Raw genomic sequence first — 136,774 nt, forward strand, 5'->3', positions numbered from 1 at the left:
CCTGTCACCTGTTCCTCTTTCCAAAAGCTCAGGAGGTTTCACATGAAAGACCAGCTTGGCAACAGTGTCTACTTGGGTGTCACTGGAACTGAGTCATGACCACCCCTTTAGGAGGCCAGGAGCTCCCCGAGTTTGCCACAGTCCCTCTCAGCCTGCTTCCTGACTTATGTTGATGTCTTGTGAAGTTTGGCTTTTGGGCCCCCCATCTCCGTACTTTATAGGGAGGCCCTGAAAGCGGTAAGTAGGAGGTGGCCAAAGCACAAAAGGAGGTTCTGGCCTTCACAAAGGGAGGCACAGCCCCCACCCTGAGAATCCCGGCCTCCTCTCCCAGCAGCCTACAGACTCCTTGACGGGGTCGACCAGAAACCCCACACTGGAGGCTATATCTTCAGGGTATTCAGGCCCTTTGCATGTCAATTTTTAACAGCTTTATTGAGATATAATTTATAGACCATACAGTTCATCTATTGAAAGCATACAAACCAATGGTTTTTAGTATTTTAAAAGTAGTATGACCATCACTGAAACACATTTTAGAACATTACATCACCTTGCCCAAAAACAACCCCTCCAAAAACCATACTCTTTGGCTGTTATTTCTGTTTACATCTCATCCCACCCCACCCCTAGCCACAGGCAACCACTAATCTCCTCCCTGCTTCTATAGACTTGCCTGTTCTGGACATTTCCTGTGAACAGAATCATAAAACATGTTAAGTTTCTTTCATTTAGCATAAAGTTTTCAAGGTTCATCCTTGCTGTCGATGTGTCATATCAGTGCTTCATTCTTTTTTATTACCAAAAAAAAAAATTCCATTCAGTGGATATGCCAAATTTTGTTAATCCATTCATCATTGGATAGAAATTTGGGTTTTCCCAAATTACTGTTATCAGTCATGCTATTATGAACATTTGTGTATAAATAGTTGTGTGGACACATGTTCTCATTTCTCTTGGGTCTACACCTGGGAGTGGAATTTCTGGGTCATACATTCCCAGGTAGTAAAGAATCTGCCTGCCAGTGCAAGAGATGTGGGTTCGATCGCTGGGCAGGGAAGATCCCCTGAAGGAGGGCATGGCAACCCATCCAGAATTCTTGCCTGGAGAAGCCCCATGGACAGAGGAGCCTGGCAGACTGCTGTAAATTCTATATAAGTGCCTTAGAGTGTGTTTGGGTAAGCAGATGTAAAAAAATAACTAAATGATGGGAATGAGCCCAAGTTTAAAAACCCGCTCTGTGCCATCAATTCCCACTTAGTTTTCCAGGTCATAGTGTTTCATTTAAAGACTGGTGTAAACTTAGGGCTGGCTGTGGGGTCTGCCTGCTCTGGTGGGCAGATGAGGAGGGGCCAGGAGGTGCTCTGATGACTCTGGGGTAAAGGCAGTTTGTGGCCTCTGCACATTAGCCCTTCAGGTATCTGTTTTCTTGCCTCAAGCCATGTTTCCTTGCAGTTTGAGAAGCTGGGGTACAGCCAGCCCTGGATCCAGGTTCCTACTTCCTGGGTTTACCTGTCAGGTAAGGAAGGGTGTGTGTGTGTGTGTGTGTGTGTGTGTGTGTGTGTGTATGTGAAAACCCTCCACGTGGCAGATGTACATGCATTGCTGTTGTTGTTCGGTCACTCAGTCGTGTCTGACTCTGCAACCCCACGGACTGCAGCACGCCAGGCTTCCCTGTCCCTCACCATCTCCCAGAGCTTGCTCAAACTCATGTCCATCAAGTCGGTGATGCCATCCAACCATCTCATCCTCTGTCATCCCCTTCTCCTCCTGCCTTCAATCTTTCCCAGCATCAGGGTCTTTTCTAATGAGTTGGCTCTTCACAGGTGGCCAAAGTATTGGAGCTTCGAGTTCAGCATCAGTCTTTCCAATGAATATTCAGGACTGATCTCCTTTAGGATTGACTGGTTTGATCTCTTTGCAGTCAAAGGGACTCTCAGGAGTCTTCTCCAGCACCACAGTTCAGAAAGCATCAATGCATTACCTCATTTTAAACCCAGAGCCAGGACCTAGCTGAGAGGCACAAAATTTAAGGAGACCTGCACTCTCAGGAGTCAAATGCTCCAAGCCTGATCTGCACTTGCCCAGCCCTGAGAGCTGGTGCCTCCTTAAATTTGCCCTCGAGGCACCTTACTCACTTCACCCTAGTCCTGGCCCTGTTTAAACTCTATCCCACTTGCAGGTGGGTGTGATTAGGCCCATTGTAAAGATGCGGCAACTGAGGCCCCGAGAGGTTAGCAGCCTGTCCACACACAGTGCCATGCTGAGAAAGAAGGAGAGGCAGAATTCACACTGGGCTCATCTGACTCCATAGCCCACTCCCAGCCCCACTGCTATGCTGGAAGGTGCAAAGCCAGGCAGAGGAGGGGGAGCCCTGGGGCTGCCCCATCCACCAAGGTCAGCCTGGAGTTAAGGCTACTTTGGGACATGTGGAGGTTCAGTTTTGACCCTGGGCCTTTCCTGGTGGCTCAACAGTAAAGAATCTGCCTGCAGTGTAGGAAACCCAGGCTTGATCCCTGGGTCGGGAAGATCCCCTGGAGAAGGGAATGACAACCCACTCCAGTATTCTTGCTTGGAGAATTCCATGGACAGAGGATCCTGGCAGGCTACAGTCCGTGGGGTTGCAGAGTCAGACAGGACTGAGTGACCAACACTTTCCCTTTCTCCTCCTCACCCTGAAGGTCAGTCTCTACTCCCACGCCCCAGTGTCTCTCTGCTGGCCTCCTTCCAGCTGGAATGCTGAGCGTTTGTCAGGCATGGAGTGATCAGCCCCAGGGGATAAGTGGCCCTCCAGTCACAGATAACTGAGTTCTGGAAAACCTCAGCTGGATCTGTTGCTCTTTAAGAGCACTGGGATGCTTGCCATTGAAAGCTGGGGTTTGCAGACTTCTGTCTCCCAGGGCACCCGCACAGAATGGTTCCCCTGCACAGCATAGCCACCAAGAGTGACACTCCTGACCCCCAGCTGAGAAAAGTTCAACTGCAGCTTCTGGCAGTTTTAGTGAATTATCTATAAATTCCCCAGTTCCCAGTGAGCAAACTGTAACTCAGAGCTTCTTACCCTTCGCTGCACAGTAGAATCACCTGGGAGCTTTTAAAGTCTAGAAATGCTTCAGCCACATCCCAGACCTATTATCTCAGCATTCTACTGGTACAAGGGGATGGGGGAAGCTGGAACATTTAAAAAAGTGATCCAGTATAAAGCGCATGTTGAGTTCAATCACTGCCCCAACTTCTTTTTCTCTGACTCAAGAGAGCATACCGGAATAGAAGTGAGAGAGACATGGTTGTAGATATCACTTTGAATCTGCTCAGACTTATTTTAAGATGTCAGGCTTTTAATGTTAATAACAACTTACTTGTGACATATTTCATCACCAAGCAAAGTGCCCCAGGCTGTGCTGAGAAACTGATTTAAAGGAATCCCAAGAACAGGAAAATACTGGCAAAGAGAAGATTTCCGCTAGCAAAGCAAATAATGCCCCCAACTGACTTGCCCCTGAGAGCCTCCCTGGAGTTTGCGAAGAGCAGGCACCTGTTCACTGGTCCCTCTCTCCCCACACAGCCACGGTGATGGAGTATTTGCATCTGGCCCTGAGGCCCATCTGCAGCCTCCCACCGCTGCTCACCCGGAGTGAGGTAAGGGAGCCCCTTTGCCCTGGTGCCCCTCACTTGCCTTCCTGCCCCTTCTCCTCTCCCACTCTGACACCATAACTGGATGCTTGTCTGAGGTCTCAGAACCTCCCATGTGTGCCCAAATCTAGGGCCAGCTCCTTTATCATGTCCCAGCCCCTGGGCTTTGGCTTAAGCTGTGCTCTCTTAGTCTGAAGGGTGACCACTCCAAGCCCATCCTTCATCACTGTCATTTCATTCATAAGCAGCTTGCCTTCCCAGCCAGACTGGAGGCTCCCGAAGGCAGGTTCCATGACATTCACTTTCTGGAATGTCTCTACTCCCCAACAACTGTTAATGTGCACGCACGCACACACACAAGGCACACATATTCAAGCTCACAGTTTGAGGCTCACAATTTCTGCTTATTGAACAAGTATATATTACGTAAGGACCTACTGTGTTAAGAACACTGTTCTCAAATAATGATGATGCATTTTCTATTTGCATATAGAGTTTAAAAGAGATGTTTTGGGAAAAAAAGATGTTTTTATTTAAACATTACTTTTTCATGTATTTCCTTTATTTAGTCTTGGTTGTGCTAGCTCTTCGTTGCTATATGCAGGCTTTCTCTCTAGTTGTGATGAGCAGGGGCTACTCTTCCTGAGGAGCACCGGCTCGAGGTGCAGGGGCTTCAGTAGTTACAACACACAGGCTCAGTAGTTGTGGCTCATGGACCCTAAGGCACATGGACTCCAGTAGTTGTGGCACATGGGCTTTAGTTGCTCTGAAGCATGTGGAACATTCCCAGATCAGGGATTGAACCCATGTCCCCTGCATTAGCAGGCAGATTCTTATCCACTGTATCAGCAGGGAAGTCCTAAAACAGAGGATGTTTTAATGCAGATTGTAAATAGTAAAGCAACAGTGGTGTTTGGTATTACTTGCAAAATCCTTTTTCTCTCATTTGACTGTCCCTGGTGCACTGCTAAGTTAGGAAGGCCAAAAAGATTAGTATCTCATTTAATGGTGAAAAATTGTGAGCACTAGAGTGAACCAATCACTGATTGGTTCAAGGCTTCCCAGGTGGCTCAGTGGTAAAGAATCTGCCTGCCAATGCAGGAGACGCAGGAGACATGGGTTTGATCCCTGGGTCGAGAAGATCCCCTGGAGGAGGATCTGTATTCTTTCTTGTATTCTTTCCTGGAAAATCCCATGGCCAGAGGAACCTGGCAGGCTACCGTCAATGGGGTCGCAAAGAGGTGGACACAACTGAGTGTGCGTACACACACCAAGCCCCCACCATTCTAAAATTGGCTTCACATTCAAAGCTCAGTGCTCCCCACTTCAGAGAATCAAGAATGGGCCATGGAAAGAAGCAGTTCCCTGTGGTTTCTTCTTTTAGCCATCCAGACTAGCAGAGAGAAGAGAAAAATAAAAATAGGGACCATCTATTGAGTGGTGATGAAGTGCCAGGCACTGTGTTTATCTCACTTAATCTTGACAACCACTATACACGGTGGATTCTGTTGTCACTTCCATGTACAGAGGAGGACGTGAAACACATGGCTAGGGGAAGGGGAGAGGGTAAAATAAACTGCCCATCACCATTTGCTTATGTAGCAGCGCTGAGATTTGAACCCAGACCAAATCTAAAAGATTCCAAGCTTAACCACTAGCTTGTGAAATGTCAGGTATCATATTCACATAAAATAACTGCCAAGGTACTGCTGAATTGTGGTCGGGCTGAGAGCTGGCTCCTCTTTCTCTCCCCTCGCTTGAGGTTTCCTCGTTCAATTTGGGGGCAAGGGATCCCTAGTTAGTTGTGAAGTTTCTGGGCACCGTGGCTCTGGCGCCCTCTGCTGGCCAGTCTATGACATACTAACCAGCCCTCTAGTTGACTTCATAGCCTTTTTTCATTCATTTCACTTGTATTGAGCACCTACTGTATGCCAGGCATTGTTCTGAGGAATGGAGGTAGGACCGTCCTTACTTCCTATTTGCATATACAGTTTAAAAGAGAGGATTTTTTAATTGAATAATAGTTGACTTAATAATGTCTTAATTACTGCTACACAGCAAAGTGATTCAGTTATATATCCTTACATTCTTTTCTTTAATATTCTTTTCCATTATGGTTTGGGGCTTCCCTTGTGGCTCAGCTAGTAAAGAATCTGCCTGCAGTGCGGGAAATCTGGGTTTGATCCCTGGGTTGGGAAGATCCCCTGGAGAAGGGAACGGCTACCCACTCCAGTATTCTGGCCTAGAGAATTCCATGGACTGTATAGTCCATGGGGTCACAAAGAGTTGGACACGACTGAGCGACTTTCAAATATATATAATCTGGGGGGAGTTGTGTTGGGTCTTTGTTGCTGCATGCAGGCTTTCTCTAGTTGCGATGAGCAGGGACCACTCTTCTTTCTGATGCCCAGGCTTCTCACTGTAGTAGCTTCTCTTGCTGTGAAGCACAGGCTCTAGGTATATAGGCTTCAGTAGTTGCAGCAGAGGAGCTCAGTAGTTGCAGCTTGTGGGCCCTAGATGCGGGCTCAGTAGTTGGAGCCCACAGTCTTTAGTTGCTCTTTGGCACATGGAATCGTCCTGGACCAGGGATCAAACCCATGTCCCCTGCATTGGCAGGCGGATTCATATCCACTCTACCACCAGGGGTGTCCATATCATAGAATATTGAATATAATTCTCTGTGCAATACAGGCCCTTGTTGTTTATTAAGAGAGGATGTTTTAATGCAGTAAACAGTAATAACTATAAACAGTAATAATTATAAATTATATAATTATTAATTATAAATAGTAATAATCTGTTTATCCCTGGTGGCTCAGCCAGTAGAGTCTGCCTGCAATGAGAGAATCCTGGGTTTGATCACTGGGTTGGGAAGATCCCTTGGAAAAGGGAAAGGCTACCCACTCCAGTATTCTTGCCTGGAGAATTCCATGAACTGTATAGTCCGTGGAGTCACAAAAGTTGAACACAACTGAGCAACTTTCACTTTCTTTCCATTAGGGTTTATCATAGGATATATAATTTGGGGGGGAGTTGCATTGGGTCTTTGTTGCTGCACTTGGGCTTTCTCTAGTTGCAATGAGTGTGGACTACTCTTCTTCCTGATGCCCGGGCTTCTCACTACAGTGGCTTCTCTTGCTGCAAAGCACAGGTCCTAGGCATATAGGCTTCAGTAGTTGCAGCAGGGGAGCTCAGTAGTTGCAGCTTACTGGCCCTAAAGTGCAGGTTCAGTAGCTGTAGCCCATGGGCTTAAGTTGCTCTTTTGCGTGTGGAATCTTCCTGGACCAGGAATCAAACCCATGTCCCCTACATTGGCTGGTGGATTCTTACCCACTGTACCACCAGGGATGTCCATAATCATAGAATATTGAATATAGTTCTCTGTGCTATATAAGACCTTGTTGTTTATTAAAAGAGAGTATATTTTAATGCAGACTGCAAACAGTAATAATCTGTTTATCCCTGGTGGTTCAGCCAGTTAAGAGTCTGCCCGCAATGTGGGAGTCCTGGGTTCAGTCCCTGGGTTGGGAAGATCCCCTGGAGAAGGAAATGGCAACCCACTCCATTATTCTTGCCTGGAGAATTCCATGGACAGAGGAGCCTGGTGGGCTACAGTCCACGGGGTCACAAAGAGTTGGACACGACTAAGTGACTAACTTTCACTTTCATAAACAGTAAAGCAACAAGTGCTGTTTGGTATTATTTGTAAAAGCCTTCCAGTCCACTCTCTGATCTGACTGTCCCTGATGCTCTGGTAAGTTAGGAAGGGCAAAAAGATTATAATCTCACTTAATGGCGAGCTCACAGTCCATCCAAAGAGGAAGACAGACCAACAACCAGGCCACTCAACACACTGTGATAAGGATTATATTGGGGGAAATGATGAGAAACTTCAGGGTACACAGAAGAGGCACATAAGCCAATTCTGAGGAAGTTAGGGAGGGTTTCCCAAAGGAGGTGACATCCAAGCCTGAGATCTGGGACCCCTGTTTATCTAGCTCACAGCTGTATCCCCCAAAGCCCTGAGCTTGCTAGCTGAGGCAAAAAGAGACAAGAACTGGCCTCTCTCCCTCTTTCCCACACTAGCTTCCATGATCAGGGGCTTGACCCCAAGGGCTGTTACAGGGCCCCAGCAGAATCAAGCAGCTAGTGGACTCCTTCCCAGTGTCCAGCTGAGGAACTAAAGCGGAAGAAATGAATCAGGTGGGAGGGTATCCTCCCAGTCCTAACACAGCAGTGAAAGGCATGGGCTAGAATTTGGCTCCCTTGTGTGACCCTGGGCAAGTCACTTAACCTCTCTGATAAATTTTCAAGAGGAGACGATGGTATTAGCATTTCAGAAGATTAAATGAGACGAGGCTTAGAAAGAATTTAGCCCGACAGGCACAGGGGGCTCGTTCAGTACTTAGCTGTCAGTACTACCTTGGAAGCCTGTGGGCCCCAGGACTTCTGCCAGCAGGGAAGGCTGCTCAGACCCTGGAGAGTCAGCACTTCTGCATAACTGAATTCCTCTCTTAGGGAAGCTCAGTTAATCAGCAAGGGAGTGAAGGCTGTGCCCTGGGACCTGCCTACCCAGACTCAATCTGGGGCTGTGGGCTGAAAAGCCCAGGGTGTCCCCTGGAGACACTTATTTCCGGAGAGCTGCACCCAGGATACAGGCAGAATGTATCAAGATCCTCCTGAGCCCCAGCATCTCCTAGGCCAGGGAAGGGAGTGCAGAGGTGGGGCCTTTACTTTTGGGGGACTGAGAGATTCAGTAGGGTGAGGAGATGCAGAAAAGACATCCCGGAGGCGTCTCCCTTAAGGAAAATGGGGGCGGAAGAGAGAAAGGAAGTCCTCCCCATGAGGACATCAAAGGCGCGAGATCCAACACTTTGGGAAAGGAAAGGAAAGTGAATTCACTCAGTCGTGTCCGACTCGTTGCGACCCCATGGACTGCAGCCTCCCAGGCTCCTCCGTCCGTGGGATTTTCCAGGCAAGAATACTGGAGTGGGTTGCCATTTCCTTCAAATCGCTGTGCGACGCAAGGGAAATCCCAACCCTCTCCCGTCCCAGTGAAACAAGGTTGCTTCCCACGCCCACTAGTCCAGCCCCGCGGCTGTCCCGCCTCTCCCTGCAGGTGCGCAGTGTGACCGTGACGCACACCTTCCAGATCGCCAAGGCCCGCGCCCAGCTTGGCTACGTGCCGGACAAGTTCAGCTTCGCGGATGCAGTGGAGCGATATGTGCAGTCAACAGCCGGGCGGACCCGCGGCTCCACCGCGCGGACGCTCCTGCGGCTGCTGCTCGGGCTCTCGCTGTTCCTTGGCCTGCTCGTCCTGGCCCTGCGCTTCCTAGGCCTGCAGCCGTCCGTCGTCTGACCGTCATCGCCGGCCCATCCCTGCTCCCGCCTCGCCTTCAGGACTCGGACCAGACCCTGCTGCGCCCTCCGGACTTGGGCGCACCCTGGAGTCCTGGACTTGTCCCTGCCACGCCCTCTGGGCTTGGGTCTGCCCGGGGCGCAAATGGCAACCCACTCCAGTATTCTTGCCTGGAGAATTCCATGGACAGAGGAGTGGGCTGCAGTCCATGGAGTCGCAAGAGTCGGACACGACTTAGCTACTAACTCATCATCATCTGGGCCCCAGCGTTCTGACCCCGCCCCCGCCCCGCCCCCGTGTTTAGACACGCCCCTGACCCGCCTCTTGAGTCATGACCACGCCCCTGCTCCCTTCGGGTCTTGAGCTCCCTCTGGCCTGGAGAGGATGCCACGGGAAGGTCCTAGCCTCACAGCCTGCTCCGCCTTCCAGGCCTTCTCCCCGTCCCTACCCAGGTCTCACCCGCCCCAGGGTTCTCTCCTGCTCTAGTTCCGCCCTCTTCCTGGCTCTACCTGTAAGCTTGAGCCCGCCCCCTGGTTTCTCCCCAGGGAATTAGCCTTGCTCAGCCCTTTGGGTAGGGGCTTCCTAGGTGGCGCTAGTGGTAAAGAACCCGCCTGCCAATACAGGAGACATCAGACTGGGTTTAATTCCCCGGTCGAGAAGATCCCCTGGAGAAGGAAATAGCAACCCACTCCAGCATTCTTGCCTGAAGAATCCCATGGACAGAGGAGCCTGGCGGACTACAGTCCAGAGCGTAGCAAAAAGTCCGACACGACTGAGCAAGCGGGCACGCCCCATCCCTCTGTGTCGGGTCCCTTCCCTTTTCTACTTGCGATTGGGTCCTAGCCCCGCCCCCTTCAGTCTGGTTCCACCCCCTCCAGTCACATCTCAGGCGAGTTCGTAGGGCCTGAGCGACCGAACTGAACTGAGCTGCAGCCGCTTGTGCAAGCTGGGCAGACGTTTGCAAGTTTTCGCTGTCTGTTGCTACCTCTCTAGGGACACAGACCCTCCTTGCTGCCCTAACTTCCCTGGGCTTGCCCTCAGATTGGGATCTTGGAGTAGACCCATTCTAGGAGCACTGTGTTTGATCCTCTGCTAGGCTTACGTTTTGAGTTCTCTCACTCATCAGACCTCCTGTGTGTTGATAGCCAGGGTTGGAAGGAAACCTGAGACCCGGGCTTCTGCCTAGCCCTACTTGGCCTTTTTGGGTTTCCAGGGTATAAGTCTGGGGATGATTCAGCTTAGTAAGCACAGGTTTTGGTACCAGAAGGGACATCAAAAAAGAAAAAAAAAATATTTTTTAGGGTGATAAAAAGATAAAACCTCCAGTTAAAAGTAAATAAATCCTGGGGGTGTAATATACAGCATGGTTACTATAGTTAATAATGCTATATTGTGTTTATGAATGTTGCTGACAGTAGATCTTAAGTTTTTATTACAAGAAAAATTGTAACTGTGGTGATGGAAGTTAACTAAACATTGTGACCATTTCACAATATATACATATAGCAAATAATTATATTGTACACCAGAAACTAATATAATGTTACATGTCAATTAAATCTAAAAAAAAAAAAAAAAAAAAAAAAACGCTTTTTAAAGAACTGAATCTGTTGTAAGGCAGAAACCAAGGCAATATTGTAAAGCAATTATTCTCCAATTAAAAATAAATAAATAAATTTAAAAAAAATTTAAAAACGAATCGACTCTCTGGGGAAAATAGCAGTAAGTTATAATGGGAATTTTTAGAAATTAATTGGTCATACTTTTTTTATTTAGTGTTGCTTCTATTTGTTCCTGAGGGGGCCAGTAGTGATCACCATAGTCTTTAATGTTTAAACCACAATATTTCTTAATCCAGCCCTGATCTCCACAGACGCAGTGCCTCCCTATTATCTTGGTTTCAATTGTGGATACCAAAATATTAGTGTGTAAATACACCTGTGTATATATCATAATATACACAGGTGGAACTGGCTGATAAAACTATGGATCCTAGCAGAGAAGAAAACCATCACAGACCTAAAGAAACCTGTGATGGGGAGGAGTAAATAGTTAGGGCCAACATGGCCCTGGCATGAGCATCAACGGGGTGTCCTCTGCTGAACAATGAAGAAAATTTGTGAAGCAGCTCAAAAATGTGTGCTCCTATTTACTATGTTGAATTCCATGTGTATATATAACTTTTTAAAACAATAATCCTTTATGTTTTGTTTATGCTTCATCCTTTATATTTAATGCTTGACAGTTTGAAAGAGCTTTCATCTATATGCTCTAAGACTTAATTCTATAGGACCACTCTTACATAGGGCTTATTATCATTCTCATTTTTAAATGAGAAAACTGGGGTTGTCTAACTTGAAAGAGTGGAGGAATGTGGGGGTTACTGCTCTGCAGGTGGATGAGATGCCCCAGGCCCACTGGGCTAAACGTGACCGATGGGTTATTTCTGCTTTTCTGCTCCTTGACCACTGCTTGGGTTGAGCTCCGGGATATATCTCAGTCTCAGATCCACAAACCTTGGACCAGTTGGGACTGGCAGCCCTTGGGATTTCTTTCTTCTCAGTAACATGCTTGCATTTAAATTCACCTTCCCCTCTGACTTTCTCTGAGAAACCTGTTCTTAGCAGAAGGAAAATAGACTTTTACTGTTGACATAATCTAAATCTTTTGTCTACTGACAAACCTCAGTTTGTGAAACTCAAAAGCAAAATCAGTTTCTTTGTTTTCTGAATTTCTCTAAATCATCTCTTCCCCTGGTAGTAGAATGTCTAAACCCTGGGATGGGGGCAGTATGGGTCACTATATCAGAAAGCTTCCTTCCTCTCAAGTGTCTTTAACCAATGGGAAAGGAGGGGGCAACTCCACCCAACAGAGAAAGTCCCAGTGAGGGTTTTAGAGGCTGTCCAGATAACCCACCCTCCATGAGGTTCTTCTTCTTTTTTATTTTTTCAACTCTTTTCATATTTTATTTCATTTTAAATTTTTATTGTGGAATAGTTGTTTTACAATGTTGTGTTAGTTTCAGATGTACAGCAAAGTGATTTAGTCATACATATATGACATACATATATACATATATCCACCCTTTTTAAGATTCTTTTCCTGTATAGGAAAGTCACTAGAGTAATGAGTTTCCTGTGCTATACAGTAGGTCCTTATTATCTATTTTATATGTAGTACCATGCATATGTCAATCTTGGTCTCCCAATTTATCCCTCCCCCTTCCCCTCTAATAACCATAAGTTTGTTTTCTATATCTGTGACTGTATTCCTTTTATTTTTTTAAGCATTTGTTGTTGTTATTTAGTGGCTAAGTTGTGACCAGCTTTCCAGGCTCCTCTGTCCATGGAATTTCCCAGGCAAGCATAGTGGAGTAAGTTGCCATTTCCTTCTCCAGGGGATCTTCCCTACCCAGGGATCGAACCCACATCTCTTACATTGCAGGCAGATTCTTTACCCCTGAGCCACCTGGGAAATTTCATCGTTTTATCAGTTGACAGAGCCTAGAAACAATAATACCTCAGTATCTAGACCCCATCTGGTACCCAGATCTTGTTTCCTTAATACCATTCTCTAATAAAGGGCCCATGACGCCTAAGATAAACGGCAAACTCTGGAACAGGAAACATGTAAGATGAACCTGGAGCATCTTATGGTGCCACAAAGTGAGAAGTGTTTAAAAACAACAACCACGCAGTGATGGAGGTACATTGAAAGGACACCTGAGCCAGCTATAAGAGCTCCCAGTGGCTAAAGATACAACACTTTGAACAAATGATTACTGGTTTATTTCCCAAAATACAAAATGAATATCTAGGAGTCCATAGTGGTACAAATAAATTTAATAAATGAGGGAAGAGACCACTTGCTTTGTATAGAATTTCAATTAACTGATGTAAACATTTCACCCTTAAGTGAAGTGAAAAGTGAGAATATCACAACTCCACATTACTATATATAAAATAGATAACTAAGGAGAAGGAAATGGCAACCCACTCCAGTATTCTTGCCTGGAAAAGTCCATGGACAGAGGAGTCTTGTGGGCTGAAGTCCATGGGATTACATGACTGAGCATGTGTGCACGAGGATGGAGGGAGATGGGTTGGTAGCAATAAAGTGGTAGAACTAAAAAAAAATATATATATATATATATATATATATGTATATATAACTAATAAGAGCACAGGGAACTCTACCCAGTACCCTGCAATGACCTATATGGGAATAGAATCTGAAAAGGAGTGGATATGTGTGTATGTATAACTGATTCACCTTGCCCTACAGCAAATGCTAACACAACGTTGTAAATCAACTACACTCTAATTCAAAAAAAAATTTTTTTTAAAGTGTATACAGTGACTTCATTCTAAAGAGTACAGTGCTGGGGAGGGGGTGTGAATTTCCAGTGGAGAAACCTGCAAATAAGGCCTAGCCAGGTGATCAAGGTTAACATCAACAGTAATAAATTATGTTGCTAATGTGTACTTTTTTTGTTTTTTTAGCCATACTTGGGGGATATTAGTTCCCCAGCAAGGATGGAACCTGCAACCCCCTTGCATTGGTTAGAATCCTAACCACTGGCCCTCCAGAGAAATCCCAATAGCCTGTCCTCTTGATGTGGGAAGACAATGGCGCTTTACCTCTGTGGTCTTCCTTTCAAAATCCCTTAAGATTCTAAGTTCCCAAATCCTAATTATGAAAAGAAATCAAAGTAATTGAGAAACTTTCTACAAAATGCCTTACTCAGAACTGGGGTGGGAGGGCCGGGGGGTCGTCAAAAACAAGGAAAGTCTAAGAAGCTGTCACAGCCAACAGAAGTCTAAGGAGATATAATGACTAAATGTAATCTCCTCAGAGGGATCAGCTTCCTCACGCTGCATAACAATCCTCACAGGTATAATTGAGGAAAGTTCAGTGGATGTGAACTTCTGCCCTCTTCCTCTTTAGCCTCAGGTTGATCTTCCTGTTTCCTGTCTGACTCTTGTGACCCCATGGACTGTAAGCCCAGACAGGCTCCTCTGTCCATGGAGTTTCCCAGTCACGGATACTGGAGTGGGTTGCCATTTCCCTCTCCAGGGGATCTTCCTGACCCAGGAATTAAACCCATATCTCTTTCATCTCCTGCATTGGCAGGCAGATTCTTTACCACTGAGCCACCTAGAAAGCCCAATCCAGGACTATTAGGAGTAGGCCCTTCATAAATTGTTGTTGAATGAGTAAATAAACAAGCACAAAAACCAGGTAGGAAGTGGATCAATGAAGCTGGGACCTCTAGGCTGATAAACCCGGCTGGGGCGGGGGTCTCGAGCCCCCAGACCCTCCGTAAGGTCGCCTGACACAGTTTTTACCAACAGGGATTTATGGAGTCAGCCTGAGCTCTCTGCAGACCAGAGGAGGCCGGAAAGGGACCCTCCCTAAGTGAAGTCTTGGTTATAATCACCCCCACCTAATCTCCGTCGCTGCAAGGCCGAAAGAGGCCCTCTCCCTGGGCCTCAGGCTTTGAAGCCTTAAATCAAACGCGCAGACAGTCTGAGAGCTTCTTAAAGTATCTCAAATGCTTTACCATGAAAATAGCGAGACGTTTTCGTATCTTTAGGTAGCAGAATTGGTGAGGGTTGTGTATAAGGCTAAAGGAGTGAGGTCCCCCGAGCTGCAGTTTCCTCCTTTCCCCCTCCCTTCCTCATTCCATTTTTAAAAAAGAAAAAACAGCGTCAGTAGGTTAAAAAATAAACACAAAAAAAGGCGAAGAATAATTGGGAGATGATTCAGAAGTTGAAAAGGTGAAACCCGCAAGGTGTGGCAGCGGTGGGATTCGAACCCACGCCATCGAAATGACTGGAGCCTAAATCCAGCGCCTTAGACCACTCGGCCACGCTACCTCCCATTCGCAACGTCTTCCACACGTACTATATTAGTCTCATAACCCGGCGCCTCGCTCTCTCCAAACCCCGCCTCCATTGTACGTTTGCCAGATATCAGCCTGGCGTCCTGCCGCCAGTTTCCACGTACTAACCCCGTGGCTTCCTTCCGGGCTTCGGCATCGGAGTGCTCTCGTTATCCGCAGTAGTAAATACAGTCGGGACGCAGCGTCAAAAAGGAAAAAAAGGAGTTCCAAAATGTTAATAGTCAATCGTCATCTATGTTTGCGTTTGGTTTTCCGTGAGCGTGAGATACTGCCTGCGACCACGTGGGGGCAGTGTTGCACTGGCGCTTGTTCAGGGCCGAGCTGCAGGTCCGCGCGGAACCCGGGTTTTCGGGGAACCAGCTGGGTCACCATCCTGTGGACTCTCTCGTCCTTCTGCAGCCTTGGGCGGCCCCATGGCCTGACATTTGCCACTGTGATTCCAGGAAGGAATATCACTGAACGCTTTTACAGATCATTGACTTGTGTAGACTCCCTCAGTCATCACGAGTATCCACTCTGTTCTTACAGAGCGGGGAACTGAGGCTCAGAGAGGCAAAAAAAATTGTGTTCGCTGCCCCAGGTAGAACCAGCATTCCTGACCCTTCCAAGATCCAGTGTTCTTCACATAGGAGACTATTTTCAGTGAGATTTTAAAAATACAGTAGCCTTTTCTGCCTCTGCTGCCGCCATGGCGCCGGTGAAAAAGCTTGTCGGGAAGCGGGGCAACAAAAAAGAAGCGGGTACTGTCCTAAGTTTACCTTGGACTGTACCAACCCTGGAGAGGATGGAATCAAGGATGCTGCCAATTTTGAGTAGTTTTTTCAGGAGAGAATCAAAGTGAATGGGAAAGCTGGGAATCCTGGTGGAGGGGTTGTAACAATCGAAGAAGCAAAGAAAGCAAAATTATTGTAATTGTGCCCTTTTCCAAAAGGTATTTGAAATATCTCACCAAAAAATATTTGAAGAATAATCTACGTGTTGGTTATGCCTTGTTGCTAAAAGCGAAGTTACAAATTGCTACTTACAGATTAATCAAAATGAAGAGGAGAAAGATGACGACCAAAACTCAATTATCCGAAATATTTTGTGTAAGATCTTGAATAAATATTGAGAACCAAAATGGTGGTTTTCCTTATAAAAATAAAATAAAATGCAGTAAATTCAGAGCAAATACATAACACATCAACTTCCAGTTCCTGCCACCCAGAATTCATTTTGTTCAACTCTTCTGAAAGATCACCCCGTGTGGCCACAAGGTGGAAGCAGAGATCTCTTTGGGTAAAGTGAGTGAACGTGTTCGTTGCTCAGTTGTGTCCCACTCTTTGGGACCCGAAAGACTGTAGCCCACCAGGCTTCTCTGTCCATGCATGGAATTCTCCAGGCAAGAATACTAGAGTGGGTAGCCATTCCTTTCTCCTGGGGATCTTCCCGACCTAGAGACCCAAGCTAGGTCTACCTGCCTTGCAGGCAGATTCTTTACTATCTGAACCACCAGGGAAGCCCCTCTTTGAGTAATCCCCCAACAAATGACTCAAAGCCTTCTCCAGTAGTGGGATCATTTGCTAGCAGCAACTGTAACAGTGAGAACAAACCTGACTCCATATTGAATCTATCCCTTTGGCTCTAACCTTTGTGTTCTGTCGCCTGTGCCTAGTCACAATGGCTCTGCATCTTTTGTAAAGGGTTGTTGCCTACAACCTGAAATATACAGGATATCTCCTTCTCTAGGCTCTGATCTTTAAAGGTATAACACGTTTCCATTCATACGCCAAGAGAAAGTTGCAGAACAGAGAATAATATTTGTCCTGTTGGAGGTTTACGGGAACTTTGTGACCTGACCTACATGAACAGTTGTAAGAACAAAGGATTCTGGCACCAAGAAGTTTGCAACAACCAGCCATCCCCCGCCTCCTCTTTTAGGATAAAAGAAACCTGAATTCTAACTCGAGTAAGGTGGTTCTTTTGGAACACTCGTCCACCGTCTTCTCTGCTTGCCGGCTTTCCAAATAAAGTTGCTGTTCCCTGACCCAGAACCTCCTCTCTCGATTTATTGGCCTGTTGTGTGTGTGAGCAGTATGAACTTGGACTCCATAACACAACCCTAGTCCTTCCCACTCTCTCTCTCTGATAATTCAAATGAGCATTTATCCAGCACCTCCTAGACCAGATAAGGCAAAAATCAGGTCTTCTGGGAGAAAAGCTGTTTCCAGAGCTGCTTCAGAACCCTCAAGCCAGTTGCTTCAACAAAACAAAAATCCAGTGGAAGCAAGGCCATGAGCTTATCTGCTCCAGTGAACAGGCCTGACTCCCTGCAGGCCTCTGCAGAAATGCTGACTCAGCTTCCCTGGTGAGTTCTGCCTTAAGGGTGAGGCTGGGAGGACCGTTCCTATGCAAAACCCAGGCCCAGGCAGGCAAGGGTAGGGAGGCCATGGAAACCAGGGCAGCTGGACTCTGTTTATCTTTTGCTTTTTTTTTTTTTTTTTTTTTATGGAAGTGACAGTTAAAAATAACCTTTACTAAAGTAATAAATACATGTTTCTTATTGAAACCAAAGGCTAAGAAAGAAAAGCGCAAATAAAAGAATAAAATCATCTTCAATTTCTCCACACAGTTAAACTCTGCCAACACTTCGGTAAAGAAAGGTGCTTTTTTGTCTTTTTAAATTTGAAATATAATGTAATGTATGCTCATTGTAAAGTTTTTTTCAGATGTCAAATCTGTATAAAGTTAAAGAGAAGTTCTCTTCCTCACCACTTCCCTCCTTCAAAACCGAATCCAAATGAGTAACAGTTTAGCTGTATCCTGCTAGATCTTTTTCTATGCAGTGAAAAAAGTAAAAGTGTCAGTCATGTCCAACTTCTGTGACCCCATGGACTATGGCCCACCAGGATTCTCTGTCCGTGGAATTCTCCAGGCAAGAATACTGGACTGAGTAGCCATTCCCTTCTCCAGGGGATCTTCCCAACCCAGGGATTGAACCTGGGTCTCCTGCATTGCAGGCAGACTCTTTATAGCCTGAACCACCGGGGAAGCCTATAATGATACAGGGGCAAATGTATCTAAAGTTTCATACATGCCCCACCCTAATCCTGGAATTGGCCTTGTGCAAGGAAAAGAGAGAAAGACACTGTCCAAATAATAGAAGAGTGGTCGTTTCCTAGCTTCTGCTAGTCTTTCTGTAGCTACAGGTGGGTCACTGAATGGCCCTGTGATGGTTTTGTGCACAGTAGGCCCTAGACCTCCTGAGCAAAGGAGCAAAGGAGGATTTACAAGGATTTTTTTTAAGCTTCTACTTAAAAGCATTCCATTGTAGTTCTGGGAGGTGAGGGGGAGGTAGGGGATTAATAGATGAAGGGTTTTTAAGACAGTGAAGCTGCTCTGTATGATACTAAACATAACACCTGATACTGTCACTATAAATTAGACCAAACTCATAGAATGCGGGGGACTTCCCAAGTGGCCCAGTGGTAAAGAATCCACCTGCCAATGCAGGAGGTGCAAGAGATGTGATTCCATCCCTGGGTTGGGAAGACCCCCTGGAGTAGGAAATGGCAACCGACTCCACTGTTCTTGCCTAGAAAATCCCACGGACAGAGGAGCCTGATGGGCTAGTCCCAGCAGGCCACAGTCCATGGGGTTGCAACCTGCAAAGAGCCAGACATGGCCGAGCACATGGGCACCTAGGATGTATACCACCAAGAGTGAATTCTAACGTAAACTGTGGGCTCTGCGCAGTGTAGGTTAGTTAAGTGTAACACATGGCCGGGGAGGGGGGGGTGTTGATAATGGGGGAGGCTATTCTTGTCTTGTGTAGGGGCAGGAGGGATACAGGAAATCCTTCCATTCAGTTCCACTGTGAACCTAAAACTGCTCTATAACTCCTACAGCCTCCTGTGGACAGGGAATCAGAGGAGCCGGTGCTTAGAAGCATTTCGTTCCCATGGCGTTTGATGGCTAGAGCGGTTCTCCAGCCCCCCCTGAGCCTGTGGGCAGATTACTCCCATCCTTTGAAGTGGGGAGCAGCCACGACCTAGACTGGGCTACAGCACTGTTCCTGAGGATCCCTCTCCTGAGTCACACCCTGAAGCACCGTGACGATACCGTGAGCCCTTTTTTGAGGGTCACAATTTTATCATGATGTAATTCACATACCATAGAAGACCCCTCTTTTTTTTTTCTTTTTTTCCTTTATTTTTATTAGTTGGAGGCTAATTACTTTACAATATTGTAGTGGTTTTTGCCATACATTGACCTGAATCAGCCATGGATTTACATGTGTTCCCCATCCCGAACCCCCCTCCCGCCTCCCTCCCCACCCCATCCCTCTGGGTCATCCCAGTGCACCAGCCCCGAGCACTTGACAAGACCCCTCCTTAAAGTGTATAGCTCATTGCTAAGTATATTCACATAATTATGCAACCATCCCCACAATCAATTTTAAGATCTTTTCATCTAAAAAGGAATACCTGTTAGTTATCACTCTCCATTCCCCACAAACTCCCTTGTCAGCCCCCCAAGCAACCACTAATCTGCCTTCCATCGCAAAGGATTTCCTTTTCTGGCCATTTCATATAAATGAAATCATATATCTGTTGCCTTTTGTGTCTGGCTCCTTTCACTTAGCATATTGTTTTTAAGTTTTATCTATGTTTTAGCGTTTATCAGTACTCCACTCGTTTTTATTGCTGAATAATATTCCGTTGTGTGGATATACCCCATTTTAATTATCCATTCATTGGTTGATGGACATTTGGGTTGTTTTCACCTTTCTCCTATTATGAATAATGTGGCTATGAACATTTTTGCAGATGTTTTTGTGCAGACATATATTTTCATTTCTCTTGGATATATGCTGGGGAGTGGAATTCCTAGGTTATATGGGAACCCCATGCTTAATTTTTCTGAGAAACTGTCAAGTGGTTTTCCATTTTCCATTCCTGCTTGCAGTGTGTGAGTTTTCTAGCTTCTTCACATCCTTGCCGGCACTTGTTATCTGACTTTTGATTATAGACCTCCTAGTGGATTCAGTTTTGAGTTGCATTTTTCCAATGACTAATGATGTTGAGGATCTTTTCATGTGCTTATTGGCCTTTGTATATCTTCTTTGTAGAGCTGTCTATTCAAATCTGTAACCCATTTTGAAATGGAGTTCTCTTTTTATTTATTTGCGTTATGAGTTCTTTATATATTCTAGCTATAAATCCCTCATCAGATATATGATTTATGAATATTTTCTCCCATTCTCTGAATTGTTTTTTCACTTTCTTGATATTTTTTGCATCCTGTGGGTTAGTGAGTCCCGTGATTACTCTGCTGGAGGGAGAGGGGAAAAAAAAATCCTGTGGGCCGGGAGAGGGGCTTTTCTAATACAAGTGGGGATTTTGTCCTTCAGTGCTTGGAGAGGAGATGTCTGTCCATATGAGAGAAGAAAGGGCAGGCTTCAGTACATGGAGTAAGGCTTGGAACTAGAGTGCGCCAAGAAACACTGTGAATGGTTTATTTTTCCTCTTGGATACTATAAAAATGAGGGTACAGTTTAATTTTTATCCTCCTATGTTTAATTCTCTTTGTTATTCCACACTCTTCAGTAAAGTCCGAACAGCTTTATGTGGTGGTTAAATGGGGTGATTAAGGATCAAGTAAAAACCAAGAATGATCTGGTTCACATCTCCTTGCTGAGGCCACCCCGGGCACCTGAAGCTCCTGGAAGTAATACCTCAGTGCCGACTCTTTGTGACCCCATGGACTATAGCCTGCCAGGCTCCTCTGTTCATGGGATTCTCCAAGCAAGAATACTGGTGTGGGTTGCCATTTCCTACTCCAGGGGATCTTCCTACTTCAGGGGATCAAACCCACATCTCTGCATTGGAAGGCAGATTCTCCACCACTGGTGCCATCTGGGAAGCCTTCAGAGTGCAACTCAAATGTCATCTCATCAGAGAATCCTTTCTGACCGCATTTGCCTTTATAATCTCTTATTGCCCCTTAAAATTCTCTCTCATAGCACATCCTGCAGTTTGTATTGGGAATCATGACTCCTTAAGAAATTTGTTTTCCCTTTTCCTCCCCTGTTTGACCACTCTCTAAAGGGAGGTCTTTCCTCCAACTCCTAACACAATACTTGGCACACAATTGGAGCTTAATAAGTATTTGCTTTAAGAACAAATACCCATAGATAAATAACAAGGATAGCACAAGAACTATATTCAATATCTTATAATAACTGATAATAGAAAAGAATGTGAAAAAGAAAGGCCAAAAAAGAAAAAAGACTGCTCTACTTATAGCTCTGTGGCTCTTTGCTGTATGCCTAAAACTAACACAATTGTTACACAAAGTGATTCAGTTATACATATATATATTATTTTTCAGATTGTTCATCTATTTTATATATAGTAGTATATATCTGTAAATTCCTAATTTATCCCTTTCCTCTTTGGTAACCTTAAGTATGTTTTCTATGTCTGTGTGTCTATTTCTGTTTTGTAAATAAGTTTGTTTGTACAATTTATTCTTTTTTAGATTCCACAAATAAGTGATATCATGTTTGTCTTTCTCTGACTGACTTACTTCACTTAGTATGATAATCTCTCGATCCATCCATGTTGCTTCAAATGGCATTATTTCATTCTTTATTATGGCTGAGTAATAATCCATTATTTATGTATATATATGAAAAATGAAGGTGTTACTCAGTCAGGTTCGACTCTTTGTGACCTCATGGACTGTAGCCCACCAGGCTCCTCTGTTCATGAAACTCTCCAGACAAGAATACTGGAGTAGGTAGCCATTCCCTTCTTCAGAGGATTTTCCAGATAAGACCAGGAATCGAACCCAGGTCTCCGGCATTGCAGGCAGATTCTTTACCATCTGAGCCACCAGGAGAGCCCATGTGTGTGTGTGTGTGTGTGTGTGTGTAATACACACCACGTCTTCTTTATCCATTCATCTGCTGATGGACATTTAGATTGCTTCAAAGAGATTCTCTTTTAAAATGGCAGCTATAAAAGACCCAAATTAGTATCTCATTGGCTTGACTTGGGTCACATGCTCATCCCAGAACCAATGAACGGGGCAAAAGGGATGGAATATACTGACCAGCCAGGTCTAGTCATGTGTCCAATCTTAGAACCAGGAGAGTGGAGAGGGCTGTTCTCATGAATTGAGAATAGGGTGTACTGGTTCCTTAAAGCAAAAGATGCTCATACACCAAAGAGAGGAAAAAAGAAGCTAAATAACTTGTCCAGAGCCACAGAGCTATAAGTAGAGCAATCTTTTTTCTTTTTCAGCCTTTCTTTGGGCTTGAACAGACTAGCTCAGACTCTGTTCTTGTCCAGTTTTCCCATGGTTAAAATTTCCAGGTATAATTTTGTTTTATGCTGAAAGCCAGAGTTTTTTTTCAAGATGACTAATGGAGCCAATATTTCAAACAAAAATGATATATATATATCTTCTAGATCTTGCGTTTTCTGAAACTTGTAGTATTTAGGCCAAAGGGTGAAACACTCGATGACCAATGGTCTTAGGACCATTTCTATTTGTTCATTCCCTTCACCACCTTATGAGGTGCTGCCTGAATGTCACCCTCTCCCCAAGCCTCATAAACTTGTACCTACTCCCTACAGAGAGCATTGCAGCTGGTAAGCTGAAGGACTTCACTCTCCCAACAGAATCTGAATTTTCAGGGGCCATAAAACCTGAAGTGGCCTTCCCAGGTGGTGCTGTGATAAAGAATCCTCATGCCAATGCAGGAGACGCGAGAGACTGGGGTTTGATCCCTGGGTCGGGAAGATGCCCTAAAATAGGAAATGGCAACCCACTCCAGTATTCTTGCCTGGGAAATCCCATGGAAAGAGGAGCCTGGCGGGCTACAGTCCATAGGGTTGCAAAGAGCTGGACATGTCAAGCAACTGAGCACACACACACAAACCTGAAGTGTCAAGAATTATGGACAGGACACCCTAGGGGTTGGTCAATATATACCGAGACCTGGGTCAAAATCTGCAACTTCCTATGTAAACTTGGGAGAGTCACTTAACCTGCCTTAGTCTCCCTGTGTATGAAGTGGGGACAATAAGAGGATTATGACCAGAATTTTAAAAAGATAATGTCTATAAAGCAGTTACCGCAATGCCTGACACAAAGCGAATGTCCTGTAAATATCAGCTCTTATCACAACTCCAAAAAGGCTCATCAAAGAAGGCATTGCAAATGACAGGTAGCCCTTGACCACAGAAACATGTTTACAACCTAGTGTTGAGTGGATAGGAGAAATAGGTAAGAGCCCACTCTTCTTAGGAAAAATGTAAACACTCCCACAATCATACCTAGATAACCCTGTCTGTTTCTGGCCTGCTTGCATACACTTGTTTCTCTGTTTGCCTTGGGCCCCTACCTTGGAAATCTTCTGGGTAGGTGTCCCTCTATAAGCCTCAGTTTTATGATCTGTACAGTAGAGCTACAAAAGTTGATATGAAGATAGTATGAGAAAAAAACGCTTGATAAATATCACTGTTATTTTTTTTTTTTCCTGTGCCCCCTGCAGTGGAAGCCCAGAGTTTTAACCACTGGAAGGCCAGCGAAGTCTTTTATTTCTAAATTTAAGAGTTGTGAAATTTCTAAACTTTCACTAGAAAAATAGGAAGAATATAATATGAACTTGTTCACAGTGGTTATCATTAGTTTTATTTCCTTTTCTTCATTATACTTTTCCATATTTATTCGTTCATTTCCCAGGTATTTATTAAGCACTTATTAGGTGCCAGGCTGGGAAGGATCTCCTGGTGGAGGGCATGACAACCCACTCCTTTATTCTTGCCTGGAGAATCCCATGGACAGAGGAGCCTGGCGGGCTACAGTCCATAGGGTCACACAGAGTCGGACACAGCTGAAGCAACTTAGCACGCACGCAGATGCCAGGCCGTGCGCTAAGAGGAATACAGCAACGTACTATACAAATAATTACACAAGTAATTGCCATAGTCATACATGCCTAAGTTTTTGCAAAGAAGAGATCAGGGAGGAAAAAAAAAAGCGATTTCTGATAAAAAAAAAAATATTTTAAGAGACGTACAATGAGATCGGATCATTACTGATTTGGGGAAAGGATTTGAATACAGGAACTAGACAGGCAGCAGATGGAGAATGGGAGGGTGCGGTACCAGAGCAAGAGGTTAGCTGCCCCCTCTCAAATTACCCGCTAGGAGGGCGCCCCCTTTGCCAGTAGGTGGCCAGGCGCGCCCCAGGCGTTAGATCCGGAAGCTCTGTAGTCAGCGGGCTAGTGATCAGCAGACGCAGCGCCGGGAGGTCCACGCGGCGGCAGAAGGAGCCGGGGCGGCCACGTGAGCGCCGCCGCCCCGCCCCGGCCCGCCGCCTCCGGCCCCAGCCCCGGCTCCGCCAGTGTGGGGATCCGCCTCCCGCAAGCCGCGCTGCCGCAGCAGCTGCCCCAGCTCCGCTGACGGTCGCCCTCGGAACGCTCCCCTAGCGCCCCGGGACCATCCCAGCGGCTCCGCGCACCCCTCGCGCCCCGGGATCGTTGCCGCGGCCGCCGCCGCCTCCTCGGAGCGCCGGCCCGCGCGCCCGGCTCGCCGCTCCCCGGCACCTTCGGGGGGCCCGCCCGCCCTGCACCCTGGAGCACCGGGCCACGAGCCTCTGCCAGCTCCTCTGGATCCTCGCGGCCGTGGGCAGCGGCTGCCGCGCCGGTCCGCCCGAGGCAGGTAGGTGGGGCCGCGGTTGGCCAAGGGGGCCGGGATCCGGCGCTGCAAGCCTGCGCGCCCCGGTGCCGCCAGCGCCCGGACCGCTCAGGGTCCGGTGCTTCAAAGCCGGGGCTCGAGGCGGAAGGAGGATGTGAGGGTTCAGCTCTTCGGCTTTCGCTGTTTGCTTCTGTAAAATGGGAGCGTCGTGCTGATTAACGGCATTGCCTGTTGGGAAAATACTTGGCACTCGATGGTGTGAGAGAGACGGCTTGGGGGCCTCCGCCTGGGGCGCCTCGGGGCCCGCAGAGGTGGGGGAAGGCTGCCTTCCTTTCCCCGCGGGGCCCGAAGCCGCATCGCCTACCTGGGCCCTCGAACAAGAGGCCCCAGTTCCAGGAACCTCAAGGACAGTGTCGACGCACCCTTGCTGCTGCAGTGTTGACTGCAAGAGTTCTGGTGTTGGCAGGCCCCGTGGACAAGTGCGCCAAGGGGCCGGGCATCAGTATGCGGAGCCGCGGGGCGGCGGCCTCCCCGGGGGAGTCCCGGCCTAGCTCCGCCGCGCGGGGGTGGGGGATTGCGGGGAACCCGCCCAGCTGCGCCCCGAGTGAGCCGGATGGGTTGCTGGGAGGAGGGTGGCTAGTCTGCCGGAGGGGAAGTTCTATGGGAGTCTGACTTCTGGGTCCTCGGCCCTGGAAGCTGCTGCCTGGGGGCCGCTCAACCAGGAAATTGCCTACCCCTCTGATTTTACAGAGGAGGAAACTGAGGCCCAGAGTAATCTTAACAGCAGGTACTAATGAGCAAGGTGGGCTAAGGGAAGGAATACAGAGTAAGCAGGTGGGAGCTGATGATACCCTGTGTGTGGCGTGGGGGTGGGGGCTTGGGGGGGGTCATTGGGGAAGGCTTCCTGAAGGTGGTGATGGAAAGGATGCCTGTGGGAGGAGGTGGGATTTAGAGTTTCCTAGGTGTCCTCCTTTTCCCTGGCCTCCACAGCACCTTTCATTTTTTACTCCAGGCATTTATTCAACAAATACAATAAAGCTGTTTGATAGTGGGATTTCAGGTGTAACATGATGGTTGGGATTGCCATCCCCCCTCCTCTCCTGTTCTTCTTCAAGAAGGGATGTGGGCTGCTGTCCCAAATTATCTTTTGCAGGGGATGAGGAGAGAGGAAGTCAGGGTCTGAGGATCCCTTGAAACGGTCTGTTTACATATGATCACTTGTGTACATTCTGTGATTTGCAGCAGGGGTGTATGTGTTTGTGTGTATGCGCGCGCTTTGGGTGACAGGATGGTACTTTCTGGCTGACTAAGGATGTATCACTGATATGATTTTAAGCATTTTTAATGTATTATGTGGCAGAGATGGCTGTTGGTCACCGTGTTCTCTTCTTCCTGGGATAGCATCCTGGTTGTGTTTCTTGGGCTCCCTTACAATTTCTTGGGCCACATGACTAAGTTTTGGCTTGTTGGAATGTGAGCAGAAATAGTGTGTGTCTCCCCCAAGGCTGGACACTAAAAACCTCCCCCAGTCTCCCATTTACCAGCAGAGTTGAGAGGACTGTGAGGGCCTGGAGGAGGGCAGAGCCACAGGCTGGAAGGAGGCTGGGCCCCTGATTGACAGGAGCTCTCCTTTCCACCTCTCTGGTGGTCTGTGACTATCTGCTGAAGAAAGTGGGGCTCCAGGAAGCCCTATGAAAGGTCTTTGGGTATGAGAGGGGCTTCTTGGTTGCGGCTTTCCCCTTGGGGTGATCTGGTGTTCCACAAGGGAGGGTGTCTTTAGGCCCTTTTTCTCACACTGATCAGATTCCCCAAAGAAGTCTGGTCCAGTCTTTGGCAGGGTTGACATCCAGGTGTCAGGACACTGAGAGCAGTGTGGAAGAAAGCTGAGGGTCACCAGCAGAAGCTTGGATTTGTTCAGGCTCATTCTCTAAGAGTTACTCTTTCTGGTCTGATTCTTAAAGCTGATACAGGACAAGTTGATGACCAGGACTGCATTCAATGTAATAGTGGCTTGCTGGACTGATTTAAGAATAAACGTTTTTGTGCTGGGGAGATCAGTTCTGCTGATCAAGAAGCTGCAGACGTAATCCCAGTGAACTGAGAATGTTCTAGAGGAAAGTGGCTATAGTGCCCACCGCAGGATAAAAGTGGCTTGGCCCTTCAAGTGTTGCTGAATTAAACTCCTGCCACCAAGGCTGATGGGCACAAGAAGCAGGCTTCAAACAAAGGAAGAAGTGAGTCACCAACAGGCTTGATGATAAAGTAGAAGACAGTCTCTTGTTCCCCAAAGACCCAGGGCTGTGGAACAGCCAGAGAAGCATTTCAGATGGCTAGAAAATCAGAGGGCAGACAGCGTCCAGTTCTCCAGCGGGGACACTTTCTAGACCTTGCAAGGATTCCACAGGGAGTGGCCAAAAGGCAGGCGGCTCAACTGAGAACATGTCTCTGGGCCAGTGGTTCTTGAATTTCAGTGCATATCCACACCACCTGGAGGAATTGTTTAAACACGGCTTGCCAGGCCCACCCCCAGAGTTTACTTGAGCAGGACTGGCATGGGGCCCCAGAATTTGCACATGTGACAAGTTTTCAGGTGAGGCTGCTGCTGCTGCTAGTGGTCCCTGGAATCACAGTTTGAAAGTGGTTTAGCAAGTCAGGGCTGAGTGAAACCCTGGATAGATCTGCCCTGGCTGCAAACCCACCTCCCCTGCCTTCTAGCCGTGTGATTTGGGCAAGTCACTTCACCTCCCTGTTCCTCAGCTTCCGCCTCTGTAGGATGAAGCTAATGGTACCAAACTCCTGGGGCTCCAGCGAGGCTTCCTGGAGGAGGTGACATCTATCTAACCTGAGACCTGAGGGATGTGCAGAGTTGGCTAGGGGATGGGTAGGGAGAGCAGGCTAGGGTGTGTGCCGAACAGAGGGCACCGTGTGGGTGAGCCCAGGGAGCGGGGAGCCCTTGTTCTTCAGGGGGCTGAGGGGAGCGATGGAGCAGGAGCTTTGTGAGTGGTGCTGGAAAGCTGGGACTCTGTTCTGGGCTACGTGTCTCAGGACAGGATTGCAGTGGACGGGAGGCTGGCCAGGGCGCCACAAATGGGCCTCAGGGATGGGATGGGCCTGATAGCAGCGCAAATTACTTCTGTCTGCATTCCACCAGCTCAAATGTATCCTCCTGGCCCCACCTAGATGCAAAAGGATTTGGGCAGGGGAGCACAAAACATATGGACAGCTGGCTTCTATGCCACAGACCAGCTTTCTCACCTCTTCTCCACCTTGCTCACACTGCCCCATTTTGGTAGATGAGTGAATTATGCAGATGAGGAAGCTGAGTTTCAGAGAGGTTAGGTAATTTGCCCAACGGCACTCAGCTAGTAGTGGCAGAGCCCGGACTTGAACCCAGATCAGTTCATCTTCAAAGCTTGCTGGGCCCAATCCTGGTCTTGGCTACTTTTTGAGGGCCTCCCGATGATCCAGACTTTCCCACTCAGGTTTTCCCACACACTCAACTGTGTCTCCTGGCTAAGTAACCCCTAGATGCCTTGTAATTGTAACCTGATAGTCCCTCTAGTCCTCCATGCCTACAAGGCCCATTATATCTGCAGACATGGCCCACTTTTCTCCAGTTACTCATTCGTTCATGCACGCTGCATTTCTAGGGAACCTCGTGTGTGCCAGGCATTGTACTCTGGGCTAGGAGCTAGAAGGACTAAGACACGGCCCCTTTTGTTCCAGACACTCACATGGTCTGGGCACCGAGAGGCTATGTAAACACAGAGTTGCCCTGAGAAGTGAGACACGCTGTCTCTCTGGTCTGACCCACCAAGAGTACAGAGTGTCCTGAGAACATGCTGCTGCTGCTAAGTCGCTTCAGTCGTGTCCGACCCTGTGCGACCCTATGGACAGCAGCCCATAAGGCTCCTCCATACACAGGCTTCTCTAGACAAGAATACTGGAGTGGGTTGCCATTTCCTTCTCCACCTGGGAACATGAGAAGGATGCAAATAATTAAAAATTAAAATTCAGGCCCTCTGTGCATTTTGTTCATTGAAGCTGTACTTACAATATTGTGCTTTGTATTCTAAAATGTGTATTTTTGGTTTTTAAAGCAATAACCTTTGAATCATAACGGCTTCGTATGAACAAAGCACAGTGAACTGCAGTGATGTTTTTATGAGCCTTCGCAGAGTGAATGTTGACTTGTCTTCCTGGGTTCAGCTGTGGGTCGCGGCTCTTATCAGTGAGTAAGCTGATTTCTCTGTCTCTTTCTGGTATGCATGGAGATGTGTTTTTAAAAGAGAAGAGGAGGGAAGGTGGATGGGGGAAGTTTCCTTGGAATCCCACCAAAGTCATTTTAGAGCAGGTTTTCTCAGCCTCAGGACTATTGACAGTTTGGCTGGACAGTTCCTTGTTGTGGGGGCTGTGTTGTGAGAGCCAGAGGTGTCTCCAGTCATTGCCAAGTGTCCCCTGCGAGAGCAAAATTGCCCTACTGTCTAGACTATACTTGTTTCCTATTGCTACTGTAACAAATTGCCACAGATTTAGTGGCTTAAAACAACAGATTTCTTTCCTTACGGTTTTGCAGGTGAGAAGTTCAAAAGCCAAGATAACCAAATTCAAAAGCAGGGCTATGTTCTGTCTGGCGGCTGTAGGGAAAATCTGTTTCTTTGCTTTTGCCAGCTTCTACAGGCCTCCTGCATACCCCTTCCTCTGTCTTCCAGGCCAGCTACATAGCATCTTCAAATCTTTCTCTATGATCCCTGTTTCATTGTCGCGTCTTTTCCTCTGACTCTGACTATCCTGCCTCCTTTTTATAAAGACTCACTGGATAATCCCAGATAATCTTTCACCTCAAGACCCTTAACTTAGTCATATCTGCAAAGTTGATTTTGCTACATAAGGGAACATATTTGCAGGCTTTGGAAATTAGGGTGTGAACATCTTTGTTGGGGGGAGGGCATTAGTCTGCCCACGACATAGACTTTTGGATTTCTGGGTATAATGGAAATGCTTCTGGAGGGCTTGGGAGGAGGGGAGTGATTTAGGGGTTGGGGTGTGGTCAAGGCATAATAGCTGCTAGTACTTTTGAGGGCTAGTTCTCTGTTAGGCACCACAACTTCTAGGGTTAGAAGCCCCCTATTTTCCAGAGAGGAAGCCACCCAGAGAAGTCTTTCTGGAGAAGGTAAAAATTTGAGCTGGATTTTGAAGGGAACAGAAGGATTTGGCAGCAGTTGGGAGAGGCATTCCAGAAAGAGGGTCCTTCAGGTGCAGGGGCAGGGACATGAGGACTTCGTCATGAATAGTGAGTGCTTCTTGGGTGGGGACATCTGTAAATCAGTCCTTTTACTCTGGCGTTCTGACACGAGCTGTATTATTTCTTGAGGTAGTTTTAATAAATGTTTATTTATGAGCACCTACCGTATGCTGGGAGTACGGTAGACACTGACCTGAATTTTTAGCTGGAGGCTTGACTTAGTAACTCCTGATACAACACGTTTGTTACCATCCCCACCCCCAGCAAATAAATGAAATGCAGCCTGGAAAGGCATTTGATGAGCACTTCAGGCTCCTAGCTGGGGAGCCAGGATTCAAGCTGGGTCCTGTGACTGCAGAATGCAGGGTCTTGGGCACAACACTGAGCTTTGTTTTTTTTCCAACTATTTTAAAAGTGAAGTATGTTGACTTACAGTATTATATTAATTTCAAGTGTACAACATAGTAATTCAATGTTTTTTATAGATTATACTCTATTGAAAGTTATTACAAGATAATGGCTATAATTCCCTGTGCTGTAAATATATCCTTGTTGTTTATCTAGTTTATATATAGTAGTCTGTATCTTTTAACGTGCCTCTCCATTTTACCCTCTTCCCACTATGTTTTCTGTATCTATGTGTCTGTTTCTGTTTTGCTATAAACATTCATTTGTTATATTTTTAGATTCCACAAATAAGTGCTAACATACAGTATTCTCTGGCTTGTCCACTAAGCATAATAATATCTAGGTCCATCCACATTACTGCAAATGGCAGAATTTCATTACTTTTTTGTGGCTGGGTAATATTCCATTGTGTATATGTATGTATATATGTGTATGTTTCTATATATTTATATTTATATAGGCTTCCCTATATACCACTGACAGGTCAGTGGTAAAGAATCCACCTGCAATGCAGGAGACCTGAGTTTGATCCCTGGGTGGAAAAGATTGCCTGGAGAAGGAAATGGCAACCCATTCCAATATGCTTGCCTGGAAAATCTCCTGGACAGAGGAGCCTGGCAGGCCACAGTCTATGGGATCACAAGAATCGGAAGCGACTTAGAAACTAAACCAGCACCACTATATATGTATATATACATATATATATATACATATATACACACACACACACACACACACACATATACATATACGTCTTATTTATCAGTTCACCTGTTGATGGACACGGGTTACTTCCATATCTTGGCTGTTGTAAACATTGTAAACAGTGCTGCTGTGAACATTGGGTCCTTGTATCTTTTTTAATTAAGTGTTTGGGTTTATTTTTTTTGGATATAGACCCAGGAGTGGCATTGCTGGACCATATTACAGTTCCATTTTTAGCGTTTTGAGGAAGTTTATACTGTATTCCATGGTGGCTGCACCAATTTACGTTCCCACACAAACGTGAACCTTTTCTCCACATCCTCGCCAGTGTTTGTTATTTATAGGCTTTTTGATAATAGGTGTGACAGGTGTGAGGTGGCATCTCATTGTGGGTTTTTAAGAAATATTTATCTATTTATTTGGCTGTGTTGGGTCTTAGCTGTGGCTGGTGAGCTGTGTTGCCCCATGGCACGCGGGATCTTAGTTTGATCTGACCAGGGATCAAACCCACATTCCCTGCATTGGAGGTAGATTCTTATCCACTGGACCACCAGGAAAGTCCCTCACTGTCATTTTTATTTGCACTTCTTCAATGATTGGGCTTCTCAGGTAGTTCAGTGGGTAAAGAATCTGCCTGCAGTGCAGGAGACCAGGAAGACGTGAGTTCAATCCCTGGGTTGAGAATCCCCTGGAGGAGGGTATGACAACCCACTGCAGTATTCTTGCCTGGAGAACCCCACTGACAGAGGAGCCTGGTGGGCTACAGTCCGTAGGGTTGCAAAGGGTTGGATGTGACTGAGTGACTAAGCACACATATACTCCAACAATTAGTGATGTTGAGCATCCTATGAGCCTCTTCACCAGCTTTATGAGGTATAATTAACAAACAGCAATTGTACATATAAATAACAATTGTACGTATTTAAGGTATACAATGTGATGAATTGCTATACATATATTTGTGAAATGGTTACCGCAACCAACCTAATTAACCCATCCGTAATCTCATATAGCTACCATTTTTTTTGTTTTATTTTGTTTTGTGTGTGTGAGAACAGTTAAGATTTACTCTCTTGAGCAAATTTCAAGTACACAATTCAGTATTATTAACCATAGTCACCAGGCTATACACTAGATCTCCAGGCCTTAATTCATCTTATAACTGAAACTTTGTACACTTTGACATTATCTCTCCATTTTTCCCCACCCCACCGCCAGCCCCTGGCAACCACCATTCTACCACTCTCTGCTTCTCCGAGTTCGGCTTTTACAGGCTCCACGTGTAAGTGAGATCATATAGTATTTTTGTGTGTCTGGCTTATTTGACTTAACATAATGTCCCCCTGGTTATCCATGTTATTGCAAATGACAGGATTTCCTTCTTTTTTAAGACTGAGTAATATCCCATTGTGTACAAAATACATGAACTTAGGCAAACTCCAGGAGCTAGTGAGGGGCAGGGAGGCCTGACATGCTGCCGTCCATGGGGTTGCAAAGAGCCAGATACGACTTAGTGACTGAACAACAACAACAAATAGATATACCACATTTCTTTTACCCGGTCACGTGTCAGACGCTTAGGTGGTTTCCATACCTTGGCTGTTGTGACTAACGCTGCAGTGAACACGGGAACGCACCAAGATAAGTTTCTGTTTCTGGTCTGAAGGAAACTGAGAACTCAAACTAGAGCCCAGGACATCCTTGGAACAAGCCAGGAGCAGTCCAGGGCAGCCCGGGTCTGCTCCGTTTCCCTCCCTGGGGTGGCCCTGTCGGAGGTGGGCAGTCATTTCTCTGCCCAGTGTCACCTGTCATGGCCAGAAGGGAGAGTCCACACTGAGAGCTTGGCATGGTGCCTTGTCCACATGTGTTACTTGTCTGTCTTAGTTCAGTAAACATTGTGCATTTTTGTGGCCAATGGGAGCAAAGGCCTCTTCTGCTTTCTTATCACTCATTTGCAGCATAAAAACCACATCTGTCTCGGGTAAGATGAACTCATGAGAAACCCATCGCTCCTTCTGGTTGGTGGGATAAGACAGAGAGTTCCTAGATAGAACTAGAGATTGTCATACGAAGTGAAGTAAGTCAGACAGAGCAAGACAAACATGATATGAAATCACTTATATGTAGAATCTAAACTAAAGATACAAATGAACTTATTTACAAAAGAGAAATAGGCTCACATAGAAAACGCACTTACCAAAGAGGAAAGGGAAGGAAGGGATAAATTAGGGATTTAGGATTAACAGATACACACTACTATATATAAACTAGGTAAACAACAGGGATTTACTGTGTAGCACAGGAAACTACATTCAATATCTTGTGATAGATAACCTATAATGGAAAGGAATCTGAAAAAGAATATGTATGTACAACTGAATCACTTTGCTATGTACCTGAAACTAACACAATATTGTAAATCAACTATACTCATAATAATTTTTAAAAAGAGAGTTCTTGGCATGGTATCTAAAGGAAGCAGCAGAAGACCTACCAGTCTGGGAGTGGAGGAATGGGGGAGGAAAGTAATGAGGGGAAGTGGAACTACAGTTTCATTTATCATATCAGAAAATCTATAGATAACGAAGAACAGACGGGACTTCCCTGGTGATCCAGTGGTTAAGAATCTGCCTGCTCAGGCAGGGCACACAGGTTTGATCCCTGGCCTGGGAGGATCTCACATTCCGCAGGGCAGCTAATCCTGTGCACGACAACCACTGAAGTCCGTGTGCCGTGGAACCTGTGCTCCGCACCCAGAGAAGCCACCGCAATAAGAAACCCACATGCTGCAACTGGAGAAAGCCCATGCACAGCAACGAGGACCCAGTGAAGCCAGAAATAAATAATTAAAATTAAGAAAAGAAATGGCAGAGAAAGCATATTACTTAGAGATGTGGTGTTATCTACCAAGAGTCACGTCTAGAAAACTGGAAGTGGCTGCCCCTGGAGGTGGGAAGCGGGGCTGCCCATGTACTGCTGCACAGGTTGTTCACTGGAATTGTGTTCACCAACCTGTGTGCACACACACAGTGGCCCTCATAGGAAACGGGTGTTGTTTTTAACCCTGTGTTTTAAGGTGTGTGTGTGCTCGCTTGTGTCCAATTCTTTGCAACCCCGTGGACTGTAGCCCTCCAGGCTCCCCTTTCCATGAAATTTTCCAAGCAAGAACACTGGAGTGGGTTGCCATTTCCTTCTCCAGTGCTTTAATAAAAGGTTTTTAAAATTATGTGTAAACAACATACAGTGACCTAAGTCCTGGTTGGGTTTTGGACTTTTCATATTGCGGGTGACACAAAACCTATGTGTACTCAGCCAGGTTGGCCCCCACATCCCCCAAAGGGCAAGGGTTTATTGTGTCATATAATTCAGAAATCCAGGCAGGCAGTTTGGCTTCAAGCATGTTTGGATTCAGGATCTCAAATGGTATCATCACTGTTCATTTTTCTCTTCATCTCTTGTTCTGCTCTTCACCAAATGTCAGCTTCACCAAATGTCAACCAGATGTTCTCTGATGACCTCAGCCCTTGTCTCAGATTAACATGCTGCAGGAAATGATTGATCTCTTCTAGTTGCTCAAGCAAAAGCCCCAGGCTTACCTGGGACTGGGCCATAGTGGTTTGACCTGAGTCACATGCCCATCCCTGAGTCGGTCACTTTGAACAGTACCTGAACGCCGTGATGGGCTTAGCAGGATCATGTGACACACCCCGTTACCCGGGGCTGAATCCCCGACCCTAACCACATGACCTGAGAGCTGGGGACAAGCAGATCCCCAAGCAGAAATAGGTGTATGACATGAGGTGACCCACAAATCACCCGGTCCACTGTGGTTCAGTTAAGGACCAGTGAGTCCTGCTGTGCTGGGCATATACTAGTGGGTATCCTGGCAGCTCAGCATGGCCCATGTTGGCTCTGGGGTGCTGGCTCCCAGGAGTGGTAGGTGAGAACTTCTAGCTCATTTCTACAGCAGGAAGTCAGCTCCAGGGGGTGAGGGGAGCCCCAGGGAGGGCTGGCGTCACTGTGGCCTGGCCCGCAGGACTTGACCTAGGCATTGAAGTCATCATTTCCTCCCCTGTGGCTGCCAGAGAAGCCCTTTATGGCAGGACACAGTGAACAGTGGTTCGGCGGTCAGAGCCTAAGATAGCCTGCTCCCTGAGGACCCCTAAAGATGCTTGGCTTGGCTGCTAACCAGGCATCCAGGTCACCAGTCTGGCTGAGACCCAGAACTCAGCCCCGTTTAGTGATGGTAATAAAAATGATGATGATAATTATAGTCTTAATTCTTGCTCTGTGCTAGCACTATCAAGTCAGAGGGGTGAGTGCAACTCTGCATCCCAGGTTATAGTGAGAAACCTGAGGCCAAGAGGTAAGGTCACACAGCTAGGAAGTGGCAGAGTTGAGCCTTGAACTCAGGCCTGACTCAGAATTCTGCTCAGCTGCCTCTCCATAGAAGTATTTTCCCAGAATGTGTGACGGACTAGGAAGGAAAGATGTGGATGTCTGAGTGAGGGCAGAGGAAAGCTTCTTGAGAATCCTGACGTCTTGGGAACGGAGGTTCTGCTCCGGGTCTCAGTCTCTCTGCTCACACAGAAGCCCTTTGTGGGCCAAACAAAGCCTAGGTTTGATGGAGATTCCTAGGAGGGTAGGTGTTGAAACAGGCATCGTGGGGCTGAGTTATGGGCCAGTAAGTGCTCCTTGCTTGTTTACGGGAATCCAACATCCTGCAGGGGCTCAGTCTTTATGGGCAGATGTGGAAGCAGCTACCACGTTAGGACTCCAGACTCAGACCACACTTTTCCCAGGCTGACCTCCCCAGGCATCAGTTTGCCATAAGAGACATAATATGACTTTTTATGACAGGGAAGAGATGAGGCTCCTGGACCAGATAGAATTAGCAACTTGTAGGAAAAAAAGAAAACTATAACATGTTACATACGTTTAGATAGCAAACTCTGAAAATTGTGAGTCCAGGATAATGGTGCTGCCCCATGATGTAAGATTATGCTGTTCCAGGCTCTCTCTGTTTCATGACTCTGCCATCCTCAACACATGGCTTCCTTCTCATGGATAAATTTAGCTGCTTGAGCTCCAGCCATCATAACTGCATTCCAGCCAGCCGAAAGGAGAGAGAGCAAAAAGGTTCACTTCCTCTCTTAAAATTTTTATTTATTTATTTTTAACTTTGTATTTTGTGTTGGGGTAAAGCCGAGTAACAATGTTATAATAGTTTCTCTTAATTAAAAAAAAATTATTTATTTATCTGGCTGCACTGGGTCTTGGTTGTGGCATATGGGATCTGGTTCCCTGACCTAGGCCCTCTGCATTGGGAATGCACAGTCTTAACCCCCCCTGGACCACCAGGCAAGTCTTACTGTGTAGCACAGGGAACTATATTCAATATCCTGTGACAAGAATATGAAAAAGAATTTTTATGTATAACTGAATCACTTTGTTGTACAGCAGAAATTAACACAACATTGTAAATCAACTGTCCTTGAATAAAATAAAATTGAAAAACCCTTCCCTAAAGTTCCATACAGCCCTTCTGCTTATACACCCTTGGCCAGAACATTGGTGACACCCCTAATTGCAAAGGAATCTGGGAAATGTAGACTTTGTTTTGAGTGGCCACATGCTTGGCTGAAAAGCCATGGTTCTGTTATTAAGGAGAGAAGAGCTATTGTTGGGGGGGGGGGGGGGGGGCGGCGCAGTTAGCAGGCGTTGCCATAGCTGCCTAAGAGCAAATTTAGGATCACCGAACAGCCTTAAAACAGATCCCCCTCGCTCAGTTCTGGAATCCATTATCAAGTGCTGGCCGAGTACAAGGCACTGTGCCAGCCAGGGTCACAGCTGCTCGTCTGCAGCTCATTTTGTTTCCCAGGACTGACGAAAAGGTCAGATCGGCGGTGGGATGTGGCCGAGGGCTGGGGTTCTGGCCTGAATTGCCCTGTGAACTACTGTGGAACCTCAGTCCGGCCACTTTCCCACTCAGCTGCCCTCACGGATGGGGGAGTTAGTGAGATGAACTAACGTAGTCCAGGTCGCCAGCAGCACAACTGGAATTTGCACCATTGGCAGCCTGGCTTCTGAGCCTGGGCTCTTAACTGCTGGGCTTTACTGCCCGGCGGTCTGAAGCCGAAGCTGTGGTTCCGGCCCCTCCCCTGGCATGGGTGCGGCCCCAGAGGCCAGTGACCTGGCTGGGTGCAGCCCCAGGCAACCATCTGTCTTGGTCAGCAGGGACCGTGGCCAAGGGCTGACCAGGGCAGAGTAGGCCTTGGGGCTGGGAGCGGCCGAGGGTGGAGAGAAGTGGGCACAAGCCTGGGGATGATTTTGGTGACAAGCAGGATCAGGTGGCTCTGGCATCGGATCCAGGCAGTGACTGTCTTGCCCAGAGGATCAGAGACAAACTTGGCAGTTGACGTCCAGAGCAGCGATTTTCAAACTGAGTTGAGAAATCAGTGTGGGTGGTGCATTAAGGATAAAGAGTAAAAAACAAAGAAAAAAGCAAAACAAGAAGAATAGAAAATAGCAGAGTGCATTGTATAGAGTGAGGCTAAGTTCAGTTTCCTGACATTTTAACTTACATTTTGTAGGTATGCACTGGGTTAGAATATAAATATGTTTTTTTCTGTGATGACTGTTGAGAAAGTGCTGAAGGGGACTTCCCTCCGATCCAGTGGTTAAAAATCTGTGCTTCCATGGCAGGGGGCACAGGTCTGATCCCTCTTCAGGAAACAGATCACACGTGCAGTGTGGTGCAGCCAAAAAAATAAATGAATACAAATAAATTTAAGTAAGCATCTTAAAAAAAAAAAAAAAGAAAGGAAAAGTGCTGAAACCTCAGGTCAATAAGCCTGCCTGCTAATGGAAAGAGCTGTTAAGAATAATTGGAATTACTGACTTGATCTAAAAAAATTTTTCTGCCTTCCACTTGTTTATTATTTTATATTGAAAGCAACCCAGCTTTATAAAAAGTTAAAACAGTATAGAAGTGTACAAAATGTTAAAAACTCTCCTCCACCCCCAGCTCCCCATCCCACCACCCATCTCAGTGCTGGTAATGCTCTTATGGGCCCTACAGGGAAGTTTTAACACAGCTACAAATGTACCTTTTCTTTTAGCACAGATCGGGTCACCATAGTGTAACTGCTCTTCTGCAACTTGCTTTTTAAATTTAATGGTTTTTCTTGTCTATCTTATTTTCTTTCTTTTTTTTAACTTTCAGTTTTATTGAAATATAATTCACAAACCTTCCAGCTCATCTGTTTACAGTGTACAGTGCAATGGTTTTTAATCTATTTAGAGTGATGCAACCAACACAATCAATTTTAGAACATTTTCATCAAATCGAAACCCTTTCGCGATTGTTCCCCATTTCCTCCCAATTCTCCCCTCTCCCATCCTTGGGCAACCACTCATATACTTTCTTATAGATTTGCCTTTTCTGGAATTTTTCTGTAAATGGAATCATTCAATTTATCGTCTTTTTTTGAACTCTTCTTTCACTTAGCATCATCAGAGCTTCATTCCTTTTCCTGGCTGAATAGTGTTCTGTTATATAGACAGACCACATTTTATTTATCTGTTCATCAGTTAATGGTTGTTCCCCCTTTTGGCTATTATGTATAATACTGCTGTGAAACAGAAGTCACAAGTTTTTGTTGTAGACCTGTTTTCATTTCCCTTGTGTATATTATACCTTGGAATATAGTTGCTGGAGGGCTTCCCAGGTGGTGCTAGTGGTAAAGAACCTTCCTGCCAGTGCAGGAGACATGAGTTTGATCCCTGGGTCAGGAAGATCCCCTGGAGGAGGAGATGGCAACCCATTCCAGTATTCTTGCCTGGAAAATCCCATGGACAGAGGAGCCTGGCCAGCTATAGTCCATAAAGTTGCAAAGAGTCATACATGAGCATGAGCAACTGAGCACACAGACATAATTGCTGGAGCAAGTGGTAATTCTGTTTTAACCTTTTGAGAAATTGCCAGACTGTTTTCTAAAGTGACTACAACATTTTACATCCCCATTAACAGTGTATGAGGGTTTCCAATTTCTCCACATCCTCACCAAAACTTGTCGCTTTCCATTAAAAAAAAAAAAAAATTTTTTTTGGCTGCACCCTACAGTTTGTGAGATCTCAGTTCCTTGACCAACAACTGAACCCTTGCCCCCTCCAGTGGAAGTGTGGAGGCCTAACCACTGGACTATCCTACTGCATGTGACTTTTATTTGTGCTTCTCAGTGGGCTTCCCTGGTAGCCCAGACAGTAAAGCATCTGCCTACAACACGGGAGACCCAGGTTCAATCCCTGGGTCGGGAAGATGCCCTGGAGAAGGAAATGGCAACCCACTTCAGTATCCTTGCCTGGAAAATCCCATGGACAGAGGAGCCTGGTAGGCTACAGTCCATGGGGTCACAAAGAATCGGACAAGACTGAGCGACTTCACTTTCACTTTCACTTTCAACGGTGAATAATGTTGAGCCTCTTTTCATGTGTTTATTGGCCATGTGTATTTTCTTTAGAGAAATGTGTATTCAAATCCTTTGCCCATTTTTATTTGGGTTATTTTTCTTTTTATTGTTAAGTAGTATGAGTCATGGTGCTTCCCGGTGGCTCAGTGGTAAAGAATCCATCTGCATTGCAGGAGACACAGGGTTTGATCCCTGAGTTGGGAAGATCCCCTAGAGAAGGAAATGGCAACTTTCTCCAGTATTCTTGTCTGGAAAATTCCATGGACAGAGGAGCCTGGCAGGCTACAGTTTGTGGAGTTGCAAAGAAGTTGGACACGGCTTAGCGACTCGACAACAATAGTATGAGTCATAGTCCCATATCAGACATATGATTTCCAAAAATTTTTTTTCCAATATGTGAGCTGTCCCTCCGCTCTCTTGGTGCTGTCCTTTGAAGCACAAACGTTTTTAATTTTGATGTCCAATGTATCTATTCTTTTGTTGCTTGTAATTTTAGTATCCTAAGTCTTTGCCTAACTCAGCTTTGCAAAGATTTCCTCCTGTGTTTTCTCCCCAGAGTTTTAGCTCTTATATTTAAGCTTTTGATCCATTTGAGTTAATGTGTATAATGTAAGGAAGGAGTCCAACTTCATCCTTTTGCATGTGTATATTCACTTGGTCTGTCACCATTTGTTGAAAAAATTATTCTTGGGACTTCCCTGATTGATGGTCCAATTGTTAAGACTCTGCTTACAACGTAGGAGATGTGGGTTCCATTGCTGATTGGGAAACTAAGATCCCACATGCCACATGGTGTAGCAAAAATGAAAAAAGTCCTAATAAATAGATAATTCTTTCCCCATTGAATTGTCTTAGCACCCCTTTCAGAAATCATTTGGCTGTAAATGTTCATTTCCGGACTCTAAATTCTGTTCCATTGATCTCTGTGTCTGTTCTCTTGCCGCTACCAACTGTCTTGATTACTTTAGCTTTGTAGTAAGCTTTGAATTCCGAAAGTATGATTCTTGCAACTTTTACAAGATTCTTTTGGTTATTCTGGGTCCTGTGAATTTCCATGTGAACTTTAAGACCAGTCTTTTAAATTATTCAATAAAGGCACTGGAATTTTGATAGTGATTGGGTTGAATTTATAGATCAATTTGGGGAGTATTTCAAACTTAGCTATGTTAAATTTTCTGATCTTTGAACACAGGATATCTTTATACTTACTTCAGTCTCTTTTTCATTTCTTCTGACATGTTTTGTTTTTCACTGTTGAAGTCCTGTACTTCTTTTGTTTGTCAGGTTTTTGGGTTTAATTTTTTGGCTGAGTGCCTTCTGGGATCTTAGTTCCTTGACCAGGGATCAAAACAAACCGTACCCCCTGCCATGGAAGCATGGAGTCCTAACCACTGGACTGCCAGGAAATTCCCTAGCCAAGTTTTTTAATTCTTTTTGATGCTATTATAGGTGAAATTATTTTCTTAATTTCATTTTTGAGTTTTCATTGTTAGTACATAGAAATGTTGTTGATTTTTTTATCTTACAGTGTTGCTGGACTCTTTCTTGAAAGTCTTTGGATGTCTTTGTATATCTATATTCCTTTTTCTTGGTAACAGTCACATAGTATTCCATGGTGTAGAAAAACTGTAGTTTATGTAACAGGCCTCCATTGATGGTCACTGTGGGCTCTTCCCTCTTTTTGCTGTTACTGATTATGCTGTGGAGAACACTTCTTCAGCCCACTCATCCATTCCAGGGACGTGTGTTAGGGCCTGCTCTGTGCCAGGCACTATTTAAGGCACCAGGGCTACAGATGATAAAGAAGTAAATGAGAGGATTTCAGCTTGGGGAAATCTCTGTGAAGAAAACAGAACGGGGTGACGTGCTAGGGAGTGACTGGATGTGCATTTGAGAGGGGTTCTTTGAATTGAATCAGAAAAGATGTCTCTGGAAAGGTGACTTTTGGACTGGGATCCAAATGATGAGAAAGACCCACTGTGGGGAGATTGGGAAGGTTTTCCAGGCACAGGGGACAGCAAGTACCAAGGCCCTGAGGTGGGAATGGGCCCCCAGTATTCACAGAACACAAAGAAAAAGCCCGTGGGCTGGGAGAGCTGCCAAGGCCGGAGGGGAAGTGGACAGGGGCCAGCCTAACACAGGCCTTGTAGCCTTAAAAGGCATGTGGATTTTGTTAAGAATGTGAAGAGAAGCTGCTGCAGGGTGTTAGGCAGAAAGATGATTTGATGTAATTTATATTCTGAAAAGATCAGCCTTGTGACTTAAGAAACATTTATTTTCTGTCCCAAGCTCTGAATGCTTCAAAGTGGAATTACTGGGTGGAGGGGTGTGTGTGTACCTTTAAAATGTTCCTAGCTACTGCCTGCCAAGTGTCTCCCCTGCTAGCTGTCGTTTTCTGTCTGAGGGTGACAACTTCTTTTGTGCCAGTGGTATTTGGGGTGAGGTGCCCAGCGACCTCTCAGCCCCTGGGCCCCAGCACCCCCGTTTCTCTTGCTTCCCTCGCAGGACCCTCACCTCTGCATCTGCCCAGTAACTCTGGCTGTGCCGCCCGGCCCTCGGGTAAGACGGGCGCCCCAGGACCATGGCCGAGGAAGACCTCATCTTCCGCCTGGAAGGCGTGGATGGCAGCCCAGCCTCCCGGGCTGGTGATTCAGATACAGACAGCGACGATGATGAGGAGGGTTACTTCATCTGCTCCATCACCGATGACCCCGGGGCACACCAGAATGTCAACTTCAAGGTTAATAACTGCCACAGCAACCTAGCAAAAAGTGAGCGCTACGGCTCCAGTGGGTCCCCGGCCGGCTCCTTCCATTTCAAGGTGAGTGGTCCCTGGTGCCACCATCTCCACCCCAGGTGAGCCCCAGCTCATCTGCCGTAGGAATGGGGAGTTGGGGTCGCTGGCTGAGGTCGTTTCCAGAGTCTTGCCAGTGCTGTAAATTCTAGATCTGAGGCAGTATCTGTTAAGTGGGAAGATTTCAATACAAGTTTTTTGTTTGTTTGTTTCAATTGTTGAATCATTGTTTCAATACGAGTTGCATTCCTTTCCAGCAGTGTTTCACCAATATCTACACTGGGCCCACTAGTGTGGGTTGTGGGAACCTTGCCCAGTTTTTTAACACCCAGAATAGAACAGAATAGAAAACATTGGAGAGGGGAGAGGGAGGGGAAAAAATATCAGCTCTGACAGTCGTGATCATATTTTAGGGACATGTACACATGCCTTTACACACACATATGCAGTGACCAAATTTGTTGTTGATAACAAGGTTCTCATGACATAAGGGTTGTTAAGTATTTTTATTTTTTCCCTGTGTGTGTGTATGTGGGTCCAGAGATAGGGTGTAAAATGTAGTTTTTTATGTTGGTTGTGGTCAAAAGAGCCTCTGCTTAGGGTTGGACATCCTTCTTCTGGATTGAGGAATTAGGGTGCTTATATTATTAGGAATTTGTGTTCATACCCTGGCAAAGCTGGTTATAGAGATGAAGGAGAAAGGCAAACATTATTGGACTTTTGTATAATAACTGGTGGTGAAAAAGTTAAAAATGCAATACTGTTTTCCTTTTTTAATCCTCACACACAATAAGTATCAGTTCGTACTGTGAGCAGAAGGCCTATAACCACTTTGGGATTTGAAATTGGAGTCGTTCTTCTCTAATTGCAGAATTAATCTGTTTTTAGAAAATTAATAATTTTAGTTCTCAGACAGTTGGATACTTTTTCCTTTCAGGCCAGAGTTCTAGCTTAAGTCTCTCAGGGGCAGGCAGCTGCAGAAATAGGCCTGTGGGTCCCCTCTGAGGTTGGGGGGCCCCTGAAGGGTCAGGTTGCGGCTTGCCCTGCCTTCCTGTCCTAAGGCAGCTTCTGAAACACACAGTCCACCCGCAGAGGGCTGCGTGGAGAGACGGGAGAGCAGCCTGGCCCCTGGTCTGTCCACGTGAGTCAGGGGGTTGCATGGAAACCCTGATCCCTGTAGCTCCTGCACCATGCGCAAGGGAATCAGGTGCCAGGGACCTAGAGGGGTCAGGGCTTGTGAAGTGTAAACCAGCTCATGCTAGCTCAAGGGGAAAAAGAGGAAGTCTGTTCTAACAGTCAAGAAGTGTTTCTTGAGACCCAGGGGCAGAAATGACGTCTGGTCTCTGAGGACAGATCCAGGAGCCTGGAAGGCCACAGGACTGCCTCTCTGGCCCCTTCCTCCATCTCCTTGTCTACTCTTTATTCTTCTCTGCTCCTCAGTCTACCTGGTGGGAAAATGGATCCCCAGGAGTCCCTTCATTACAGACAGAGCCACATGCAAAGATGGATTTTACCCTCTTCCATCCCAGCTGCGAGAAAACCTGTTTGGTCTGCCTGAGTCAGGCGTCCGCTGTCTCTGGTCCAGTCAACTCTGGCCCAGGGCACAGTGTGGGGGTAGGGATCACAGAAGAGGGGGCTGCTTCCAGAGAAGCGGGATCCTGGTGGCCTCCTAGTGGGGCAGACCCCTCAGAAGGGCTCCATCTGCAGCAGCTGCCTGTGGGCCCATGAGCTGGAGGGTCTCAGACAGTGTGATCCCAAAACACAATCTGATGAATCCTTTAAAGGAAACACAGGTGAGTGATCCAGCAAAGGGAGGTTTGTCTATAGGTCTGACTTAGGACGGGAGCTTCATGAGGGCAAGACCCTGTGGCCTGTTCATCACTCGTCCCTAGCGCCATGCACATAGTAGGTGCTTTATTTGGAATCAGTGAGGAGATGGATGAGTGCTAAACTCACTTTACTGTGGGTGCTGTCTCATCAGAGGACAGATAGATGGTATTTATGTAAAACAGAAACCTCTGTGGGCCATTTGACAATCATTATTAAAGTAAAAAGTATTTATATGTCAGAGTTATAGTAAACATAGACTATTAGTTTCAGGTGGGGACAATTGTTTATTTGGTGGGACTGTCCCTTATATTGTAGGACTTTCAGCATGTCTCATCCCAGCTCACTAAATGTCAGATTCCCGCCTATTCGTTGTTATATTCCTCCCTATTTATTATGATGACCCAGAATGTTCCCCACCGTACATTTGCTAAGGGCACATGAGAGGATACCACCCTCAGTTGAGAACAAGCAATGAAACATTTGTGCAAGTGTTGACATTTACATATTCAAATATGTGTTTTGCAATATTGTTTGTAATAGAGAAAGATTGGAAACCGCTAAAATATTCCATTGAGGAGGGGCCTGTTTAATTATAGACCATGGTCCTCGCAGAATGCTTTATTTACATTAAAGCAAAGATGTTTCTATGTGAATTGACTTGAAATGGTGCCAAGATATACACAAGATATATTTTTTTTGTGGCGTGAAACCAAAATCCATGAAAAGCTCTTGGGATAGTGATGGTCCGTAATAAGAACAAAATGTTAGCTATTTTTATTTTTATGTGCTGAGAAGTAAAAAAGCAAGTTGAAATATATAATGATTCCTATTTGTATCAAAAAACAGATACACATATATTAGTATTTTCTTAGCAAACATTTATATAATGTTATAAACAAATTTAAAAATTACTAATGAGAAGGAATTTGTATCCAACAGAGAATCAGTGGTAATTCTCTCTGGGGAAGAGTGATATAAAGGGGGACTGTGATTATTATAATACATTGCATATATATTTTATATATATATCTTTTAAACAGATGCTACTTTAAATTTTTTTTTTATTTATTTTTAGCTGCTCTGGGTCTTCACTGCGATACCCAGGCTTTCTCTAGTTGCGATCAGCAGGAGCTACTCTGTGGTGCATGGGCTTCTTGCGGTGGCTCCTCTTGTTGCACAGAACAGGCTGTAAGGCACGTGGGCTTCAGTAGTTGCGGCTCCTGGGCCCTGGAGCACAGCCTCGGTAGTTATGGTGTATGGGTTTAGTTGCCCCACGGCATGTGGCATCTTTCCCGACCAACGATCTAACCTATTTCTTAACCACTGGTTAAGGATTCTTCTTAACCACTGGACCACCAGGGAAGTCCCTACATTGTATACATTTTAAAACATTTGAAACTTATAAAACTACATGTATGTATTACTTGTGTACCCAAAAGGATGTTTTTAGAAGAAGAAAAATAAAGAGAGCAACACAGCCAGTAACTGCTCCTCCCCCAAAGAAACATCAATAATTGGCTGCCCTTAAAACTCATGGGCTTTCCCAAAGGTTCAGCAGTAAAACATTTGCCCACAGTGCAGGAGACTCAGGTTTGATCCCTGCCTGGGTCAGGAAAATCTTCTGGAGGAGGAAATGGCAATCCACTCCAGTATTCTTACCTGAAAAATCCCATGAACAGAGGAGCCTGACGGGCTACAGTCCAAAGGGTCACAAAGAGTTGGACACAACTGAGTGAGCACAAAACTCAGAGATTCTGCAAGTCAAAACGCTCACTGAGGATGGGAGCTCATGACCTCCAGGAACCCTGCACCTTTCCTCACTCCTGCAATGGGCATTGCTTTTCTCACCTCTGCCTGAAACCTCTTTCAGCTGACATCTGGGTCTGTTAAAATGACGGAGCTCCTGGTTTGGCTCCCTTGACATCCTACCCTGGCTATCTCCTCCACATTCTCTGGGGCTCATAGCAGACCTTTCTGTCCATCTGTCATTCTTGAATGTCGTTCTGTTTATGAGTCAGTCCCTGACCGCAAGGTGAGGGCCTGTGTCCCGTTTCACTTCCCATCCCTGTTCTCGGCGGAAGGGCCATTTAAGGACAAGATGTAGCTCTCGGCTACCCACTCTCCTAGGTGATAGAAGGCAGGCTCTATGGCGTTCTTGTTGCCAGTGGTGACTTCACAGGGAGGCAGCAACTCAGTTTTCCAAACCTCCCTCTCCCTGGCACTCAATAAACCGAACATGGTTTTTCATTTACTGTCGACATGGCAACTTGGGTTGTTTAATCAAAATGACCACCTGGCGTTCCTCCAAGGTGGCGCCACCCTGGCAGGTACCAGGCGTGTATTGTGAACTGTTGAGTCTGTCACTGTCAAGGCCAGGGAATGTGGCCTGAATCCCCAGGGGGATGGTAGCAGACTCGCTCAGGGGGCCCTCCCCTGGGTAGAATATCTGACAGCCAACAAAAGGATGTTTATAGTGGATGCTGTCATAACGTGGGAAAGTGCTTCCATTCTGGAGTTAATTTTAAAGAACAGGGTATAGAGTATGATTATAGCTCTGTAAATACACACACACAGACAAAGCAAAACCCTAAAAGAAAGTACATCAAGTCTCTGTGTACGATATTATATAAGTACTTTTACATGGACATATTTTTTCTTCCAATTTTTGCTCACAGTATGTATATATATGCTGTTTTTCACATGCATAGATGTATGTTTATGTATATATGCATTTGGTAATATATGTGCTCTCACAGGTACTTGCATATAGACTTGTTTTTGTAATCTTGTTTTGTTGAATGTTTATGTTTGTTATTCATAGTTCTCATTCAATTTTTTTTTCATAACTCTGACCCTCTTTTACTAATCAGATTTACTCATATAATATAAAACATTTGCTCTAAAATACATTCCAAATATTTTACCAATAATTCAAAATCATTTATATGTGACATTTTGATTTGGAAGAGACTTGGGCTTTTTTCTAACTTCCCTTCAATTACTCTAATAAAGTTTGTAAAAGAGAAAAAAAGAAAGAAAGTACATCAAGATGCCAACAGAGATTGTCTTTGGATGGGATTATTCCTTTTCTGCTTCTGTTTCACAATATCTGCATTTTTTAGCATTAATATATGTAGCATATAGTATGTTTTCAATTTTTTAATGAAGTGGAAATTTGTATTTAAAAGAATTGTTTTCCTTGTCTGAGAATATCTTAGAGATTGTTCCTATCAAAATATAGGGATCACCTTTTTTTTTAATTTAAGTGAATTAAGTTGGATTCCATCACTTGATGTACAGGGGTTTATTTAGCCAGTCTATCACTCAGTCATGTCCGGCTCTTTGCAACCCCATGGACTGTAGCCTGCCAGACTCCTCTGTCCATGGAATTCTCCAGACCTGAGCACTTGAGTAGGTAGCTGTTCCCTCCTCCAGGGGATCTTCCCAACCCAGGGATCGAACCCAGGTCTTCCGCATTGCCGTCTGAGCCACCAGGGAAGCCCTTGCTCTTGAGGGACACTTGGGTTTTTTTCCCTTTTTTCCTATTACAGGGTTATAATAAATCTCCTATACATATATCTGAGCAAACTTTGAAATACATTTATTTGTAATATGTAAATAATATACCTCTCTGTAGAAAGAATTCAACTTGCACAAATGATAAACAGTGAAAAGCAATCCTCCCACCTCTGACCCTCTCTCCCTGGGGAATGTCCTTCCAGAAATATTCTTATGACATAAGCGTATGTACGTATGTGAATCTCTTCCTTGTCTTTTTCGCAGATGTGTTATTTTACCTGTTTTGCACTCCTGTGCCGTCTTCCACATTGGCACATACGAGCTGACATCAGCTAGAACTTACATAACCGGCTCTATGGGTTGGACAGGCCTGCTCTGTATGTGGTTCCTCATATCAACTCATTGAATCTGTGCAGCAGTCCTATGATTGATGTTTTGACATATAGTAAACCTGAGATTCTGAGATCTTAATTGCTTGGTGTCCTTCATGAGTACAGTATGTTGTCTTGCTTATTTTGTTTTAGTTTTCTAATGGTTGACTATCTTGACATTATCTGCAAGCACTGTCATATATTTAGCCAGTCCCTCATGGGTAGGTGTGAAGCTCATTTCTAAGCTTTTGCTACCACAAATGGTGCTTCTGTAAGCATCTCTTATTTGTGTCTCTTATGTGTGTGTGTCCTGGTGCCTATACAGGTTGCACCTGCTGGGTAAATCCCCAGAGGAAGAATGGCTGGAGAAAAACATTTGTGGGTTTGAGCTTGGCTGAGCACTGGCCATTGCCCTTCAAAGAGGTTGCACTGGCATTGGTGCTCCCATGATACATGGGCACTCTTGCTTCCCACGCCCTTCTTGTAGACTTTGCTGATTAAACTGATACTTTCGACCCACCCAGGGTGGCTCTGGCAGCTTGGTCAAAGTACATCAATCACCCCAGAAGGAGACAGATGAATGTCTGATGACTCACTGGGAAGAGAGGTGTCCCTGCTCATCTGAGCCCTGCAAGGGCCTCGCCTGGCAGCTTTTGGCCACTGACCGCAGGAAGCTCTGTGCATACAAAGAGCTGGTGACCATTTTGGCGCTCTGCCCACTGCTCTGGGAATACAGAATTGGAAAGGGAAGCTTAGGTGTGTCCTGGGTCCACAAAGATTTGGACTTCCAGGAAAACAAGGGCCTGCTGGGTGGTGGAAGCAAAAAGAGATTGCCTCTGGCAATCGGTGACCTGGAGTCTAGAAAATGGGAAGAGGCTGAGGAGAGTCAAAACTGGCTGGAGGGACTCATCTTTTTGAAGCACATGACCCTTTATGGAAATATGCTAGATATTCATTAGTGGGGGGGGGGGTGGCGGGGGGAGTCCCCCTTCTTTAACTTTATTTTGTGATTTTTTAGCAGCTTTATTGAAATATAATTCACATACCATCCAATTTACCGATTTAAAATGTTCAATTCAGTAGCTTTCAGTATATTTCTAAAATTATGCATCCACATCACCACAACCAATTTTAGCTCATTTTCATTACCCTGAAAGAAACCCCATACTTCTTAACCATCACCTGCCCCCCCATATCCTTATTCCACACAGACCCTAGTATCCACTAGTGTATTTTCAGTCTCCATAGATTTGCCTCTTCCGGACAGTTCATGTAAATAGAATTATGTGATAGGTGGCTTTTTGTGTCTGGCTTCTTTCTCTTAGCATAGTGTTATTGTTGGTGTTTTTTTTTAATCTGTTAATTAATTAATTTATTGGCTGTACTCCATGGCATGTGGGATCTTAGTTCCCAGACCAGGGATCAAACTCACGCCTTCTGCATTGGAAGCATGGAGTCTTACCCACTGGGCCACTAGGGAAGTCCCGGCATAGTGTTTCCAAGGCTCATCCATGTTGAAGTGTGTGTTAGTACTGCATTCCTTTTTATCGACGAGTGATATACCAATTTTGTTTATCCATTTGTCAGCTGATGGACGTTTTGGTTTTTCTCCCTTTTGGCTGTTACGAATAATGCTACCCAGGTCTTTGTGTGGGCATGTGTTCATTTCTGTCAAGTAGGTACTTGGGAATGGAATGGTTGGCATATGATAACTCTATGTTTAGTCCACCTTCTTGCGACTGGGGCCTGACAGGCTTGGATTTGAGTCCTGGGTTTGCCATTTCATGGTTGCTGCAGGTCTGTAGGTGAGTGAGTTCCGTCTTCTCTGAGCCTCGGGTACCTCATCAGTGGATCAGAAAACTAACTTACCCGCCTGTCTGTCTTTGGCAAGGTTGCCATGAGGTGCCAGCCAGGATACTGTCTGAGGAAAGATTTCCAGGAGAAGAGGGCATTTCATAATCGTAGGGAGTGTTTTACAAATAACTTTGCAAATAACTTTGCTGGTTATTGTTCCCACCCGTCTCATCCTGTCCTCTCTGAATCCTACTGGTCAGGGGAGATGAACTGAAACTACTGTTTTCAACAAAGACTCCTTGAGGATTTTTAACTTTGTTTCTTTTATACTTATTTGTTTGGTTACTTATAAAAGTAATGTATGTTCCTTACAGAAAACAGTGAAAGTTCAGATACAGTTACTATTAAGGTCTTAGTGTGTATTTCAATATACAGACACAACTAAATAAACAGGGACATTTTCTTACAATAACAGGATTATGCCGTGTATGCTTTCTAATAAAAGGTTTTCCTCAGCAAACAAGAAATGATGCATATTTTTCCACATCAGTAAATGTGGCTCCAGTCCATTATTTTTCTAGTGGCCCCATGGCAGCCCATTGTGTAGATATGCCACGCTTTCTTTAAGTATTTTCTTTTGTAGGACCCTGAGGCAGTTTCCAGGTCTTTGCTCTTATAGTCAGTGCTGGGTTCCATGGAAATTGCACGAAACCTCTAAACGCGTGTGGCCCAGAGTGGGGCAGCCACACAGCACAGAGGCCTCTTCCCATCCCGGAGCATGACTGTGCATCCCCACGTCTTCCCGCTTCTTTTATTTGCCCTTGGCTGTGGTTTAAGTGTTTTTACTGTTGGTCAGGAGGGGCAAGTAAGGCTGACTTAGGGCTATTATTTTTAAAGTCTACAGAAGTGATGATGGGGAAAAAACATTTTATAACATTCTCTTAGTGCTCACTCTGACGGCTCAGATGGTAAAGAATCTGCCTTACAGTATAGGAGACTTGGGTTTGATCCCTGGGTCAGGAAGATCTGCTAGAGAAGGAAATGGTTACCCACTCCAGTATTCTTGCCTGGAGAATCCCATGGACAGAGGAGCCTGGTGGGCTACAGTCCATGGGGCCGCATACAGTCAGACATGACTGACGGACTAACACTTAGTGAATGTAACAGATGTTTCAAGAACAAAGCTTCACACAGGGAGCTCTGTTCAATATCCTGTACTAAATCACAATGGAAAAGAATATGAAAATGAATATATGTGTGTATGACTGAATCACTTAACTGTACAGCAGAAATTAACACACATTGTAAGTCAACTTCTTTACAGTTTCATCTATACTTCAGTAAAATAAAATTTAAAAATAAAGATAGAGAAAAACCTATGTGAACATGGGTAAGGCAAAGATTTCTTGGATGACCTGAAAAGCAAGATCTGTAGAGGAACAAATTGATACAAGTTGGACTTCAAAATTTTAAACTTCTGCTCTTTGAAAAAAAAAAACACTATTAGGAGAATGAGAATACAAGCCATAAATGGAGAGAAAATATTTTTTAGTCATATATCTGATAAAGGGACTTATATTCAGAATATATAGAAAAACTCTCAAAACTCAATGATAAGAAAACAAATCATATTTGATTGGCCAAAAAGTTTGGGTTTTAACCCGAACAAAGTTTTTGGCCAGTCCAACACATACGTTTGAGTGAACAAATGTTTTCGGGTTTTTTTTGTAATATCTGGGAGTTAAATAAGTGGGTCATAGGGTAAGAATAAAATATTCATCAATGTTTTTAAAAAGGGGCCTTCCCTGGTGTTCCAGTGATTAGGAATCTGCCCACTAATGCAAGGGACATGAGTTCAGTCCCTGGTCCGGGAGGATCCCACCTGCGGAGGAGCGACTAAGCTTGTGAACCGCAACTCCCGAGCCTGTGTGCCCTGACAGGAGAAGCCAGCGCAGTGAAAAGTCTGCACATCCACATTGGAGAGTAGCCCCCGCTCACCGCAACTAGAGAAAAGCCGAGCACAGCGAAGACCCAGCGCAGCCCAAAAACTTAAATAAATCTTTTTTAAAAAAGCAACCCAGAGTTAGCGACCGGACGCGAAACTGCTTGTGCTACTGTAGTGGGGAGGGCGTGGAGTTAATAAAAAATTAAAAAAAAAAAAAAAGAAAAGCAACCCAGCAGCAATAGGGACTTCCCTCGTAGTCCAGTGGCTAAGACTCTGTGCTCCCAATGCAGGGGGCCCAGGTTAGATCCCTGGGCAGGGAACTAGATCCCACCTGCCACATCTAAGAGTTAGAAAGCCACAACTTAAAGATTCTGAGTGCCACAACCAAGATCTGGCACAGTCAGTAAATGCTAAAAACAAAAACAAAAAAATCCCCTAGCAGCAATAGCTGATAGCATCGCTTGTACAAACACATTACCCACACAGCGGGAAGTTTTTTCTTATCATTATATTTGTATTTATTTATTTTTACTTTGTGCTCACCGGCTTTGAGGAACCAAAGTCATTTTGTTCTCTTTCCAGGATTATGTTTCCCTCTTTATGAAAACTCCTAGGCCTCTGTTTTATAGAAGAGTAATTAGTCCACTCAACTGAGTTTTAGGATCTTTGCAACTAGAGAATGTTAGAGCTGTTAGGACCTTAAGATCATCTAATCCAGTGATCTTGGTTTCTTAACGATGACTTACACCTGCAATGCCTGAAGACATCCGCATGGTAAAAAAATGCAAACAATATAGATGAAGCTGAATTCACCTTGTTCAACCTCTTATTCCTCTTCTATTCCTAGAGACAACCATGGTTGAGCTTAGTGTAAATGATTTTTCAGACCTCTTAAATGTATTTTATTTTTTATTTTAAACATTTTATTAAAGTATTGTTTATTTACAATATTGTATTTCAGGTGTACAACATGTGAGTCAGTATTTTTGTAGATTATGCTCCATTTAAAGTCATTATAAATATTGGCCATATTCCCTGTGCTGTAAAATTTTCAGACCTTTGAAAATACATTTATATGTAAATGTACATTTAGGCATATATCTACAGACACACACATCCTTAGAAATCTGATGGTATTTTTTCATATATGTATATATACAAATGATGGTGGTGTAGTCGTGTCCAACTCTTGCGACCCCATGGACTATAGCCCGCCAGGCTCCTCTGTCCATGGGATCCTCCAGGCAAGAATACTGGAGTGGGTTGCCATTTTCTTCTCCAGGGCATCTTCCTGACCCAGGAATCGAACCCGGGTCTCCTTCATTGCAGGCAGATTCTTTATTGACTGAGCTATGAGGGAAGCCCATATATATACATATATATATACACACACATACACACACATATATATTTTATTGAGTATAGTTGATTTACAATGTTGTGCCAATCAGTGCTGTAAAGTGACTCAGTTATATACGTATATACATTCTTTTTTATATATATTCTTTTCTGTTATGGTTTATCCCGGAAGATTGGATATAATTCCCTGTGCTATACAGTAGGACCTTGTCGTTCATCCATTCTAAATGTAATACTTTGCATCTGCCAACCCCAAAGTCCCATTCCATCCTTTTCTTCCCCTCCTCCCTCTAGGCAACCACAAGGCTGATCTCTGTGAGTCTAAGAAAGCTATGGTATGGATTAGTGGCTTCATCCACCAGTAAGTGGTATCATACTGCCTGCTTTATTCGGCACTTTGTCTTTTTCCACCCAAACAGTAGCTTTTAGAGATTGCCCATATCAGTGCCATCCTCTTTTTAACGCTGCATCGGATTATGCCAAGTGTACATAATCATCCCACTGTGAAGGAGCCGATTGTTTGCAGTGTTTGCCTGTTACATAGTAGTATGAGCACCAACCATCTTTGGGCCAGCCGGGCACACGTGGTAGGTGATCAGAACGGGTGGTTCAGAAGTTAGTGAAGAAGGTTCATTATTACTGGCCGGCCATCTAGCATAAGCAGATGGCCCTCAAAGGTGGCGATGCCTGCTTCCACTCACAGTGTCTGAGAGCACTCGCTTCCCAGGCCACAGTTACCACCTGTTTTTCCCAACATGATGGGAATAAACAGGACCAGTGATTTCAGCTCAGCTGAGTTTGTTCACCTGTAAAGAGCACTTCGGGCTCAGTGAGACACTGTTTCTAGTGGGAACATGTCTGTCCCCGGGGTGGGAACAGGAAAGAAGTTGACCACTAGTAGTCAAAACATTCTTCCCTGTCTTTTGTAAATGAGGAGATGAAAGTTCCCCCAGTGGGTCCGCAGTGGGCCGGAACCAGAACTCAGGGAACTGAGTCTTAGTATCGGACTTTTTATATCGTGCTTAAAAAAAAGTCAGTTACATTAAACATACCTGTTGCCAGTAAGGTGTGGCTTGATTCTTTTCTGGATTTTTTTTTTTTTTTTAAAGGTAATTTTGACCTTGTGACATATCATGCCCTCTAATTCTGAAATACTTTTTTCTTTGACTTTTTTTTTTGGTTCATGCCACAGCTCCCAGCCAGCACGTAACTTCTGTTGATAATCCTCGTTGATTGAGGGGCCCTGTCTTAGGTGGCTTAGGGCATGTCTTAGTCATCGGTTTTGAGAAATACATTTGGAAAATCGTGTGTCTCGGGCAGAGGACAGGGCACCTGTACAGAACTCTGCAGGCTCTTGGCAGGTGCGGGGATCAGAAGGCCGTTCCTGCCATTCACAGCGGCTGGAATACTAGAGGGAGACTGTGGCACATTTTTAAATTACCGAAATCCAGAAACTGCTTTTCTTGTAAACATGTCTGCTGCAGGGTTATGTATAAGAGGGAAAAATCAGTGACAAGCTCAAAGTCTCACTGCAGAGAACCACAGGTTAAGTCAATAATGATAAACCCATGCGGTGGATTACTATGGAGCTGTTACAGCTAACTTGTAAATTCATGATGTAATGTTTGTGTCAAAAAATTTGAGTGGTTTGTTCTCCGCTTCTTGGAGTGTAACCTAGGAGAGTCTTTTTGGAAGAGAACTCCAAACTTCTAAATTTTAAATGTGATCTCACAATTACATTCCCATGAAATACTGAGCTCTTGCACAAGTGCACAGAGATATAGATAAGGGAATGTTCTCTTCAGCACTGTTTATACTAGAGATCATTGGAGAGAATCCGAATAGCCATCAACTGAGGTCTGAGAAATACCTTAAGGTCTCCTGCATTGCAGGCGAATTCTTTACCAGCTGAGCCACAAGGGAAGACCTACCTTAAGGTACATTTATACAATTATATTATATCCTACAACCAAGGAAGGGATATGAGGTCAGCCCAGCCTGTCTGCACATATGACATGGAAAGGCTGGATCCAAGATCCTGTGCAAAGTGGAGAAAAAAGGAAGATGCAGAACACTCTCCTGAAAGGCTGTAAATTATATCTGCAGTGTGATTCCAATTTTATTTTAAAATGCACATAAGGGATCTGGAAAAGAACTAATCTCCAAAGCATTGATGATGTTAACAGTTGCTCTGGGTGGATGGCCTGTGGCAAATTTGAATTTTGTCTGTCTTCTGTATTTCCCAGGTGTTTTCATTAAGTGTGAATTATTAAGTTTCCAAGTTTTTAGATTTTGCAGAGATTAGAAAGCCGCAGTAAGAGAGCCCTGGGCTATGTGTGTGTGTGTACTTGTATGCATGTGAGTTTCTTTTTTTTTTTTAATATTTATTTATTTGGCTGTGTTGGATCTTAACGTTGGGTCTTCATTATGGCTCACGTACTTAGTTGTTCTGAGGCATGTTGGATCTTAGTTCCCCAACCAGGGATCAAACCATGTCCCCTGCATTGCAAGACGGATTCTTAGCCACTGGACCCCCAGGAAAGTCCCTCTGTGTGAGTTTCTTGATGAGCTCAGCCCCTCTACCTCCTCTCCTCTGAGCAGCTCTCAGTGGTGGAGCTTAGGCAGGCCAAGGCTGGGGAGCTGTCCTCTTTGAACCCAAGTCCACGGAAGAGCTCCTAAGAGCTGGCCCGGGAGGCTGAGGGGGCTGTTGTGGGGAGAGGAGGTCTAGAATCTGCCTAGCCCAGACAGTATCCAGCCCCCTCCTGTGGCTCAGACCTGTGGCCTGGAAGGGAGTTTTGGTCTCACGGATTCTGTAGAGGCTGTCAGGCAGAAGTTCAAGCTCTGCAGGAAAAGATGGAGAGGGGATTACTACCCAGTATGAGTGTCAGAGTGTTTGTTTAAAGGGGAAAGGAAAGGATTCCACCTTGGGATTATAAAAGCAGTAAGTTGAGCTTTTTAAAACAAACAAAAAATGGAGCCATACTGTGATGCTGTTGAGACTCAGCGTGTTCTCTCCATCACGTGACTTGGTCATCTTTCCCAGTTAGTGCTCAAAAGGCCCAGTTCTCAACAGGGTTTGAATATTTGGGGACCTGTGTTTTTGGGCAACACAACAGTGGAGGGCACTGAGGCACCGGATGTGTGGAGGGCACGGATGCTAAACCCTGGAATGGAAGAGCAGATCTGCACCAGGAGTGATCCTGCAACCCAGGACCTTGAATGTCTCCTGGGAATCTGTTTGTAGTTAACTGAGAATCTAGCCATTTGTTAATGTAAAGGCAATGTATATTTTGCATAGTTTGATATACTCTTTTTTTTATATATATACTCTTGAGATTGAGGAGTTTATATTGTCTATAAATTTCATTTGGGGCAGTAAAATGGGGTGTATTTATGATTTATATAATATTTATAAAAAAGTGACGTTAGACTGGGTAAGAGTCCAGAATTCTCACCACAGGGCTATTTAACATTTTAAATGAATATAGTCAAAGTGTATTAACCAGTCTCCACAGACAGACATTTGGGTTGAATTCAGTTTTGTACAATCACAATACCCCTCGTACACAAGTGTGTACACTTATGTTTGTATTGCTTTCTTTTTTTTTTTGTATTCTCTGGGTCTTTGTTATAGCACATGCACTCTTCCTTGTGGTGCGTAGGCTTTCTCTAGTTGTGATGTGCAGGCTTAGTTGCCCTGTTGCATATAGGATCTTAGTTCCCCAATCGGTCCCTTACATTGGAAGGCAGGTTCGATTCTTAACCACTGGGCCACCAGAGAAGTCCCTATGTTTGTATTTCTGTACAGTACATTTCTAGATATAGGATTGCTGGATCAAAATAAAGGAATATAGGGACTTCTCCTGGTGGCCCAGTGGTTAAGCATCTGCCTGCCAAAGCAGGGGACAGGAGCTCAATCCCTGATCCGGGAAGATCCCACATGCTGCAGGGCAACTAAGCCCGAGCACCACAAGTACTACGCCCGTGCTCTGCAACAAGGGAACTCACTGCAGTGAGAAGCCCATGCACCACGACTAGAGAGTAGCCCCTGCTTGGAGCAAAAAAGACCCAGCACAGCCAAAAATAAAAATTAATTAATTTAAAAAATGAAGGAATACATTTTTTCCCCATTTTAGTACATTGCCAGGCCACCTTTAGAAGAGGTTTATATCCACTGATGGTATCTGAGAACTCATTTTCCCACATCCTGGTCAGACTCCTGGTTACCAGCTGTTAAAATGTCTTCTAATCTGAGCAAAGGGGTGGGGAATAATATTTTCATTCTTAACTCTTTGGTAACAAGCAAAGCAGTATGTGTTTTCTATGCGTATTACGTTTTCTTCTTCAGTTTTATAGTTGAGGCAGGTCACTTCTGGCTGTGGGAAGGCTATGCCCCTTTGAGGTCTTTTGGGAACTGTCTTCCTACAAGGATAATAGGTGATTGTAATTCTGTCTGAATAATGCTGTCTGCCTCCTAAGAGGCTGGAGACACCTGGGAAATCGCATGGCGGAAGGAATTGGCCTCCACTGTTCCAGAAGCCTAACAGTCCCTTTTGCTTCTGCAGGAAGCTTGGAAGCATGCAATCGAGAAAGCCAAGCACATGCCTGACCCCTGGGCTGAGTTCCACCTGGAAGACGTTGCCACGGAATGCGCCACGCGCCACAGGTCAGCTCCTTGTCTGCAGGTGCTATATGACCCCAGTTCTCTAGGGGTCCTTAGGGTTGGGTCCTTTTTCTGCTTGTAATCAGTGAAGCTTAAGTACCCCTGGAGATCAAGGAAAAGGGAATATAATAATAATAATATCAGTCAATATTTGAGTATTTACGCATGTTTAGGCACCATGCGGGGCTTCCCTGGGGGCTCAGATGGTAAAGAATCCACCTGCAATACAGCAGACCTGAGTTCAATCCCTGGGTCGGGAAGATCCCCTGAAGGAGGAAATGGCAACCCACTCTAGTATTCTTGCCTGGAGAATCCCATGGACAGAGGAGCCCGGTGGCCAAAGTCCATGGGGTCACAAAGAGTCGGGTCATAACTAAGCGACTAACACACCTACACAGACAAGCACTGTGCGTTATCTCATTTAATCCTCACAGTGTTCCTATAAGACAGTATTCAACAGGCTAGGGTGAGCTACGCTGCAGTAACAAATAGCCCAAATGCAAGTGATAGAAACCCAATTCACAGTGGCTTAAGCAAAGAGGAATGGTTGACTTATCTATGTGTGCTTCAGGTATAGCTCATTCCAGGTGCTCCAAGGATGCTTTTGGCTTTGACACCAGATAGACTCTCTTGCATTAATGGTACTGATGGCCCCTGGGAGCCCCATGTTTCATCTCACCAAATGGAAAAGAATCTGACTCAGTTTGTAACATTTCAATCTCATTGGCCTGGCTTTGGTTATAGGCCCACCACTAAACCAGTCACTGTGCCAGGAGCTTTGCTTTGATTAGCCAAGTCTAGATCACATACCACACATCAGAAAGTGCTGGGGGATCAGCTCCACCCAGTCCGAATGTTCTGAGAATGGTGGATGGTGGTTCCCCAAAGGAAAATTGGGGTGCTGTTGCCAAAAGAAAGAAGTGTGGATGCTGGGCAGGCAGAAGCAGTGGCGCCCTCTCCACCTTTCTGGAACATGTTCCTGCGTAGAGCCTGGCATGCACCCCTTTCCTGTTTTGGAGGCTGACCTCCTAGCAGGCTCTGGGGTCTGTTCCAGCAGCTGGGTATTATGGGTGCCCCAGAAGGCCAGGATGTGGACTCTCTTTCTTTCTGCCTATAAGGGCAGTGTGGTGGCTAGTTGGTGACATGTGGCTTCCAGGCCAACAGGGAGGCCCTTGGGAAGCAGGACTCACATGCTGGGCTAGTTTTGTGTATCCCAGAGCTCCTCAGGAACAGGGACCAGGGGCCACACCCAACTGTGTTGATTTCCTAACTAAACTTGCTGATTTCAACTGCCCTGACTACCAGTAGAGGGAGGTCAGACATTGATGCCCAGAATGTCCAGAGATTTCTAGGTTGGAGGCTTCCTCCTCCTCTCCTGGTCTTTAGAGAACTCTGCTGCAAGCTTCATTGGGACAGATTTCTTATTCAGTGGAGTTGTCCCCAGACTGGTTAAGCACAAAGGTCAAATTGAAACTGACCTGGGTTTGAATCTTGGCTCTCAGGAAGGTTATTTCACCTCTCTGAACCTCAGTTCTCCCATCTAGAAAGTGGGCACAGTATTTGTATGGATCTCATTGGGCTGAGTGATGGTTCTTGAGGAGTTCTGTGTAAGCACTCAGCTTGCAGTGAATGCTCAGTGAACTTAGAGCACCTCTGTCCCCTCTGAGGTCAGTGGTTGTGAAGGACAGCTAAGATCCTTCCCGTATGGCTTGTCTCCACCCTCCCCCACCTTCTGGGTGCCTCTCAGCTTTCAGTCTACTTGGAAGTGAGGGAAGACTGTTTGCTTTACCTTGGCACCTACATGGTAATAAAATTAATAATAATGATGGCCATTATTTCTTGAAGGCAATACTTGCCATGAGCTTGTTGCCAGCAGATGTGCGGCTCTGACAAGCCTTCCTCCCCCACCCCACACCCCCAGGCCTGGGGCAGGTTACCTGCCAAGCCTCTGCTTGTTTGTCCTGGTAGAGGTTTCAGGTTCTGAGGAGGCTGTTCTCAGGAGCTGGGAGGTTCTGGAGTCTGTCCCCACCGAGGGTGGACCAGGGATGCATCTGTTAGAGCTGAGAACGCCTCAGCCCTGGGGGAGGTTTTAGATTTTCGGGATTTACTGAGCTGAAGCGCTTTCTACCAGACAAACCTGTTAAGGCCCAGCCAGGCCTCGGGGCAGATTTGCTCTGGGAAAGAGGATCCCTGGGAAAGAGAGAGATGGAAATGGTGTGTAGCCAGCGGCCCCTTTCCTGGCTGGACTCAGAGGCAGGACCCTCCACCGCTGCTGTCTGCACCAGGACAAGCTTCAGGAGACTGGCCTAGCTACCTGGCTGGGCCTCACACTGGCAAGACCGAGGGTGCTGCCGCCTTCCTTCCTGGGACACACCATTCATTATCTAGACCAGTTATAATAAAGAAATTTATTTATCAGTTGTGCATCCAGCAAGCATTTATTAAGCAACCCCAGTACCAGGCCCTGCAGTACACATCTCAGACATGGCTTGTCTTTGTGGAGTTACAGTCCGGTGGGGGAGCTGTAGCCTCCCCACAGCGCAGCAGTAGCGTGGTGGGGGTGGGGGGGACATGGTGAAGGAACAGCTGTCTTTGAGGAAAGGGAAGGAGGCCAGTGTGGTGGGAGCCTGGGAAGGAGGGAGCGTGTCCACAGACCGAACCCAGGAGGTCAGCTAGGCCTGTGGGTAGAGAGTGGACTTGATCCTCAGGGCAGCAGGAGGCCCAGAAAAGTCTTCTGCCTTTAGCCAGCGAGTGACAGGATCAGGTGATGGACACTGCACCCTGGGGTGGGTTCTGGTCTCTGCAGGTACAACGCTGTCACCGGCGAGTGGGTGGAGGATGAAGTCCTAATCAAGATGGCATCTCAGGTGAGCAGAGCCTCGAGCTCAGTGCGGTCCAGGCTGACCATCTGCAGTGCCCACTCCCTGTCCTCCACATCCTCTGTTTTGTTTTGTTTTTAAGCTTTAGGGTATTCTCTATTGTGTATTTATTTTATCTTTTATAGCAGCTTTATTGAATATAATTCACACACCATACCACATGCCTATTTAAAGTGAACAGCTCAGTGGTTTTTAGTATAGTCAAGAGTTGTGCAGCCATCACCCCGATCAGTCCCAGAACATTTTCACCATCTCTAGAAGAAACCTCATACATACCCATCAGCAATCAGTCTCCAATTCCCTCATCTTCCCCAGCCCTGGGCAACCACTAATTTCACTTCTGTCTCTGTTTATTTATCTATTCTGGACATTTCATATATTGATCATATATATTCAAAGATTCTTCTTGACACTCTTGTTGAAAATCAATGAACTGTGAACGTGTTTTCAAAAATTGCAAGTCACCACTTAATACTGTTCATCTAACAAGATGAACTCAGTGGGTTGCAAAAAAAAAAAAGACTCAGCTAGAAGAGAAGTTCCTGCATAGGAAGCAGCAGGGTCGATTTGCGAAGCATTTTGTAGTGTGTTGCACACTCAGAAAAGTGTCTGGCTTGATGAGTTTCACCAAGTGAACACATGTGTCACCAGTACCCAGATCAAGACACTGAAAATCACTGGCACCCCCCAGAAGACCCTCTTAGCCCCAGTCACTACTCCTTTATTCCCAGGGGTAAGCACCGCCCTGAATTCTATTACCTGAGATTGGTTTCCCTATTTTTGTACTCCATATAAATGGAGCTCCATACACATAGAGTGCATGTATAACTCACCATTTTGTCCATAAGGTTTGCACATATCTGTGTCATGTCTTTCAGCCCTTCGGCCGGGGAGCAATGAGGGAGTGCTTCAGGACGTAAGTGACTCAGCCTGCCTCTGGGGGCCCTGCCCGGATGCCCTCAGGCTCCTGAGATCAGGGTTCTGTGACATTGTCTACTTGGACCACACATTGGGCCAGGCTGTAGGGATGGGTTTGGGCAGAACAGGGGGTATGTCCCTTGACCCCCCTTCCCAGATCTCTGAAGGATGCTGTGGGGTGGGGAAGCCCCTCCCACCTCCTGCATTTTGTTCCTGACTGTCAGCCAGATCAGGCAGGGTCTCCCTGTCCTGAGGACTAGGGCTGAGGTCCCAGTGAGCCCCAGAGCGTCAGGCAGGCCCCCTGATGCCTCTCCCCTCAGGAAGAAGCTCTCCAACTTCCTGCACACCCAGCAGTGGAAGGGGGCCTCCAACTACGTGGCAAAGCGCTACATCGAGTCCGTGGACAGGGACGTGTACTTCGAGGACGTGCGTCTACAGATGGAGGCCAAGCTCTGGGGAGAGGAGTATAATCGGCACAAGCCCCCCAAGCAGGTGTGTGGCACCCCTGCCTTCCACATTCCTACACCAGCGCAGCCCAGGACAGCGTAGCCCAGATCTGGAGATGAGGGCGATAGAGGTGCCGGTCACAGGCCCCCGTCTTTGCTATCTTAGCAGCAGCTAATAAAACCCATCATTTATGGAGCCTGACAGGTCAAGTACTCCGTATGCCAAAAGTTATTTATTCTTAAAAACAGAACTCTGAAACTTCCCTGGTGGTCCAGTGGTTAAAACACCATGCTTCCACTGCAGTGGCCATGGGTTCAAACCCTGGTTGGGGAACTAAGATCCTGGATGCTTCCACAGAGTGGCCAAAAAATAGGAGAAAAAGAAAATTTAAAAAACAAAAAACAGAGCTCTGACGTTGGTGAAAGCTGGAATGTTTTTATTTCATTTACTCATAGGGTCTATTAGTCAGGATTTTTGTTTGCAAATGACAGAAATCCATTTAAATGGGCTTAATCCAAAAGGGGAACGGATTGCTTCCTATAATTGAGAAATAGGGCTGACTGCAGGCACAGCTGGGGCTTCCCAGGTGGCACTAGTTGTAAAGAACCTACCTACCAATTCGGGAGACATAAGAGACCCAGGTTCGATCCCTGGGTTGGGAAGATCCCCTGGAGGAGGACATGGCATCCCACTCCAGTATTCTTGCCTGGAGAATCCCATGGACAGAGGAGCCTGGTGGGCTACAGTCCATAGGGTCACAGAGTTGGACATGACTGAAGTGACTTAGCATGCACACACACAGGCACAGCTGGATCCAGGACCAAATTGAGGTTATTGGAAGTCTTCCTCCAGCTCTAGCTTCAATGTTCTTCTGTGTTGGCATCACTTAGGCAACTTTTCAACTTGCAGTGACATGTTGACCCCAGTAGCTGCAGGCTCCCTTTCTATTTCTTGGCAACCTTGATGGAATGACATGTTTTCCCATAAGTTTCTATGAAAGTCTCAGAACTGGATTTCATTGGCTTGATTAGGTCAGATGCCTATCACTGAGCCAATCATGATGGCCAGGAGGTGGGAATATGCAGATTGGGCAGGCCTGAGCCTTATACCCACCCTTAGAGCCAGGGTTATAGGTCCTTCCTCTTAGACTAGGTGGGCTGAGATTGCTGTCTCCCAAGAAAAAGCAGGAGAGGGCATGCAGGATGGATTCCTTACCTGTCCCTGGGGAATCTAGGGCACAAAGTGGTAAAGTTTCTTGCCCAAACAGGCAGGGATGGAGCCAGGGCTTATTCCTGGAAAGCTCAGACTTTCCAAGCCCTTTGGAAAGGGGGGCTTCTTGGCTTCTTCACTTGAGCCCCCAGGGTATTGGTGACCTGAGCCCAAGCACAATTTCCTGTTGCCCGCATGCATTTGAGGAAATAGCTAGAAAATAGAGCTAGGCCTTTGCTCTTCCTAAATTCACAGCTGAGCTCTCCTCCTGTTGGTGTACCTGCTAGCTATAAGGTACCATCTTCTGAGTGCCTCAGGAGAGCCACGTTTCCAGGCAACCAGCAGAATTTATTGAGTGCCTAGTGTTTGCAGAGCCCTTGATTAAACATACTTGGCGTGAACACAGGAAGCCACATTCCCACCCTCAGGGGCTGTGACTTCATGCACTCAGGCCTGACCACTTTTCCCTTCTTCCCTAAGCTTGTTTCTGCCTCAGGATCTTTGAACTGGCTGTGCCCCAAGGCTGCGTCACTGGATCTCCTCAGTCCTTACATTTCAGGTTTCAGCTCATGTCACCTCCTCAGCTAGGCTGTGCTGGTGGTGGTGGTTTAGTTGCTAAGTCGTGTCTGACTCTTGCGACCCCATGAACCGTAGCCCACCAGGCTCCTCTGTCCATGGAATTTCCCCAAGAATACTGGAGTGGATTGCCATTTCCTTCTCCAGGGTATCTTCCCGACTCAGGATTCGAACCCGGGTCTCCTGCACTGCAGGAAGATTCTTTATTGACTGAGCTATGAGGCTGTGCTAGACCATCCTAAATGAAGGTGAAGTAACTCTGTCATGTCATTTTGTTTGTTTTGGTTTCTTTTTTTCAGAGCAGTTGGCAGTATCTGAAAGAGTCTTATTCGTGCATTTATTCATGTATATTTCAGTTGTCTCTCTCCCCTGAGGACAAGGATTTTATCTGTCTTATTTGCTCTATCCCAGAGCTAGGTGCTCAGTGAATAATAAGGTGGTTGAATTGATGAAGGGAGAGGAATGTGGTTGTTTGAGGAGGAATTGGCCGTCGCCTTGAGGATGTGTCTCTGCCACTGACCCTCACCCAGTTGCCTCCTGGCCAAGCCAGTGGCCCTGCCATAGGCTTCCTTGTAGGGATAGAGCCAATTTTGGGGACAGGAATCCGCTGGGAACCAGCTGCCCCTTCCCCTCTGGCTGGTTCTCAGAACTGAGGCCACGTTTGGGGAGGTTCTCAGCTCCCAGCTCTGGACCCCTTTGGCCTCTGCAGCTGTTGTCTTCCTTGACTCAGCCAAACAGTTTCCTGGGTGGTCACTTCCTTGGGAAACTCAGACCTGGCTCCTGTTGTGGGTGGCGTCGACACTGACAGGTTGCCATGGGTGTGACCTTGTGTAACAGGTCAAAGTTAGAGTCCCAGCTCTTCCCTGTCCTACTTTACAAACATATACAGTACTTACACAGTTTCATCTGAGTACAAAATTAAACATACACTTGGTGCAAAATTTAGCAAGGAATGTCTGAGCTCCCTGTGATTCCCCTTTGTAGAGAAAGAACCAGTGTTATGGTTTGGTATGTATCACTCTAGAATTGTGTCTGCTGATAATGATGACATCAGCAAACATTGGCAGACTGTTTCCTGTACCAACAGATTTCATCCTTATACCCATTCCGTGGGTGAGGAAACTGAGGCACAAACTGGGGAAATAACTTGCCCAAGTTCTCTGTATTAGCATAAGGTGCAGGCTAAGTTGCTTAGCAGACAGACTCACAGCTGTGTGCTAACTCAAAATGGTTTCCTTCCATCTCATCGAATAGCCTCGCTTAGATGGGGCTCAGGGTGGGCTGGTGCTTCACCTCCTTGTCATCCAGAGGCCTGGTTCCTTCTGTCTTGTTGTTTGCCCTATGCCAGGAGTTGCCCTGGACCGTTTCATGGTCAATTCTGGCTCACTGGCAGGTGTCCACCTTACAGCCTCAGGAAGGCCAGAAGGAGAGGGCAGGCTGGAGTTGCGTCATCCCTGCTGCTTGCTTCCTATTGGCTGGGCTTAGTCACGTGGCCACATCTAGCTGCAAGGGAGGCCAAGCCATGTCTTCGCTGCTTAATGGCTGTGCATCCTGTTACAACTCAGGTTGTCTTAGTCCATTTGGGCTGCTGTAACGAAATACAGGAGAATGGGTTATCGGTTCATGCTGGCACCTTCTTGCTGTGTCCTCACAGAGTGAATGGAGTGGGGGAGCTCTCTGGGGTTTCTTTTTCCAGGCACTAATCCCATTCATGAGAGCTTTTCTCTCCTGACCTTGTCACCTCCCAAAGGCCCCACCTCCTTAATACCATCACCTGTGAGCATTGAGATTTCAACAGATGAAATTTGGAGGGATCCATTCAGGCCATGGACTTCCCTGGTGGATCAGACAGTAAAGCGTCTGCCTACGATGCGGTAGACCCGGGTTCAATCCCTGGGTCAGGAAGATCTCCTGGAGAAGGAAATGGCAACCCACTCCAGTACTCTTGCCTAGAAAATCCCATGGACAGAGAAGCCTAGTAGGGTCCATGGGGTCGCAAAGAGTCGGAAACGACTGAGCGACTTCACTTTCACTTTCTTTATTCAGGCCATAGCAGGGGTTTTCATTCTAAAGGAAAAGGGGAATGGATTCTGGGGACCATCAGCACTTTCAACCTTTCTGCTCCAGCCTCTTGTCAGAGGAGGTTGCCACCTGGGCCCTGCCCTTCCCCTGACTCCTCCCGCCTTCCCGCCAGGTGGACATCATGCAGATGTGCGTCATAGAGCTGAAGGAGAGACCTGGCCGGCCGCTGTTCCACCTGGAACACTACATCGAGGGCAAATACATCAAGTACAACTCCAACTCGGGCTTCGTCCGTGATGACAACGTGCGCCTGACACCGCAGGTGAGGCCCCTGCAGAGCCCCGTGTCCCTTCTCAGCAGACCTCGGGCCCCTCCGAATTAAACAGGGCTTCTTGCTTTGTCCTTGCCTCTGGACACTCCTCCCTGCAGAGAAAGGCCCCCAACGTGGGCAGAGCTGGGGTACCGCAGCCCGTCAGAGCAGTGCCTGCCGGTGTCCACGCAACCCACTGCCTGGTCTCTGCGGTCACCTTTTCCTTCTTCTCGCCCCACAGGCCTTCAGCCACTTCACGTTTGAGCGTTCCGGCCACCAGCTGATTGTGGTGGACATTCAGGGCGTGGGCGACCTCTACACCGACCCGCAGATCCACACCGAGAGGGGCACTGACTTTGGAGATGGAAACCTAGGTAGGCTGGGAAAGCCAGCATGGCCCCAGAGACCATGCTTCCCTGCAAAATCTCCAGGTTCTTTGTTCGCCCGGGCAAGCAGGCCAAGGTGGTATATGGGCCACCATATAAGGAGATGGGAGCCTGGGACGTCTGGCCCCTGCCTGCTTAGCATGTTTTACACCTGCCCCTGCCACATTTAGGCTGCTCAGTGCTGCCCTGCCCCCACCCCAAAACAGAACAATGCTCCAGACCCCCAACTCTTGTCTGCAGGTGTCCGCGGGATGGCTCTCTTCTTTCACTCGCATGCCTGCAACCGGATTTGCAAGAGCATGGGCCTCGCTCCCTTTGACCTGTCCCCAAGAGAGAGGGATGCAGTGAATCAGAACACCAAGCTGCTGGTAGGTGGACTGGCAGGGCCCTTCTGCTGCAGGACCAGAAAACTGTGCTTCCTGTGCGCTGGTGGCCCAGGCCCTGTGATGCTTAATTGAAGAGTATTGTGGCTAGAAGAATCTTAGTCCCATCTGTGTCCCTCACCCCTTTTGAACCAGTGTACACAGCCCTCCTAACTATCCCCACTAATAGAGGAATTGGGGTCTGTTTGATTTGGGTCCATTTTTGCCCAGAGGGGACCAGATGTGTACAGATAGTGAGTGCGGTGTGTGTGGTTTGTGGTTTGTGTGATGTGTTGACAAAAAAGACTTGAACTTGGCTCACTGAGCACCTTGTTGTGTCCCTGTTGTACCCGCATTACCACCTTCAGTACATGGACCAGATATAAGGCCATATTGTCAAAGACCAGCTTGGGATTCTTCAGTACATCCCCCAGCTCAGGGCTATGAACGGTGGTCATCACTTTGGGAGTGCTGGCCCTCGGAGGTCATGTTCCAGATGCCCCTTTTTATAGAGGCCTTCGGGTTAATCCCCCTCAGATTATTTTTAGATTTTCTGCCAGTCCCTAAGGCCTCTGTGGCTGAAAGGGTCTCAAGTTTTGAGGGACCAACAGGCAACAGGAAGAACCCCTTGTTCCCAAAAGGTGCCTATGTGACGTCCATATCCCTGTTAATTCTCCAGCAGTCAGCCAAGACCATCTTAAGGGGGACAGAGGAAAAGTGCGGGAGCCCCCGGGTGAGGACCCTCTCGGGGAGCCGGCCCCCACTGCTCCTTCGCCTCTCAGAGAACTCCGGAGATGACAACATGAGTGACGTGACCTTTGACTCTCTCCCTTCCTCGCCATCTTCAGCCACACCACACAGCCAGAAACTGGACCACCTCCGTGAGTGATGGTTTGGTCCCTGGTTATTGTGATTGGAGGGGGCAAGCACCAGGTAGAACAGGGCTAAATTGGCTTTCACTTCTGTTAGAAAATCAGACATGCCAACCAAAGAGATTGATGGCCCAGATGGCTTTATGGATGAGTTCTTTTAATAAGCTTTCAAGATGCAGTCATCCAAATGCTGTAAAAACCACCTGTATTGTAGAAAACAAGGTAATGTTTTTCAGTGATTGAAATTTGCAAAAAGTTTTACACCAAAATTTGACAAAACACCAAAAAAGAAAACTTTTATCCCAACTTCACTTAAAAATATACAAGGCAAAAGTTCTAAATAAAGTATTAGCAAATAAAGACTAGTATCTTAAAAGAAAGTCTGTCACAGCCAAAGAGGGATTTTGCAGGAATCTGAAGGTTGTTCAGGGTTCAGAAACCAATTAGCATCATGTGATTAGGTCACAGGAAAAAAACAGCGATCATTAATTCTGAAGCTGAAGTGACAAGAGTTTACTCATGGACAGACTTTACTCATGATACAGATGTGGGAGCTGCAGGAAAGAGGAAAGGCAAGACTGACTCCATGGTTTTGGGCTGAAGAACTGGCAGGACTGTGGTCAGTTATTCAGCTGAAAGAAGCCCCAGGGGAGCAGGAGAGGATGATCTTTTAAAGAAGCCTGTACATCACCACCAAAAGGCCTTGGGAATAGTCTGGAGCAGGAGTTGACAAACTGTTTCTTAAAAGGCCAGAGAGTAAATATTTTATTCTTTGTGGGCAACATAAACATGACCATTGACAATATTTAAAACAAATCAGTGTGACTGTGTTCCAAAAAACTGTATGGTTGCTGAATTTTAAATTTCATGTAATTTTCACATGTTACAAAGTAGGTCTGATTTTTTTCAACCATTTAAAAATATGAAAAACTTTCTTAAAAACTATCTAAGAGGGCTTCCCTGGTGGTCCAGTGGTTGAGAGTCCACTTTGCAATGTGGGGGATGCCGGTTTGATCCCTGCCCAGGAAGATCCCACATGCCATGGGGCAGCTGAGCCCATGCACCACAGCTATTGAGCCTGCATCTGGGGCCTGCTAGCTGCCTCTGCTGAGCCCACACACCACAACTGCCAAAGCCTGATTGCCCTAGAGCTCATGCTCCACAGCAAGAGAAACCACTGCAGGGAGAAGCACTTCCTCTACAACCAGAGAGTAGCCCCTGCTTGTAGCAACTAGAGAAAGAGCCCGCACATGGCCACTTACCCAGCACAGCCAAACATAAATAAATACATTAAAAAAAAAAAAAAAAGATTATTTAAAAAAAGCATAAAAACAGCAGACAAGCCAGATTTGGTTAGTGGGAGTTTGGGACAAGAGATAAAGGCTGGAATCTACCAGGAAATTGTTGGTTTTTAAACCATCTAAGGCTTCTCCCATTTGTAGCTACCTCCCATTTGTACCCCATTTGTACCTCGCATTGGTACCCCAAATGGACAAATGCCTTTTTTTTCATTCACAACTGCACCTCATTGAGGGCTGACCATAGGTCAGGTGCATAATGCTGATCAATACGGTACACAATTATATCACCATTTGCCTCATGAAAACCCCAAGGCCATGCAGCAGCTAAGCCACTTACTCAGGACAAGTACAGGCAGCTGGCACATAAAGAGTCTGGGTAAATTCTCAAAGAGGAACTGAGGCCTCTCAGGTGCCAACAACTATCTTCTTCCATTTTTGTACTTTATAAATGTCAAATAAAAAAGGCTTGGCAACTCCCTAGTGGTCCAGCGGTGCTTTCTGTAGGACTCTGCTTTCACTGCCGAGGGCCTGGGTTTCATCTCTGGTCAGGGATCTAAGATCTTGCAAGCCATGTGGTGTGGCCCAAAAAATAAGTAAGTATAAATTAAAGAGAAGAAAGGTTTTGTGGCAGCTGTGGATGGGTTAGATGGATCTCCTGAACTCTTCCAGCCGTGGAACTGCTGCCTTTCTCTGTTTTCTCCCTGCCCAGATTGGCCTGTGTTCAGCGACCTCGATAACATGGCACCTCGAGACCAGGACCCTCTGGACAACCACCGGGTGAGTGGAGGGGATGGGGTGGGGTGGGGTGGGTAGGAGTGGACGCCCTCCTGTGGGAACTGAGGGTGAGTCGTCAGATTCAGAGGTGGGCAGCCCAGGTCTGCTCAGGGCACTGGCAGGAGGGCACAGGCAGCCGCCTCTGGGAAGAGCTGGGTCCATTTCCGTTTCCGGAGGTGGTTGGAGCAGAGAATCCAAGTCAGCAGCAGTGTGACCTGCTGGTACATGCTGGGCTCGGCCCTGGGTTTGGTTTGGCACGTGTGTGCGTCTTGGGGGAGAAGGGGCTCTGCTGGGGGTCCAATGTGTAATGCACAGCACAGGCAGCTGTGATGCTCCCAGGTCGGATGAGCAGAACAGGTTTCCTTACAGCCTCTTTGTGATTCAACTGTAAGACACCGTAGATGACATATTTGCATTCAGAGGAACATATGTCACAGTGTCAAATTAAAAATCCATTAAAGGGACTTCCCTGGCAGTCCAGTGGTTAAGACTCCACACCTCCCACTGTAGGGAACACGGGTTCCATCCCTGGTTGGGGAACTAAGATCCCACGTGCTGCATGGTGGGGCCAAAACAAAGAAATAAAAGTTGTGTGTTGTTTTTTTTTAAAGGCTTTGAAATCCAGTGAGTAATTTACACTTACTGGCATATCTCAATCTAAACCCTTTATTTACATCAGAAATACTTATTCTGCATTTGGAGTTCATAGAATTTACAGTTGAAAGAGTAGATTCACATATGCCTGTTGTTATGTGACATAAGAAAAAGAGAAGTTATGTGGTAAAAGAAGTTCATCAGAATTTTTTAAATAGACTTTGCAGAAATGTCACCCTTGCACAAGCCAATGGTACCTTAAGCTGCCCGCTCGGCTCCGAAGGTTCAGCTTCACTCCTGACTGCTTCCCAGAGTTCTTGTGTGACAGAAAAAATTAGGAAGAGCTGCACATACGGAATTGTCACTATGGGCTGATAGTCTGATAGATAATTCTCATTTAATTCTCACATAACTTGTGAGGTAGTTGATAGTTTCTGCTCCTCTCAGAATAGTTTTTATGTTTTACCCTAGAATTAGAATTAGAATTAGGGCTTCCCTTGTGGCTCAGCTGATAAAGAATCCACCTGCAATATGGAAGACCTGGGTTTGATCCCTGGGTTGGGAAGATCCCCTGGAGAAGGGAAAGGCTACCCACTCCAGTATTCTGGCCCGGAGAATTCCAGGGACTGTAGAGCCCATGGGGTGGCAAAGAGTCAGACACGACCGAGCGACTTTCACTTTCACTTTTCTTTCTAGAATTAGGATGAATTTTAGAAATTCAGAGTAGGTTGAAAAGGAAAAGGTTCGGAAGACTAGCGAGGTGAAAAGTCTCCCTCCCAGCTGTGGCCTCAGCCACCTGCTTGTCCCAGCACTGCTTGGGCAGTGCTCTCATTATCCCTGACTTAGTGGTGGGGAAACTGGGACACAGAAAGGTAAGCTGCTTGCTCGTGGGCAACCAGTGATGGAGCCAGCATTCAAACCCAGGCCATCTGGCCTTGAACCCGTCTGCGTACTGCTGTCCTTCATGTTATTCTCCACAGTTTTTCAGATGAGAACGCTGTGTTTTGGAGAGGCTGGCTGCCTTGCCCAGGGTCCCAGAGCTGGAAAGTGCAGAGCTGGGGTTTGAGTGAGGCACTCTGTTGCCTGGCTTGGGGGTGGTTACCAAGGATGGGACGTGTAGCCCAAGGTCTTGCAGAGAGTAGGGGCGAGGAGGGGGCTGCCTGGAGCTTTTGAGTATAGCCTGTGACCTGATTTCAAAAACAGCCTTTCATTCCGCACACTGAACACTTCAGTTTAATTGTCTGTAAATTATATCTCAATTTTTAAAATTGAAATAGTTTAAAAAAAAAATTGAAACAGTTTAAAAAAATAGAATAGTTATTTGACCCACAGAGAGCAAGGCCTGGGGGAGGGCAGTGGGAAGCCTGGGGTGCGTCTAGAAACCAGGGCAGAGGCCTTTTAAGGGTAACACTGCTCCTTGGGGTGGAGTGGATTCCTGGCCAGAACGGAGGCCAAGGATTCCATTGTGTGTGTCCCATGGCTCCCATCTGCCTAGGAGACTGATCCAAGTTTTACATTCATGGTAGTGATACCAAGCTGCTTTTAAAAATATGTTAAGTAAAATAAAATGGTTTATTTAAGGAAAAATGATAAAAGAGAAGTATGAATTCCTGAGAGGAGTTTTATTTCAAGGAAGAAGAGAATGGGGTGAGGAAGAGACTCATAAGAAGTCTACATTTTAACAGAAATGTTTCAATTCCTTTTAGAAATAAAAGATCTAAAGTAACTAAGGCCTAGTGTTAAGAGCTGTTGGAACTTGGCAACTGGGGGGCACAGGAGTTCATTTTTGAATTCTCTATTCTTATTGGTGTGTTTGAAATGTCTCTCAGTGAAATAAAGAAGGAAGAAAATAAAAGTTTTAGCTGAACGGTGATGCAGGTGGCATACAGATATGATCGCAACTCAACAGTGATAGACAAATGACTGAAGTTTCAGAAATTCTAAATTATACCAGATTCCTTTTTACAACAGAATTCAGATCTAGAAGAATAAAAAATGTGCCGAACTGACCTGTGCAGTTTTGGTAAAGGGCTTAGTTGTAAATAATTGTTTGCAATGCTACATTTTTATCCTTGGGTCTTATCCTTTAAACCAGCCTTTGTTTTTCTGCCTGTGAAATGGGTGAGTCACTTAATAATAGCACTTACTATGATCCACACTCTGAGTGTGACACCTCATTTCATCCTCAGAGCCCCTTGATATAGGTGCTATAATGAATCCCCACAGCTCAGGAAACCAAGCTCAAGAGAGGCTGAACAACTGTCCAGGGTCACAACTGGCAAGTCACAAAGCTTATATTTGAGCCTAGGCAGTCTGCGTCTAGAGCCCACGTTCTTCACCACTATTTCTTACTGCTCGCTTGTTACCCAGCCAACATGAGTAGGAGGAAGAGAATGTTAAGTGAGGAGATGGGGCAAAAGAGAGAGAGCAAATGGATGAGATTCCAGGTATCACCACCAGATATTCAGAGGACCCCTGAGACCCTAGAACCATCTTCTCTCCACAGGACTCTGAGAACAGTGGGGACAGCGGATACCCCAGTGAGAAGCGGGGTGACCTGGACGACCCAGAGCCCAAAGAACATGTAAGGAACCCCCAGGAAATGAGAACAGAGTCCCCTGTTGCCTAGTTGTCCAGAAGGATAGAGAACTAGGGGGGAGTGTGAGTGGGTCTTAACAGCATAAAGTAAATTAATATATAAGTCATTTCAGATAAATGCAGGGCAGAAGATAAAACAGGTAATGGGGACTAGTAAGTTTAGTAAGGGGACAAGCATGGGGGATTAGACACAAGGTTGAAAATGGCGGGCACATCGAACGGTGAAGCTGGGACCTCTGGTTGCTGAGCAGAGAGGATGCTGGGCAGTGGGCCAGAATGGTGCTGGTGTAGGTAGAAGGGCCCAGCTCAAAGGCACAGGATTCCAGCAGTCCCTCGGGAGGGTTCCGGAGGATGGAGAATGCCCTAAGTTGTCTTCCCAGCAGCATTCAGGTGAGGGCGATTTTAGGTTGTAGCAGCTGCTTAGGTTTTGCCCAATGCCATCATGGGCATCAAGGCAGCCTTGCTGGGAGCCTCTGGTCTCAGCTTTGATACTGCGAATATAGACAGGTAATGGGGGCTTTGGCTAAGGGAAGAAGCGCTTGTTCTCAGAAGCCAGTTTTCTCAGTGCCTGCCTACCAGGATCCTGTGCCTTTGAATCTGTTCCATCTATGCACACGTGAGACCAGCGCATCAGTCCTGCCTGTCTCCCAGCATCCTCTCTGCTTGGCAAATGTGCCAGCTTCCTGGGGGGGCCAAGCCAGTTCCCTGAGGAGGGCCCCCTGGGAGGGCTGGGCCAGTTCCCCAGGAGGCGGCTCTTGGAAGGAAGGGCCGCTCTTTGGATCACTCTGATCTCTGCCTCCATCAGGGCCACTCGAACGGTAACCGGAGGTACGAGTCAGATGAAGACAGCCTGGGCAGCTCCGGACGGGTAATGCACACCCAGGAATCCTCATCGTGGCTGCTGCTTGTCTTTTCCGGGCTCTCTTTCTGTGTCTCCCCCTTCATGTCACATCATTTCTGCCTGCCCGGGCAATTCATACATCTCCTAAAAGATTTTGCAAAGGAGCCAATCCCTTTGGCAAATACTTTTCGAGCTCCTGCCCTGGGTGGGGTGCTGAGGGATCAGCAAGGAGGATTAGAGGAGATTAGGGTGGCCACGCCCCTCAGCTCCTTCCAGTGTTAATTTATGAACACTTCTTCCAGCCACCCAGTGAGACAGGCTAACCCTATTCATCCCCTTTTGACATACAAGAAAATGAGGGTCTTAAGCGACTCTCCCCAGGTTACCTGGCTAATAGGTCTAAGCAGCAACTCAGGTGATTATCATCAGGCAAGTGTGGGAAAAACCAGCTTCAGGAACCCTCTTCTCTAGCTGACTCTGAGCCACAACTTTGAACCTCTGGCCCTCCAGCCTTTGCTAAGGCGAGTGTCTCCCGCCTGCAAGGTCCTTCCTCCTCCATGGTCATATCTCCTCAAAGCCCGTCTGCTCTCCCAGGCTGGACCCCTGTGGCACCTCCCCCAGGAGCCTTCCCTGATAACCAGGGCAGGCTTGACTCTTGCTGCTTCCAGAACACAGATTATTTATCACATGGCATTTACTTACCATGCAACACATGCAATATTTACTTACCATGAGGTATCTGTCAATCAGGTCAAGGCCACAGCATGGTGTGGAGTCAGGGTTGTTCAACCACAGCACCACTAGGTCATTCTTTGTTGTGGGGGCTGCCCTGGGCACTGTAGGATATTTAGCACATGCGTGCACACACACTCATGTGTGCACACAGCAGGCAGCCTGGCTCTGTCCTGTGAGAACTTGGGACAAGGGTGTCTTTAGCTGGGAGACATGGCGTATTTTCTAAGCCCAACAGCAGAAGCACCCTGGGCATGTGCAGAGAAAGCACAGTGGATGTGCTGCCAGCTCTGTAGTCAGGCTCTTCTGGAGCCTCGTGTGGGCAGCCGCTCAGGGTCGAACCTCCCCGACCAACTCAGATGGTTAAGTGAGGGGCCCCTTCTCCGAGCTGCTCAGTGCATGGTGCTATCCTCTGGGTCCTAGTGCTTCAGCTTTGCCTCAGTGCCCATGAGCTGGCATCATTCAGGAGACTGGAAATAGGCCCCCTTTGTCCAAGAAAACTTGACACCACACGGGTCCACGCCCCCTAACTTGCCAGGCCGGCTTTTGTAGCTGGGAGGGTGCGTCCATCCCCAGCCCCTCGCTGCTCTGGCTTGTAAGTACCGGGTCCTCCCCAGGTCTGTGTGGAGAAGTGGAATCTCTTCAACTCTTCTCGCCTCCACTTGCCGAGACCTTCGGCCGTGGCCCTGGAAGTGCAGAGGCTCAACGCTCTGGACCTCGAGAAGAAAATCGGGAAGTCCATTTTGGGGAAGGTATGGTGATGCCCCCTCTGCACCAACCCGGAGCTTCCCCGGCTGGTTGGGGGCCCCTGGGCTGTGGCTGCAACCTGCAGGCAGCCAGGCCCACCCGCCATCTGTGGCAGGTCCATCTGGCCATGGTGCGCTACCACGAGGCTGGCCGCTTCTGCGAGAAGGACGAGGAGTGGGACCGGGAGTCGGCGGTCTTCCACTTGGAGCACGCGGCCGACCTGGGCGAGCTGGAGGCCATCGTGGGCCTGGGACTCATGTACTCGCAGCTACCCCACCACATCCTGGCGGATGTCTCTCTGAAGGTGAGTGGGTGGGGGCTCAGTCAACCCATCACCCTTCCTCCTCTGGGTTTTTTTTTTTTTTTTTTCATCTATTTTTATTAGTTGGAGGCTAATTACTTTACAATATTGTAGTGGTTTTTGCCATACATTGACATGAATCAGCCATGGATTTGCATGTGTTCCCCATCCCGATCCCCCCTCCTGCCTCCCTCCCCACTCCTCTGGGTTTGTGAGCTTCCCTGGTAGCTTCCCTTGGACTGCAAGGAGATCCAACCAGTCCATCCTAAAGGAAATCAGTCCTGAATATTCATTGGAAGGACTGATGCTAAAGCTGAAATTTCAGTACTTGGGCCACCTGCTGCGAAGAACTGACTCACTGGAAAAGACCCTGATGCTGGGAAAGATTGAAGGTGGGAGGAGAAGGGGATGACAGAGGATGAGATGGTTGGATGGCATCACCAACTCGATGGACATGAGTTTGAGTAAACTCTGGGAGTTGATGGACAGGCGTGCAGCAGTCCATGGGCTGCAGAGTCAGACACGACTGAGTGACTGAACTGAATTGAACTGCTGGCTCAGATGGTAAAGAATCTGCCTGCAGTGCGGGAAATCCAGGTTCGATCACTGGGTCGGGAAGATCCACTGGAGAAGGAAATTGCAACCCACTCCAGTATTCTTGCCTGGAGCATCCCATGGACAGAGGAGCTCAGTCAACCCATCACCCTTCCCTCCCTGGGTTTATGCCCTGGAAATTTCCTGAGCATCACTTTGGGGCCCGGCTAACTTCCAAGTTAGCTGACACTGATAGAATTGGTCTCTGGCCTTGGAGACTGAGTAAAGATGACTGTCGTGTTCCCAGGCAATTACAACGTGGTGCAATGGGAGAAACAGAAGATACTGCTGCACACAAATGAGGGAACGGCCTTAGCTGGGGTTTCCTGATTGTCATTCCCTAGTGGCTAGAACAGGCCTGGCACAGACTCCACATTCAGCATTCATTTGTGGAATGAATGAAAGACGTGATCCCTAAGGTAGATCTGAAGACCCGGTGGAGTCAGCCAGGCACAGGGTGGGAGGAGCAGTGTGGGCGGAGGGAACAGCGTGGGTCTAGGTCCTGGGGAGACAGCCAGAGTGGGGTTTGGAGGACATGAGGCCATTGGTGTAGCTGGAGCATAGTGTGTAAGGAGGAGGTGCAGGAGATGAGGCCAGAGAGGGGGCCCCAGACCGGACGGGTGTGCCAGGAATCCGTGAGGGTGTCTGCTCCCTCTTGGCCCCCCTGCTCTGTGGGCACAGTGGACAGGTCCTGACGAGTCCCGGGGAGTGTGATCCTGCACTTAGAGAAGGTGAGAGGCCCTTGGTGTGCGTGTGCCCCCCGCTATCTGTTCCCATCCCCCCTCACGTAGGCCAGGCTGGTGGCTGGATGAGGCTGGGCTTGTCATGGGCACAGGGTACCAGGCCTCTCTGTGGGCCTGGCCATGGCCCAGAGGGTCGTGGGTCTCAGACTGGGAGAGGGTGTGGAAAGGCACTGGACAGCCCTATGGCTAAAAAGGTTTTGTTTTTTTTTTTTAATATAAAAAGGTTTACAGTGAAAAATCTCCCTCCTACCTTTTCCTCCATCTTCTCATCCTCACATGTAATTCCAAGAGGGTGTTCATTTCCTAGAACTGCCATAAGGGATAACTACCAACTGGGTGGCCTAAAACAACAGAAATTCATTCTCTCATGGTTATAGATGTCAAAGTCCAAAATCAGGTGTCAACATACCCATGATTTTCTAGCTTCTGGTGGGTAGAGGCAATCTGGGGTGTTCCTTGGTCTGTGGGCGCATCACTCCAGTCTGTTGCCATCTTCATATGGCCTTCTGTCTGTGTCTCTGTGTCTCTGTGTCTCTTTTCTCATGAAGACAACAGTCCTGTGGAGTTTAGGGCCCACCCTACTCCAATATGACCTCATCTTAACTAATTAAATCTGTCCATTTGGAAAGACCCTGCATTCTACAGTTCAGAGAGTTGCAAAGAGTTGGCCGTGACTAAGCAGCTAAGCATGCATGCACAGGGATAACTCAAAGCCTGTTTTAAAGATATATTTATTTATTGGCTATGGTGGGTCTCCATTGCTGCACGTGGACTTTCTCTACCTGCGGTGAGCCGGGGGCTACTCTTATTTGTGATGTGCAGGCTTCTCATTGTGGTGGCTTCTCTTGTTGTGGAGCACAGGCTCTAAGGCTTGTGGGCTTCAGTAGTTGCGGGTTGCAGGCTTAGTTGCTCTGTGGCATGTGAAATCTTCCTTGACCAGAGATTGAATGGGTGTCCCTTGCATTGCAAGGCAGATTCTTAACCACTGGACCATCAGGGAAGCCCCTACACCATTTTTATTTCCTGTTTTAGATGGTGAAAGAGCAAGTTTGGTTGGGGAGAGGGGGATTTGACAGGTGTATGAAAATTCCCTCATTTCTCTAGTCTCCGTGCTCCCTGAGGGCTGGATTGAATACATCTCATTTAGCCAGTGGTATGCTGGCAAATGCTTAATGACTGGTTCTTGCAGGTGGGGAGGGAATGTTTGTTCATACATGTATGTAGGCTTATTAGACATTTAGTGATAAAGTGGAGAGTATGGTTTACAAACAATAATAAAAATATTCTGTAGTGAATTCCATATGGTTAGTTTATCCTTACAGAATTCTTTCACTAACTTTTGTGGCCTCCCTCTGGTTGTGGTTGATGAAGAAGGAGTGAAGTTCTGACGTGGATACTGGTTGACACTTTCACTTACTTTAGTGAGTAAAATGGAAGTGAAAAAAGCATGCTCTTTGTCAGAGTTGGAGCTTCATTTATTTGCTGCTGACATGAGCAAGACTCCTTTGCTGAATCAGATGATAGTTTTAAATACTGAAGAGACTCCAGTTTCTTGCACTCATCACAATGTAATGGCTACAGACATAGCATACTTTTAAATGAATCTGCACTATTAATATTTTACCATCTCTTGGTGTAAATGCTCCCACTGTGGCCAGTGTCCGGGTACTAACATAACATCACTGAGCACAGAATTGGAGGGAACGCATAGCAGTGCATCGTTATGTAGCATTTCCGCTATGCAGATTCCACAGGCCAGTGGCTTTCAATCAGGCATCCTCCTTCTCCACGGGATGCTCAGCAGTGTCAGGAGATATCTTGGTTGTCACAGCTCTGGGAATACAGCCGGCGTCTAGTGGACAGAGGCCAGGGATGCTGCCAAATATCTACAGTACACAGGCCAGTCCCCACACAACAGAATTATCCCGTCTATAATGTCATTAGTGCTGAGGTTGAGAAGTCCTGCAATGGATATTAATAACCTCAAGACCATAGATAACACTAAAGCAGAGTAAAATAATTAGGAAGTGATGAGCTTTGGGTGTTTGTTACCTTTCATTTAACTGTAAAGTTAACATAATTTAATTTTTAATAAAGTCTGTGTTTTATGACTGGTTTGCTGTCACATCATTTTTCATGAGCTTGTCGAGCCAGCTCCAGTATTCCTGCCACATTGGCCTGTTCCCCAGCATCTGGCGCAGAGAGGATGTTAGAAGTGTCTGAGGCCTGAATAAAGGAATGCCGAGGCCCAGAATGAGTGGTGAGGGGCCAGGACTGGGGACCCTTCTCAGTCTGTTTATACCAGTCGCACCTAAGCCCCTTTCTAAAGGGATGTGGAAGCTGTTTCAGTTTTCTCATCTGAAGGTTGTCTCAAAGGCCTTTCTCTCTAGGACCGGCTCTGACAGCCAAAAATAAAACACATGGGCAAGTGCCCTGAAAAGCTGCTGACCCATCTCGCGCGTTCCCCACGGCCCCGTTGTTTGGACCTTTTCGTGTTATCTTGCTAAAACATTCACTCATCTGCGCTAAGTGTGTGTAGAGTTGCTTCAAGTCATGTTCCACTCTTTGCAACCCCATGGACTGTAGCCCGCCAGGCTCCTCTGTCCATGGAGATTTCTCCAGGCAAGAATACTGGAGTGGGTTGCCATTCCCTCCTCCAGGGGATCTTCCTGACCCGGGGATCGAACCCATGACTCTTACGTCTACCTGTGTTGGCGGGAGGGTTCTTTACCCCTAGCACCACCTGGAAAGCCCACTAATCCAGCACATATTTTTGAGTGCTCCTACACTCTGAGCAGGGTCCTAGGTTATTATTGACAACAGCAAACCTTTCAGATGGAAAAGAATGTAAATACAGGTAATAATTAACAAATGAAAATATTTCCAACAGAAGTAAAAATAACGGAGCACTTCCTGTGCCAAGCATTGTTCTTAAGTGCGAGATGGGATAATGTGACAGGGAATGAATGACTGGATAGGCCTTCTTTATTGGATGTTAGTTCCCTGACTGAACATCCTGGCATCACTGACTCTATGGACATGAGTTTGAGCAAGCTCTGGGAGTTGGTGATGGACAGGAAAGCCTGGTGTGCTGCAGTCCATGGGGACACGACTGAGCGACTGAACTGGCGGACTCCCTGGCTGAACCTGTGCCCCCTGCAGTTAAAGCACAGAGTCTTAACCACCAGACTGCCAGGGAAGTCCCTATGATTAGGCCTCTTGTTATTAAGAGACTGATTCCAGGTGCAAGGGAGGCTGGGAAATGTAGTTTTTAGCAGGTCAGCCATGTGCCAGCAAAAATATGGCAGGGGATAATGGATATGGGGGACAACTGGTAGTCCCTGCCACACTTCTTAAAGTCTGAAGGTTGAGAAGGGCCTCATAGACTGATAGAGAGCTTTGTATTTGTCTCCAAGTGAGATAAGAAGTCTTAGAGCAGCTTTGATAGAGTAATATGACAAGACTTGGGCTTAAAATATCTCTCTGGATAGATCTTGGAGAAGCAGAATAAAAGCAGAAGGGAATATGCATCGGTATAGCCACTGTGGGAAACAGTCAGCTCCTCAAAAGGCTAAACATAGAGTTATATGTGACCCAGAAGTTCTACTCCCAGGTTTGTGTATGCATGCTCACTTGCTCAGTTGTGTTCAACCCTTTGCAACCCCCTGGTCTGTAGTCTGCCAGGCTTCTCTGCTCATGGAATTTTCTAAGCAAGACTATTGGAGTCAGATGCCATTTCCTACCCTGGGGGATCTTCCCGATCTAGGAATCAAACCTGCATCTCTTGTGCCTCCTACATTGGCAGGCAGATTCTTTACTTCTGTGCCACCTGGGCTTCCCCGCTCCTTGGTATATGTGCTCAGTCATATTCCTCTCTTTGTGACCGACCCCGTGAACTGTAGTCCACCAGGCTCCTCTGTCCATGAGGATTCTCCAGGCAAGAATTCTGGAGTGGGTTGCCATACCCTTCTCCAGGGGATCTTCCCAACCCAGGGATTGAACCCAGGCCTCCCGCATTGCAGGCAGATTCTTTACCAACTGAGCCACCAGGAAGCCTACTCCTGGGTATATAACCCCTCCCCAAATAGATACATACATCCACATAAAAGTTTGTACACAGGTGTTCACAGAGAATAACTGTAAAATGAAAACAACCCAATGTCCATCACCTGATGACTTAATGAACAGATAAATTGTGGTATATTCATACAATGGAATCATTTTTGGCCATAAGTGAGAATGAAACACGGATAAAGCTGTATGAAATGAACTTTGAAAACCTTATGCCAAGTGGAAAAAGCCAGACACAAAAGACCACTTGTTATATGATTGCATTTATATAAAATACCCAGAATAGGAAAATCTCTAGAAACAGAATGTAGTTTAGTGGTTGTCCAAGTCTGGGTGGGATGGGGAGCAATTGGGAGGTAATAGTTAAAGGGTATGGTGTTTTGATTTCTTTTTTGACTTAATGAAAATATTCTAAAATTGATTATGGTGATGGTTGCACAGTCTGTAAATATACTAAAAACTACTGAGTTGTACACTTTAAATGAATGAGTTATATGAATTATATCTCGATAAAGTTGCTAAAAAATTTAAAAGAATTGGAAGCTGGGAGCCCCTGTTGGAGGTAGATAGATGATGTGGCCTCTGGCAGAATCACATCAGATAGAGGTGGGAGTGGACTAAACTTCCATTTCTCCCGGCCTGATGGGAACCCCAGGGAGCTCTTTGCAGCAGGGTAAAGCCCTGTTCTCTTTTTCACAATGCGCAGTTCTACAGCAGCCCCAACCTGAAGCTCTCAATTCAAGAAACAGAAAAAGATTGATGTATGAGATTCTGGCAGCCCCTCACATATAATGCTCATTTTTTCTCTCCCCCTCTTTGGTTTGTATGAATAGGAGACAGAAGAGAACAAAACCAAAGGATTTGATTACTTACTGAAGGCAGCTGAAGCTGGTGACAGACAGTGCATGATTCTGGTGGCACGAGCCTTTGACACCGGCCAGAACCTCAGCCCTGACAGGTACTGTGACCATGGCTCAGGTGGAACTGGTGGGAACCTGGGATGCAGGTGGGAGCCTCTGCTCTGGAATCAGAACAGACCTGGGTTCCAGGTGTGCCTCCCCCGAGTACCAGCCCCGTGACCATGGGCGAGTAGGTTCACCTCCCTGACCTCAGTTTCTTCATTGTGGAAAATCAGAATACTGATAGAACCTGCACCCTAGGAGGGTTGTGTGTGGTTGTGTGAGGGTTAGATGAGATGATGCCTGTAATTTCACTGGCACATAAAGTGAGAGAGAAATGGCATCTTAGCCATTTTATGTAAAGATTTGTCTGAGAAAGAGTCTGAAGGGATATGTAGCATCAGGCCTAGAGCCAGTTGTTGCTAGATGATAGGATTAGGGGTGATTTTAATGGACTCTTCCTATTTTTGTTTTTACTGTTTCCACTTCTAAGAGGGAGTGGAGGAGAGGAAATGAGCTCCAGGGGAGTTCAGTCCTGGTGTGAGTTTTCCAGAGTGATTTGGGCTTCCCTGGTGGCTCAGATGGTAAAGAATCTGCCTACAATGCAGGAGACCCTGGGTCAGGAAAATCCCCTGGAGAAGGGAATGGCTACCAACTTCGGTATCCTTGCCTGGAGAATTCCATGGACAGAGAAGCCTGACAGACTGCAGTCCATGGGGTCGCAGAGAGTCAGACAAGACTGAGCAACTAACACTTTCACTTTTTTTTTATTCCACTTTTTTGAGACCCCTGACAGCTACAACCCTATAGGTATTAACAGCTTTTCCCTTATGCCTCTGGCAGAGATACCAGGATTGGATTCTCTGGTGGTGGCAAGAGAGGAGAATGGCAGCTTCATCTCGGGTCTTTGGCTTGGCTGGTGGGAGGTCCCAGAAGTCCGGGAGCAGAGGACGGTTGAGGGAATTCAACTCTCAGTGGGACCCACTGCTCACTGGCTCCCAGTGGATCTCAGCTTCCCCCTTTGTTCTCAGACGCCTGTGGCTTTCTGGAAGGGACAGTGTCCAGACCTCCAGGATTGGGGCAGCTTGGCACTTCCCTCCTTTGGGGGTCATGTTCTCACCTCCCTCTCACTGAGTTTCGAAGCAAAGTCAGGACTCTGGCTCTGTCATGTCAAGCTCTCAGGGTCTGAAATTGTCTAAATTACATATCATGCAAACGTTTGTCAGCTACCTGCTGTGTAACAGTAACACTCCCTTATATTTGGGTGCGCCTTCATATCTGTGATTTTATTTCACTGAGAACTAGAATTGGGTTTCCTGCATCTCTTCAGTGCCAGTGATTAGCACAGGGCCTGGTTCAGTGGTTGTATGAATGAAAGAATCAACACATCTCTTTGACACAGACCGGGCAGCATTTAGAGGCTTATTTTATGGATGTGTGGTTCTAAGAAGTGAAGGGGCTTGTCCGCAGTTAAGTAGCCAGTAAGTAGCAAGGCCAAAACTTAGGTCTCCTCATCTCTTCTCCAGTGGACTGTACATTAGCTTGCTTCTTAGGGGGATCAGAATCACTGACGTGGAGGGGAGGTAAACAAAACAAACATGACATGATTTTGTCCAAAATCAAATGCCAACATCTATGATGCCCATTGAGACTTCCCTGTAGCTCAAATGATAAGGAATCTGCCTGCAATGCAAGAGACCAGGGTTCAGTCCCTGGGTCTGGAATATCCTCTGGAGAAGGGAAGGGCAACACATTCCAGTAATCTTGCCTGGAGAATCCCATAGACAGAGAAGCCTGGCAGGCTATAGTCCTTGGGGTCACAAAGAGTCAGACACGACTGAGCAACTAATACACACACATGATGCCCATTGAATGCAGTGGGGAACAACCATGTGGGTGTGGGGAACTGGTACTAGGCATTGAATATATGTATCTGAGGCCCTTAAAAAATCTTTACTGTATGTGTTTTCTCTTTATCTCCTCTGTCTACTATCTCTTTTTGTTTGAGATGATAGGTTTTTTGTTGTTGATTTGTTAATAATTTTATATATATATATATATATGGGCTTCCCTTGTAGCTTAGCTGGTAAAGAATCTGCCTGCAATGCAGGAGACCCCGGTTCAATTCCTGGGTTGGGATGATCCCCTGGAGAAGGGATGGGCTACCCACTCCCAGTATTCATGGGCTTCCCTGGTGGCTCAGACAGTAAAGAATCTGCCTGGCAATGCAGGAGATGTAGGTTTGATCCTTGGGTTGGGAAGATCCCCTGGAGGAGGGCATGCCAATCCACTCCAGTATTCTTGCCTGGAGAATCCCCAGGGAAAGAGGAGCCTGAAGGGCTACAGTCCTTGGGGTCAGAAAGAGTCAGACACAACTGAGGACGAAGCACAGCACACATATATATTTTGGCCTTGTGGAATGTGGGATCTTAGTTCCCCAATCAGGGATCAAACCCATGCCCTTTGCAGTGGAAGCATGGAGTCCTGCCCATCAAACCATCAGTGAATTCCCTGTAAAATTTTTTATTTTTTTAAGGCTATTACCTCTTTAGTATATGAGTTGACTTAAAACCTTTTTTCAGAGATGGCTACCATAGATTTAGGGCAGCAGGGAGACCATTTGCCACACAGTGCCCATTGTCTATTGGGTCTGGGGACATGCTCGTTTTTAGTATTTGTGTAGTTAAATCTATCAAGATTTTCTTCTGTAGCATCTTCCAAAGTCTTTCTCTTACTCTTCTTCCTCATTCCAAGCAGCCCCAGCCTCTTCCATTCAGGGAGCATTAATGAGAGTCGGCTATTTGCAGTTAAGGGAGTTTGACCTCCTCAGAAGTTACCATCTCATAGGAGAAGGAAAAGTCATTGGAAATTTCAAGGCATGGTGGACACGCTAACCAGTGGGTGTGGAGTTGGGTGGGGTGGGTGGGAAGAGAGTAGGCCCTTTTCCCTTCTTTTATATTTAATGTGTTGGGAGAAGTTCTGCCTTGCCTTTCAAGACCAGAGAGGGTCAAAGCTGAAAGAATTGAGATCAGCTAGTTTAGTGGTTTCCAATCCACTGTTCAAACCCCAGTCTTCTGGATGTGCCACAAATAATTTTCAAATAACGTCCTTTCTTTATAAAATAAAATGGAGTCAAGATTATCTCCTGATACCATCCCACCCAGCTGCTTCAGCAGACATTTATAGAGGCTGTGCTGTTTGCCAGGCCCTGGGAATGCAGCTGTGAATAAAACAGACACGGTTCCTGCCTTCCTAGAGCTTACATTCTAGGCAGGGCAACCATAATAAACAAGTGGATAAGTAAACAGGAGAATTACAGTTGGAGGTAATGGTAAGATATAGAGTATTTGGGGCCAGCGTCCCTGAAGAAGCTGAGCTGAGGTTGAAGAGATGAGGAGCCAGGTGTGGGAAAAGTTAAAGGAAGGATGTTTTAAGAAAAGGGAGCAGCAGGTGCAAAAGCCAAAGGGCAGACAGGAGCTGGCACGTTCGAGGAGGAGAAAGTGACCCAGCGAGTCTGGCACGGCTGACAGGAGCTAAGACGGAAGGGTGAAGCCGGGTCCATGTATATGTGTTTATATATATAGCTGTAGCTCCAGGGACATTTCATGAGGCACACAGACCTTCTTATCTGTGTCTCTCTTTGCTCTTTCCTGAGGTACTATAGTTACTCACGTGTTTGGTAATATGCATTAGTACACCCCAAGGAAAAGAGCCCACTGCCCTATTTAGTCTTTATTTTGTTTTGCTCAGATTTGGTTGGAACTTGTGTCTGCCTTTGGGGGTTTGGCCATTGTGCAGCTGTAAAAGAAAGAATTGAGGGTGAAGGGCAGAGTCAGAAGGGGGAAGTCAGCTATTCTGGGGTAAGCCCTCCATTTTCTGGAGGAAAGCCAGAGCTGGCCAGCAGAGGCAGAGAAAGAAAGGGCTGAATGACCGCTGTCAGAAGGTTCTGGGGGCCTTGGTGAAGGGTACCCCAACCACCTCCTCTCCTGCACGAGTTATAGGGCAAATTGGTTGGGATACCACCCACTGCTAATGCAAACCCATAGGGTAGTTTTTTTGTTTTTTATGGTTTTCTTTTTGTTTTTGGCCACCTCGTGCAGCTTGTGGGATCTTAGTTCCCCAACCAGGGATTGAACCCAGGCCCTGGCAGTAAAAGCCCCAGGTCCTAACTGGGACTGCCAGGGAATTCCTGTAGGGTGATTTTATGTAGACTAGAAAAATGTTCCCCTTCCTCAAGATGCTCGACTTCCATCTGTTGGAAAATTATTGTACTATACCAGTTTTGTTAGGGAAAACTACTTGACCGCTATTGTAATAAATATATAGATCTACAGTGTGAATGACAGCCCTTAGATGTGGTGGCATTGGATACTATGGGTCCTGAAGCATAGATAGTGGCCCCACTGGGATCCCTGACTTGTCCCCCCTGCTGATGGGCCTCCTCCTTCCTGCCCTGTTGCCATGGTAACTTCCTCTTTTCCTCTCTATCTCCTGACAAGGTCCCAGAGCTGGCCAGAGGCTCTCCACTGGTACAATACTGCCCTGGAGACAACTGACTGTGATGAGGGTGGGGAGTATGATGGGATGCAAGACGAACCCCGGTACATGCTGCTGGCCAGGGAGGCGGAGATGCTGTTCACAGGCGGCTGTGGGCTGGAGAAGGACCCACAGAGATCAGGTAGGACCTGGCAGACCTGCCGCTGGGGTGGGACAGGGCTGGATAGTGAGAGACATAATTCCTGTCTCACTGGGAATCACAACAAGATGCAAGACTGAGTTTCTTCTTTCCATTTTGGTGGGAGAAAGATTCATACTGTGCCTGTATTTTGCCAGGCTGGATACCCATATGATGCTTAGAAAGGGGCTTTATCAAGTTGGTAAGCAGATGAACGTTTTTAATAGTCACATGTTAGAAATTTGGGCTCTTTGTTTGCAATTCAAAAATTGAGCTGACATTTTCATAAGATTCACCATTTTAAAGTGTATAGTTCTGTGGTTTTAGTATGTTCACAGAGTTATGCCATCATCACCACTACCTAATTCCAGAACATTTCCATCATGCCAGAAAAAAACCTGGTACCTATTAGCAGTGACTCCCTATTTCCCCTTCCTGCCGTCCCTGGCGACCACTAACCTACTTTCCGTCTTTATAGATTTACCTGTTCTGGTCATTTCATACAAATGGGATCACAGTATGTGACCTTTTGTGTCTTCCTGCTTTCAAGGATCATTCAGGTTGCAGCCTGTGTCAATACTTCACCCCTTGTTACTGCTGAATAATATTCCATTTTATAGATACTACATTTTGTTTATTCATTCATCAGTTAATGCATATTATATATATTAAACAACATGACAGACATACTGAACTCCTGGTTTTGCAGGTATAGGATGAGGCTAAGTTTAAAAGTTTTTTTTTAAGGTAGTATAACAAAATCAAGCAAATAATACTGTAATTCTGTAATCTTTTATTTGAAACTTCTAAATCCAAAAGCACTGAAAATCAAGTGTTTTTGTATGTTCTCCACAAATTCATTTGGTGGCCAAACCCATCTAGATACTTTATCCCTTCCACTTTCATATAGCCCCAATTTGTCCAATAGACATTCTCAACCTGATTCTCAATGACTCAGTTGGAATCACCCATGAGCCCTAAGCCAATCACTGCGCTTCCTGGGCTGGCTTACTCTGGGTGGCTGTGCCTAAGTCCTGACCAATGCCTGTGGCCTGGTGAAGAACAGGGAAGATGCTTTGATTGACCCGGCTTGGATCACGTGCACGCTCAGAGCCCCACCCAGGTTATGTGCAGGGATAGGGCAGAAGGAGTAACCTCGGGGTGATCTTCCTGGAGAGGGGTCAGGGATACCACGCAGCAAAAACAACAGGCTCTTCACCTCTTGGTGCCCTACTTTGCTTTCTTTCAGGCGACTTATACACCCAGGCAGCCGAGGCAGCAATGGAAGCCATGAAAGGCCGGCTGGCCAACCAATACTACGAGAAAGCGGAGGAGGCCTGGGCCCAGATGGAGGAATAACTTGCTGGAAAAAACCACTGCCAGCCAGCCCCAAGTTACAGGGCTAGGAGAGGGGGGAAGAAAAAGACTTCTTATTTAGGGTGGTTTGGGGGCTGGAGCGGGCAGATGTTTTTAGTAAATCAACTTTTGTATGTTCTTTTTTAACTCTTGAAAATGTCTTTGCTACCAGTGGAGACACTGCAGCTGTCCCCTAGGGCACTGGGGACTGAAAAAGCAGCCTAATGAACCAACATATCTTTCTGAGGTTCTTTTTCTATGTATTATTCTTATTGTTGTTTGTCATGAGATGTAAGAAAATGTATCTTTTCTGCCCTGGAGGGAAAATATTAAGGCTTTGCTCGTCAGCCTTTTCAGGCTGGGCTGAAATCTCAGGCCCACAGAGTCTGTGTTTCCTAAGTCAGGATGAGGTGGGAAAGAGCAGAGCTGCATGTTAGCTTTCCATGAGGTGTGTATTGTCATGTCTGTCCTAGAGCAAAACCATCTTTCTCAGAGCATTTGGAAGAATGTGTGTGGCGTTTTTTGGTGTGTGTGAGATTGTACATCTCCCAGGCCCTCTTCTGCCGTAGGGGAGGGCCCACACACTGTTTTCTTATCTTTTAATTTCCTTCCTGAAATGCAACTGATTTTGTGGAATACAGCCAAATTACATTCTGAAGCATGTTTTCCACAGTGGGCTTTACAAAACAGGTTTGATTTCTATATGCACACTTTTACTACCTCTAATTCCTGCCTCAGCTTGTGTGGAAGTGGGGGCACCTCAAAGCTTTTACGTGTAAGGGCTGTGGCTTGGAAGGTTGAAGCCTTTCCTCCAAGCAGACATGGACTTTGCATCTCAGTGGCAGCATCCACAATATGACTGAAGTACCCCTTGTACAGTATTCCTCTGTATTTTCTTAGCATCTGATGTTCTTACGAAGAATCTGCTCCCAACCCCCATCCTCGGCATTTTCTGCTTGAAGCTTGGCTGATTTTCTTGTCATTTGTAGTAGGATGCTTTCAGCAGCAGTCCCTTGAGATTTGTTTAAGCTGTTGGAGAATGAGAGGGCAAGAACTATAAACACTCATTAATTCCAGTGGTTTCCCCAGGGCCAGGCTATGGCTATCTGTATTTAATGAGTGTTCTCTTTAGAAGGATTTAAAAAAAAAAAAAAAAAAAGAAGGATTTCAGATTTAACATCAGTGTGATTTCAACTGATGTTTCAAATAGCAAAGAAAACAGACTGCTTTGATCAACCCCAAGTGCTAAAGCAACATCTCTTTGTTTAAAAATCAAAACATAAAAAAAAAAAAAAAAAAAAAACAGCGTAACATACAAACCAGTTCATTAAGACAGGTCCTTCAGCATGTTAGTGTTAAGTACTGTGCAGTCATGACCCTCTGCATGGATTCGGTTCCAAAGTTAAGAGTGTGCCCTAAAGGAAAAATCAAGCAGAGTCAAAATTACCCTCGAAAAATCCTTTGGATCACCTATAAATGATGGGTACCCCTGTTTTTGTATTTGGACTCACCATAACCAGTTTCCTCCAAAAGCTGGAACTAATTACCCTTTTGCCGTTTGCACAGATCAAGCAGTTGGCTTGCCTTAAGTCTTGTGTGTTTTAAACCAGTGCATACAGTTAATTTGCATTTGTTAAATGTAAACCAGAAGCAGCTTTGACTTTTCAAAGTTCTCAAGCCTCATTAACTGATGCTTTTGTTGTTACTGTTGTTAGTTCAACCAGTCTCCTCGCTCTCTGAGATTTTATTATGCAAATCATTTATGTTCCCTGGCCACCTGTCTCATTTCTTAGTTGCCTGTCAGTGCTTTTCTGTAACACACGGATCGGCAACTTTTTTCTAAAGGGCCAGATAGTAAATATTTTAGGCTTTGTGGGCCTTATGGTCTCTGCTGCAACTACTAAGCCTTGCCTTTGTAGTGCAGAAACATCGGTGAATGATACCTAAATGAATGAGTGCAGCTGGTGTTCCAATAAAACTTTATTGACAAAAACAGCCTGCCTGGGCTATAGTTTGCCAGCCCCTGCTCTAATCCTGACTAAGAGTTACTATATTAAACCCTGAAGCTGAGCGTTACCTCAATTTTTCTTCAATCTCTAGTGCTTAAAAACACAGTGTCTCGGCACCAACTAAGCACTCAGTAAATTCATAAAAAATGGAGTGTTTGTGGCTCTGGTTCCTCCAGCCTGTCTGGAATGGCTTGGTCACCTGTGCAATTCCACCCATCCATATGGCTTTAATGTCAGCAGGTGGTCCCCTTCTCCTCTAGGAGACTGGAATGGCCTGGATATACTATAGTTAATCAAATGCTTCTTTAAGGGCCAGTGAGAGCAAAGTGATCTGCAAGACACAAATCCTTCTGAGCCAACAGAACTTATTCCACCTTCAAAAGATAGTTCTGTGCCTTCTAAAATTGGTTAGGGCATCTTCTTTTTCCACAAATGCTGGGCATCCAAAAAGCAAAAAAAACCTCAGGACATTCCAGCCCACCTGGGAAGACATCAGAGACTATCTTCAAGTACAAGAAGCAGGTGAAGGTCCAGGAGATTAGCAGAGTCAAGGATAGAATCAGTATCTTCAATCAGTATCTTCACAGATGGAAAATCCAAGGTTCTGAAAGGTAGACTCTTTCCAAATATCCTGCTGGTGAGAGGCTAAGCTGAAGCCAGGATCTGAGAGCTACTCTTAGAGGATCCTGAGAATAAAATTTAAAATTAAACTGGAGTGAACTGGAGTATAATGTTTCTCAGTTTGGGTATAGGTTTAAAAAGAAAAAAAAGCAGGCTTTATGGATGTAAGTAGGAAAAAAAAAATCCCTAACCCCCAGTGCAGCTGGATGTCCTTATTCCCTCCTCACCTGAGGCCCTGTGGGAATTTATCATCAAATGCAACCTTGATGAATCAAGCCAGGTAACTTAACTGTTGTTGCTATTTTAATGACTTCCTTTCCTTTCATCCCAGCACATTTGTCTGCAGTACTAGACATGTTTTACAAATCAACAAAATGTTTACACAAGTATGTGCAGCTTGTGGCGGGGGGGGGGGGGGGGGGGGGGCAGGGGGAAGGAGACAAAATATGCATATTCTCTGCAATTGTGCCTGTTACTCATGTTTCCTAATCTCTGAGGTAACCATTTAACCTAGACAAGGTAGACACTGGGTGGGACCCAGAGAAGTGGCTTGTATTATAGATTTATTTTTGCATATGTATTAAGTTCAATTTTGCCTTTCCAAATAAAGTGATTTCTTTCTTTCTGGTCTCAAATTCAAGTGTCTTCTGGTAATAGATGAGTGAAGGAGCTGAGTGGAGACAGAGTGGATTGAAGGCCTTAGTCCCACCTGAAAGAAGCAGCTCAGATTCAGCTCCAGATGCTTGTCCCCTGGGGAGTGTGGGCTCAATGTTGCCCTGTTTTCCAGTTTTTCAAGTTGCTGAAAATTGGATTTTTTAACACAAGTTTTCTCAATTTTTAATATTTCTAATAAATTCTTAACAAAAACCTTCCAGATTTGGCACATATGTTTTGCATTTGCTTTATATAAAGGATGTACCCCTCTCTCTCTCTCTTTTTTTTTTTTTTTTGGTTTTTCTGACCTAGAAAACAAAGAATATTTTTTACCAATAGAGTTGTCATCAATTTAAAAGAAAATGCATGTAAAAGATGTTTTGTGATCTAAAACTTGAAAAAATGTTGCTTATTTGCATGATCATTTGGTTTCAAGCTAATTGCTTCTTAAGAAACTCAATGAGAAGTTCTTTAAAAATTTTAAGAATATTAAGAAATTTGAACATTAGCATAACTCTACATGGTATATTGAGCACACATTTTTTTAGTCCATTTGCTCGTAAGTCCCAACTAAAATGACAGGAAAGAAATTTTCTTAATGGCATAAGCCCATGAGGATGAAAAGGAGGAGACATCAACAACAACAAAACACTGGATGCTGGAAAGGAGATAGACTGTGAGTTAGCAGACCCAAGAAAGCTGGATCCTAGGTCAGCTGTAGAGAAATCTGAGAACCAAGTTTTCATCAATGAAGACACCCCCAAAACGGTAAGCAATAGGCACCAGGAGCCTCTGGAATGTGGGAGTGAAATGGTGCTAAAAATGTAGGTTCAGTTGAAAGAGTTAAAAGCATCAGACCTCTAGACTCACTCATTTCCCCTGTGTAGCCAGTTAGCCGCTCCTTCATCACCCTGCAGAAGCCTAGGATACCAGCCACAGCAGAGAGTGAAGCTTTGGGGGGCTCCGAGGAGCTCCAGTTCTTTGTGTCTCAGCGCAGAAAGAATTCAGTGAGAGGCAAAGTGATAGATAGAAAGTGACATTAAAATAGGATGCCTGCGAGGCTGATAAGCAGGCAGGCAAGAGAATGCCACTCTGAGAACTTAGTGGGCTACAGTTTTATAATCAAAGGAAAAAGCGGGGAGGGGAAAAAGACCACCTTCTTCCTCATTCTTCCATCATCAGCCCCTCCTCCAGGTTGGGCAGAGGAGTTTTCTTATCCCTTCGTGGTCAAGCTGGGACTATCATAGCATTATGGAAAAATTATTTCAGGTCTCAGCACACTGAGGGTCTTTACTTTGAAATGTCACCTTAACGTAAATTACTGGCTTTTTTTTTTTTAAGATTTATTTATTTTTAACTATGCTGGGTTTTTGTTGCTGCACGCAGGCTTTCTCTAGTTGTGATGAGCAGGGGCTACTCTTCTTCCTGGTACACCCGCTTCTCATTGTCCTGACTTCTTTTGTTGCAGAGCATAGGTACATAGGCTTCAGTAGTTGGGGCATATGGGCTCAGTGGTTGTGGCTCATGGGCTCTAGACTGTTGGCTCAGTAGTTGGGGTGTTTGGGCCTAGTTGCTCCATGGCATGTAGGATCTTCCCCGACCGGGGGTCAAACCTGTGTCCCCTGCATTGGCAGATACTCTCAACCACTAGACCACCAGGGAAGCCCCAAACGTTTTTTATGTGTGTAGAGAGCATGTCCTAGGGTTCATTAACTTACTGAGCTCCAGAGGGCAGGATGTTGGTCTCATGCACCTGTGGTTTCATTGTTTTGGGGCATGTCTCATACTTCTCCTGCATGGTTTTGTTGCTAAGCAAGCTTGCTTGGTTTTGTGGTTAAGAACACCTACTTTCTTGAGTAATCATTAACTTACAGGGGTCTCCCCATACTTTTTCTTTACTTACAATTCTCTACTAGGATTAACTGTTTAATTACCTACTTTGTCCACTTACTCTGGCCCTATCAAGGCTCCTCTACTGAAAGGAGGGTTGTGCAAGTTTCTGTATTGTTGTAGGGTGTCCACCAGCCTTCTTTGCCCCTGTGCTCCCAGGCACACTGGCAGCTGACTTTGTCCCTCCTAGTGGAGGGCAGACAACTGGAAAAAGTTCTTGTAAATCTTAGCAGCCTAAGATAAAAGACTTAAACTACTACCCCCTAACAAAACAGGCTGGCCAGAGCACCTCACCAAAAAAGTCTCATCCATCAAGTCCCACCCACAACCACATAGACAGAAATTCCCAGACAACATGTTAGAGCCCCATTCTTAAACTTGAACAACCAACCCAAAGATCCATATATAAGGAAGGTATTTCATGCAACAAACAGAACCAACAGAAAAGAGCATCTTTGAGGAAACAATATGCCTAGAGAAGAAAACTTTAATAAAAAACTATCAATATCCTTTGATAAAATATTGCATCCATGCAAAAAGAACAAGATGTGATTCTCAGAATTCACACAGTAAAGAGCTCTTGTAAACTGAATACACTTACAGAAATAAGGAACTTAATAGAAGGTCTGGAAAATGCAGTAGAGGATATTTCCCAGGAAGTGAAACAAAAGAACAAAGAGGCTGAAGAATAGGAGAGGAAATCCTAGAAGCCAGAGGAATAGGCGTTTTGGGCCGCACAACTATTCCTTAGTAAAACAGTTATAACTGTTGACCATTTTTGCTTTGTGGATAAATCAGCTAAGAACAGCCTGAGATTATTTATGTATAACCTTTAAAGGATCTTTCCTTGGCCTTTTAAAATCTGGGGACAGGATTCTAGAATCCTAGTTTCATAGCTAAAAATTTCATATAGGCTTTTAGTAGAAATTAAGCATATGTGTAGATATAGATATCATTTTTACTGAATTACGTTCAGCATGTAGATTAAAATGTAAAGAAGTTTAACTCAGTCCTACCAATATGCAAATCACTTAGAAGTGAGAAATTGCTTTCACTGTAATACAGTGACATTTCCAAAAAGATTTGGTTTCTCTTCTATCTTGACATGTTACTGGAAAGAACTGACTCCATCCACATTGGATCTGTTTCTTTGACTTTAACCTTTGCTCCCCATTGCTTTTGTTCACTAAAAGGACACTGTTTATGTGAAATGGCCTGCCTCTGGGACCCCTGCCCCTCGGCCGGAATAGTGAACCAAAGTGCCTCTCTTCAGGGCTCTGCCCATCTGTGGATGACTACAGGAAGGAAAAAATTAACACATTCCCTGCCCAATGCTAGCCATTCCAGGAGATATTTTCAAGATTAATGGTCTTTTACTTTTCTTCCTCACCTCCCTCCATCTCTGTTCTATAAAATAACCTGGCATTCAGACCCCAACAAGATGGTTATTTTGAGACATTAGTTTGCCACCTTCTCAGTTGGCTGACTTCCCAAATAAAGTTGTGTTCCTTGCCTCAATACCTCATCTCCAACTCACTGGCAAGCTTGGACTTGGTAACAGACATACTTATCAGTATTTAAGATCACCAAAAAAAGAAAATATCACTGAAAGGAGCTCATATGTCTGGTTAAGACTGGGTGTAGGGTTTTTTTTTTTTCCCTTTTATGAGTCATTTGAGGAATCCATTTGTTCTTCTCCATACACACTTATCTTTCTTTCTGACTTCATGCACAATTTTAGTTTTCTCAATTATAAATTAATTCCAAAGAATAATATAGTAGTATATATTGGAAAAAAAAATAGATGTAGTCTTAATTAAAATAAAACAAAATATAGGATTTCCCTGGCAATCCATTGGTTAAGACTGAGTTTCCAATGCCGGGGACAGAGGTTTGATCCCTGGTCAGGGAATTAAGCTCCCATGTGACCTGGCTTAAAAGAAAAAAAGGAGATATTTTAGGAGCCCAAGTTAGAACAGAGACAGTAAAGAGAAGAGAATCCTTTGGGCTACACCAAGCAGCATCAGTTCAGTTCAGTTCAGTGGCTTAGTCATGTCCGACCTCTGCACTGCAGCACGCCAGGCTTCCTTGCCCGGCACCAACTCCTGGAGCTTGCTCAAACTCAGGTCCACTGAGTTGGTGATGCCACCCAACCATCTCGTACTTTGTCATCCCCTTCTCCTCCTGCCTTCAATCTTTCCCAGCATCAAGGTCTTTTCTAATGAGTCAGCTCTTTGCATCAGGTGGCCAAAGTACTGGAGCTTCAGCATCAGTCTTTCCAATGAATATTCAGGACTGATTTCCTTTAGGACTGACTGATTTGATCTCCATGAGTCCAAGGGACTCTCAGGAGTCTTATCCAGCACCAAAGTTCAGCCATGCAGCTTGCAGGATCTTAGTTCCCTGGCCAGAGAGCAAACCCTTGCCCCTGCAGTGGAAGGGTAGAGTCTTAACCACAGGATCGTCAGGGACCTGTGAGAATCTTTTTAAAATGTTGAGAACATTTCTTGGGATGGAAGGATGTGTCTCCAGAACAACAGGCCCCATTAAGTATCTAGCACAATGGATAAAATTTGACCTATGCCAAGATTCATCTTCCTGAAATTTCAGAACATTGAGGACAAGGAAAAGACACTGAAAACTTTCAGAGGGAAAGAACAAGTTTCATACAAATGACTAAGAATCAGAATAACATCAGGCAACTCAATAGTAACACTGGAAGTTGGAAGTTGATGCCTTTTAAATTGTGGGGAAAATATTCTTCAATAGAGAGTCATATGCCCAAATTATTAAGCAAGCATAAAGGTGAAATAATGATAATTTCAGACATGTAAATTCTCAAAAAGGTAATCTCTTGAGTACTCTTTCTCCAGAAGACACTGGAAGAGTTGTTCTATCAAAAGAGAGCCACTGTGGGGGAAATAAGAAAGGCATGGGTTCCAACCTAAGAATGAGGCAAAGTCAGTCCCTACATGAGGGTGAAGGGCCAGAGTTTAGGGCATCTCTCAGGAGGCTGTGGGAGAAATGTCTTCAAAAAGTTGAAGTGATAGAGCGCCTCTTGATTCTGTCTGTGTGACAAGAATGGACAGTTTGCAGTTGAGTTAGGGATGAATTCATAGAAAGGTAAGTTTTTTAAAGACAGTTATTAAGTAAAGAATAAGATAAACAATATTTTCCAGAAGAGGAAAAATAGTTGAGAACACAGTTAAGCTTAAGCTTAGTGAGTAGCATTTACTGATTATTGTTCAAATGAAATTATAGTATGATTCCTTCAGGAGGGTTGAGGTGTTTGTGATGGCAGAAATCAGGTGATTAAGGTTAAATTCTTATCTTCCTTAGTAGGAAGTCAATAAGAAATGCCTAAAACAGAAAAAAAGAAAGCAGCAATACAAGTACATTGTTTAGACATATGGAGATAAACACCACAAGAATCAGCTAAAAGTTGAAAGTGGTTGCCTGGAGTGGAAGGGGTAGACATACTATTCATTTTGATAACATGCCTTATAGAATTAATATCATATACAACTTTGATAAAATCATCAAAGTAAGAATTTATGCCATGAAATTAAAAGACCCTTGCTCCTTGGAAGGAAAGTTATAACCAACCTAGACAGCATATTAAAAAGCAGAGACATTACTTTGCCAACAAAGGTCCGTCTAGTCAAAGCTATGGTTTTTCCAGTGGTCATGTATGGATGTGATAGTTGGACTATAAAGAAAGCTGAGCACCGAAGAATTAATGCTTTTGAACTGTGGTGTTGGAGAAGATTCTTGAGAGTCCCTTGAACTGCAAGGAGATTCAACCAGTCCATCCTAAAGGAGATCAGTCCTGAATACTCGTTGGGAGGACTGATGTTGAAGCTGAAACTCCAATACTTTGGCCACCTGATGCAAAGAACTGACTCATTTGAAAAGACCCTGATGGTGGGAAAGATTGAAGGCAGAAGGAGAAGGAGACGACAGAGGAGGAGATGGTTGGATGGCATCACCGACTCACTTGACATGAGTTTGAGTAAACTCTGGGAGTTGGTGATGGACAGGGAGGCCTGGCGGACTGCAGTCCATGGGGTCACAAAGAGTCAGACACAATTGAATGGCTGAACTGAACTGAACTGAAGAATTTATTATTTTTTATACACACATTTACTTTTCGGTGTTTAATTTTTCACTAGCTTGTGTCCTAGCTCCTCAATGAAATGGTAAGATGAGTCATGAGAAAGGTCATGTTTTATACTACCTTGAGTCTTACATAGCCTCAAGCAAGCTATCTTTCCTTTAGTAAATTTGATGTTTCCTTCATTGTGGCTTGTCCAGATGTGAATGGTGTCATAGTCTAATGTTCCATGAAGGTTTTCAGGTGTTCTGATGCTGTGATATTTTTGGAGTAACACAGCTTCCTGTTGCATTTTATGTCTGTTCCTCTTTTTCCTACTCTGTTAGAAAACTGATATAATCTATCAGTTATGTTGACTTCTATCTCTAATGCCTGATCACATAGGCTAGAGCCCCCATGGAGAAGGAAATGGCAACCCACTCCAGTACTCTTGCCTAGAAAATTCCGTGGATGGAGGCGCCTTGTAGGCTATAGTCCATGGGGTCGCAAAGAGTTGGACACAACTGAGTGACTTCACTTTCTCTTTCTATAGTTCCTTTTGGAGAAGGAAATGGTGACCCACTCCAGTGTTCTTGCCTGGAGAATCCCATGGACAGAGGGGCCTGGTGGGCTACAGTCTATGGGGTTGCAAAGAGTCAGACACGACTAAGCAACTAACACACACACAGAGCCTGCATTCAGTAGGCTTTCAGTGATGGCCTCTGGTGGTTACTAACTGTCGCCTGGGCTAAACTAAACTGCATTTTCCAAAATTCCCTTCCCACCATGTCCAGTGAAGAGAAACCACAAGAGAAATTTGCAGGAGGCATTAGCCCTGTTTCCTCTCTGGAGACTGATGGCATGCAGACTCAGAGTAAGAATTTAAAATGTTTACTAACTAAGATAAAAATGCTAAATTAAACTTGCTAAGTTAAAAATGCATCATGATAATTTATGTATTGAACATCCACTACTATGTTTTGTTGAATATTAAGATACCATTGATCTTAAGACGCACCATTATTTTCTGTATTAATAAGAAAAAAAAACACTGAAAATAAACTGTATGCCATGGATCAAAAGATGCAGACCAATTTTAGAGATATTAAAATGTGGAAAAAAAAATGTGTCTTAGAAATAATGATACATGGCCTGTCAGACATTGGGCTGGACATACACAGTCACCTCTAACCTTGCAACCACCTTCAGTATTACTATGAATATTTTACAGATGAGAAAAATGAGGCTTAAAGGTATGACACAGCAAAAACATTTGATAAGAATGTTTCCATTCATCAGGAAGGAAAGTCGGAGGTTTGAAGCTCAAATATCATCATAGTTCCAGCAGAAATGATGTCACCTGCAGCTGCTGCTGCTGCCTTATTCCTATGACCTCCAGCATGGGACAGAGGAGTGTGTTCGTAAAGCTGAAATTTAAAGGTATTGGAGGGAGGGTGCCAGCAGTAGTGAAGTCTTCAGCTTAACTTAACTCAATACAGGAAGCCTCTCCCAGGTCTCTCAGTTTGGGTGGACCTTTAAGTGGTCAAGGTGTAAGATGACTGCCTGTCCCAGTCTGCCAAGGAGAGTCCTAGTTCATGCCTGTGTCCCAGTTTTCCTTCTAATTAAGCATTTGTTCTAGACAGAAATGCTCTGATCACCCTGCATGCTAATAAAGTGTCTCCTCTGCAAAAACAGGGTTCCTCTTGGGGAGGCCTAGGTGATTGGGGGATCCTTAGTTGCAGGTAATAGAAATTAACACCAACCAACATTAGCAAAGCTTTTTTTTTTTTTTTTTTTGAGAAGGAGGTAACTTACACTTTGGAAGGTAAAAGGGAATTAATCAGGCCTCAGAAAGGAGGTCCCAGGGCAAGTCTGGGGATCTAGCAGAAGGTAACAGTCGAAAAGTTTCCTTCCCAGGCCCACTAGTGAGGTAAATTGGCTCTAGTATCCAGATTCAGATTTCCAGGATGAAGCATCTGATTGGCCTAATTTGGACTGGTGCTTTGATTGACAGTTCCTTCAAGACCACAGGGAGGAGCTGGGGAGGGATAAATTGGGAGCTCAGAATTGACATATACACACTATCATATATAAAATAGGTAACTAATAAGAACCTACTGTATGGCACAGGGAACTCTATTCAATACTCTGTAATGACCTATAAGGGAAAAGGATCTAAAAAGGAGTGAATATATGTATCACTGATTCACTTTTCTGTACAGCAGAAAGTAACACAACATTGTAAATCAACTATACTCCAATAAAAATTAACTGAAAAAAAGACCACAGGGAGGAGTGTTTCCTCAAAGGAAAATCAGTATTGGAAACAGAAGTGTGGGGGAAGGATTCTGGGAAGGCAAAAACAACACATTCCCACCCAGAGAGAGTATTCCCTTTGGGGAGGAAGAAGAAAAGGGCCCTGAAGAATAGAGGAAAATGTTAAAAAAAAAAAAAAAAAACTTTTCAGATGGTTTTGTTGCAAGCCTACGCTAAAATTTTATTACAGTCTTCCTGGAAGTGTAAATCCTCAGGGAGACTAGTTCAAAGATCCATATTTGGTAGGGACATTTGAAAAAATTTACCTTTTATTACAGTACCACCTACATAGAGTAAAGTGTAAGCTTGATGAATTTTAGAACATTTGCAGCACTCTAGAAAGCTCCCTCAGAGACACGCCCCCCACCTCTGGCATTACATCCCACTCCAACTCACACAAGGGTGACCATTCTTCTGACTTCTATTCTGGTAGAGACAATTTTATAGGACAAGAGAATGATTGCATAATCATTGTCAGATTCAGGAGGACGGGGTGGGGATGTTTCATTAAAGTTCACTACTCTCTTGACTGGCAAACAGTCAACTGGTGGATGGGTAGAAAACTAGTTTCCCAGTACAAATTCTAATGCTAGTAAATTTCATAAGAAAAATGGTTAAGTATTTTATTGGGAATGTTCATTTCTTTCCAGAAGGAGGTTCATGCAGTACGGTTTGGTCTCAGACCGGGTTTGGGATGAATTTCCTTTTGCAGGGGCAAGGGAGTGAAGACTGCTGGGGATCCGGGATTAAGCCCCCATGTCCATCCCCGCTGCCCCCAGCCGAGGGGCTGTGATCTGAAGATAGACACCCCTTACCTGACAGTCTCTAGACTGGGGGTGGGGGCCAGAGGCAATGTTTCATCTGTGGGGTTTGCCCTCTGTCCCATCCACCTGCCCCATAAGCCAAGGGACAGAGCAGACACACCAAAAGGACAGTGGGGGTTTAGCCCCTTCCTCTCTCCCCTTAGATAAAGTTGCTGGGACCCAGCGGGTCCCGAGCTCCGGTGCGGCATTCTGCTTCACCTGCTTATTAGTTTCACATCTGACAGTCACAAGACAGCCGTGTGATGGCACCTCAGGTCTGCAAGAAACGCCCAAAGGAGGCCCTGGGCTCTGCCTTCCAGGATCAGCTGGCATTCCTGTTAGCCATCCTGTTTAGTAAATATTGGTAGGGACGGATGTGAATTGCTGCAGAATGTTCTGGTGGAAATATGTTTACCTATGTTTGAGTCCTCATTTGTTAAAGTTAACAGATAACCCTAGCTTTAGCAGAAAAGAGGAATTTATTATAATGATAAAGGGATAGTCTGCAAGAATGTGAATGCCACTGGGCCCTGGAAAAGTCTCTTGGAGCCACAAAACCATCAGAATTTCTCTGTGACTCTCTACTCTTCCTCTCATTTTATCATTATTTTTCCATTCACTGGCTTTCTCTTCTTCTCGAGTCCATCTCACAGAATCTGGCCACCCCAAATCCCAGTTCCAGTCAGTCGGTCTCAGAGACTGACCCCAACACTTAGTACAGTCAAAAGAACAAATTAGGAACTCACCACGTCTCATGATTGGTCTGACCTCTGTCCTGTTTACCATAGAGCCCACTGGCCACGGTGTGCAGAAGGTGACCGCCAGAGACCCCCTCTCTGGACTGGTCAGGCAATTACTAGAAAAGTAGTATCAGGCAGAGATTCCAGCAATTATTCTTCATCATAGGGATATTTCCTTTTGGAAAATCCAGCACATAACTCACAAACAAATACAGTTCCCCCTGGTACTAAAACACATCAGCAGGTCAATGTTTTTCTTGATTGCAAGGACTATTCCTCACTTGGTTTTGATCCTCTCACAATGCCTGGCCGAGAGAGATGGCTGCTTCTGTATTTATTAAAGATTGCTTTAAAAGTAACAAACTCTCCCAGTACAATGAAAATCTTTGTACGTCAATACTTATTTTAAAGGTAGATGGAGAAAAAAAATATCCATTAAGGAGGAATTGAAGAGACGGAGGAATATGGAATGCCCAAATATCAGGGTGTGTGCCAACTGGATATTAACCAGAAACTTGACTATAACAACTTAATATAAACCACTTAAATGTCCATCTTCATAGCATGGAATAAATTAGATCCATATGTATCATAATAAATAAAAAATGTAATATTGGAGTAGAAAAGCAAGTTGCAGAATAATATTGGTACAATGTAGTAAGGATTATGTAAATAAAAAGCAAGATCACACTATATATTCTTAATGGATTTTTAAAAGGATCACATTCACACTTTTAATAAAAAGCATATACATAAGACAAGAATTGGAAGTAAAATGCCACGATATTACGTAGTGGGAATATGGATGATTTTTTTTGTACTTTTTCTATATTTTAAAATATCTACATATATATCAATATGGATAGATACCCCAAAAAATAGGTGAAAAAAGTCAGTTGCAATAAATACTACTAGTATGATTAATATTTATATTTATGTAAAATCCATAACAATAAAAACAAAACACCTATTTCTATGGATATATCTATCCATATGAATATATCCATATATATTCACATAAATTCACAGTAGATGATCCAGAAGGACATGCAGTATACTAAGCTGTATAATGGTTATCCCTGCGGAAGGAACTTAGATACCAAAGGTAAAAGAACATTAGTACTTTATCTACAAAGTTTTCATATTTTGCAATAATTCACATATTATCTGTGTAACTAAAAATTAAAACATAATTTTAGAGAAAACTGCCGACACCAGTCCACGGGTTTGGCTTTCGGAACCCCTGGTGCGTGTTACTGTTGAAATCCATCATTTACTCCGGCGTGGGTTAACCTGCTTAAAGTGTTAAACGTCCTACTCAGAAAACAGATTCTTAAACTGCATTTCGTTCTAAGTCCTGTTCGGAAGAAGTGTGGGTCTAACTATTGGAGCAAATATTTCCTTTTTAGTAGCCGACACGTTCTAAAATAGGTCTATAGGGACGAAGTAAAACGTATATCAAAGAAACAGAAGTGTACTTGCCTGTAAATGTATTAAATAGCTTCCTGGAAAGCCCCATTCACAGCTAGGTAGCGTGGCCGAGCGGTCTAAGGCGCTGGATTAAGGCTCCAGTCTCTTCGGGGGCGTGGGTTCGAATCCCACCGCTGCCAGAGTCAACATTTTGCCCCTTGCTACCTCCTCGCTGGCTGTTTTCAGCTGTTTTGCGACTGCATCGGCGCCCCCTGCTGCCAGGCCAGGGCTGGCCGCCCGCATGAATGGAGCGGCAGAGGGGGCGGATCCGCGGGCGCCGGGGCGGGGCATTGTGGGTAAAAGGAAAAGCGAGGGCCCGCCCCGCTCGCTCCCCCCACGTGTCCGCCCGAGTTTCTCCACCGGCAACATGGCCGCTGCCTGAGAGGAGAGTCTGGCCACTGCCGCCTCTGCAGCCCGCGGGTACCTGGGCCGTTGCTACCGCCCGCGCGCGGGCCCCGCGGAGAGGTGAGTGTCGTCCTGGCAGTGCTCACCCGGGCTGGAGCCGGGCCGTACTCACGAGGTGGGCCTGGGCGGGGCTGCTGAGTAGGCCGGGAGGCCCGCGCCGCGCGGTGCCCAGGGGCCGGGGGCCTCTTGGGACTCCGGCGGGAAGGACGGGCAGCCTGCCCCAGGATACCCGGGCCGGACGCAGGCTCCGACCTCGCCTCGGCCCCGCCAGTCGGTGACGCCAAGGCCGAGGCTACCGGCGGTGACTCAGGGTCCCGCCGCCTTGCCCCACCCGGCTCAGGCGGGCCTCCTGCGGGAGCACCTGTCCGAAGGCAGCCGGTGTCCTGCCGGCGTGGCGGCTCGTGGCAGTGGCTGCGTGGTGGGCGTGAGAAGGGGGCCTGACCACCCGCGAGGGAGGCGAAACCCATTGGACAGTGTGGCGCGGGGCAGGCGGCCCGCCCCGATGGGCAGGGTGAGGGTGTCCGGGGCCCCCTCCTCGCCGCCGAACCGGATCAGCTCGCGTCCGGCTAGGCCTGGAATTCTCCATTCATTTATTCCAGCCACCCTTCAGTGCTATTTGGGAGCCAGCGACGTGCGGCCGATGGGGCCCTGAAGGTTTGATCAGACGAGGTGTCAGTAAGCCAGTAAATAAAAAAGGTCGTTTTGTTCTGTTAGCTTTAGAATCATTGGGGGGCAGAAAAAGGAGATCTTAAAGCAGTTGTCACAGTTTTCTTCAGCTGTGAATTGGGGATAAGAGGATTCCCGCACCTCCTGGGGTTGTGATGAGGGCTGAGTAAGGTAAGATGGGAGAAGCTCCAGGTTGCAGCGTTTGTTTCGTGGCTATGTCTCCTGCCCTTTTATATTGGAAGAAAACATTGTGCCGAGTAAGTAAGAAACCTTCCCAGGGATTACGTTTCTACTTTACTTAATTCTTCACAGTTCTTTCTCTGAGGTTGTTGCTTTTGTTTATCCCCATTTTTGGGGTGAAAATAGTGAAGATCAAATGTTGCTCAAGAGGCTAGGGGTACTAGTTAGCAGACCTGGGATTTGAACCTGTGCAGTTTCACTCCAGAGTCCAGGCTTTTACCCACTACACCATCCTGCCTTCCACTAAAGAATCTGGCAGCACAGTCGTTAAGAATGAGAATAAGGCTATTTGACATCAGCTAGACCTAGGTTTGTGGCTTAGCTCTGCCTTTCTCTGGCACTGTGACCTTGGGTAAGTTACTCTCTGAACTTGAGTTTCCTCTTTTGTTAATTGGTAATGATATCAATACATCCTTATAGAGCTTCCGAACAGATTACATGAGGATGAATATATTAAGTCCTTAGAGAAGGGAGGGTCTTATGAGTTAAGAATTAATTCTTTTTGCCTCTAGGCCACCTCTCCCTTTCATTGAGGTGGAAACTGGAGTGACTCAAAAAGGGGAGATGCCTTGTAGAAGGGGCACACAGCCAATAAGAATCCAGGCTTTGAGACTGTTTACCCTGGGCCCCTCACCCCTTCATTCAGTTTTGTGTTGTCTCTCTCTGCCCAGTAGCTGGAGACTGTTTTTCTGTTTGCCTCTGTTTTTCTGATTGGCCTACAGGTTAGATTCCTGCGTGACCCAGTTATGGCCTTCAGGCATCTCCTCTGCTCTGGACCCTCCCTTAGATTTTATCTTGTCCCCTTTCCATTTGTTGAACAGCCCCCTGGTGGGGATGTTTTCTGTGCCCAGTGCCTCAGAGCCACTGCCACAGAGTACCTTTGTGGTCACAGGAAACCCTGTTGAGGTCAAGGTGGTCACTGCTGCCTTGTGGTGGCCTGGAAGTACAGACCACACCCCTGTCCTCGAGTGTCCAGGAGGCCCAAACCGTGAGGCTGCTAGTCTCTGGATGGGGCTGAGTTATGGGTAAAGGGTCTGTCACTGCCTGATCTCATGCACTCATTTACTCAGTTTTTCTTTATACTATATTGTTTCCTTCACTGTTCTAGATATTGGGAGAACAGCTTGAATTTTTTTAAAAGATAATAATGCCCATATCAACTCCACAAAGTAAATTAAATCATCTGTTTTATGGTTGAAGCAATCTGAGAGCACTCATGGAGCATACATTCTAGTGCAGAAGACAGGAAGGAAAGGAAGGAAAGTCGCTCAGTTGTGTCCGACTCTGCGACTCCTGGGCTGGAGCCTACCAGGCTCCTCCAACCATGGAATTTTCCAAGCAAGAGTACTGGAGTGGGTTGCCAGACAGACAACACATAAGCAAATAGACTAACTAGGTAATTCCAAGTTATGATAAGAACCATGAAAGAAATAAAACAGGGCTTTGGTAGTGACTGGAACTGGGTCAGGGGTGGGGGCCTTTAAGGTGAATGGTCAGGGAAACTTGTCTATTCCTGGAGGGGGTGGGGATGGTGATATCTAGTGAAAAGGAGCCAGCCTTTTTTGAAAAGACCTGAGGAAAATAGATGATGTGCAAAGTTCCTGAGACTGGCTGGGGCTTAGCTTGTTTGAGGCCCAGCAAGATCATATGGGACCTTGGGGCCATGGAAAGGAATTTGGATAAACTATGTGACAGTTGAAGTGTTTTGAGTGGGGGAATGATAGCTTTCCTTCCAAGGAGCAAGGGTCTTCGAATTTCATGGCTGCAGTCACCATCCTCAGTGATTTTGGAGCCCAAGAAAAGAAAATCTGTCACTGCTCCCACTTTTTGACCTTCTGTTTGCCAGGAAGTGATGGGACCAGATGCCATGATCATTTTTTGAATATTGAGTTTTAAGCCAACTTTTTCATTCTCTTTCACCGTCATCAAGAAAAGCTCGTTAGTTCCTTTTCACTTTCTGCCATTAGAGCGGTATCGTCTGCGTATCTGAAGCTGTACTATTTCTGCCTGCAGTCTTGATTCCAGCTTGTGATTCATCCAGCCCGGCATTTTGTATGATGTACTCTGCATAGAAGTTAAATAAATAGAGTGACAACATACAGCCTTAACGTACTCCTCTCCCAGTTTTGAACCAGTCAGTTGTTCCTTGTGAGGTTCTAACTGTTGCTTCTTGTTCTGTATACAGGCGTCTCAGGAGACAGGTAAGGTGGTCTGGTATTTCCATCTCTAAGAATTTTCCACAGTTTGTTGCGATCCACACAATCAAAGGCTTTAGCGTAGTTAATGAAGCAGTAGTAGATGTTCTTCTGGAATTCCCTTGCTTTCTCTATTATCCAACGAATGTTGGCAGTTTGGCCTCTGGTTGCCGTTCTGGGGGTACAGCGAGGGACGCAATAGATGGAAATCTCTGCCTTGTAGTTTACTGCTGAGTGGGGGTGGGGTGGGGATGGATGATAAATCCAAAGCTGTGAACTGTCACATGGTGATACAGGCTGTGGAGAAAACCAGAGAGGGAAGGAACTGGCTGGGAGGGTATTGTGGTTTTAATTGGGTGGACAGAGAAAGCCTCAGCAATGAGGTAGAATCTGAGCAAAAACTTGAAAGAGGTGAAGGAGGGAGCTGTGAGGTTATGGGGGCGAGTGGAGCAGTGAGAGAGACCCAGAGGTGGGATTGGGGAAGGGAGGGAGACCTGTGGAAGATGAGGTCCGAAAGGAAGAGGGTCGGGGAGGGGTTGTTTAGGGCCTCACATGGGATGGAAACGATGTTGGCTTTTATTTCTGGTGATATGGGGAGACTTTTAAGGGGGAGGAGTGCTATGACCGCTAGATATGGGTTCAAGGTGGAAGCAGGGAGGCCAGTTAGGAGGCTGCTGCTCTAAGGCAGCAGGAGATGGAGGTGGCAGTGGGAGTGGCCAGATTCTTGACATACTTTGAAAGTAGAACTTACAGGATTTGCTGGTGTGGGATGAGAGGAAGAGAAATATCCAGGGTGATGCCAGTGCTTTGGCCTGAGCCTTCTTGGTGTGTGGAATGTGTATCTGGAATAAACAAGATGACTTTGCATGATGGCTAGGACAGGGGCCTAGATGCCATTGAATCCCATGATGGAAGTACTCTTTTAAATATTAAAGCATCCCAGTGTTAAGTAGATTAGGCAAAAATTGAGCTGGGCTTACCAAAAGGAGAGGTCTGGGAAAGGCTGAGATCAGAGGCTGCCCAGGTGCCTTATTTATTTATTTTGGTCTTTGTTGCTGCCTGCTGGCTTTGTCTACTTGTGGCTGGTAGAAGCTGCTTTCTAGTTGCAGCGCACGGGCGAGGCCTCTCTTGCAGAGCACTAGCTCTGGGGTATGTGGGTTTCAGTAGTTTCTGGTGTTCGGGCTCAGTTGCCTCTTGGCACGTGGGACCTTAGTTCCCACAGCAGGGATGGAACCCATGTCCCCTGCACTGGCAGGCAGTTTCTTAACCACTGGACCACCCGGAAAGTCTGCCTAGATGCCTTTCTAACTGTGAGCATCTCCTTCCTTTTAGGAATATGAAGGTGAATTATAGTCAGACCTGCATGTTCATGGATTCAGCTAACCTCAGAAACTACATTTGCCTTGCCCCTGGCAACTATTTACATAGTATTTACATTGTATTTATGAGTATTTACATTGTATTAGGTATTATAAGTAACCTATAGGTGATTTAGAGCTTCCCTGGTGACTCAGCTGGTATAGAATCCACCCACCTTGCGGGAGACCTGGGTTCCATCCCTGGATTGGGAAGATCCTCTGGAGGTGCACATGGCAACCCACTCCTGTATTCTTGCCTGGAGAATCCCCATGGACAGAGGAGCCTGGCAGGCTACAGTCCATGGGGTTGCAAAGAGTTGGACACGACTGAGCGACTAAGCACAGAGATGATTTAAAGTATAGGATATGCTGAGGTTATATCCAAGTGCTCTGCCATCTTCTGTAAGGTATTCCCCCCACACACCACCCCCCGCCTCTTCCCCAACTGATACTGAGGGATAGTGTACTTACCCTCCACCACGGAGACCTGCCTTCTCTCCTCCAGGTACCCGAAGTGCTTCCTGTTGCCTGGAGTCCCTCTTCCCCTCTGCTATCCTGGCTTGTCCAAATCCTTCTGTCCTTCAAGACCCAGCCCAAACTCCCCTTCCCTCCCCTGAACTCCCCAAACTGTAACTGCAACCTGAAGTTGAATGGTGTTGATGTCTTCTTGGGTCCTCTTGCTTCCTGTGTGGCTTTGGTAAAACACAAAATAGTGTCTGAGTTTCAGTCTCCTTGTTATTAAACAGGGACAGGTGAGAGAAGAGTATGCATGTGAAGAGGGTCATTTTTAGACATAGACACACACACACACACACACACACACACACGGAAAAAATCACAGAAAGGAGGTCATCTCACGGGGGGTTGGGTTTAAAGTCAGCTTGAAAGTCAGCTATCAGAGACGGAGTCACCCTGGGATCCAGGCCTTGGGACTGTCTGCCCTTCCTGCTGCACGTCGGGCTCTCCTCTGAAGGTTCCCCACGGCCCCCAGTTACTTTCTGAGTGTTTTCTTCGTGGCTGTGGACCAGCCAGCCACCATCCTCCTGCCTGGCGGTGAATTCTTTGTCAGTAGTCAGAAAACCCCTGAGGCTAGTCATTTGTTCCTTCCCGTGGATGTAACCCACATGTGATGTCTTGGGTCCACCTGTTTGCACCCACTGCTTGGTGGTTTCTGCCTGCTTTTTTTGTTGTTGTTACTTTTTATTTTTTTGACTGATGGGGTATATCAGCCAAAATGATGTGGGCTGTCCACTTTTGACTCCATGAGAGATATAAGAATAAGATCTGTTTCTGATTGCCTCAGGTTTCTCTCTCTCAGAGCAGGACTGGCTACAGAATGGGTGTGCAGGTGTGTTGGTTGAATGACTGGCAGACCTCTCGCTCTCCTTGCAGATCGAGTCTGAGGACCACGTGGCTGGCTCCCCCCTAGTATGGCCAATGAAGAGGATGACCCAGTCGTACAGGAGGTAACTGCCGGGGCGGCGTGCCTTCCATCCATCCTCAGGCCAGCCAAGGACCTAGTGGCTTCCTCTCTACCTGGAACCCTCTTCCTCGTACCTGCCTGGCTGACCCCCTCACCTCCTTTAGGTGTCTGATCCGGCATCACCTTGTCGGAGAGGATTCCCTGACCAGCCTGCGTCACGTGACGTTCTCGTGCACGCCCTCCCTAGCCCTTTACTTTGGCCATGCCTTGCGTTTGGTCACAGCACCTCTCAACCCCTACACATAAGTCTTCTTCCGCTAGAGTGTAAGCCTCTTCAGGGCGGGGATTTTGTTCTGTTCACCACTGTCTGCAAAGCCAAGTTCAGTGCCTGGCAACTAATACTCAGTGACTGTTGGATGCATGGGCTTACCCAGATTCCGTCATGTAGCAGTTGTTCACTGAATCCATCATGTGCTGGGGGCTTTGACAGCGGTGAGCCAGGCAGTGCTCCCTCCCGTGGGAAGCTGAGGGTCTGTAAGACTGATAAGGAAGGGGTGGTTCCAGGGTCAGCCCAGACTCAGACACATCCTAGAGCCACTGGACCTTTGCACATGCTGTTTCCTCCACGTGTGCCTCCCCGTGCCTGATGAGCCTTCACTCATCCTTAAGGCTTGGAGGTGGGAGAGACCATGGTTCATAGGAAGAGCTAGGAAACAGGAAGGTAAACTGCAAGGTGCAGCAGAGGCAGTGAGCGTTGAAAAGAAAGTAGGGCCAGTCAGACCACCTTAAGACAGGCCAACCCAGGACAGGAGGTGGAGGGCACAGGGAGGAGGCCCTCCCCCGCCCCTTCCTCATCAGAAAAGCATTTCATTGGTCCCTCTAGGGTGCATCTGATCTGGGCACCCTCGGGCAATACATTTTTATTTGGGGTATAGTGAGCCTGGGCGGAGGACATGTACCCAGGTTGGAGATTTGGTTCCCTTTGTTTTTAGCAAAGGTTGAGCTATTTCTTCTTCCCCAAGACTGCCTCAGGGCCCTATCCCTGAAATCTGAGGAGCAAGCATGTGCCCAGGGCAGGCTGGGCATTGAGTTCTGTCTCCCAGTTAAGTCGTCTTCTCTTGTTCCCAGATCGACGTGTACTTGGCCAAAAGTCTGGCAGAGAAGCTCTATCTGTTTCAGGTAATTATGAGACATAAAGGTAAGGGGGCAGGGGGAGACACAGTAAGTGATAGACAAGGAACCATGTGAAACCTCCAGTCGCTTAGAATTCTTGGCACAGAGGGTGTGCTCAGACAGTCTCTTTGCTTTCATGGATGGGTCAGTAGTAGTCTTTAATTTCAAAGATGGGAAAACCAAGACAACCCTAAGAGAACAGTGTATCGGATGAAGCTTGGGCCCTGGGGACAGCCTACTAGCAGGGAGGCTCAGTTGTGAGTCCTTGGGCAAGTTTCTTAAAAAAAAAAAAATGTCTGTGCCTCAGTTTCTGCAGTTGCACAGTGGTGATAGTAATAATGCCTGCCTGATAGGGTCCTCATGGGAATCAAGTGAGTCCTTATTAAAGTGTTTAGAACACTGCCTGGTACGATATTAGCACACGAATGACGACTGCTGCCGTACTTAAGACTCAGGGAGGAGCTTTCTGGGCAGCTCCAGGGCAGCATCAGCCAACCGCTCCCCTCTTTGCTGGGCCAGTACTTTTTTATTTGCTTGCGCCAGGTCTTAGTTGGGGAATGGGGAATCTAGTTCCCAGATCAGGGATCGAACCCTGGGCCCCCTATACTGGAAATGTAGAGTCTTAACCCTGGACCACCAGGGAAGTCCCTGGGCCAATCGTTTAATCCTGGTCACTCCTCCTTGTAACCCTAGACTGTCTGCAGAAATCATTCAAAGCACTTTACATATGGTAACTCATCTCATCCCACAGTAGCCTATAGTGGTTATTATTATTGTGATTTAATAACAGCTTTACTGAGATCTGATTCACACCCATGCAAATCCCCCATTTAAGTGTAAATGCAGTGAATTTTAGTCTGTTCACAGAGTCGTACCACCGGTAGCAGTCTATTTTAGGAAGTGTTTGTCGTCCCATCCCCCCAGTCCTAGGCAACCATTAACCTATTTTCTGTCTATAGATTTGCCTTTTCTGGCCATTTCACATAGACGGAGTCATGCAATATGTGGCCTTTGTGCCTGGCTGTTTTGTTTAGTGAGAATTTTTGAAGATTCTCTCTTGCTATAATGTGTATGAACATACCCCATTGTATGGATTTGTATACCACATTTTATTTCTCCATGCATCAGCTGATGAGCATCTGGGTTGTTGTCATGTTTTGGCTATTACGCATAATGCTGCAGTGAACATTCCTGTCCCAGGTGTTTGGTGTGGAGAGGTTTTCATTTGCCTTGGAATTGCTGAAACGTGTGGAAGCTATGTTTAATATTTTGAGGAAATTTATATTCCCAGCAATAAGATTATTAAGCATTGGGTTGGTCAAAAAAATTCATTCGGGTTTTCCCCATAAGATGTTATGGAAAAACCCCAACGAACTGTTTGACCCAACCCAGTATTTTTGTCGCTGTGTTGCATGTGAGAAAAAGGCCCAGGGAGGCTAGGAGCTCGCACAACGGGCCTGGGACGGGGCGGCAGCTCCCTCCTAGTACGTGCTGGTATGCCAGGAAGAGACCTGGTGTGGGGCCCGTGGGGCCGGGGGTTGTCGTTCAGGGCCTTCTACGCCTGCTTCTCGACTGGCTGCAGAGTGGTGATGGGCCGGGTGGTGGTGACAGTTCATGGTGCGCCAGGCCCGGCTGGGCGTTGGCTCCATTTGCCTCATTCCCTGTTCCTAGTGGTCCTGGGAGGCAAGGAGCTTGCCTGAGCACACGAGGAGCAAGTGGCAGAGGGAGGACTGTCTGATTCCAGATCCGGCTTCCTTCCCCACCACCCTTCCCAGCGGTCTGGAGGTCACAGGGCTGCCCTGGATTTTCACAGACCAGGGGCCCTCCCGGGCTGTCATGGGCGAGTCTGTCCCAGTCCAGACCAGTTGTGCTCCAGGCTGCTCCTGGACCTGAGCTGCAGCCCAGGAAGCAGGGAGGAGTCACTCTTGCTATTTAAGAGAGCTTTTAGGGAACAGCCATTACCCTGGACTAGAATATAACTGATCTCAGATGGCCTCCGAAGGAGGGTTTACTTTACGCACTGCCACACCTCCGCCAGGCTCCTTCTGGAGGCTGTGGTGCTTCTCACAGCGTTGGCCACAGTCTTTTGAGAGTGAGTCCGAACCGTGACTCATCCAACCCCCCAGGGGTGTACATACAGTACTGGAGAAAGAAAGGAAAAGTGGGTTTGTGAGGAAGGATGTTGCCATGGCCTTCTTTGTTCAGAGCAAAAGAAGCGATCTGAGAGCAGTACGCTCATGTGTGGTGCAAAATAGCTTCATACCGGTTGACACGGGAGCCCAGAGAGGCCTCTCTGAGCAGGTCAGTTGGCAGACCAGCTCCCTTCCAACTTTATGGAAAACCCCACACATGAGCCTGCAGCCTGTAAAGAATCTGCCTGCAACACAGGAGACCCGGGTTTGATTCCTGAGTCAGGGAGATCCCCTGGTGAAGGAAATGGCAACCCACTCCAGTATTCTTGCCTGGAGAATCCCATGACAGAGGAGCCTAGCAGGCTACCGTCCATGTGGTCGCAAGAGTTGGACACTACTTAGCGACTAACTCACCACCTCCACCGCCCATCAGCGCAAGGAGAGAGAATGGGATAGTGATTCCCATAGATCTGTTGACCAGGAAAAAAAAAAAACAAACGCACAACCTAACAGTTGAATGAGACTTATATTTGATTCAGCAGATTTACTGAAGAGGAGAGCCGGGAGATAGCCTTTCAGACAGCCCTGAGGGACTATTCTGAAGAGATGAGAGAGAGGATAGATAGGAGTTTTGCAAACAAACAGCTTCTCTGTGTGTGGGAAGTGGGAACAGCCTGGGCTCTTTGAAATCGCTCCTTTGTTATGCACCTTAACTGTCAGGCTTCCTGTTTTCTCCCTCCTAAGGGTCACCCAGGGTGCCCTGTAGGTGGAGTGGCTGCAGTGGCTTGAGGCCACAGCATCCTTTGTGGCAGGTGACTGTCAGGCTTCAGCAGCGAGCAGTTTTTGTTTTCCCTCTTTGCTTCCTGTGGTCTCATTTTCCTTGTCCTTCTCCACCTGGGTGGCCTGTAAAGGACTCCGGATCCTTACTTTTGACTCGGGTGGCATTGCACTGGGTTCCTGGGGGCCATAGGGCCGTGCATGCTGGGGCTTGTTGGGGTTCCTAATGCTTGGGCATGTCCCTTGGATGTGTGAAAATGGCTCTTTGGGAGGAGTCTAGCTGGAGCCAATGAGAAGGGATGCAGGAGACCAGCGGGGTCCTCTGGTCTGGGGCGGGAGTGGAGAGGAGCTATTGATTCTTGGCCAGCACCCCTAGAGCCGAGCTCTAGGCAGGACTGGGCAGGGTGGACTGACGGCTCCCTTCCCTTCCCCAGTACCCAGTGCGTCCAGCCTCGATGACGTATGATGACATTCCACACCTCTCAGCCAAGATCAAGCCCAAGCAGCAGAAGGTGGGACTGGCCTCCTGGTGGGGGTGGAGGGACAGGAGTGGTGATAGAGTGGGAGCTGAAAGAAGCCCAGAGGAGTGATTGGAGAGTGAAGAAGGAAACCAGTAACTTGCAGGGCCTTGAGAGCTGCAGAAGGAAACTTCCAGAAAGAAAGGTGGTGGGCAGCTCCAGAGAGTCCAGGCAGGAGTGAGCCCTGAGATGAATTAGAACACGGGATGGGGTGGACTAAAGTTCACAGGATAGGGCTCATGTGAAGAGAGCCCGATATGGGGAATCTCGTGCCTCTTGGGGCTGGGGTGACAGGGACCAGGAGACCAGCCTGTCCTCAGGCAGCTGCGGCTCTAAGCCCTGTTAGCGTGTAAAAAGCCACACCAGCATTGCCAATTCTGCTGACATTTGAAAGGAAGTTGGAAATAAGGAAAAGAGAAAAGCTCTTGATTTTTAAATGTTGGTACCTAATATAGACTTTGGGGAGTGGAATGTGGCAGCAAGCAAAACTACGTGAACCCTCTCCAACAAAAAGCACTCAGGCCCTTCTTTTGGAATTTGGGCTTGTAGCCTTTGTGTGGACTGAAGCCCAGGGGCCTTCGGGAGGGATGGTGTCAGTCCCGCTTCTGGGCAGGGACTGCAGTTAGGAGGCGGGTGTGGTGGGGTTGGGGGCTCTCCTGAGGGCTGTACTTCGGGGTCCTCATAGCTGGTGGGGGTGCCTGCTGCCTGCAGGTAGAGCTTGAGATGGCCATCGACACGCTGAATCCCAACTACTGCCGCAGCAAAGGGGAGCAGATCGCGCTGAACGTGGATGGGGCCTGCGCTGACGAGACCAGCACATATTCCTCGTGAGTTCCCTGGGCCCCAAGGGCGCCAAGCTTCGCTTTCTTCAAATATGAGCCTTCCACAGCCCTCAGCAACACCGAGGCCCTGTGCCCCACAGCTGGGCTCCCCACCAGTGGCTCATCTTTGCATGACTGGGCCTGGCACGGGCTCATCCCCAACACGGACTTGTCCCCAGGGAAGTCATCTTCCCTCCTAAGATGGGTCCTTTGACCAAGTTCTAACTGGGCCAAGAGGAAAGCTGGCGCCACGACAGGAGAGGGAGCTCCCATCTGCTGCGTGCCTCGAGGCGCAGTTGGGTTTCCTCATCCCAGCGCCCCTCCTGCAGCAAGTGTGGCCTTGGTCTCTGGCTGTTGGCGTTCCCGTGTCGGGGTGGAGGGGGCTGTGCCTCCAGGCCCAGGCCTGAGCTTCCTTCCCCTTGACCTCCGTTCTCCCTGTGCTTCCAGGAAGCTGATGGACAAGCAGACGTTCTGCTCTTCCCAGACCACCAGTAACACGTCCCGTTACGCTGCCGCACTCTACAGGCAAGGTACCCACTCTGGGCTGCCGTGAGGGCTGAGTGGGTGGGAAGGAAGCAGGATGAGGGCTGGGGCCAGGCGAGGACACCGCGAAGGCTGCATCTGAAAAGGATGTTGCTGAGCCATGAAAGACGCCGGAATTCGTGGCCTCTGGAGGAGAGGAATTCAATCCGGGGTCAGTGACGAGGCTTGATCGCTCAGAGCTTTTGTGTAATAAAGTTTTATTAAAGTATAAAAGGGATAGAGAAAGCTTCTGACATAGACATCAGAAGGGGGCAGAAAGAGTGCCCCCTGCTAGCCTTTAGCCCGATGTTACACAGCGACAGGCTGCTAATTAGAGAAAGGGGATGTCTCAAAGCTCGGAGACTGGCACCAAGTGCCTCGCCCACAACGTGCATTTTGAGAGAACATGGGCACAAGGCGTGTCATCCCAGGCCATAAACATTGACATGAATCTTGAAGAAAGGTAGGTTTCCAAGTAAATGTATAGTTTCATTAACATAGATTAGAAGAACAATGTATGAGTAAAACACTGGTTTGTTGAGCCCTTACCGCTTCTGAGTTTTAATGTGAACCATCTTGAAGAAAGGCAGAATCTAGGGTAAATACATAGTTCATTAACATAGCTTAAGAAAAACATTTCCATAAGAAAAACTCATTGGGAAAAAAAACAGTTGGTTAGCTCAAGGTTTGAGAAAAGTTAAGTTCGAGTGGAACCAGGTGTCATGGCAACACAGAATTTTAAGAGAAACCTCCTTTTTAAATTTGTATAGAGAAGGAAAAAAAATCTGACACTTGTAGTTTATTTCCTCCTGCCACTTAAGAGAGAGATAAAAAAGCATCTGACACTTGCAGCACATTTCCTCCGTTTGGAGACCCCTGGCCTTCCTGCCTGTTGCCCTCTCACCCACGGAGGCCAGACAAGCTGTCAGGGGATTGGGGTTTGCCACCTCTAAGGGCTTACAGATACTGCCAAACCTGATTGGGTGGGGCTTCATGGTCATCGTCCTTCTGGGACACAGACACACACACAGCATGACCTTTGAGACAGGAGTAGAATTTTGTCTTAAATACAAGGTATTTATGACCTAACAGTTCCATTCCTAGAAAGCATCTATGCGAGAGAAATGAAACATCACCACACAAAAACTTGTACATAGGTGTTCACAGCAGCATTATTCATGGTAGAAAAAAGTGGAAATGATCCACATGTCCATCAGCTGATGCATGAATTACAAAATATGGTATAGCCATACATTTGAATATTATTTAGCCATAATAAGGAAAGAAGTACTGATATGTGCTGCAACATATCAAGCCTTGAAAACATTAAGCTAAATGAAAGAAGCCAGGCACAAAGGACCACATGTTACATGATTCCATGCGTATGGAATGTTCAGGACAGGCAAACCCATGGAGACAGAAAGTGTCAGTAGGTTTTGGTTTCCAGAGGCTGGGAGGAGATTGGAATGGAAACAGGGTTTCTTTTTGGGGTGATGAAAATGTTCTAAAGTTGATTGTGGTACTGGATGTATTGCTTTGTGAATATGTTAAAATACATTGAATTGTATGTTTGAAATGGGTGAATTATATGTTATGTGAATTATCTCAGTAAAGCTGTTTAAAAGTACAAGTTTACTATAAGTATTTAGAATTTATAAAGCAATAAAGAAATTTGAACACTTATGCGATAAACTGGGATAGGATAAAAGTAATATCAAATAGCTATACTCTTCTGATTTGAACTCATATCTCAAGGACATAGTTCTTTAAAGCCACATTTCTTTTTAAAAAAAAATTATTTGGCTGTGCTGGATCTTAGTTTGTGTGTGGCATGGGGGAGCTAGTTCTCCTACTAGGGATCGAACCCAGGGCCCCTGCCTTGGGAACACAGAATCTTAACCACTGGGCTGCCAGGGAAGTCCTTAAAGCCACATTCCTTCCTCTGACTAGTCATGTATTTATTCCTCATCTCAAGCACTCTGCTCCCTCTGGTGTCCCAGAGAACCTCCACAGAGCCTCGTGTCTGATTTCTTTCAAGCCTACATTGACTTGATTGAAACTGATTATCTTTGCACGGCCTCCCAGTGCACAGGTCTGAGGCCCAAGGAAAAGTTAGGATCTGTGTCAGAGATGGTGTAGACACTCTTCTACCTGCCTCCGCCAGGCCCCTCTCCAGCCTGGTTTGCATGAGCCAGTTTTTTTTTTTCCTTTTGTTTGTTTATTTGTGAGCTGCGCTGGGTCTTTGTTGCTGCTCAGGCTTTTCCCTAGTTGTAGCTCACAGACTTCTCATCACAGTAGCTTCTCTAGAGCTTGGGCTCTAGAGCACAGACTCAGTAGTTGCGTCACACGGGCTTAGCTGCTCCGCGGCATGTGGGATCTTCCCAGACCAGGGAGCGAACCTGTTACCTCTGCATTGGCAGGTGGAATTTTATCGACTATGCCACCAGGGAAGTCCCTGCACTAGCCAGCTTAATAGGATGGGTGGGATTTGACAGGGAGACAGGTTGGAGGATGTGGGGTTAGGGAGACAGTGAGGGAGGTCTGGCAGAGGCCTGGGTGGGGGCCGGGGAGAGTGGGGCGTGTTTACTGAGTCGCCATTGGCGCCAGAACAAGCAATTTGTAGGGAGGGGAGTGGGGGCCAGGTCCAGAGGTCCTTGAATGTTGGTGGAGGAGGGTTTGCAGGTAAGCCTTAAGGAAGCAACTTTGAGCCAGAGTCAAAGTTCACGTCTTGAGTCAAGGGTTCATGTCTTGATCTGGTTTATGTGCTTGCTATGTCCAACACAGCCAGATTGGGTTGCAAATGGCTGTCAGCCTGATGATCCCAAGGCTCTTGGACTGGGGGCTAGAGCAGAGGCGGGAGGCAGTTGGGCAGTGAGCTGAGGCCTTTCAGGGAATCTGGGGCCCTTGGTGACTCCCGTGAGCCAAGCTGGGTGGGTCAGCCTCAGCTCCTAGCGTCAGGTCCAAGCCCTTCTTCCTCTGCCAGGTGAGCTCCACCTGACACCTTTACATGGCATCCTGCAGCTGCGGCCCAGCTTCTCCTACCTGGATAAGGCAGACGCCAAGCACCGTGAGAGAGAGGCGGCCAATGAGGGTGAGCTCGGGGTCCCCAGCGCTGTGTCTCTCTGTACATGTTAGCAGGCAAGGTCGGTCGTGGGAAAAGCACGAAAGGGCTGAATTACAGGATCCTTAGCAGCATCCCCGGCCTCTACCCCCTGATGCCGGTAGCACCCGCCCCCACAATTTTGACCACCAGAAATGTCTCTGAATTTCCAAGAGTCTCTTTGAATTTCCCTGGGGAAATTCAGAACCACTGACTTAGGCTGCTACCTCTGTCTAGGAGGAGAATTCAGACACCACTGCTTGAGGCCTGCCTGGTGGGTGGGGTGGAGAGCCTCCCAAGAGGCTGCGAGCAAGGCCTTTTCTTTTGCAGCAGGAGACTCTTCCCAGGACGAGGCAGAGGAAGACGTGAAGCAGATCACGGTGAGCCCAGGCCCCGCGAGCACAGCTGGGAGGCAGTGGGGCCACCTTTGTGCTCCTGGAGGCAGCAAGGGTGGGCGGGTCTGCGTGGAGCATGGGCTCTGCGGGTGAAACGGAAAGAGTCCATCCCTTAGAACCTTCTGGCTGGACTACCTGGAGGGGTAATCTGCCGGGCATGAGGTGGGTGGGAGTGGGAAATGCCCCAGATGCCAGGTTCTCTGGCCTCCGGGTAGGCCCTGGATGACCGCCTGGAAGTGCCCCAGGCCTGAGGTCCTGCCCCCCCACCCCCCCACCCCAGGTGCGGTTCTCCCGGCCTGAGTCGGAGCAGGCCCGCCAGCGCCGAGTGCAGTCCTATGAGTTCCTGCAGAAGAAGCATGCCGAGGAGCCCTGGGTCCACCTGCACTACTACGGCCTGAGGGTGAGCCGAGGTCCCTGGGCGGCATGGACGCTGGCCTCCGTGGGCTCCTGGGAGAAAAGCCACAGTGCCCTGGAAGTGTTACCTGGTGGCCTCATCGTCTCACTTCCACTTTCTTTCAGACTGAGTTGTAGCCACTTGGTAGTGCCACAAGGAGAGAGGTTAGGTTCTGGGGGCAGGTTGTCCTGTGTTCCCGCTTTCCTGCCTGTGTGCCCCCGGGGAGTGAGTGACCGTGTCACCCGCGGTGGTGGTGGCCAGTGGGCTCTTGCTGAGTGTGAGCCTCTTGTTGGGATCAGTGAGGCTTTTATGCATCATGGGCCCTGAATGAAGACTAGACACCCCATCAGGTGCTCCATGGAGAATCAGCCATCTGTCCCATGGCTGAGTTCACTGTGCACCTCACCTGCCAAGGGTGATTTTTACTGTACTTGACTTAGAGCCCAGTCCTTGAAACTATATTGACTAAGGGAAGCAATTGAATATTAGCTCACAAAGACACCACAGGCTCCGGCTCCCTAACATTTTTGTCGAGGTAGAGCAACTTCTGGAACCTTCCTGAAAGAGATTTTTGTGTTGACAGAGCCTTAGACTTTGGGTCAGACTTCCAAAAGCTCTCCTGTTTCCTGGTGTGTAACCTTCGGCAAGTTACTTAACCTTTCTGAACCTCCGTTTCCTCATCTATTAAAATGGGAATAATAATAACGGTTCCTATCTTCATGTTATTTTGGGGGTGGGATGAGTCGGGGTGTGTGTACAGCCATGGGGACTGAGCCTGGTGCATACTAGGTGCTCAGTGAGCGCGCGGTGTTACTTTTGTCATTGCTGTCTGTGTTCCTGTATCAGACGGCACTGAGGCACAGGTGCGCTGGGACTGTGCAGTCGTAAAGGCAGGAAGGAATGTGGTTGAGGCCACATGCAGAGGCCTTGAGTGCTCTGCTCAGGAAGTCGGGATGGTCCTGTGGCCGGCCTTGGAGCCCGACAGTGGGTGACGAGCAGAAGGTGATGCAAGGCTGAAAACCAGATTGCAGGGGGCGGCCTGGAATGTTGGCTGAGGTCCTCTGACTCCCTGCTCCTCCCCCGCAGGACAGTCGCTCTGAGCACGAGCGCCAGTACCTGCTGTGCCAGGGCTCCAGTGGGGTTGAGAACACAGAGCTTGTCAAGTCCCCCAGGTGAGCTCGGCCAGGCCGGGGCTGCGGAGGGCTGCTGAACCTGACTCTGCCTCCGGGAGCATCCCTCTCTCGTGGGTTCTGCTTTGAGGCTGTGGCCCCTTCTGTAACATGGTGGGAAGATGTGGAGGGGTCCATCGTCCTCTGGAGAGGGCCAGGAGCGGGGGTGGGACTTCGGGGCGGCGGCTTGGATACAACCTGGTTGGGGACCAGGGTGGGGCAAGGACAGAGCCCTGCGAGCTGCTGACCGTTCTCTCCCCCGACAGTGAGTACCTCATGATGCTGATGCCCCCCAGCCAGGAGGAGGAGAAGTGAGTAGAGGGGCCAGACGCCTTTCCCCGCTGCCCCTTACCACCCGCCAACCTGCCCCTGGCCTCCTAACCCTTGGCGTTGGTTTTCAATAGAGACAAACCCGTGGCCCCCAGTAATGTCCTGTCCATGGCCCAGCTGCGCACCCTGCCCCTGGCTGATCAGATCAAGATCCTGATGAAAAACGGTGAGTGGGCAGCCCTGCCCTGGGGGAGCCCCAGCCTTGCCACCTCCTGGGGAAGTGGAGTTGGGACAGACTTAAGGCCCAGGAGCGAGGCCCAAGGCCTTTGGAAAGTGCACTGAAGCTGGTGACAGGCCACAGGTCCCTGTGAGCCTGGGCAGGCCACTGGCCTTCCTGGGATGTGTTGTTTATTTATGAAAAGGAACTAAGGCAGCTGCGGGCTGAGGTGAAGATGCAGAGGTGGGGCTCCTTAAAGGATTGTGCAGAGCCTCGCGCGTGAGCGTGAGCTGTGTTCATTTTCACAGTGAAGTGTGTCCCCTCAGCAGGCTCCCCACAGTGAGGACTCTGAGGCCAGAATCTTCAGAAAGGACGTGAGCCTCGAACCTCAGAGCTGAGTCCCAGGTCCTAGGCTCCTCTGAGATGCCAGCACGAGGGGCTGCGGGGCCGGAGTGCAGAGGGGAGCTCCCTGGGGTCCAGGCTGCTGGCCTTGCTCCAGAAAATGTGGGCCTCCCCAGGCCCTGCCACTGCTCACTAGGGCTGGGGGCTCAGTTGGGGGTGGGGAGAGCAGAGCACCATGATCAAGTGCGTGAGCTTTGGACCCAGATGGCCTGAGTTCAAGTCCTGTCTCTGTCACTTACTAGCCAAGTGATCATGGGTGAATTTTGAAACCTTCTTGGGCTGGGTCTTCCTCATGAGGCACTCCTGCCTTCCTCCTTGGGTATTCCTCCAGGGCTCAGTGAGAGGCGGGTGCCTGCCCGGAGTGAGAAGCCAGTGGCTGCAGCTGTTACGTTCCCACTGTCCTGCTGGACTTGTTACGTGAGCCCAGGCCCCTCTTGGCTTGTCTGATGTCTCCTGTGTCCTCCTCAGTGAAGGTCATGCCTTTTGCCAACTTGATGAGCCTCCTGGGCCCCTCTGTCGACTCCGTGGCTGTTCTGCGTGGCATCCAGAAGGTGGCGATGTTGGTCCAAGGAAACTGGGTGGTGAAGAGGTAAGTTTCTTCTAGTCCCTTAGTTGGGAGCACTTAACCCATTTAAATTGAATGTAAGTACTGATTTACTGACTGACAAAAACTCTAAGTTTTGGGCTTAAATCTATGTTAGTGCTTTCTGTTTGTCCTGCTTACACTGCATTTTATATTCATTTTTACCTTCTTTTCTTGTTACTGTTTTCACCAGTAACTTGGAAGTTACCTTTCTTGACTCTTTCAGTGATTACCCTATGGATTTCTCAATTTAATATTAGTTGCTACTTTTTACCCTCATCCATGACAGTTCAACAACCTGTAGGATATTTTATGTTGATCTTCCTCTCATTTGTCATTGTATTTGTATATTTTAATTCTCTGTTTTAAACCCTGTAAGACATTATGTTATCCAGTTAATATCCTTTTTTTTAATGAATTAATTTATTTTGCTCATCATTTCTTTGTGTCTCTGAGTTTCTAACCATGATGATTTCCTTCTGCAAAGGTGAGCGTCTGCAGGTCATAAATTTGTTTCTGCTTTGTCCGGAAATGTCTCTTTCACCTTTGTTCTTAAAGAATATTTTTGTTTTGTTTTTAATTTTATTGGAGTATGGCTGATTTACAATGTTAGGGATATTTTTTATTGAGTATAGAATTCTAATTTGGTTATTTTCCTTCCTTTGGTTATATTTCCTTTCCTCCCGGTTATTAAATTCCAATAGAATTTCATTGTATTCTGACCTTCATTGTTTTTATTGTCTATCCAATGTTCCACTGTCTAACATGTGTTTCTTTGTTTCTCTCTGGCTGCATTTAAGATTTTCTCTTATTTTGGTTTTGGTTTTCCACAGCTCATTAAGATGTGCCTAAGTGGGAATTTCTTATGTATCCTGTTGGGCTTCATGGGTCCTGGATTTGTGGCTTGCTGCCTTTATTAGTTTCTCTTCTGTGATTCCTTCTCCAGACTCTGCCTCCTCCCTAGATGGTCGGTTTCTAGGGGGCAGAGACTGTCCTGACTCCCTTTTCCCTGGTACTGGGTATAATGCCTGACACATGGCCGACCCTTGGTAAACCTGACTATGTTTAACGCACACTTGAATTATTTCTGAATTGTATAAGGTAGAACACATTGAATACTCACTGTTTAGGAATGTGATACAAAGTGAGCAATCTGTCAGAGTATAAATTGTTCTAGATTTTTTAAAAAGTTGTTGATTGTGAAAAGTCCATCATTTCCCAGTTGGTTGGCCAAGAAAACTGCAAAGTATGTTCATGTTACAACCACATGGTGACAGCCTTGCCCTGGAAAACGGACGGTGCCTGTGTGCTTTCTGGGGCCTGGCAGCATTTAATTATGAGGGCCTTTGGGGTGGCACATCACCTGTTAATCGGGACCGCATGTGTGTGCGCTGTGGGTGGATGAAAGCCAGGGGAGACCGTGCCCGCCGAGCCCTGGGGCCGTGTGCCCACGGGAGGCCCAGAGACTTACCAGGCGCCTGGCAGCTGGGCAGCCGCAGAGCGGGGGTTCACGCTGGCCCAGCACCGCCGCGCCCCGATCTGCTCATGGCCTGTCGGTCCTGCGACTTGAATGTGGGCCCGCCGGCGTTCTGTCTGCCCGGTGCTTTGGGGCTCGCTGCCACCCGTGTGGGCAGTGGTCTTCCCATGCCCCGTCCTTCTGTGTCCCCGTGAGGACGCGATACGGAGTGCTCCCGTTTGTTGAGTAAATGTGTCTGGACTGCTTGTTCCATGCCCTGCCCTGTGCTGTCTGGTCCTTAGGAAATTGAGGCGAGGCCTGGGGTCTAGGGGTGGGGTGGGCACCATGACAGTCCAGTGCATGGACCCCATTGACTCACTAGTGGACATCTGCTGTCCATGTGGCAGAGGTGGACAGCCCAGGCCAGGGCGCTGTCCTGTAGGGCTTTCAAGGTGGGCACAGCTCAGCCTTGAAGGAAGGCAGTAGTTGGGTGCCAGGTGGGCTTGAGGGGGCAGGGGGAGGCAGGCGGAGCCAAGGAGTATGTGTCTCTGGGCAGCAGGGTCTGCCTCTGGATGTGGTGTCAGGATTATGCTGTGGAAATGCTTTTAAGCTTTGGCACCTGTCATTTGCCCTTGAGTGCCCATTCTCCCCAAAGGCTTCAACCTCACCCATGCTTGGGGTCTGTCCGGATCCCAACTCCTGACCCCTCCTGCCTCAACTCACACTGCCCACTCCTTCCCTTTGGGCCAGGGGTAAGGCTTTGGGTGTTGCTTCATTGCAGGCCTCTCTTGGCATCTTACCTGCTTTACATGTGGGACTCGCTGTCCTCCAGAGTCCTGGGCTCAGCCTGTCTGTCTCTGAGCCCCTGACCCTCCGACCATGCAGGGGCCTTGGGGCTGGGCCCATGTGTGAGGGAGGCGTTGGGAAAGGGGTAGGAGAAGAACTCGGGTCTGTGTAGGGGAGGCTGCTGCTTTCCTCCCACACGGGTTCAGGGAGCCAGGCTCCCGGGGAAAATGGCGGGTGATGGGAGCTGTTGGGGCCCATGTTGGAAAGAGGCCTGGGCTTCCGCTCAGAACTTGAGGGAGTGGGAGGCAGGAGGGCTGAGGACAGGGCCTGACCAGCCACCCCGTCCCCTTGGCAGTGACATCCTGTACCCCAAGGACTCCTCCAGTCCTCACAGTGGCGTGCCGGCCGAGGTGCTCTGCAGGGGCCGAGACTTTGTGGTAAGTGCCCAGGCCCTCTGGCCTCCCGGTGGAGGGTGGGGGGCTCGGGGGGTGGGGGGCTCGGGGGGTGGATGGGGGCTGCACAGTGTCCCGGACCCTCGCCCAGGCAGCGGGCAAAGGGCAGGAACGTGGGGCCCGGTGGGGCGGTGGGGAATAGAGGGCTCTGGACTCTGTCTTGCTTCTCCCTCCCCTCGGACCCTGGAGTCTTCAGTTTCACAAGAACCTTTGAGTTCTTAGCCTGGAAGCCCATAGATAGATTCTGACCAAGGAGCTATTTGACCTGAGTGATATTTTTAAAATGACTTACTGTCTATTTTTACAAAAAGCAATCAGACTCACGCTAGATTTCTGCCTTGTCATGAATAATTGGACAGTCTGGTATCTCTGGACCTAAACCCCCAAAGAGCTGCCACTCTGAACGGGGCTGACACTCCCCGTTCACCACAGTCCCTGGCACACCGTTCCCTGCACTGTGGCTACAGGCTTCAGCTGCTCCTGAGCTGGCTCATCCCTCCACCCCGTCACCCTGTCCTGCCCCCCACCCCACCCCCACGCTTATCCAGAGCTGAAGTCCCAGCCAAGGTATCCCTCCTCAGGGCTTGGCCCCTGAGCTGCTGCGGCTTGCACTCCCTCCCTTGACCTTGGCAGTGGGCTTTGAGTTTGCAGCAGTGTCTCCTTGGAGCTGTCTGTGGTGACCTTGGTGAGCTCATGCACAGGTCTGATCATACCAGGCAGCCCTAAGCTGTTTAGGGGAGTGTCTCCATTTTCTCTTTTCTCGCCCGGGTGTCCCGGCTCCTTTGGGTACTGAGCATCTGGATGCCTGTGTGGTTTATTTTCATCTCTGGGGATCAGGGCGCAGCGGCATCGATGGCCATGCTCACACTGGCACACGTGTGCGGCTCAGCCTTCGCTGCCTGTCAGCTCTTCTCTGTTCATGCAGACACTGTCATATGGGTTGTCTGGGAGAGGGTCTTGTCAGGTCTGAGTTGTTGTCAGTGACATACGGGCCAGGCATGCCCCACCCCAGGAAGCTTCTGTGCTGTGGAGTGGGTCCAGCTGCCCTCCTGGAGGAGGTGGCCCTGGAGCTCCTCCACAAAGGAGGAGACGGAGGCTCAGGGTGGAAGTGACTGCCCACAGCCAGGATCCAGACCCAGTCTGCCCGACACCCCAGCCTGGCCTGGGGCCTCCACTCTGTGCCCTCATCCCAGGCTCCCAGGACAGCAGCAGGGGCTTGGGGTACAGTCCCAGGAGTCCTGGAATCACACCTCTTTTTCTCCCTCAGATGTGGAAGTTCACACAGAGCCGGTGGGTGGTAAGGAAGGAGGTGGCAGCGGTGACTAAGGTAAGTGGTGTCCTGCTTGATCGGAGGCCTGGTCCCACCACTGCAGGGATGGGGGCCGAGTGGGGCTGGGCGTGCCTCACCTGGCCTCCTCCCCGCAGCTCTGCACGGAAGACGTGAAGGACTTTCTGGAGCACATGGCCGTAGTGAGGATCAACAAGGGCTGGGAGTTCATTCTGCCTTATGACGGGGAGTTCATCAAGAAGCATCCAGACGTGGTGCAGCGGCAGCACATGCTGTGGACAGGCATCCAGGCCAAGTGAGAGCCTGTCGGGCAGACGAGGGGCAGCCAGGCAGAGGACTCTCACATCATGCCCGGCCACCCTGGCTCCAGCAGGGAGCACAGCCTGGCTGCGGCTGGGATGACGACTGCCAGTTTGGAGCTGTGTGCACCCCTCCTCCACTCAGGTGGACTTTGCTGCGTGATCCCAGAACCCCCTTGGCAGAGGCCTGGCACAGCCCCTCCTGCTGATCCGACCTGACCGGCCTCTATTCTGAGGGGTTGGGGAGAGATGGGAAAGCACTCAGGAGCAAGGTCCCAGGCTTGTGTGGCCCAAGGCAGGCTGGCGGGAGGCCGGCCAAGGAAGGGAGGGTGGGCTGCCACTGCCCACCCCCACCATTCAGCTCCCAGCTGCAGGCAGGGACCACCAAGACTCCACATGTGTGGCATCTTGTGGGGACGTTTCTGTTGGGAGGCAGATAACCGGGGATGTGATTTACAGTTAAGAGTGTTTGTTCTTCTTTTCAGGTTAGAAAAAGTTTATAATCTTGTGAAGGAAGCCATGCCAAAGAAGCTGGACGGACAATCAGGTGTGGAGGGCGTTGGCTGGGCGGGCCCTCACCCTGACCCTGACTCCAGAAGGGCTGCTTTTCTGGGGCTTGTCAGGGCTCTGCCTGGAAGGGATGTGGGGCTCAGTGGTGGCCGACCTTCTGTGCCCTCTTCCCCTTCCCCACAGACCTCAGCTGAAGGCTTGTCTAGTGGCAAAGCCTTGCCTCAGGGACTGAGGCTTCTGGACTCCAGGGCAGTGTCTGGGTTCCAGGCCTGGAGACTTCTCACCCTCTTGGATTGGCAAGGTGGCTACTGGCAGGGACTCAGCTACTACTGCTTCAGACCTACTGGGTCTCTGAATGTGGAAATCTGACTTTTCCGGTTCTGTGTCTTCCCTCATGGTTGGGGTAGCCAGATTCCTTCTGGGTATGGTGGTGGTGAGAGGCAAGACTGAGCTACTTGCTTCTGCACCAGCTGGCTTGCATTTTTCCTGTCCCCTTCCGCTGGTCAGCAGAGTGTCCCCATTCTAACGGAGGGGCATGTCCGTGGGGCAGAGGGGCCGTGGGCCCTTCCCTGCATGGTCTACACTGTCCTGAGCAGCCCTGTCTTCTTCCAGGACCTGTGGGGCTGGTCTCTGGGGACCAGAGAGTTCAAGTCGCCAAAAGACAGGCCCAGCAGAACCACGCGCTGCTGGAGCGGGAGCTGCAGCGGAGGAAGGAGCAGCTGCAGGCGTCCGCGGTCCTGCCCGGCGTGCGGATCAAGGAGGAGCCCATGAGTGAGGAGGGGGAGGACGAAGAAGAGCGGGAGGTGGAGGACGAAGAGGAGCCCATGGACACCTCGCCCGGCGGTGGCCTCCACAGCGGGCTGGCCAACGGGCTGCCTGCCGGGCGGGCGGCAGGCGGGGACAGCTTCAATGGGCACCCACCCTCCGGCTCTGCCGGCAACCCCGTAGCCCGGGAACTCAGGGCCTTTGTGCAGGCCACCTTTCAGAAACAGTTTGTGCTCACCCTGAGCGAACTCAAGCGCCTCTTCAACCTGCACTTGGCCAGCCTGCCCCCCGGCCACATGCTGTTCAGCGGCATCTCGGACCGCATGCTGCAGGACACAGTGCTGGCCGCCGGCTGCAAGCAGATACTGGTGCCTGTAAGTAGCTCCTGCAGGCTCGGCGGCAGACGAGGCCCCATGGAGGGCTCCTGGGCACGCACGCCTGTCCAGGAGAAGGTGGCTGTGGGAGAGAGGCTGGCAACCAGAGGGGCCTGAGCCCTGCTGGCTTTGGGGAAACAGCTGTTGGTAGGGTGCGTGGGGCAGGGGCCCTTGGGAGACCGCTGGCCTTGGCGTAGATCTTGGTTCCCATGTGCTTGCTGTGTGCGCCATTGGGCGGTCAGCCTCCCAGCCCTGCACCCTCATCTGAAGTGGGCGAATGGTAGTTTTGTGTCACGGGCTTTGGTGAGGGCTGAGTGGGCGCCTATAGGCCGTCCCCTGTTGCCTGGCACACAGGAGGGCTTTGGCCTATGCCAGCTCCCGTCCTGGGGTCTAGCCCCTTCCTCTGTCAGCACCCTACCCATTCCTGCCAGCTTTGCCATTTTTTATGATGATTTCACTCCTGGTGTCATTTGATCTTATAGTAACTGCAGATGAAGAAACTGAGTTTCAAAGAAATAAAATGTACTTATCCAGGAAGTGATAGAGCCGGACATTGAACCTCAGTACAGAGGCTGCAAGTCTTAAATCCTTTCTGCTGCAGCTGAGATGAGATGAGCTCTCCCCAGAGCCCTTGGCTGTGCCTGGGTCCTGGCGGGCCTCCCTGTCCTAGCGCTGGCTGGCCAGCACGAGCTGTGGCTTTTCAATGAGCGTTTCTGGCGCTGAGCCTGCAGGTGCAGGGTGGCCACCTCCACCCCAGGCTCCTTGTCTCATCCTGTCATTGGAAGGGGTCCTAGAGGGGAGGAAATCCAGGAGCAGAGGGATCTTTGGAGACCATCTCCCTGAGCTGAGGGTACAAGGGTGCCCGGCTGGGTGCACTCTTCATTCTCCTCCCAGGCTCTGTCCAGACCTGTCAGCAAGTCGGGTGAAGTGGGGCTGTGTCTGCCTCTTAACAAGGGGCACTGATGTCCGCAGTGTCAGGTCAGAAGCACATGCAGCCTTGGGTGATCTGAGGCAAAGGCCCATCCGTGTGTGTGAGGAGCAGAAACTAGGACAAGAGGCCCTGAGTCCCAAGCCCGCTGGCGTGTCCCAGGGGATCTGGCCCTCGTGGCAAGGGGCCTCCTTGGTGAGGTGTCTACAGAAGGTAACTGGGGTTTGGGCGCCCTGCACTATTTGGAGCCTCCCTTGTCCACCCAGCAAATGGGTTCAGTTACCTGCAGACTCACCTTTCTCTGAGCCAGGCAAAGCAGGGACGCCTGCCTGATGTTAGCCAGGCCATCTTGGGCTGTTGGAGGGGATAGAGGACAAGGGACATGGAGTGGCTGTCCCCAGGACCTGCTCATCCTGCCGCTTCTCAGTAGGGTCGGCATCCCTGCTGACAAGACCCTGGTCTTCTCTTCCAGCTCTCTTGCCGACTTCCCTTCTTTATCTTAGTCATGTCCAAGGTGGAAGAGTCCTCTGACCTGTCCAGCCTCATTTTTTTTGTTTTTGTTTTAACACAAGGGAGCTGAGGCCCAGGGAGAGCAAGTATACTCGGACTCTACTCCTCGTTCTACTTATTAGCTGTGTGACCATGAACTCTGAGTAAACCTCTCTGCATGGGACCTCGCTCGTGCAGAGTGGCTCCCTCACTGGTAGCAAATGAGATTTAAAGCCCATCTGGGACCTTACGTGGCAGGAATTGTTACTGTTACTTGGGTTGTGGCGCCAAGGCCGGAACCCACTCTGCCAGGTGCCCTTTCCACCGTCCCCTTCTCCAGGCACCAGGAGCCTGAGCTGCCCTCTGCGTGGTCCATCCTCAGACTCTGCTGGGCCATGTGGCACGGGCTGCTCAGGGTGGATCAGGGCCTCTGGCCCATGCTGACGCGGCTTTTGTAGGAGGGATTGAACGGAATCCCACCTTACTCCTAAGGAGTTAGTGGGGTGGGAGTGCTTCTTAGACACCTCTGAGGGTTGACTGAGGGTGGGAGGACACTGGATGTTAAAGCAGAAGGGAGAGCCAGTGGCAGGCTGATGGGAAAAACAGAAGCCGCCTCCCCGCCTTCCCGAGCATGTCTGGCTTCAGGCCGGGCGTGCCTGCTCCTCACGCTCCTCCGTGCGTGTGGCTGGTGAGGAGGGAGAAGAGGAGGCAGGTTTGCATCCGCCCTCCGCTAGTGAGAGGCAGAAGCTAGGACTGGGACTCTGTGCCCAGAACTGGGTGGGCACAGACTGGTAGGCCCAAGGAGAGGGTGGGTTCGTGTGTTAAAGCCAAACAGCCAGCTCACGCCCGGGCCTCGGTCAGTTTCCCCCACAGACGGCTGCTTCCCCGGATGAGCAGAAGGTGTTCGCCCTCTGGGAGTCTGGAGACATTAGTGACCAGGTGAGGTGACCTTCCCGTCTCCCCAGGAGGGAGCAGGGTGGTGTTCTGCAGGGGGGAGACCTAAAGTGTAGTCGTGTCCATTTCAGATTTTCCAGCCACTCCCAGTTTTAAATATTCTGTTTCTGTGTCTCCGAATATTTCAAAACATACTGGATGTGCCAGTGGTGTGAGCCAAAAGCAGTGGTTTCCAAATGTCAGGCCGGACTGGCTGCATAAGAAACACCTTTTAAAAAGTACAGGACTGACCCCCAGAGATTCAGTTCAGTTCTATAGGAATGGGGTAGGGTCCTAGGTATTTGTTTCTACAAAGCCTTCTAGATGATTCTGCTGCCCAGCCAGGCTTGTGAAGCGCTGATGGCCCGCATTTCTCAGGTGACTGATGGTGGCGGGAATCAAAAGGATTTCTCATCGGTCTCAGGTGTCAGGTCAGATGTCAGAGAAGTCAGTCCTTTCACCTCTAGTCAGACCTGGACAGGAATGAACAATATGAATTCAACCAGCAGGATCTGAGGTCCAAAAGTTTTCCTTAAATCATGAGCTTGCCTGAATTTTAAAGATTGAGATTTAATTGCTAGACTCCAATAGATCTGTTCTTTTCCAGGTCTTGTCCTTAGGAATGGGGAGAGAGGGAGTGAGCAAAAGCCCCCACTAAGATCTGTGTCCCCTTTTGCCTCTTAGAAGGAGACTGACAGGCAGGCTGAGAACACCAGAGGGACGGGGCCTTCTGGGATGGGATGGAGAGCTATCTGGAGCAGGTCTCTGAGCTTTTGGCCAGAGTGGGTGGCATCTGGGTTTCCTTCTCTTGAACTATTCCAGTAATTAAAAGGAAAAAAAGGTAGTAAGTGCATGTTCTTCAAAACAAATAAGACTGAAAGTTGTATGGGAAACTGGTCTCCTGCTTTGCCTGACCCAATTCCCACTCCTCAGAGGCGATCACTTCTTAATTACAAGGTATCATTACACACACATACACACACACACATACACAAATTGTGCATCTGGTATTTGATGTCTCACCTTGTTATTTTCAATGGACTTCTGGTTGCATTGGTTGAGGATTTAGTTTTCAGTTATGTTGGAAGAATGTGGACAGGTGTGGGACGTATTTTTTTAATTACATCACATATCAATGCTAGACTAGAAATGTATTCATTGTGGAGACAAATATCAGTAGTTTACCATGTTCATTTCTTTTTTATACTGCTTTTCTTGTTTTCACTTGCATGGTTTTCTGAACACATAGATACCATCAAGACTACTGTTCTTGAGTCCCAGACGCCTCTCCAGTGGGACCAGCTCCATGTCTCTTGCTGGCTTGCAATCTTGCGTCTTCCTTGTTGCTCAATCTTAGCTTCTAAGGGAACCAGAGGGGTTGTCTGCATTCTTCCATGTCTTAAAATAGCTTTCTTTTGTCCTCAAGTATTATTTGTCTGGGACTAGGGTTTTGGAGGGCCAAGGATTTTCCTCTGAATTTAACATACTGTTCCATCGTATTCAAGCTTTCAGAGTTGTCCATTTCCGTGGTCCTCTTTTTCTCGGTCTTTCCAGTTTGATCCACATCCTTCCCTTAAACCAGACTTAAGGTTTTATTCTTACCCTGCATATAGCATATCAGTGCATCTCCAGATGTGCCCTTGTGTGGGTTATTACTGTGCTGGATGGTTGAGTCATCCTTACAAAGTACTGAAATTTCTTTACCTGTTTTTTCTCTATACTTTTGGAATTCTTAGGTCACATGTTAGACATAGTGGATCAAATCTTTTCTCTCTCATTTAACACCTTTTGTTCTTTTGGAGGGATTTTGACAGTCTTCTCTCCTTTCTATTTTTCTGTGGGACATACTGCTTTTCATGGCATCCTGTCTTATTTATGCGTCAGGACTTTAAGCCACTCGCTCCTCATCCTATCCTGTCTTCATGCAGTTAAGGTTGTGGCTCCCCTGCCTGCTCAGTCAGTTATCCTCTTGTTTTTCTATCACACAGAAGTATGTCTAAAAACTGCTCCTCTGCTGATGGCTTCACTGGCATTTTTGTTCTTGTGTGCATATATCTTTATTTCTTCATTTTATTGGGGTCTCTCTCAGGAGATGACAAACTGGCCATACGTGTTTGTCTTTAACAGAAGTCCTAAGCAAGGACTTTGATCACAGACTACAGTGTGGAGTTGGGTCCTTTGCTTTAGATTTCTTATTTATTGATGTTTCTGTTTTAGATGATTACTTCCCATAATAACATGTTTTTGCTACTAAAGCATCGACAGGTTTTGCTTGAAATTTTTTCCAAAAATTACCGGGTGCGCCGGAACATGATCCAGGCTCGGCTGACTCAAGAGTGTGGAGAAGATCTGAGTAAACAGGAGGTGGATAAAGTGCTAAAGGTACATCCATTTTTGGTATAATAATATGCAGAGGCTCTGAGCTTCTTTTCCGACCGTGAGCCTAAGAACCACGATGCCCACAGCTGGCTCCTCGCTGTCTTAGGTGGAGACGGACCTGGAAAGGGATCTCATCTGGTACCCTTCTTGTGGCTGTGCTTATCAGGCTTCCTCTGCACCCCTCCCCAGCCTGCTGGGTCTTCAGCAGCAGATCATTGGCATTGGTCTGGTGGGCTTATGCAAAAGGACTAAATTGAATAAGATGTAAACTTCATTAATAGTCTAGCAGGTCATCATCCTTTACAGTGACAGGGCCTAGATTAGAATCCTTACCCCACTCCTTTGAATTGTGTACCACTTTTTTTTCCCCCCTGTAACCCCATACTAACTCTTGTGCTCCTTGCTTTTAGTAGAACAATTTTTAAATCAAATTTAAAAAGAAATAAAAATACTTAATTCCTATTAGGCATTGGCTTCCCTGTGGCTCAGATGGTAAAGAATGTGCATGCAGTGCAGGAGACCTGGGTTTGATCCCTGTGTCAGGAAGATGCCCTGGAGTAAGGGAATGGCTACCCACTCCAGTACTCCTGCCTGGAGAATTCCATGGACAGAGGAGCCTGGTGGGCTGCAGTCCGTGGGGCTGCAAGGAGTCAGACACAACTGAGTGACTTAACACTTTTTTTCATAATGTCTTTATGAGTTGACTCTGTGGCACAAATACCATACTCGCAGAAGCATTTAGTTTTAGCAAATATTTAGCATTCAGTTTTACTGAAAAATGATGACAGATTCCCTATATTCTAGTATTCTTATATTCCAGGTCCATAGATGCTGATGCAATTTGTGAAGCACCTTTTTTCTAGTTAGCTTATTCATATATCTTTTGTATCTTGTGTTTATAAAGCACATTAATTTATAGTCCCTCACTCTTAAGACACCCCTGGGGAAAGAAGGGGTCAAGACCCATGCATGGAGAAGGTTGGGCAGTGATGACCACAGCGTCAGGCAGGTCTTGATCTCCTGTTTGTGTTCTCTCCATGAATCATAAATCAGGTTTTGATATTCTGCACAGAATGTGTTCCTGTTCCTGCTAATGTCTGCTCTCAACATGTTTATTCATAGGACTGCTGTGTAAGCTACGGTGGCATGTGGTACCTTAAAGGGACGGTACAGTCTTGACAACAGTTGCAAATCACTAACCCAGTGAATCCAAGCCCAAGGACGGACGGCAGAGCCAGCAGAGGTGGAAGTAGAGTTTCGGTTGCTTCAGAAGACTTGGAGCAAGAGGAACTGACCACCTCTCGGCCGGGGGCCTCACGCTGTCCAGTGGACAGAGGGGATCATACCCAGCCAGTGGCAGGGTCACCTTGCGGTAGATGGCTCCCAGAAGAGACCAGCTGGGACCTCCTTTGCAGTACAGTTTGAAATTCGTGATGTATTTTGCTTATTATTTGGTTTCATTCTCATAATAAAGAGAGTGTACACTGTCACCGGCAGGATGGTGAAAATCATGGTTTAATATTTTACTTTCAAACTTAATGCCAACAAGATCTGAATGATGTTTACAAGATGAAGAAAACCTCGAGGTTTTTAATATTTAAAATGCCTGGAAGCCAATATTAAGTCTTCAATTATCTATCTGCTAAGACTTCTGCCAACTTCATTAAACAAACCAAACCGAATTGTTTCACTGTTGGTTTCCTGTGGCCATTTTACCTTTTAAAACAAGCTACTTTAAGTCGCAGTCTCAACTGTTTACATGAACCATAGCAAAAAATCAGAATCAAATACAATTTATTCTCAATGTTTGCATATGGATGCAAATAAAACGAGGTAAGTATGGAACAATGTATAAGTGAGGTCATCACACTTTGATGTAGAAAATTTATATTTTGTGTATTTTTAAAATAAATGCTAACACTAACCTGGCATCATGGTGCTGCTGTCTTCAGATGGTTGCAAGAAGGCAGTGCTGTCTGCTCTCAGAGCCTTGTATGTACATCAGGGGGACGGCCGCCAGCAGCACTGCCCCGTGGGACTGTACAGTCACATATGTAACTGTAAAATTTTCTTGTACACATATTAAAGATAGTACAAAGAAACTTGTTAAATTTTTATGTATTTTACTTAGCCTAATATAGCTAAAATATCAACATGTAATAAAAATATTAAATTTTTTTGGTACCAAGTTTTTACTATCTGATATCTTATACACTGTGTAGTCCCTGGGGTCGCAGAGACACGACTGAGCAACTTTCACTTTCACTTTTCATCTTATCACACTCGCAGTTTGGAATAGCTACAGTTTTAGTGCTCAGTTGCCACATGTGGCTGGCCCATATTGACCAGTGGATAGTCAGCCCTTGGAGGATTGTGAAAAATTAAGAGTTAATGCAGGATTGGGCAAGACAGGAAATTTTGCTAAAATAAGACTTTCGCTGTGGTCTGTTGGGCAGTAGAGTCACTACTCTCTGAAGATTTAGATGGTGTATGTGTACGTACTCCCCCCCACCCCCCAAAAAAGAGATACAATATTTGGTAACGAAAGTTTAACAGGTTGATTGTATATTATGTTTTTGGTTCTAACTGTTAACATACATGAGTCTGAAAAGAGTAAAAGCCTTCTAAGTTTCTTCTGGAGTGTGTCCAGCGATCATGCAGCCCTGCTCAAGGGGAGGCCCCTCGTGGTGCAGCAGAGACTGAGCTGACAGGACCTGGCAGGGCTTGGAGTCAAAGCTGGAAACGCCAATAAAGAGAAATGAGTTAAACGCTGAATTCAGATAGCTAGGAAAGTAACAACAGAGAAGGAAATATTTAAGAACAAATTAATGAGGTAAAAATGTAAATAAAGATATACCGATAGCTATCAATGAAGGAAAATGACACGAGCTGTATAGACAATGAGATGGGGGAAATTTAGGGGAATTAGAAAGCATAAATTCCTAAAAGTGGTTGGAAAGAAATTGCAACAGAGCAATTACTAGAGAAGAAAAGGGCCAGGGATTATCACAGTTGAATTATATAAAATCTTTATGATGTAACAGCATGTGATGGTCCCCCAGATTCTTATCAAAGCATTGACTTTAAAGTCTGACAGAGATAGCATATGAATAAAAAGGATAAGTAGTGGATTCCAGTAACATGTTAAAAATTAAGTCAACCATGCCTATGCAAGGGCTTCCTTACTGGCTCAGTTGGTAAAGGATATGACTGCAATGCAGGAGACTCTGGTTTGATTCCTGAGTCAGGAAGATCCCTTGGAGAAGAGATAGGTTACTCACTCTAGCACTCTTGGGCTTCCCTTGTGGCTCAGCTGGTAAAGAATCTGCCTGCAATGCAGGAGACCTGGGTTCGATCCCTGGGTTGGAACCTCCCCTTGAGAAGGGAAAGGCTACCTACTCCAGTATTCTGGCCTGGAGAATTCCATGGATTATATCCCAAAGAGTTGGACACGACAGTGACTTTAGCTTTTCATGTCTATGCAAGGGTGATATCAGGGCATTTCCTCTGAGATAGGAACAAGGTAAGGATGCCTACCATAATTCTATTTAACATAGTATTGGAAGTACTAGCTAGAGCAATGAGGCAAGAAAAAAAACTGGAAAGGAAGTAATATGTTTGCAGATGATATGATCTTATATGTAGAAAACTAAATATTTCACAAAAAAAGTTTGGATGAGTTAAGCAAAGTAGCAGAATACAGGGTCAACACAAAAATCAGTTGCATTTCTACACACTAACAATAAAAAGGAAATAACAATTCCATTTACCAAGGCATCAAAATAAAAACCCCAAAACTTAGTGATTGACCAAGAAGTGGAAGGTTTGTATAATGAAAACCATAAAATATTGCCAGAAGAAATTAAGACAAATGGAAACACATCTTTTGTTCAGGGATTGGAAGAGTCAATATTACCCAAAGTGACCTACAGATTCAATGCAATTACTATCAAAATCCCAATGATGTATTTTGCAGAAATACAAAAACCCATCCTAAAATTAATAAGGAATCTCAAAGGACACCAACCAAATAGTCAAAACAATCCTGAATAAGAACAAAACACTGGAGGACTCAAAACTGATTTCAAAACAACCACCAAAGACACAGTGATTATAAAGACAAATAGACCACTGGAACAGAGCCCTGCCTGAAAGAAACACTCATATATTGTCAAATAGAAAAGGACAGACTTCGATAAATGGAGCTGGGAAAACAAGATAGTCTTAATAAATAACAAATTTGGACCCTAAAGTAACATCACAGAAAAAATGGAGCAAGAACTAAAAAAAAAAAAAACCAAAAACCCACCTTTTAGAACTACAGTGTTACTCGGAGAAGGAAATGGCAACCCATCCCAGTATTCTTGCCTGAAAAATCCATGGACAGAGGAGCCTGGCAGGTTATAGTCCAAAGGGGCACAAAGAGTTGGACACAACTGTGTCTCTGCATATGGTGTTACTACATTGGACTTGGCAATCATTTCTTGGTACGTCAGGGAAGGCACAGGTAACAAGAGGAAATAAACAAATTGGACTTGGTGAAAATTTAAAAATTTTATGCATCATAAGACACTCAACAGAATAAAAAGGCAGCCCACAGGAGAAAATACTTGTAAATTGTATCTAATGTGGGATTAATATCCAGATTGTATAGAGAACTATAACTCAAAATAACGCAGTTCAAAAATGGGCAAGGAACTGGAACATTCATTCAAAGCATCAAGTGCGGGAGTGGTGCAGGGCAGGGGTCTCTTAGGTGGTCCCAGCAGGCAGGCCAGAGCCCCCGGTGATCTTCAGTCTGCAGCCTCTGCAGTGGACTGGGAGCAAGCAAATCTGTGTGTTGTTCAGGAGCAGAGCACTGG

The 136,774-nt window shown here is 46.9% G+C and overlaps 3 protein-coding genes, 2 non-coding genes and 1 pseudogene across 8 annotated transcripts in view; 5 read left to right on the plus strand and 1 right to left on the minus strand.

The window, feature by feature from the left end:
* Positions 1-8,995, plus strand: part of SDR42E2 (short chain dehydrogenase/reductase family 42E, member 2) — a 19,976-nt gene extending 10,981 nt beyond the window's left edge. Inside the window, exons 10-12 of the mRNA XM_061153981.1 lie at positions 1,453-1,516; positions 3,563-3,636; positions 8,750-8,995. Coding sequence (XP_061009964.1) covers positions 1,453-1,516; positions 3,563-3,636; positions 8,750-8,989 — 378 coding nt within the window. The 3' untranslated portion in view covers positions 8,990-8,995. The remainder of the gene's footprint in view (positions 1-1,452; positions 1,517-3,562; positions 3,637-8,749) is intronic.
* Positions 8,996-14,786: 5,791 nt separating this feature from the next.
* On the minus strand, positions 14,787-14,868 carry TRNAL-UAG (transfer RNA leucine (anticodon UAG)). Its single transcript has one exon. It is a non-coding gene; the product is annotated as a tRNA-Leu (tRNA).
* Positions 14,869-15,582: 714 nt separating this feature from the next.
* LOC133063217 (large ribosomal subunit protein eL22-like) lies at positions 15,583-24,614 on the plus strand (annotated as a pseudogene).
* Positions 24,461-91,162, plus strand: EEF2K (eukaryotic elongation factor 2 kinase). 2 transcript variants are annotated; one of them, XM_061152993.1, is made up of 18 exons: positions 24,461-24,610; positions 41,921-42,236; positions 57,593-57,693; positions 60,497-60,557; positions 61,448-61,485; positions 61,808-61,979; positions 65,914-66,063; positions 66,293-66,425; positions 66,678-66,805; positions 67,479-67,680; positions 69,682-69,749; positions 72,847-72,924; positions 73,744-73,806; positions 75,129-75,263; positions 75,374-75,562; positions 81,801-81,925; positions 86,366-86,544; positions 87,791-91,162. In XM_061152993.1, the coding sequence occupies exons 2-18, from the start codon at positions 41,997-41,999 to the stop codon at positions 87,898-87,900; spliced, it is 2,172 nt and encodes a 723-aa protein (XP_061008976.1). In that variant the 5' UTR covers positions 24,461-24,610; positions 41,921-41,996; the 3' UTR covers positions 87,901-91,162. The 2 variants fall into 2 exon arrangements, with proteins under 2 accessions (XP_061008976.1, XP_061008977.1); XM_061152994.1 differs by having other exon boundaries at positions 67,482-67,680.
* Positions 91,163-102,551: 11,389 nt separating this feature from the next.
* On the plus strand, positions 102,552-102,633 carry TRNAL-AAG (transfer RNA leucine (anticodon AAG)). Its single transcript has one exon. It is a non-coding gene; the product is annotated as a tRNA-Leu (tRNA).
* Positions 102,634-102,814: 181 nt separating this feature from the next.
* Positions 102,815-134,013, plus strand: POLR3E (RNA polymerase III subunit E). Of its 3 annotated transcripts, none has more exons than XM_061152995.1 (21): positions 102,815-102,958; positions 108,750-108,823; positions 109,909-109,959; positions 113,297-113,374; positions 114,092-114,207; positions 114,649-114,731; positions 117,707-117,814; positions 118,154-118,203; positions 118,499-118,618; positions 119,699-119,784; positions 120,048-120,092; positions 120,186-120,277; positions 121,139-121,259; positions 123,851-123,932; positions 125,215-125,274; positions 125,373-125,530; positions 126,020-126,081; positions 126,657-127,183; positions 129,462-129,539; positions 131,790-131,915; positions 133,035-134,013. In XM_061152995.1, the coding sequence occupies exons 2-21, from the start codon at positions 108,788-108,790 to the stop codon at positions 133,089-133,091; spliced, it is 2,136 nt and encodes a 711-aa protein (XP_061008978.1). In that variant the 5' UTR covers positions 102,815-102,958; positions 108,750-108,787; the 3' UTR covers positions 133,092-134,013. The 3 variants fall into 3 exon arrangements, with proteins under 3 accessions (XP_061008978.1, XP_061008979.1, XP_061008980.1); XM_061152996.1 differs by having other exon boundaries at positions 118,157-118,203; XM_061152997.1 differs by lacking the exons at positions 108,750-108,823; positions 109,909-109,959 and having other exon boundaries at positions 102,829-102,958.
* Positions 134,014-136,774: the final 2,761 nt, after the last annotated feature.

Source organism: Dama dama, chromosome 10 (genome assembly GCF_033118175.1).
Source record: "Dama dama isolate Ldn47 chromosome 10, ASM3311817v1, whole genome shotgun sequence".
In the NCBI taxonomy this organism is placed as follows: domain Eukaryota; kingdom Metazoa; phylum Chordata; class Mammalia; order Artiodactyla; family Cervidae; genus Dama; species Dama dama.

Bases quoted from the DNA above. Each gene is read 5' to 3' on its own strand.
- EEF2K (XM_061152993.1), top strand. From the start codon at position 41,997: ATGGCCGAGGAAGACCTCATCTTCCGCCTGGAAGGCGTGGATGGCAGC. The intron at 61,486-61,807 runs GTAAGTGACTCA...CTCTCCCCTCAG, and splicing joins ATGAGGGAGTGCTTCAGGAC to GAAGAAGCTCTCCAACTTCC. The intron at 73,807-75,128 runs GTAATGCACACC...GGTCCTCCCCAG, and splicing joins GCCTGGGCAGCTCCGGACGG to GTCTGTGTGGAGAAGTGGAA.
- POLR3E (XM_061152995.1), top strand. From the start codon at position 108,788: ATGGCCAATGAAGAGGATGACCCAGTCGTACAGGAG. The intron at 108,824-109,908 runs GTAACTGCCGGG...TCTTGTTCCCAG, and splicing joins ATGACCCAGTCGTACAGGAG to ATCGACGTGTACTTGGCCAA. The intron at 121,260-123,850 runs GTAAGTTTCTTC...TCCCCTTGGCAG, and splicing joins GGAAACTGGGTGGTGAAGAG to TGACATCCTGTACCCCAAGG.